This window comes from Diuraphis noxia, unplaced genomic scaffold, assembly GCF_037042655.1.
Source record: "Diuraphis noxia isolate RWA-SAM2 unplaced genomic scaffold, SU_Dnox_SAM2 contig0001, whole genome shotgun sequence".
NCBI classification, from domain to species: Eukaryota; Metazoa; Arthropoda; class Insecta; order Hemiptera; family Aphididae; genus Diuraphis; species Diuraphis noxia.
The window spans coordinates 29,546,422-29,690,600 of NW_028301711.1; the positions used below are offsets into that span (position 1 = coordinate 29,546,422).

Below are 144,179 nucleotides of genomic sequence, written 5' to 3' on the forward strand. Positions count from 1 at the left end.
AATTGTAGTTCGAATGTCAATAATTCGCTTATCAACATAATATATTTTATGTTATACTGTATAGATTAAACAAACTAATGTTTTGGAATCATGTACCAATTATTATGTAAAAATTGTAATAATATTATATGGCAGTGGCGTATTTACGGGGGGGGGGGGGGGGGTCAAGGGGATCAATCCCCTCCCATAGACTGTATACTTACAATTAATTAGAGTCGTTACTCGTTATAATTTGATGATTATTATTTAAGTATTTTTTTTTTTTATCAATGATTGATTAAATTTGAAAGAATAAAACCGCCAAGCGCTGTTAATCAGACGGGCTAGATTTTTATTATTTCCAATGGAAAGTAACGTTTTATACTTGCAGACTGCAGTTCAGTCTTGTAAAATTGTTAAGTATTCGAATAAATGTAATAATATGAATATGTATTCAAATACTTTTTTTTAGATTCTGAGCGGAGCGATGAATGTATTGATTTTACAATGATGTGTGTTTTTTTATTTTTTAACTTTTTTGTGTCTGTCATCACGTTTTAGGATAGTAAAAATGCTTAGATTTTCTTCAACAGTATCTTTTCTGATAGGAAAGTGAACCTATATGGTACTTTGGGGGGTCAAAAGTAAAAATTTCCCAGTGGTTTTCAAAAGCGCCGTGAAAAATAAATGAAAAATAAAGGAAAAAACGGGAATTTTTACGCAAAATCGATTTTAGTCAAAATCGATTTCAGAGATACCTGAAATTTTCACTGGTTGTTTATATTAACACCTTCTATATTTGATACAATTTTCAAAATATTTTGACTTGTTTTAGCTGTTTACGGATATACTTATAGTTTCCAACTTTTTTAGGTTTTTTTTTTTTTGAATGTCAATAAAACTTTATTTGTTGGGTAAAAAAGCTTGAAAATTTAATACGATGCTTCTTATATATTGTTACAATAGTGGTTGAAAAATTTTAAAAATCCTTAGTCACGGTTTTTTTTTTTATAACCATATGGCCATATTGAACAAGGTCAAATCTTGACAAAATATTGAAAAAACACGAAAATTAGCAAATTATTTTGAGTTAGAAAATCATAAAAAATGTTCTTTTTGAATCTAACATTTGAAAATTTAATATAAGATTTTTCATAAGTACGCCTAATTTTATCAACAAACAAAAATCTCTACCGGAAAGTCAAATTAAATTTTTATGAGCATTTGAAGTTTATATTTTGTATCTTGTATTGTAATAACATGATTAACATGATTTTGGTTTAATAAAACATTGAATCTCAAGTAAAGTGTTGTGTATTATAATTTTGGCAAACGTAGAATGTATATTTAATATTAATAAGCTTTTATAATTCCTGGAAACTTGGGGGGGGGGGGGCGTAGCCTTTCTCAAGTTAGTAATTATCATAAAAAGTCATATCCCCCCCTCATGACAAAAACCAAAATACGCCACTGTTGTATGGTTATGGTATGTAGCCGTACAAATTTATTGATTTAAATAAAATTCATATTTATTTTATGATATAATATATATGTTTAATTATTCATTGAGACATTGATACATTATATTGATACATATTATGTACAAAAATGGAATTAGTGATATCTACATACGATAAGTATAAGAGGTTCGAATTTTTTTTTTTTTTTTTTTAATTTGCATTTTAACGGTTCGACTTTAAACTGTTAATAAAAAATCAAATATACTTACTCGTACTCACCTACTACCTACTGACCCAAGTACAGTGACGTATTTAGGGGGGGCTAGAGGGGGCGATCGCCCCGGGCGGCATTAGATTTTTACATAACCCATCTTCTGTTAATGAAAAATAATATAAATTAGTTTTTTTTCTATCAATAATATAATAATTAAAAAATTAAAATTTTTATCAATAATATGGCAACACATTCTTTAATATAACCGAATTAAGCATTAGTGAAGTTAGAGAAAAAGCTGAACGGTTAAGAAAACACTATTCAACGGATCTGGATTTATCATTTTCAAACGAATGTATACATTTTCGTAGCTATTTACTTACCTTACCTAAGGAGCGATTACCTAAATCAATTATAGATAATGTGTGTAACACTTAAAAATTAAGGACTTGAAGACATATACCCGTACGTAAATATTGCTCTAAGAATGTATCTATGTTGCCCTGTGTCTAACTGCTCTTCAGAGCGATCGTTTAGTGCACTAAAACGAATTAAAAGTTATTTGCGGTCGAGGATGACTGATGAACGGCTAAACAGTATCGCCATATTAAACATCGAATCAGATATTACAAAAGGTTTAGACTATGATTATATATCAATGAGTTTAGTTCCTTTAAAGCTCGAAAAAAAAATGTGAATTTTAAATATTTATTGTTTTGTAATTATTGTTGATAATAACAATAACTAAACCTATTTTATATTAAATATGTAAATGTGACTAATTTATAAAGATAACATAATGTTTAAAATTGTAAATCTGCTTTTTTTTCTAACTTTTGTTCTAAAAAGGATAACGATAACGGGTTGTCACCGGAAAGTAAGCTCCAATGCGCTCGGTAAGTTAAAAAAGTCAAAAAAAAATTTTTGGCGGGGGTTAGGCGGAAGAACATTGGCACCCGGGCGCAAAATTTCTGAATACGTCTCTGCCCAAGTACACCAAGTCACCAAATCCCAAATAAAAATCATGATTATATTTATATAGGTTAAAAATTAAATATTGAGTATGATGTAGAGAAGATATTATATCTACAATAGAGAATAGAACGAGATGCCGTTTTCCTCCACTGACCATTTTCCGCCACAATAATGCCACATTATTTTCACTTAAATTTTGTCTATTTTCCTTTAATATTTTAGCAGGGCTATTGGATTACGTTGCGTATCATAAAGATACAGTATGGCACATTTTTCGCTTAACGGTTGATAATATTTACCTTCTGATATAGTGATATCGACTATCTATATCAGCTATCGGAAAACGCTAGTTTTCAGAGTAATTACAAAAAGTATAATATTATAATCTATTTTTCTTTTCTTTTTTTGCTATGTATAAACTATTTTTTTAGACCGATTATTTTATCATTTGCTTTGTATTAGATTACATAATACCTATCTGACATAAATTGTTTAGGTATATTAACTATTTTATTTATTATTTATTGGTGGAAAATGGTCAAGAAATTTTTTTATTTTTTTGAGTCAAATAGACACTGAAGGAAAATGGGTATCTCGTTTTTGGAGGAAAATGGCTACGGCCATAATTTTTAATGGTCTATAAATATCTATTGGTCATCTACTTTTTTCTTTGCTAAATCTGAAATAATTTTTCGAGATAAATTGCGTTGTTTTTCGTGCTCATATATTAACTTATATAAAAAAATAACTGTAAAGCTTTCATTATGGCACAACTTTGAAAAAAAACCACGATTGGTACATAATTTAACACCTACATAAATATGTTTATTTTTATAAAATGTATAATTTGAGTAAACAACTAATACACGGACGGCCTTGTTCATTTTTAATAATTGCTAAATTATACGACGTTTTTATACAGCGAAGGAAATACGTCTTCTTCGTAATAGTACCTACTAATTTTACATTGATTAACATGTATAAGGAAACAAGTATCTTCTTTTTTTTTCATTTTTAACCGACGACGCTGCGGGAACTGCTTTCGCATTGCTTCCGCGGCGCCGCCATCGTTTATTGACTATAACGGAACCAAGTATCTAAATTATATTATAAGAACGGAGAGGGTACGTTAGAAAGGGTCATGATGTGGTGAATTAAATTGCTTACATTTTCACGATAACCAAATCTGTAAAGAGATAACAAAAATTGTTGTTTGTGCAGGTCAGATACTCTGCAGATATGGAAGGAGGGACTCAAAAGTTAATGAGAAAAACGAGCGTAAATGCGACAATGGAACCATTGATCGGAGGACTTTAAGTTAATTAGTTATAATATCAACTATTCTACCAATTAGTATTGATGGATAGATCAAGCTCTAACTTATTCATGAAGTCAGCCAAAGCATATTTTGAAAAATGTTACTACTGCAGATATTTTTGATATTAAACAATTTTATACCTGTGTGTAAACGTGTAATTATAAAACTGTTTTTAGAACTTCCAAGAAAAAAAAATAAACGCTACAATACGCAAAAATGCCAAACTTTTTGAAAAAAGGAGAAAACTTTATTGATTAGTCCGATCTCACTTCGAGTAAAAAATGTCTACTATATTATAAAAACAATTTGAACATTAATAATCATTTGTGAGATTGTGCCAGTAAGTCTAACATCGATATAAAGACATAAGCTTTTTGAACCATTACCTGCTGGTAAGCCTACTGGTTCAAAAGAAACAACGTAATTCGCTGTGATATGATCCTAATAAGGCGGTGACTTAAACCTACAATCAGGGCTTGAAACCGGTATTTGATACCGTTTTTGAATACCGTTTAAAACCGTTAAAAAACGAAATTGATATCAAAACCGAAATCAAAAACAAAAAAAATCAATAACGGTATTCAAAACCGAAATCGAAATCCTAATAACTAAATACCGATATTCAAAACCGAAAACGAAATTGAAAAAAAAAATACCGATATTCGAGAGCAAAAACGAAATCGGAAAAAATAAATACCGATATTTGAAAGCAAAAAACGAAATCGGAAAAAATAAATACCGATATTTGAATCCAAAAACGAAAACGGAAAAAATAAATACCGTTATCCAAAACGGAAAACAATTTAAAATGAACATATCACATTTAAACTTAAATAGCTATGCTGTTATAATTACGGTCAACTGAGGAGTGTTGGGTCGTCCGAAGGAAATAAAGTATAAATATAGGAGTCGTGAGATGCGGGTAATTAGATTGCAAATGCACTCTAAAGTCTAGACTATAATAATATTTATATATAATACTCTATAAACAGTATTATATTCTATTCATTATAAGGAATAAGTAATAACCACGAATTAAGATATATATCTTAATTCGTGGTAATAACTAATAACTTATATGACATAATAGTATGTAAATGTAAAATGTTGTAACGTATGCCTAATTAAATTGTATATATAACTATAACTGTTTAGGTATAACTTTGATGTAAGTACTTTGGTAATTTATTTTATAAATAAACAGGATGTAAAATAGGTTAGATCATATTTTATGGTGACAGGTGTATAATTTATAAATTTTTAATAATATTATCTCGGAATTAAAAATAAATTGATTTGTAATTTTTCACGAATATTTTAGTCTGTAAGTTTTATCATAAATTCTATATCAATATAACTTGTACACATTTGTATAACATACTGCCCAATATTACTGAGCACAGTTGTTATTCTTACAACTTGTACTTCTTACAATAATAAATCTATTATAAAATCAATGGTAATATTATTAGTATATTACTATATTTGGTCTGGTCCAAACTCCAAGTTGTTAAGGTCCCCATGACACCACACACTGCAGCGGTGGCGGGTTTATTGTTTTCTTTACCGCCGGTACCCGGTGGAATATAATGACGCCAATACGCCATGACATAATAATAATTTTACAAAAACGTATTATTGTTATTCGACCATTGTAATGAGAATATATACATTATATTCCCTGTATAATTTTTCGGGCATAGCCGTTTTCGACCAAAAACGTACCCTTCCCTTTTCGGCCGATTCACTTTTCGACCAAATTTAAAAAAAGTCTATTCCCCTTTCGACCAAAATTGTACCCTTCCCTTTTCGGCCGATTCACTTTTCGACCAAATTTAAAAAAAACGCCAATTCCCTTTTCGACTAAAATCGTACCCTTCCCTTTTCGGCCGATTCACTTTTCGACCAAATTTAAAAAACATCGATTCCCTTTTCGACCAAAACAAAAAGTTTTGTAATATGATATGTAAAATATAATAATAATATAATTTTTGTAAAATAGAATACCTGTATATTAGCATTATTTCTATGTTATGTTAATATGTCATAATGCGTATAATATTTTTAAAAAAATACAACAACAAAATTATACAATACAAAAAGTTTAATATAGGTATTATATTTTATGTTATAGGTACATATTGAAAATTATTAAAACCTATATATATATAATTGTTGTCATTAATCATTTGATCGGTGATCGTCGACTGTGATGGTTACTACCATAATATATAGTTATATCAGTATATTATGTAGTATGTACCTAATAGACTGATCGTTGTACGTATTGTAGTGTATAAACTAAACTCTAAAGTATATTATTATATTGTATATTATTTTCTTTATTTTACATATCATATTACAAAACTTTTTGTTTTGGTCGAAAAGGGAATCGATGTTTTTTAAATTTGGTCGAAAAGTGAATCGGCCGAAAAGGGAAGGGTACGTTTTTGGTCGAAAATGGTCTCGCCCAATTTTTCAGTAGTTACTAGTAAAATATTTTATTTTACTTTTCAAATTGCTGTGTTGTTATGTAAGATGTAACTTATATTTTACTAGTAGTTAGTACACATCTCAGATTCATGTGCACACTTCAAATTTAGGACTGCACGCTTTGTGTCGCCATTATTTAAGGATGTTATTTGTGTCCAAATGGACACATAGTTAAGTCCAATGGACGCCCATTAGAGTAAGATTTTTCTGACTGTCCACTATAGAATTATAGTATTAACTATTAATATAATTTAGTGTTGAAGTTTTAGTGGCCACCTCATTAAATGAAGAAGTCTCTTTGGGTGTGTGTTGCTCCCCCGCTAACCGCATTACCGCAAGGTGAAATAGTTTAATATTTTCAACCAGCGGGGACCACGGGAAACGAAAATGAACCCAAAATCGAAAAAAAAAATACCGGTATTCGAAAACAAAAACGAAATCGGAAAAAAATAAATACCGGTATTCGAAAACAAAAACGAAATCGGAAAAAATAAATACCGTTATCCAAAACCGAAATCAAAATCGGAAAAAATATATACCGTTATCCAAAACCGAAATCGAAATCGGAAAAAATATATACCGTTATCCGAAACCGAAATCGAAATCGGAAAAAATATATACCGTTATCCAAAACCGAAATCAAAATCGGAAAAAATATATACCGTTATCCAAAACCGAAATCGAAATCGGAAAAAATATATACCGTTATCCGAAACCGAAATCGAAAACGGAAAATTTTTTTTCGGTTTCAAGCCCTGCCTACAATAGCAGACGAAATCTAATAAATGTTGGCTTGTAAACAAAAGGTGAGACTAGATTACCATGTCAATACATTGGCTATTCATCCGTCTAATTATTAGACAACTCCAAAGTCAGTAGACGAATTACCATACGACTAAGCTTAAGAATTTAGATTAAGGAAACGCAAACCACTTCATTGGAAGTGCGACTTCATCAATATGTTTAGTATAGGTATGTAATATGTATAATTATTAAACATATTTATGAAGACCTTTGGATCGCAGGCCGTTTAAATAATAAAATCAAAGGGAATTTAAAAACAAAAAAAAAAATGAAATACAATACATAATACCCATTATACCATAATATTCCTAAAATCATACACAATGTTATAATATGATTCGGTATTATCGATTTCGCAGTACTTTTTTGGTTTGCTTTATACTTTTTCATTCTTTTTTGCTTTGACATTATGGATGAGCTTGTGCTTTGTACCAGTTCTATAATATCATTGATCCATTTTCTATAATAGTCTATGAACACGTGGATAGTCTGCATGTCTTCTCCTTTGAGATTTATTGAAAAACTACATAATCCATATTGCCAGCCGTTGCAAATCATTGGACCCCCGCTGTCTCCTTCATATGTTTTTCGCTTGTTTGGTACTACACACAAGTATTGTTGCCATGTATCTATTATTTGAACACTATTTGAACAGGTAATAAATGCTATAAATCTTGTATAGATTACACATGATGATCATTACCTGTCATATCCTTCACAAGCTTTTCTACCATGTTTAACCATAATTTCATTCATAAATCCTTCATTACCTAAAGTATTTTCAGCATTAATAATACCAAACCCAAAAACTGTACACTTCAGAATTTTGTTATTGGCGAAGTCGATAGGCGTGCCGCCTATCCTTATATATTCCTTAATATGAGGGTATGGTTTTTCTATCTAAATAAAAATATAGTAATAATAATATTAAACATATTATAAATACACATAAACTATAATACATATATTAAAGTATGACAATTTACAATGTGGTTAATTGTTACTATAAATATATAACTGTATTATGTGAGGTAGGCAATTTAATTGAGTGAAATCTTTTAAGACGTTATAGGCTAAATAGATACAAACGAATCTTAAAGTTTTTAGGTAGTATAATATTAATATAAAATAAAAATACGCATACTTTCAATACACTTATATCTCCAATTATAACTTCAGATACAGGGTTATAGCTTTCATGTACGAATAGCTTAACTACGTTTCGTGAATCACGATTTTTTATCCACGAGCCTTGATATACCTGCATAAACATTGACAATTTAGTAACAGCGTATTTAAACGTATTTTAAAAGTAAATATAATATGTTAAATGTAGTTTTTACATTAAATACCTATTGCATAGGTTTATTTACTTTTAAATCCCTTTTGTCTTTACCGTAAATACAGTGAGCAGCAGTCAATACAAGCAATTCTGATAATAATGAGCCTGTACAAGTCTCCATCTTTTTATTAGGTATTAATACTTTTACAGACATTACGTATGGATAATCTTCGACTTTATACATTTCTCTATTGGTTATAAGTCCTTTGTGTGTATGCTTGATAGATTTAGATTCAGATAATGCTACTTTAAAAGACAGTAATAAAATGAATGCAATTTGCATCGTGTATTGAACGATTGCTGTTTGTTTAGCTATTATTAATATTTTATTTTATATGATTAAAATAGTAAACACTTATATTATCATGACAACACAATTCTTTAGAAATGTACATAAATCTATATTATATTGTTTAAATATTCTATAATATAATTAATAATATAATTTTCGCGACTCGTCAGGTTATGTGCTATTTTCTCTCTATTTATTAATGTGGCAACAACAAGAAGAAGAGCAATAATCCAATATATCTGTTTGGTCGGATTTATTCAGGATCAAGAAAATTAAGAACGTTTTTTCAGTTGCATCTAGTGTGTCCAAAAAGTACTATTCATCAGATTGATAATATTGATTGGTCACACTTTGCAGCATAGTGCTATTAAATGCTATATTTTGTTCTGGAAAGAGTTCCGGTGTATTATTCTTCTGTGTACAAATCACGCTAAGTTATTTTTGTTCTCAGTAAAATGTTGCATTGAAGTAGGTACCGATTTCAAAAACAACTCATTAATTGTGGGAACTGTTTATTGCGCTGATCTAATAACGATTCTTCTTTGACTCTATTACTCCAACAAGTTAATTTTCGCCTTGATTTACTTCGAAGTTCTATGATTGCTATTCGAGAACTGTGGTCTATAGTCAAACGTGAGCAAAGCATTACTGCAGATGATCAATGAATTAAGTACTATCACTTAGAATAAAGATTGCCGAAATAAATAATCCTGAATTGAAAAAACAAACAATTTCAAAATTTAAATGTTATGTTTTACTGATAATAATTATGTTGCTATAGTTACTACTTACTTGACTATGGTTGGCAAAGGAAAAATTCCATACCTACTATTATTAGCAGTTCACCAAGTCTTGTGAGCATAACATAAGTAGGCTGATTTTATATATATATATAAGATTTAAATTTAATCTTCTTTTAATTAATTTAAAAATAATCTGTTCTGAAATCAGTGGTAAATATTGTGTAACTGAACATTACCTAAATTATCAAAAATCTTTCAGATGAGCTCAGATAACTCAATAGTCGCTAGAGTAATAGTTTTTAACCTAAGTTTCCGGGATTCGAGTTTCTGTCCAGGCGATTTTTTGCTTCCTGTTTTTAAACATTTTTATTTTAAAATAATAAATTCCAATAAATATCATATTGATTGATGAAATCATTTTTATTTTAAGTGATACATTTTCTCAAAAGACGTGATTATTATTTATAAAATCACTAATAATAGAATTAAATTGTAAACATATTTCTTATATTTATATAATTGTTATATTTTTAGCTAAATTTGTATTAGATTATTGGATTTATTATTCATGGATTTTGAATAAAGAATTTATTTCTGAATGTTTTCTGAAAATGTATTATAGTATTTTTACCATTCATATGAAATATGAACTATGAAGTACTGGGAAATGTTTTAAAGCATTTTATGTATTGATATACATACATATATATATATACATGTGCTAACTTAAGAACCATTAAGTGATCAAGAACTTATTTCTTCATTGATTAACCAACCCGAAAAACCTGAAGAAGACGATAATAGTGAAGAAGCTGATACTCCCGATGGAGATTTTTTTATTAATGCAGTGTTTGATGCAGCAAAAATGTTAGCAAATTACATGGCTCTGAATAACGTAAGTCCAAAGATATATTTTGAAGAACTAGAAAAAAAATAGAGCTTGATTTTTATACTAACAAAGTTTAATATAAAATAACAGATTTATTTAAATAATAATTGAACTAATTAATTTAAATATGTATGTACGATATGTACATAATTATATGTTTTTATTTTTACTTTTTTCTATATTGTACATTGCATAAATAAATAATAATAATAATATGTATTGAAGTTACAATTGTTTTTTTCGTCATTTTGGTTATAATGACAACCGATTATTATTATTATTATTATTACCTACCTATTTTCTTTGGTCACTTGAACGTCATTATAAACGGTTTCTACTGTATATATGAACACGAATTAATGTAATAATTATGTACCTTCTAACAAAACAACGACCATTTTTAGTTTTTTAATTTTATTATTTGTAGTTCACTAATTTTTCTTTTGTTTGTGAAAGTAATACCGCTTGATTTCTTGGAGAAGAAGAGAAGACTGGTTAACAATTGCTGCTTAGTGACTTTAGGCATTGCTATTATTTTTGCTTCTGCACCAAACGTTGAATCTTTCGATATACAAATTGAAATTAGCTGGTTGTATAGCGTAGTGTAGAACAAAAATATAGAGAATTGACAAAAAAAGTACGGTGATAAATTATTTAGTTAGATTAAAAAAGAAAACTCATATATTTAAATGCCGGTCTGCCTTATGAAAGCAAACAAGAGAATCTAAAGTTAAGCTTTATAGTGTTGTAGACCATCATCTGCATCTGGGCTCTAGGTATCTCAAATACATTCTTAAAATGAACTCTAGATACACATGTGTTTGAATTTTATTACTGTGAACTTTATTCAATTTATATTATTAATAAAAACATTAAACTGTTATATTACCTAAATTATAATATAAATGTTTTTTTTATTTTTTAGGGTACAAATATACTGTGATAGATTATAATGTACCTAGGCTAACAGACCTTCATTGCTCATCAGTCATCAGTCATCAGGATTATTTTTCGTTAAAGTACTATGGATTAATTATTGAATTCAAATTTGAATAAAGCATTACTATATGAACTAAACCTAATCAATGACACATTAGACACCTATTTTACACTAGATTTTTTACCTAGAGGTTAAGAGGTACCTATTTTCAATATATTATTTTTGCATTTTTTGTTAAGCCTGACCTAACATTTCATACATTTTTAATATTGTTAAATAATGTTCTTTGGGTTAAAAAGCTTGACAATTAAATAAAAGATTCTTATAAGTTGTTATTTATCAGGACAATTAGGAATTATATGTTTATTATTTATATAATTTGGTATATTCATTAAAAATTTGAAGTTTAAAATAAACCAAATTCACAAATATTTGGAAATTAAATTTTAGCAAAAAATAATTTATGTGGAACTTTGTATCAATATAATAAATTTTAGGCCAGTATAAATGAACATTTAGTAATTTTTTTTTATACCAAATAATTTTACATAATTTTCACGATTTTACCAAATTTCGTCAGTTTCAAATTAAATCACTTGTGAAAAAAAATGTTTGATTATGTACTTTCGAACTTGATCGTCTATGCGACGAGAATGTAGAAACTACCTCCAAAACTGAAAATTTGAGCATTTAGAAAATCATACAATATGTACACTGACACAATTGGAAAATAAGAAAAACACATAGCTTTGCTTAAAATGTATAAAATAAAATATGTATATTGTTGTAATTGATGGCATTTTCCTTAACCTTTAATCTCTGGTTTATAGATTTGGTATCAAAATCATTAACCAGTACGGCAGTACATTTTTTTTTTTAAACTGAACTGTAAAAATTTTAAACATTTGATCCTGTACTGAATTTTACCTAAATTATCGTATAATTTTCGTAGCCCAGATAGCTCAGTCGGTAGAGCATTAGGCTTTTAACCTAAGGGTCCAGGGTTCGAGCCCCTGTCCGGGCGGAAAATTTTTTGATAATTTTTTTTGTTCTTAAAAAATTTTTATTTAAATATTTACACTTGTTTTGTTATTAACTTGTAATAATAGATTGTAGTATTGATATAATGATATGACGAACTTAATCTTTTTTATCCATCATTTTTTTTTCCTTACATGATAATTAGTTATTATCACGGACTAAGATAGTTTAGTCCGTGGTTATTAGACTGTAAGCCAAGCTATTGATTTTACAATGATGAAAAAATATGATATTAGATTCCTAATAAGTTATAAGTGTAGTATGAAAAATTTTCGAGCGTAAGTCACAATGACTTTATATGAATCTGAAGTTTCACAAAAAAATTTCAGATTATTCTGTTTTATGAAATGTATTAAGGGGATCGATGGCGGACAGTTATTTTAGCCAAAACAACAAATTTTTATTCCATCATACTGATCGATGTAGTAATGCGATAATACTGTTTTAGACTGATTTGAATTTGTTATTATGTCTATTTGAGATCGGTCAGTTTATTCCCCCCCCCCCTAACAACTAAAAATTTGATTTGAATATTCTGAAATATCGGCATTTTCAAACGTTGATTATTCGGAATATAAATCAGAAATCATAAAATGTGAACTGACCGATCTCAAGTAGACATTATAACGAATTCAAATCAGTTATAAAAAGTATTATCGCATTACGACATCGATCAATATGATGGAATAAAAATACATAGTTTTAGTAAAAAAAACACACGTTCTGGATCGTTCATGCGCGTGACAGAACGGCAGTGACTTGTACCGCGCGTGCCGCGTGCGGAAGATTTCCTCCGCCACTACCGTTCCTTCACCTATTGCATGCCGCGGTCTGCAATAGATAGATTATAAGTCGTAATTATATACTATTCTAGGTATTACAATGGTACAATTTATAATAAGATATTTAATATCTTGCGTATATTGATAATAAATTTGGTATGAATGAAATATAATATAATAATATAACATGAAAATATGAAATATTGTTCATTTGAGCTTCGTCTCACGTCGTCACTACACTTGGACTTGGTATATCAGTATATGTATTTTTTCGCTAGTGTAAAATAGTAAGATTATTATGCACTTTTTTATTTAACTATATTTTAGATTCTGAACGAAGTGATGAATGTATTGATTTTACAATGACGTGTTTTTTTTTTTGTGTGTGTCTGTGTACAGCATAACTAGTCGAAATAATGCTTCGATTTCAAACTTTGGGGGTGGTTTCCGATGTAAAAGTGAATATCCTTGGTGCATTATAGAGGTCAAAAGTAAACATTTTCGAATAGTTTTCAAAAAAATCGAGAAAAATGAAAAAAAAAGTGACAGAAAAACAGAAAAATTTTTACGCAAAACCAGTTTTCGTCCAAACCGATTTTTTTGTATGGTTGTAATTCAAAACCTAAGCACTGTAAATACTTGAAATTTTCACCAAATGTTAATGTTAGTGATATCTATATACAGTTTAATTTTCAAAAATTTTCGACTTTTTTTGAGTTATTTATAGACCATTGAAATTTTCGATTTTTTTGAAGTGTTGGTAAAAAAATTTTGGATGACCAAAAAAACTTGAAAATTTAATACTAGGTTCTTTATGAGTTGTTCGTATTTTACATTTTTAAATTATTAAAAATTAAATTGTGAAAGTTTTTGCAGCAAAGCTAAGAAGACGTGTGTAGTATGGACGTCGAACAATAATAATATAGAATGACGTAGAAGACAGCGTATGCGGGTATTTACGTAATTATTATTACCGTATATTACTATACAGCGTTGTTATAGTTATTTGTCAATTAGCAGATAAGATGTAGAGTGGGTAGTACCTGGTGTAGGGCAGAGACCCGTACACATACTAATAATCATTTACTACGCACACAGTCACAAATAACTCGTGCACGCACTTTAAATATTGCCTATAGTATAGGCCCTATACCTAACTCCTTAAATATACACCACCACCGATCCCCTTAACATCTTTTTATACCTACGAGTTAAGTTTTAAGTTAAAATTTTAATTAAATTCGATTTTCAAACGAAGAAATGAAGAATAACAATGTTATTTATTTCATTGTAGTTTAAACATATTATTAAATCGATTTTGTCAAAATTTGAACTTTAAATGCTTATTAATAATTCTCAAAAAGAAATTGTAATCGTCTCACATCTCTTCCGAAACGATCAACAATTTCTTCATAATATTTGCTATCATTAATTAGATCAATTAAATCTAATCTAATGTTTTTAATGTTTCTAATGGTATCCTACTATTTTTATAACCACTTTCAATTTGTTGTATAGTATAAAGTAATTTATCTTAAAACATTCAATTAAAAAAAATATTTTGAAAAAGCCAGGGGGGCAAATGCCCCAGCTTGCCCCCCCCCTGTGGGCGCCTATGTACTAGTAAGAAATCCATTGAAAAAGTTTGGGTCTACGATTTATATCAAGAAACCCATTATTATTGTTTATTACTCCCTTATTATTCATAAATAACTCTTAACATATTTTTTACTTAATAGCTGGTAATCAAATAATTGTTCTTATCCAAATGTTTAATATAAAATGGCTTCGAATATTTAACTTCAGTATAATTTCAATGGGAAAAGGAATCTTGTAGAAACCTATTATTAATAGGTACCTTATTATAAGTATATAATATAAATAAAACCTTTTTTTTATAATTGAATTTGGTAAAACTTCTAACTTATACATGATGTAATAATTTAATAAGAAAATTTAAATTTTATTACAAGAATAATAAATTATAGATTAACAATTATGTTAATCTAGAAAAGTTGTAAAAATTAAATTAAAATTATTTTATTTACTTACCTTTATAGTATGTATCCCTATAGTATTCGCAAATGGTGTGTCATTTTGTTAAATACAATATTCAACATGTTGAATTGGTTGTTCTGACTTAATTATAGGTATATTGAATTTGATTGTTCATGAGTAAATCATCTTTTTCTTAAAAATAACAAAGGAAAATGTGAAATATCACTTTTTTTATAACTTAAGGGATTTAAAATTACTGCATGTACACTTTTTTAATTAACACATTTACACATGTCAAAATAAATATTTATTAAAATTTAATGTAAAATATCATCGAAGATCAATATGATTAAAATAAAAATCAAACAAATAAATACCAAATTACAATTATTAGATTAGTATCTAAATGATTTGGCAAAAATAAGCTGATAACACATGAAATTAAATAATTTGCAAACTAAAATTGTTAATATTTACATGTTAAATCAATGATGTATTGAAAAGTATGGAAGGGGGGTGGGGTGAGTGATAGATAAAGCTATTTTTTCTTTCAAAATTATTATTAGTAAATAATTTTTTACTTGATCAAAAAATATACTATATATAGCCAATAGGTTCTTCTCAATTCTTAAGTTGTTGTTAATGTAATTAAAAAGTTGAATAAAATATTCATAGTAAGTATTTATTTAAGAAGTTGAACGAATTAATTTATCAAAATATGAAAATTTGAAAATTATTTTGTAATTAAAAATGTATTAAATATTAAATTTTTATGTAACTATATAGTTAATGAAACCAAGATTTTTCATTAGTAGTTTAAACTGTAATGAAAAAATCCAAAATATATAACCACATATTTTTTTTATGGATATTTTGAGATTAAATTTGGACAAAATTAGATGTTTAAACAAAAATAACGATTTTAGTTATTTTATTATTATAGTTTAAAAGTATTATTTGTATATTATGTATTATAATTTTTTATAACTTAAATTATTTCTTATTGACTGTAATAACGTAAAAGGGGTAGAATATAAATATAAAAAAGGGAGGGTTAAATATAAATATGACTCCTGTAATAGTCCTGTAATAATTATATTAAAAATTGAAAAAGACCGTTAAAGACCTGTATCAATCGACATTCTCTACTCTTGTCTCTTATAAGTACTGGAGAATGGATACCATTGATACCAGATGCAAATATTAAAATTTGCTATTACCTTTTCCTCTGTGTGAAAGCAGGTGAAGGCTAATATATATTAACTAACAATAATATCAGTTCTTTAAAGAAAAATTTAAAGACTTAAAATTAATTTAATATTTTGTTTTTTACTATCACATGACGCGAATTATCAATAGTATTTAAAACATATGTTAACTATTTATATATAAATTTGAATTTAAATGTAAATATTAATTATAAAATAGAGTAAAAAAATGAAAAAAAATATTTCGCCCAGTCAGGGGCTCGAACCCTGGACCATTAGGTTAAAAGCCTAATGCTCTACCGACTGAGCTAACTAGGCACATGAGTATGATCGATAATTTAAGTAATGTTGAATAACAATAACACCGAGACTACATTTTTATTTTGCTAACATACAACTAATAAAAATTGTGAGACTCCGTGATCTAATACATCATATTCTTTCTTTATCCCCTTAAATTGTCTTCCTCTCCATTGCCCATGCTACTTTTAAACATATTATTTTGAATATTTTTTTAATCAAATCTTCATATTAACCACATTGATTAGGTACCTATTGATATATGAATTGTTTTCTTTCTATTACATTGCAAATTGCAATCGTAGATAAAATAAATTAAAATATTTTTAAGTTGTTAGTGCGGAAATAAAAATTAGATGAGCCGATGAGCGGCATTCGGGGTCTGCCGAGGTGAAGCTATTGCATAGAAATTGTGTATCTACTATCTACTAGCTATGTACCTATTATGTAACTATAATTATTTATTTTTGTATGATATTATAATTCAACTATTCAAGTTACACTTTTTGAGCGCGGCGATCGAAAAGACAATTTTTAATTTTATTAAACAAATAAGAAGTTAATATAAATAGAAAATATAGTTTTATTATTATTACATAGTTTCATTCATATGTATAAATAATGTAGAATATAGAATTATTTATAATATATGCAGCATGCAGGTTATTCAGGAACTTATTGTTGTATCATGGAAACTTAATGTTTATTAACATATAGACAGATTAATTCGTAAATAAGTCGATAACTCCAATTTATGGCTAATTTCATGATTTCATCATTGATAATTGATATATAATAATCGTTATTTATATTCTGTATCGTATATTATGTATGTACCTACTGTACCTGCATTGCAAGTCTACATTCACTACTAACAGTACAAACAATAGGTAGGTTACAAACTTAACGGTAGTCAGGAAAAAAAGCCACGGGAAAAAAATCCAGGGAAAAAAAGCCATGGTAAAAATAATCCACAGAAAAAAAGGTCGAACTACAATAATTAAATATATAAAAATTAAAGTATTAAATTAGGTATTTAAAAATTTTTTACACATTATTGGTCAAATATATAAAAAATAATTATAAAAAAAATAAAATTTAGAGTATTATTCAAAAATTTTAAACATTGGTCATATTGTATACATATATATATATATATATATAATTATTAATTCACAGGTTATATGTTAATTAATTTAAAATTTTTAACACAGTTGATCATACTGTATTGTCCATATTCGTATTATATAAAAATAAAATTGTTAATATTATAATGTACATTGAATAAAAATAACATAATATTTTGTGGATATTATCGTGAAATCAATTGATTTATGCTTTACACCCTAGATATGTATAAGTATAATGTATATACTTTGTACAGGGTGATACTTTTTTAAATGTACATGTTTCAGTATAAACTACATGCTATCTTGAAATAAATTAATTTATGTATATTTTTATTTTAAATTTTTTGTTTAATAAAATCAATACATTCATTGCTGTTTAGAATCTAAAATATATTTATTACTATGAATAATAAATAATAACATATAACCAGTGTATTAATAATTATATATATGCATACAATATGACCAATAATGTGTAAAAATTTTTTAAATAATACCTAATTTAATACTTTAATTTTAATTGTTACATATTTAATTATTGTAATTTGACTTTTTTTTATTTATTTAATAATGTTATTGATATAAATAAAAATAACTTTTTATACATTTATAATTATAATAATATAATTATTTGGCTTTAGTTAAATATTTATATTTTGCTAATTGATAATTATATACTCTGAAATTTTGAATGTAGAGCTAGGAACTTCATGTATTTGCTTATTTTGTATGGTTAATTTTGTTATAATTTGTAAATAAAAAAATAAAATTCACAACATTTGGGAATTTGGGATCAAATACCTATTCAACATTTTTAGTGCATACTGCATATTTTGACTATTTTGGTTTTAAAGGCTATATTGTATTTTATTTTTAAGCAAAGCGAGAGTTAATTTTTTTGATTTAAAGTTAAAGTTATATCATTGACTCTTAAGATCTAGAAGGTGTTTACCCACAATTATTTTTAGCAATTCACCATTAGCATCGGCCGCTACCCATTATTCATGATATAAATTTATTAATTGTTATAAATGATTACATCATATTCCTATAATATATGGGTGATAAATAATTAACATTACGATAGATATTGCAGATAAGCAGATTGCTTAACAGCAATTTTTAGTTAATAGGTCAATATCAATAAGTTCTAAATATATGTATTTTATGGAGTACCAATATCCAATATATTGTAATAATAATTATATTTATATATGTCAAATTAAATAATAAAAATAAATAATTATTTAATTTAATAACTGCATTTAATATAATTTTTAAAACATATAATTATGTGTTTAAAAAAGTAAACAATGTGTTTATAAAAGTTTACAGTAATTTATTTCAAATATTATTGCATTTTAATTAGAACAAAATTAAAATTTTAAGTGATTATAAATTATTAAATATTGTATCCAGTTTCAATTGTAGTTATTTTTTAAAATTACGTCATAATAAATAATAATTAAAATCATTATATTAGAAATATTTATTTCAATATCGAATTTCATAAAATGTTTATGACAAATCTAATATACCTAATGGATAATATATTAATATCTGACATGCACAGAATCCGTGACACAATAAAAACGTTGATTTTCCGAAAAATATTCAGTTTGTGAGCGAATAGTTTGGGTTCAAGAGCGCGCCACCGATACATAAAATCAGCGTCGTTCCGTGATGTGGGTACATACACTTTGTTTAGTGCATGAAGTGAAATAAATTGTTGGCATAAATCATAGTAATAAACATTCGAAATGAATTGCATACGTTATTTAATCTATTTAGAATGATTAGTCAACCACTCTACCGCACTTGATTTAACAGTAAAAAAAAAAAAATGTAAATTGTTGTGGATTATTCCAAAAAACATGAAGTATGCTAGTATCCAGTAGGTACTTAATCAAAATTAATAAAGTCAATACATTTTATTTCGAGCTGAACTATGGCCAATGAGTAAACAATAAAACAGGCCCTTATTACAATGAATCATTATGATAGGTAAGTAGTACAATAGCATAAGAAAACGTACAACACTGTAACTTCTTGGTTAAAGAGCATTTCATAAAAAATAAAAATTACATTATTTTGAAAACAATCACTTCAAATTTAATCTTTATAATATTAGGTAGGTACCTAACTCGTCATCGCGATGTAGCTATACGATTTAGTCACTTGGCGTCGAATAGTGAGTCGTAATTTGACTGCATTTAGTTTAGTGTATTCTCCATCACAAACGTTTCTAAAGACCGATGATTTATATTGATATAAATATATATGTATAGCTGACAATTTTGTGTACTCTAGACAGTTTGACCTAGCAAAACAGGAACCTTTTAAATTTATTAATTTTATTAAGTTTATAGGTGGATCGCAAGGATGCAAACACAAAACGTTACTTACATTTGTAGTCACTGTTCACTCATGGTAGTACATCGACGGCGACGGAAACGCGGAAGCAGTTGATAATATGATTCAATCAATTTGTTGTATTACTACGAATGTTACACCCTGAAATGGGTGATTTTAAATTCCATCAATACTTTTTTTACCTGAAAAATCGAACGTGTGGAATTTACCTTTTTTTCAGCAAGTCAAAAAATACCTGTGCTTTTAATTTACAAAAAGGTTTAAAAAGGTCACAAACGGTGGAATTTATTTGCACTTTGCACCAGCATAAACCAAAACAAATAATAAAAATACATATATTATTATATAATTATATTTTAATTGGAATCAAAATATAGATTTTTATATGACTTTATACTCGTCTATATATTTTCTTCTTATTTGTGCGGTGCAACACGATTGCGCATTTTTTTCCTTTTTTGGCCCGACTAATTACACCACGATTGCGCAAAAAATTTTCAACACGATTGCGCTCCGATCCCTTTTTAGTTTTTACCTGTTAAAATCACAACACGATTGCGCACCAAATTATATGTAATATAACAATTTATGTACAAAGTATAACAATGTATAAAATACAAATTGTTTTTTTTTCTAAATTACATGTTATTTGTATCGTGTATAAAGTGAACGTAGTTGTGTGTATAAAGTATAAAGTCAACGTGTGCCGTTAAAATGGATCTGAAAATTCAAAAAAAATTCAAAACAGAAAAATGCACGGCTTCATTTTAGTCGATGGACATAAATATAGGGAATTCAATGTGTTGAAAAAATGTGGTAGTATCCGATACCGTTGTACTAATAAAAATTGCTCAGCTAGTCTGCTTGTTAATAACGATGTAACAATAGTTATAAGTATGCTGAATGGAATTGACTTGACTACCTATGTCATCTAGTAGATAGGTATAGGTACTACGTAATAACCTAAACATTTAGCATAAATGCAATTTAGGAAAAAAAACAATTTGTATTTTATTTTGTACATAAATTGTTATACATAGTACTTATAGTATATACTATAATATACACATATAATTTGGTGCGCAATCGTGTTGTGATTTTAACAGGTAAAAAGGGATCGGAGCGCAATCGTGGTGTAATTAGTCGGGTCAAAAAAGGAAAAATTGCGCAATCGTGTTGCAGCTAATTTGTGGGTGTTTATATCGTGTACCTTTTTATACCTATATATTGTTCTATGATATTAGTGAAGTGGACTGCACAACTAAAAAGGTTGGGAATCGCTGGTATAGACAAAAGGCTGTGTGCCCGTCAATGGTTAAATACAGATTGAATGAGTTACAACCACTTAGAATTTCAAGATATAAAATTTCATTCGTATTATTATATAATTTAAACAATTATGTTAAAAAAAAATGTATTTCTTACTTGTTTTTACTTATTAGGAATATTGTACATATTTAGGACGATCGTACGACAACGAGATGGCGTTGTTTGTACACGATCGTCACCGCTACAACAGACTCGGACACGTAGGTAGTATTCCAACGACGCGACGGTGCGCGGTGGTGGCTATCGGCGGCCGCCGTCGTCGAATTTTCGTATTCCGAAACACATATTTTGTTTTAATTCAATCGCTATGGTAGTGAATCGTGTTGTGTTCTAACGGTTTTTTGAAACTTGTATGTATTTAACAGCTATAAAACGAATGAAAAAATATACTTGTGTACAAACAGACAATGAAATACGTATTTTTTGGAACATAATATTTCGTATATTCGTCCGTTTCTCACTGACGGTAGATGGCGCTATTGAGCTGTACCATTTCTCTGATGGCATCGTCTACAATTAATTCTTAAAATCATCTATTTAAATAGAAAAATCTTCAATTAATGAAGTTTAAAACATTAAATTAGTGACGTGTACGGCCGTTTTTCAAAACGCGATTTTTCGAAAATCGAAATTTTCGCTCTACCGAACACGCTCAAATTTGAAACTGCAATCGTCTTAGAATTGCGTTTGTCTTTAAGATACCTCAGTGATGTTTGTAGAGCATCGCTTCTCGGCCTATCGGCTAAGATCAAAGTGTAGTATCTGTTCTTATCAGCTTAACATCTGATACACCTTTCATCGAAAGGTTCAAATGTTAAACTAATTTTTTCAAATTTGGTGGAGATTTTGGGGCTTGCTCCTGCTCCACCGCGGGTTGACCCGGTATTGCAGTACCACCGGGAACGGCCCACATATCAAATCATAAAGTTTTTAAGTAGTTAATTTATTACCTACATTTTTGAAATTTAAAAACGTGGATTTTCTAAATCGTAAAATTTTGGATTTTGAAAATTTGAAATTTTCGAAATTTTGTGTTTTATTAAATGGAAATCGTCCTAACAGATATCAGATTTTCCAAATTTTGAATCCTTCAATCAATTAAATTTGATGGTAAAGTATAAATTTTTATTTCTCTTTAATTTCAAGTTTCGGAAAACTTAGTTTGTTTTCCGTATGAATTACAACATTGTGAATTTGTGATTTAATGTGACTACTGTTATTATACATTTCTTGATTAAATTATTTAAAGTATTGTGGTTTATACCTATTGTATAGTGATTTGAGTTTGAAAGGCGTTTCGTAAATATTGTCATTTGTTGTAAAAAATAAAATAACTAACAAACAAGTCTTTATAAAATAACAATAGTTTTAAATGTTTTAATATCGGAGGGCGGTGATGTTTTTCGATAGATAATTAAGAACATATTATATTTAAAAAAAAAAGCGATCTTAATGTAAGATAACGATATATATTATTGATGGTACTTAATGGATGTACTTGATATTTATTATCTAATCCAAAAGTTAATTTTTTTTTAATGTATGTTGTATGTCCTTAAATGGTTCGAAAATTAATTTAAAATAAAAAGTACGCACTTAAGAATCACAGTATCGTCACTTTATGTGCTGGACGCGATCGATGATGGTTTGCGATCGGTTTCACGGTTAAAATTACGTCGAAATGAAGTCGAATCGAACTCAGTTGTATCAGGGACACATGAATAACGTCGCTTTTCTTCGATTTGACGTCGGCGGCGGTGTCGTTGCAAGCGGCGGCAATAGTTTCTTATTTAACGGCTACCACATCATACGCCCCTGCTACTTATATTCTTATCTTTCGCGTTATAAACGGGTAAAAAATTGAATTTATTGCTACAACCTTACCAAACCGTTCCGCGGTGGATTTTTCAATAGCTTAATATATTTATTTAATAATTTGAAAAAAAATAATACTATATAACGTAAAAACTAAAAAGTGAATAATGTGAAAACTGAAATACCTAATATATATTAATTTTTTTCCATATTTAATTAATAATTAACATATTTCTACTGACATTCTAGGGTTCCTTTTGCTTTTGACACATTTGTATGAAGTAATTTATCATTTAATTTAAATTTATAGACTATTATCCTTGATAGTGATGAAACCAACTGCACAGCGAACAGCTGTAGTCTATAGTCTATAGGCAGTGGTGGGTTTTATCACTCACTAAGTGGGTAGGCAGTGGCATGCCCAGAAAATTTCAATGGGGGGGGGGGGGGGAATGTTATACATTTTTTAGTAAAAGTACATTTAAATTAATCATGGTTATCCAAACACAAAAATTGCTAAACATATGTACATTATATACATTCATGCATATTGAGTATCATTCTACAATTAGAATTAATTTAAATAGCCACACACTATACACTATTGTTTAAATAAAATGACAACATTAAACTAAAAACATTTATAACCTTTATTAAAATAATTAATATACAAAAGAAAAATAATTCTTATATTAAAAATTTAAAAATCGAATTGAATCGTTTTTTGGATTAACTAATTTTACTATTTTACTCTAGCTTCAGGTGATTCAATATTTTATAACATAAAACAATAATAATTACATTGATTATTTATTTAATAGAAATGCAAACATTAAACTTAACTATTATATTTAAAAGTAATATCCATATCCATATATAAATGTTTATATATGTCTACAGTAATTCTAATAAGTTGAAGTTAACAAAAAAAAGCCAATGGGGGGATATAACCCCTAACCTCCCCCCTTGGGCACGCCACTGTGGGTAGGTATGTATACCTACCTAGTGTACACCTAAACCAGAACGGTTAGTAGTTACCCTTACCTGCCTCCCCTTTTTTTAAATATTCACTTTCAAAAAGTAGGCTATAAGACAAGTGGGTTTGAAATGTACAATGTACCTTTATATAATAAAATTAAAGTGCCAAAATATAGTAACATTGTATGTGCTATTTAGAACGATAAAAAAATAAATAAATCATGGAAATATTGAAATTCATCACTGGAATTCTGTATGGTTATTTAATTTTAAGAAGAGGTGGTGTGTGTGCTTGTATAGCGCCCACAGGTTTTCCACGAACCAGTGCAGTTATAATTATAGGGCCATTACATTTATAATTTATAAACTAATTTAACTTATATAGTTGTATACTATTATATTTGTTTATATAGGTATTTGACACTGCAAACATAATACAGTACAGGGCCAGGGAGGCCTGAGTGGGCTGCAGCCTAGGGGCCCCCATAAATTCAGGGCCTCACCAATGTTATGATATTTAAATTAGGATACAGAAAAAATATTTTATTTATATATAAAATACTCATATTTACACATATGGGATTAAATAATCACAATAATATTATAAAAATATGCCTACTAATTTAACGACTCAGAACCATTTTCTATATTTTATTATTGAATTCAAATTGAACATTAACACATCGATTGCAGTGACTATATTTTCTAAACAGTTTTAACACCTAATGAACTACTCAACGCTACACATACTTACCACTTTACCAGTTTTTATTGCTGGTAAAGCAATTTATTTAACTATTAGTTCAAAAATCATGTTAGTTTAAATCACGAAGAATAAATATCTAGTTTTGGCATCAAAACAACTAGTTTAAATTGGCTTAAGAATTATCCAACAGATAGTCAACAATTAGTTAAAATAAACAAAACATTAGGTCAAAAAAGGAAAATCACATGTTTAATTCCATAAGCTATTGTTCTTGGTCCTTTATTTTTCATTTTATACATTAACTGTATATGCAAAATAAATATAGAGGTTAAAATTATAACATAATATGCAGATGACACTAACTTGTCTAATATTTACAGATAGTCCATGGCTTTCTATATAATTTAAGCAATATTTAAGCAATATTTGAGTAGTAAATCTTTTTAACTCAAAGAAATTATTTTTGAATTAAAAAAACCTATTTTATAACCTTCAGTATTTAAAATTTGGTTATTCCTTTTGAGGAACTAACATCACATTGTTGTAAAAATGTCTCTGACTGTGTGAAACAAATTTCAAGGGTTCAGTCTACCAGATATCTAGGTAGGTATAACATTTGATAGTAACTTAAGGTGGAATTTACATATTAATAATATAGTACCTAATGACGTTACATACTTCACTTCATACATTTTATAAACTAAAAAAAAATATTTTTCCTGTATATATATTACTCGATATATATATATTTAGCTCTATAGCAGCCAGTGTTCCAATATGGTAGTTTAGTGTGGGTGGATTGTCCAAAAATTACAAAAGCCGTTACAACTTCAACTTCAACAAAATAATAAATAACTGTTTGGATACAAAAGCTATGGTAGGCTCAACGAATCAAAATTATAGAGAGTTTAAGGTTCTGGCTTTTAAGTCGGTTTACAAAAAATTGTGATACTTTGGTTAGATACAAACAGAAATACATGGTTCAATACAGAGTTATGTAAAAATAAAAGACAACACAGGGCATTAGATGCATTAGTAAAGTATGTAAAAACAATGTGTGGTCGAAAATTCATAGACCTAACCTAACCTTTGGCCTACTACATTCAATTCATTAGATTATGATATAAAACAGAAATTACTAGGTATATTATAAAATCAATAATAATAAAAAAAAATTAATTAATTAATGGTTATTGTGCAATTTACCTTAAATAAAATTCTTTTATATTTTAAGCTATAGGTAGATAATTTTAATCTATGTTTGTTTTATTCATGTATGTTTGAATATAGTGTTATTTTTATAGTTTTCTTTTTATCATGTACAAATTTTTTCAAAAAAATATTGAATTAATATTTGTTTATTTAGTTTTTATATGTGTTTAGAATCTTACTTTGAATCTTTAAAATTTAATTTATTTCTATTAATAATTATATTATATAACTTAATAACTCAAGTTTTGCTTAATTGAGATAGATGATCTAAAATGTTATCTTCAATAATAATTTATGTATATTCTTTCATTTTGATCAATTAAAAAAAAAAATTGCCTGTTTAACGTTTAAGTCTGATCCGTATTAACGAAATGTTAGGTTATACACACATAGGTAGTCCTACAGTCCCACACTCCCAAATAGTACATTTGCATAAAACTAAACAATAAGTTATAATAGTAATAGGTATAAATGTATTATACAAATAAAAAACATTTAACAATAAACCCAATACAAATGAAACATATTATAATTAATATGTTCAATTTCTATGGTAACAACTAACAATATTTATCATATGTATTAAATATATTTTAATAATAATTTTTAAATTAACTAATAAACTTATAATGTCTTATAAACCTAATTTAAGAATGCTTACCTATTCAAAATAAAATAGAAGCCATAACATTTATTTATTGTTTTATGAGGTATAAAATAATTACTTGATTTTTATTCTGACCTTATGGATTTTAAGTTCTTTGAAATTATCTGTTGACTTGTACATTTGAAATCATATGATATTATTACATGTTTAACTATTTAATTTTGTGTTATTGATTTTTGTAATTATCAATTATTTTTTTGTTGATGCTGTGAATTGTCAATAGAAAGTATATATAAACTATTTTTGGAATCATGTTAAACATCATTAAATGTTCATCAGGTAAGTGATTTTCAAATAATTGTTCATAAAGAATATGAAAACTTTTTGTAACTACTTGGGTATCTAAAGTAGGTACCACAGTATTTATTGTTCATAAGTTCTAGCTTAATTTTCTCGAGAAAATACTAAAATTTTCAATGAAAAGAATATTTTTTAAATATATAAAATATAAGTAGTTTTTACCATTATTTCTATTGTATAATATGAGTATAATACTTTAATTTGGTTTTAAATTTAAATGATAATTTTTTATGATATCGTATTATGAAATGACTATTAGGTATGTATTAAATATTAATATTAATTATGTGATGTTTATGCTCACTAAGAATTACTTTTAAATATAAATTGTAGATGATTCTCAACATAATCAAATCGCAATAGTATGTGATAATGGTTCTCATTCACTGAAAGCTGGTTTTTCCAATGATAATTTTCCTCGATCAATAATTCCAACTATCGTTGGAAAACCTAAACATGAGAAAGTATGCAATGTTTTTGTAACTCAATAGATTTTATACACATATAGCCATATAGGTAGGTATATACTTGTAGCACATAGGTACTATATTATTTATGTATTATTCTATAAAATGAACTAGATAAAACATTACCATCGAATTTTTATAAATTTGTTGTGTGTTTCCGCTTTCCAACTTTCTGAGGATGTTTTGGAATAGAAATTTGATGTTTATTTGAGTTGCTTAAGGTGATTTTATGGTTTTATTTAGACAGATATATTGAAAGATTACTGTAAGATAATCACGTTTTTAGTTTAAGATTCAATTTATATATCAATAAATAATAATGGTCTAACATGTATCACGTATTCACATGTGATATATATAGTTCTTTTATAATATTGATTTTAATGAATTCACATTACTCACAAGATTCTGCGTTTAGTATATTTAGCCCTAGCGCGGCGTCAAAGAATATTCCATGGAGTTTTTAAACTATTATTTTCACATAACCCAGACTCACATATTTATTCTGATTAATTCTAATTTAAAAACGAAAATATAATTATCAATATAACTCAGTATGTCATCGATATATAATTTTAGATTAAAAATGAATACCTCGATTCTATATTTTAATTAGTTTATTATATTCAATTATTTAATATTGAATTATTGTTTTTTTTTTTAGATAAGTACCATACCAGAATATGTAGAAAAGCTTATATTCCCCGGCGAGTCTGCCATAAGAAATATGGACATTTTAGATACGATTTTTCCGATACGTAATAGCATAATTTCTGACTGGGACGCTATGGAAAAAATTTGGTACCACATGTATTACGAAGATTTGTTAGTTCCACCAGAAAATTACAACATTTTACATACTGAAGTAGATATGAATTCTAAGTCGTCACGTGAAAAAATGTTTGAGGTTAATGACTTAATATTATATTAAAAGCTACCTCTATTATTTCGAAAACTGCATCAACCTATGAAATTATTTCAGTAAAATTTAGATTCTTTAGTAAAAAAATAGTTTGCGATATTTATAAGTTTTATCTAATGTAGATAATACATTTCTAAAAAAATTATATGGTTGCTTTTTTTCGTGTGTGTTCGAAATCATAAATCCATTTTCCAAAAAAAAAAAAAAATATTTCGATATATTTTAAAAAATAAAATAAAATTTCACCAATTTGTTTTACATAATTAGATTATGTTTGAATTATTCAACGTACCAAAGACAGCAGTGATACCAAAGTCAGTACTTGCGTTATATAGTAGTGGTAGAACAACTGGCTTGGTGGTAGATTCTGGATACGACTACACACAAGTCATGCCTATTTTCGAAGGATATCCATTGAATCATGCTGTTCAAACAATGTCAGTTGGTGGATGGCATATAACACAATATTTGATGGAATTATTAAATAAGCGTGGATACAATTTTAATCCTTCAAAAGATTTTGAACTTATAAACAACATTAAAGAAAAATTGTGCTATTTTGCTTTGAACTTCGAATTTGAAAGAGATATGTATACTGAAGAAAAGAAAAAACAATATATACTGCCAGACGGAATGGTGATCAACGTCGAAAGCGAAGCGTTAGTATTTTATACAGTAAATAAAAAAATTGACACTTAAGGGTTAAAATTGGATAAATAGTATGTTGAGACTAAAAAAAAGGTAAACACGAGAGAAATTTGAAAGGTTTAAAAATGATGTCTAAAAAATATCGAAATCGTACCTAATAGGTATGGCATAACCATAATTATATTTATGGTGTATTTATTATATATGTTACGGGCAAAGTAGAAAGTCGGGCATTGTGCATAATAACCGGGCACTGTGCACAATGCCCGATTTTCAAGGGCAAAGTTGGAATAAGTTAACGTTGCCCGGGAATTGTATACAGTGCCCAATTAGATTTGGGCACAGTAGATTAAATATTGAATATTATATAAAAAATTAATAATAAAGATATTAAAAATAAATAAAGTTGCACAGCTTTAATATTTAATTTATTTATTATTAAATTACAATTATTATTTATTTGCTTTATTTATTACCACATACACCACTATTATGACACTTTAAGTTGCAAAAACGACCAAATCTTTTACATTTACAACGGTTGGTCTTACACAATGTATTGCAAGTACACCTATCGTACCCTTGGCTACCCAAATTAGCAGATTTTCTTGCTACTTCTCTTAATGAAATTTGTACTGGTGGTACATCATCAGCCTGGATAAACACCTTTTTACATATTGTGAATTGGTTCCGACTGACTGTAGAGTTGATGTAGTCTGCCCTCGTTTGTTCCAATTTCATATAAATTATCTTTTACTATAAAAAAAATTATTAATTTAAAAATTATTTTATAATTAAAATTATTTAAAATTAATTGCCAGAAATTATAACTCTCAGAATACACCGAAGATCACACTTGAATCTGGGCAGAGTACACTTTGCCCGGGCAATCTAGTACAATACGCGGTCAATGTATGACAAATTTGAGTATTAAAATGATCATTCTTACATTGGCCAAAATGTTCGGGCATTAACAATGTTTTCAATGTTTTTGTATAACAATGCCCGGATTTCCTATTTTGCCCGTAACATAATATATATTTTTAATTCTCTAAATAAAACGATTATCACACAATACATACTATACTCGTATTATAGGTTCAGTTTATTTTAAATATACAATAAGCTGAATTATAAGAATATAATTATCGGTTTATTTATTTGAGTGTATATTGTTATAGCTTCCAATCACCTGAAATATTGTTTGATCCTCTTTTGTTCAACATCGAATCAAAACTAGGAGGTATCCACAACTTGATATACAAAGCATGCAGTGCTTGCGATCATAAAGAACAAACAAATATATACAACAACATCATATTGGCTGGTGGTAATACGATGTTTCAATTTCTACCCATTCGTTTGGAGAAAATGGTAGCTGATTTAGTCACATCTTCTATTAGCATTCAAATAAAAGCAAACCCCGAACGTAAATTTTCTACATGGCTTGGCGGTGCCGTATTAGCTTCGATGCCCAGCTATCAACAAATGTGGATCAGCAAGGAAATGTACGAAGAAAAAGGGTCTGAAGCTATACATGAAAAAAGCTTAATTTAATTTATGTTAATGTATGCACTTTTGCAGTTATTTTCAAATAAGCGATCGTAATGGATGTTTAATAACAATTATTTTCTTTTCACAAAAATCTCTATTGTCATTAGATTGTTACCCATACTGCACTAAGTTTAAAATATAATACCTACACAATGAACACATTGTATACAGTGAATATAGTATTATATTAATCATATAAAACACTTGCCATCTGCCTACACCTATGCAACTGTGTGAAATATGTATAGTAGAAAAACACAAAATTATGGAATTCATCCAGAAATTCAAATTTGCCGATCAGAAGTTTCGATTGGTCTATATGTGCCGAGACCGTTTACAAAATGCTAATGCAGCCTGGATATTTAAGGCTTAAACAATCGCGTCTGAAAGTTTTCGGTCATTTGTTGTATATGTAAATTCTTCTTCAGTGGAACCGAGTAATCTTGCACATTCGATGGGTCTTTTATTGAATCTTGTCCGTGGAATACTCAGATGGATACTACAGACTCTGACCACGATCGTCTTTCCTAAGCGCCTCTTGGATGACGGGTAGGCAACATATCAAAGTCAATAATGGTCCATGAATCACTGATAGTACTTATCGCCGTCCGATAGTTGTGTAGGCAACTATTAGTTCCATATCAAAGTGATTGTTAAATTTGTCCATTTTAGTTGTGTATACTGTATAAAAATACAGCGATGGATACTATTAACCCAAACCAAGTTCTGGAAAAAAAATAAACATTTTGGGGTATCACATTTAACGGAGGGAAAGAGTACATTTTATAATTGTAGAGAGAGCTTAAAAGATTTTTCGTAATGATAAGTGAAAGCAAACTTTAAGAGAAAAGGGGGCGTAAAAATTTGTGCACCTATAGGACGCTAAAATCCTAAATATGCCTCTGACCAAAATTAAGTCAATTAAGAGAGGACAAGATTTATGCCTATGCCTCTTATATATAGGTAATTATACAAATTTCTCATGATGGGTTGTTGGGTTTATTTAAAAACCATTTATTCACGCTGTAATAAAATTATAAAAGTAATATTATGTTTAATATACTTTATTTCAAAATGTCAAACTAAAAAAGTCTATAAAAGTATTTGACTCACAAATCCTCCTAGTATACACCCCTTAGTACTTATATCAACTGATTGTTAATAGTAATCGAAATTGATTTAGAATGAGTTTATGCATCAAATGGTGAATGCTATAATTAGAGGTCAAACAAGGTGAAAAATTATAAGCATAACATGTAATCGTAAAATGTGGACTATGTTATAAAAAATAAATAAATAAATTTATAATTTGCATGTATTAAAAAAAAAATACAATAAGTAGGTAAATGAGATAATAATTACATAAACTTAACTTTGAGATAAATAATGAACAGGGAAGCTAACTAATGATAGGACCTTAGCTTGGTTAAATCGGTGGCGATTTAATCTAAAAGATCACGACACCACTCTCTTTTAAGGCAATGAGGAGGGTTGAAAGGAATTAAGACAGTGTGCTGTTTTGTAATTGAAGGGTGTGGGTGATCGAGTATTTCGGAGTGGAATTTTTCATACTGACTTTTATCTAAATTAACATTTGAAGATTATATTACCTACCAAGTTAACGTGTTGCACAGTCTCGCAGACATTTTAAGAGTAGCTTTAATTTCGCTACCTACAAAAATTATTTTCCAATACGATTGACTTGTGCATACCTAGCGGTTAATGATAAATAAAAAAAAATTAAATTAAATTAAGCATTATCAGGGCTGTGTTAAGCTTTTTGGCGCCCAGGGGCACAGATGTAAGTTGAGAAGTCACCAACAGCGGTTTATCAATAAGCTCGAGGCACCTCTTGATTTTATTAATCTGTGGCGCCCAGGGGCAAATGCCCCCTTTTCTCCCCTTAACAAGGCCCTGAGCAGTATTATATAATATATATATGTATATATGTTCTATACAATTCTAACAAGTACTACCTATATCTATTCATTATTATTTATAACCGATTTAAAGTGAGAAAAGTTGAAAACCATACAATTTTATAATATTTTGTTGAAATAAATTTAAAAATTGTTTAACTTATATTATTAAATTTAAGTTAATAGTATTGACTTTACAGTGGTAACTCTGTATGTGCTACTTTATGATATTTAAATTTTTATATCGCCAAGAGTCACTAATGGGTGACTGCTTAATCACGCCTTTCGTGTTATTTCTTTTTTGTGTTGTTTGTTTTTTTTTATATTTCTTATCAAATAATCTTATTATGTTAATATTGTAATTTATAAAAGTTTTATGTTAAAAATGTTTGTTAATTATAATATAAAAATTAAAATATCGTAAAAGAGCTAACTTAGGGATGCAGATAATAAGTTTGCTGCAAGATGAATTCACTCTAATATTAAAAGTAATAAGATACATAACAGAAGCCAGTAAGGATTGGTTCTACTAAATTTAAATTCGCTATATAGGGTGTAACAGTACTATTTGACAAATATAGTAATATTTGTAATGGAAATTTGTTAAATAGTCCTGTTACACCTTATATTGGCCTGGGTCAGAGAGAGAAAACAAATAGTGCGCTGACATCCTCTTAATTATAAAGTCAGCAATATTAAATATTTGAAATCTTTATCTCTCATGTAGTCATGTAACCAAATTAACATGCTACAATTATTAAGCGTTAAGAAACCACGTTAATTATTAATGATTTACACAATTTTTTTAACTAGATTATTTTTCTTTTAATAATCCCAATAATTTATTTAATAGTTTAAAATTTTAGTTGACAATCTTATGTCAATTTAAATAATCTAATTGGAAAAAATCAGGTGTCTACTATCTCATATATGATAATATCCAAATTACAGCAAAAATAAAAATTATAATTCACTTAATATTTTCTTTATATGATATTTTTTATTAACATTTTTTTTTTTTTTATTTTTATTGTGTGATTGAGCATTCTGCTTATTACTCATAAGTATAATATGTAATAATTTTTTCGCCTCCTTTGTATGCTGTTTGGTTAAATTGTGGTGGAAAAATTTTTTTATTTTTATGTTTACGTAAGCCATGTTTTTCATTCTCCATTTTCTGTTTTTTAGTGTATTCTTGACACTCCACCGTGAAGATATCATCTTTAGTTGGATTTTCTATTTTAATTTCGTCCATTAAAATTGTATAAAGTATTTTAGAATCATGCTTTTGACCCCATCCAATATACATATAGTCAGTTTGGCTGTTAACAGTTTTATAATTTATGATTAGAATTTACTCTTGTCAAATGCCATAGGTATCACCAATAGTTACAATTATTACTCAACGGTTAAAGTGAAAATTATTTGAACGATAACTTATAATTATAACAACATAACAATAGTCTCTATTCTCTAACATTCAAACAGGCTATAGAATAATATTTAAACATTAACCACGTATCATAGCTTAAAATCTAAAGTAATACCCAATTAAATTGATTTACATTGGATAGTTATGGTCAGATTATTTTATTATGGTCAGAATGAGATTACAGAGAGAATCTTTCCCATCATCACCCCCCTTCGATCCGAAGTATGTGTAATTTACCAATGCTTATTGGTCTAAAACATATGAAAAATACGTTTGCTTTGATCCACTTTTAATCATAAATATTGTATTAGTGGTATTACTACAGAGATTATTTTTTTTAAACCACTGAGGTACTGGATGAAACGTTTAACTTTAATCCTTTTTTATATCATAATAATCATTATAACCTACAAACTACCATATAAACATTTTGAACGAAAATATACCAACCAGTGTAAAGTTTATTTAAATTATAAGTAGGTACTTATATACATTAAATTAATTAATTTACTTCTTTTTTGTAAGTAATTATTATTTTTATTTTATTTTCGACAGTAAACGTCATACCATTATAACATTATAAGTTATAACTGCAGAAATAATAACTTAATAATTAGTTAAATTCTTAAAAATTAAAACCAAAAACTGACATGCTTACTTTAATTAAAATTACTTAATTACTTTTTAAAAACGAATACTCTGAATAAATTTTAAATGTAACATACAGATTATAAGCAACTGCAAAAGCTCCAGGCCATACATGCGATTTCATTATTGTGTGAGAGTAACGAGAATTAAACGGAGAGCAAAGAACACCTTTCCATGCTGATGTATTGTCAACAGAGATATCATTTCCTATGTTTCCAAACAAATCATCCTTAGAATTTAATACATGTTCAACATAACTCAATTTTTCCTCTTCTTCAAATTCTTCAAGATTTTCTTCGTTTTTTTTTGAATCAGACAGATTAGAAAAACCTAATTTGTAGGAAACTCCATTAATATCTATGTATGGATTCTTATGCACCCAATAATTTACATTCATTAAATTATTATTAGAAATTGGTTTGGTATTTTTGTTGAAAATAAGATCTTCATTTTCTGAAATCAAACATAAAAACTAAGTTCATAGGTACTTACAAAAATGTACATAATTAATATGTATACATAATATATGATATAATATCGTATAGTATGATATATTTTTATGGGTATTTACCTATATATACATATAGAGATAACAACAAAATATTTATGTTCAAAATTGTATTGTTTATTATTCAAGAATAATTTATTTTATTAAAATTGTATTATATTATATTTTTATTTTTAATTTAATTTTTTTGACATATTAACAATTCTTAAATTCAATCACTTTAACTTCAAGTACCTAATTTATTATTGTTTAAAAGTTATATTTTTTTTTTAGAAATACAATGCATGATAAGTCTGGTCGCTTTTGAATTAGGTATTTAGTTATATTTTTGCGTTAATTGTAATTTTGCTTATATTAATAAGTACATAAAATTCAATTTACTTGGTATATACATTTACCAAAGTTAAAATAATTAATTGTAATTTTTAATAGGTAAACAACGATACAATATTGTTATAAAATTAATTTAAACTCACTAAGGTAGACTTTATGTAATAATGATAATATTAATATGAATAATAGAATATTTAGAAAAAAATAAAGTATGCCAAACCTATCTATAGTATTATTAAAAAGTATATGGCCGTGTGTCAGAATTTCAGTTTTCTCTATTACTATTTGCAATTGATATAAAATTAAATAATATTATTGTTTTTAAATTATTTGTAGTAAAAAGAAAAAAAAATTAATTATACCTCTAAGATTCAGTAAAACAACAAACCCAAAAAACTTAACTATATTTTATATTAAATACAATTGTGATCCTACTTTTTTGGGTAGTAATTAATGAATTAGTCGATCTTTTGTCTGATATTCCGCTCCAAGATTTATTTTTTTCATCTATAATGTAATATCCACGTGGACATATTTGAGTGCTTGATGATATTCTTGCAATTTGAGCTCTAAGATAATCATTTTCTAAACCATTGAACTTAGGAAAACTGTTTATCTATGGTTAATAAACATTAAAACATAATTAATTAATAATAATTAAATGTATTTAGTTAAAATACTAACCGGATAGTTTAATTTTCCGGTGAAATATCGTTTTATTTTTCTTGCTTCAACTATATGATGTGGTTTAACTGATTCTAGTTCAATCCATCTAGTATTTAATTTATTTGTGACAAAATATGCCTAAATTTTACATTTTCAAAATAAATATTTTTATGAAATATTATATTAAGTAAATATACATTTTTGTTTGCACCAACTCCGAACAATTCAGGTGATACCAGAGTTTTTGACGAGGATCTCAGTGTTGTTGTGCAACAGCTGTCACTATCATTTAAAGAAATCCACGAATCGTAATGATTGATTGAATTTTCTGCCATTTCACCATCAAGATATGATTCAATTTCATCTTCTGTTTCTAAAGCATTATGTGTATCTATTAATTTGGTTTCTTTTTGAAGTGAATGACTATGAGTGACATCATTATCTATTTGGTTTGACGATTTTGAGTTATGACTTACACTGTTTACAGTCTAAATCCCCATTAATAAAAAAAATACACAGATAAAAAATATAGACAAGAGGTGAATTTTAGATTCTTACCAATAGTTTACGCTCCAATTCTACGTCTGACCATTTGCATTCTATTACATAATACATTTTTTTTATCCCAAATATTTTTCCCCAAAATCTAAAAATAATTTGAATAATATTGTCTGTTAGTTGTTTGAATTTTTTTAGTTTAATTATAATCGAATAATCATACCTTATGCTTTCAAATTTCTTTAATTGAGCCATTTCATTCATGGTTAGGTATATTAATGATGCTTCATCCATTGGAAGTCCAAAACCAGCTTTGTTAAACATATAATTCACTTCACAAAGATTTTGAACTTGCACAATATCATTGTTATCATTCATACTTTTTTTCTCTTCACGTTGATCAATTTCTGACTTAATGTTATTTTTTTTACTATTATTATATTTTTGTTGTTGTTCAAGTTGTTTTTTCAATGCACACTAAAAACACGAATTTCACAACTGTGCCCTGAATAGTACGAATCGATATTTTACCTATGATGTAAACTAGGTATATGCCTATAAACGCAGAAACGCCAGGAACGATGTAGTTCATATAAATAATAATATACTAATACCTGTACATATTACATATACTTTACACAATTACACCATATTAACTACGCTCACCAACAAACAATTAAATATTAAAACACCTATGACAATATTAATAGTTGATACCGGACTATTAATAAGTAAGGATTAGGAACTAATTATTCACTGTAAACAAGTAAACATATTCTATAAAGGTTCTGTTTATGTAATGAAAACGTGAGCATTATTATGATGTAACATTTAATTGGTCCATACTACTTTCCCGTCTAACCAGTTCTCACAATTTTTTAATATTTTTATTTTTGATAAACCAACAATCTGTTACATACAATTCATAGGCGGAAATGGGGGGAGCTTAGCCCCCTCAAATATTGTAATAGTCCCCCAAAATTTTGTCAGGTATCATGAGAAATGTGATTTTATTTGAATATAGTTTTTTCTAGTTAATTTAGCCCCCCCTCCCCCCAAAAATGTCTACCTATGGATTACAATTACAATAAGAGGATGGATGGGATGTATATTTACACATACCTATGTGTAGGTACATCTTTACACATATTTACCTTAAACATTTGTAAACTCTTAAAGCAATAATTCCGGTTTATGTTATCAACAAAGACACGTTCAAAATTGACTTCTTTGTAAATATATGCACGCTTCAACATCATGCTATACTTTTCAAAATGTTCTAGTGGATTTTTAGGTTTTTCTAATAATATCTTATCTATAATGTCTTGTAAATGATTATACCTAAACATAAAATTATGCACCTGTGAGCATTCTAATCATCATATCAAATATCATATTTTGCATTAGAAAAAAATAATATTAAAATCTATAATACTAATAAATGCTCTATGAAAAAGAGCGGAAAAACTGAATAATTATAAAATAAGTAAGGTGGATGTAAGAAAAGTTAATAATAATGTATTAAATAACAATGATCACATTGATAACAAAATATTATTTAGGTACATAAATTGCTAAAAATATAACATGCTACATAAAGTTAACGGTTTTGGATTGCACAAATATCAAGTTGCTAGTAAAAGACATTATTTTACAAGTTATTTTTCTTACTAAGGGTAAAAATGTATGCATATTTGTATCATTTTCAAATAAAATGAATAACATTCATAGTTTTAGAAATTATTTGTTCTACTTAATATTGTGCCTGATTTAACTAATTATTGTAATCACAATAAAATTAGGTATCGAAAAAATATAATATATTGACTCTACTTTTTTACAAGCGTTTTAAGTTAAAATTATTCTGTTACAATTCATCAAAATCATTAAATTGTTCAAATTATTTTTTAGTATAAAATTCATTACATTTTTATAAATCATATTTAAGGCTTATGTAAGTTTGAAATTGTTATACAAGTTTCAATATACATTTTACAAAGAAACTAGAACTATAATTATAGACGAGTGTAATTACACAAATATTTTCGATGAACGTGTAAAGCTAAAATTTCAGAGAACTTGGATGTTCACCAATAATAAAATCACGATTTCTTTTCAAACGATTTAAGTTTTTTTTAATGGAACTCGATGAGTATTAATCATTAGAGATTTGAAACATTCCACAAATACTTAAATTAAAATTGTCTTCAATTTGTTTCAAACAACACAACAATTAATAGTTGTTACATAAATCACAAATATAAACAAAAATTATGTTAAAGTCATATTTAAATATATTTTAACCTTTAATCCATTTTGCCTTGGTGTTATAATACTTATTAGGTATAAACAGTTTAATGTTTAAACCTATTGATACAGTTCGCTATCAATTGCTATATGATCCATTGATAAAAATCTGTTGTAGCTGTATTAGCTGCATTAATTACTACACCTAACATGTCCACTAGATATTAATGATACCTGAACATCATGTAAATAGACCTTAAATACTTACACATTAACATTCCCATCTTCTTTTTTTAACAGTCCAATTGCATAATTAATGTCAATATCATATTGAAGTTCTTTCAATTTTGTTACACCACACGTAAATAATGATTTGAATTGGGCTGACTGAGATGAAACTTTTGATGTATCACTTATTTTTTTGACTGTTTGTACATTATTTTTGATTTCTTTTGACAATGTGTTCTTTGGGTCTGATATCGAGTTTTCAATTTCCGTATTAGACATTTTTAATAAATAGCTTATTGCTCTTATAAATTAAACATAACTAATGCATATTAAACAGATTTAATACTGATTAAGAACAGAAATACTTCAATTTTTAGTACTATTTTATTTACATAAGATATTAGGTCATGGAACTGTTTATTGTCATAACAAACAGTACTTATCTATGTGGTGTTAACTTGGATGTAACTACAGTTACCATTATTTATTTGGTTTTGAATTTCTTTTAGTTAATATTCAATTTATTAAAACTAAAAACTGTATTAAGATGAATGTAGTTTTTCTATATTTATAAATAAATATCTAGCTGTAGTACAATCTAATTTCGCAAGAAAAAAATTAGGCTTATCCCAGTTCACTGGCAAATCAACGTCTATGCACCTCGCTTATGAACTTATTCAACCGAGATGGGATGCCTATTTTGAAAGCAATTAAATTTATACTTCCTACTTATCTACATTTTTCTGATATCACTAAGAACAGTTTTTAATATTTTGGTTAAAATCAGTTACATAGTTTTCGAATATATAATAAGCTATAAACATACTTTTATTTTTCTATATTATTCACTATAAATATGTCTTATATAAATTGTACAAAAATATATTTTATTTCTGTAACCAAAGGCAACGCTATAATATTCAAACAAAAAAACATTGGATTTTTGTGAGCCAAAATGAAATGAAATGGTAAATACATAATAGCTTGTAATAATTGAAAAGTATTGGTCTTAAAACCAAGGCTGGGCATTAACGCATAAATAAGTTAAAGCTAAGTTAATTTAACTTTTTAACTTAATAAGTTTTTTTTTATATATTTATTAACTTAATTAATAACTTTAGGAGCTTTTGAATTACCTAACTTGAGTTAATTTTACATTTAAACAAGTTAAGTTGATTTAATTTAATTTTGTGAACTATTGTAGGAATACAAATTGCTGGTAGGTACACATTTTATAAGGTTATAAGTATGCTAACAAAATGTGTACTGTTAGCTTTTGCACACATTAAATAGTAATAGTTCTTTGGTCTAATAACATGAACAATTTTAGATACCGATTATTTTAATTTTACCTATAAGAAAACAAGAAACTTTTTTTAACTTAACTTGAGTTAAAAAGTGAATATTAAATTTTGGTTAACTCTTAACTTAATTCAATTGATAGAACATTTTGAATTAACTTTTAACTATTAACTTGATTTAGATTTTAATTTAACTTAACTTAACTGAGTTAAAAAAAATCATTAACTTGCCCAGCCTTGCTTAAAACTACGAGGAGACATTATGTTTAACATTAGAGTGAGTATGTGAAATATATTACCTATATAAAAGTGTATTTTTTTCTTTTTACATTAATTTTGCTAGTCCACTTTAGGGAAGAAATTGTATATGTTTTTGGAGCTCTTTTCGCCAAGTACTTGTTTCATCATTAATGGATTTCTGAGAGTGTGTCTGGCGTTGTTAAGGCATTCTACTATTGAGTACTTTTCTAGCGTGACATGTTTAATCGTCAATTCTTTGTCACAGAGTTCACAAGTCGGGCAATCTTCTTTCGTTATAAGGTGCAACTGTGTCAGACGAGAATGTCCAATCCAAGACCTTGTGACTACTATTTAATAGCTATAGAACTAGATAAGTTAAAAATGAAGGTTATAATTACAGGTCTTGAGATCGATTTCAAAAACGATTTTAAATATCGATAAAAAATCGTTAAAATTGCTTAAATAAAATCAAAATTAATATCGAAATCGTGAATGCTTGTTAATGATTTTCAAAATTTCTATTAAAATTGAAAAAAGTTAAAATCGATATTTTATATTGAAATCGAAATCATTACATAACCAAATCGATTTTAAATAAATTAAAAAAAAAAATCAAAAGTATACAAGCAAACAGATATCAGGTCTGTTTATACTTAATATTGTTCATATGCACACTCATTGTTAAATTGGATAATAACATTGACTATACATATTGTTTATCATGCACAATAGTGTGTATAGCAAATAGCAATAACTACTAATAATTAATAACTTATGTCTAATATTTTGTTTTCTGAGAATGGAATATTTACAATATTGTATACATATTATAGAATAATAGGAATCGGGGTTCGACGAGCGTTTGTTGTTGACTTGTTGTTATTGCAAGTTTTATTTTGGTAGGTACCTACACACATTTGGCTCATTAAATAAAAGGCTCGGAAAAATATTTTTTCCAATATTGTACATGATTTATTTCGTATTTAGATATTTTGTATTATGGCGATAAGATAACATCTTAGTCGTTGCCTCGTTGGCTTGCGTAAGTCGTGTATCGTGTTAAAACTATAACTAAAAAGTTTAATAAAAATATGATTTGTTTTATATTTTATAGATTTATATATATATATATAGTATTATTTAACAATAATTAATAAAACATTGGGATGTTTATAATGTGTGTCTTTATTGTTATTTATTTAAAAATCTCTCTTTAAGAAATTGAAAATGTCCAAAAGTATGGAAATTTATTAGCTCATTACTTATAAAGTTATAACTTATAAGGTACCTATGTTATTTTGGGTGGCTCTAGTGTTTATACTTTTATTATTAAAATTCTCAACATTAGCCCTTAGGTATTGTTATTTAAATGGTGCGACAGCAATTTAGTTGATATAGTTAATCAATATTAGAATTTAAGATCTAAACATTCTAAACTAAATAATTACTTTAACTTTGTTTGAAATGTCAAAGTAATAAAAAATAATAAACAATCATAGTTCAAAAATTGAAAATAATTCACTAATATCAGTGTTATTTAAATTTTAAAATTAAACTAAAATGGTAATAAAAGAAAACTATATTTAAAATCGAAATCATAATATAATTAAATCGATATTCTGCATCAATATAAAAATCATAAAATCTCAAAATCAATATATTATGTTTAAATCGAAATCGGAAAATATTAATATCGATAAGCAAAATTGAAATTAAAATCGAAAATTTTTATTTCGATTTCAAGCCCTGGCTTATAAACAATTAGACGAGTAATCAGTCTCAGTAAGAATATGTATGTGTGCCTATTGGATCAATAATTTCCAAGATTACCTACTGAATACTAATAACACACACATGACAATTTTTAAAATGTACAAAAATGAAAAAATAATACATAAAGATTAGATCTTTACTAAAATATAGTTTTTAATACATACTATTTTAATTCAAATATAATGTGTTTAACATTTATCAGAACTATAGGTAATAATATATTTAAATGTAGTTAATATTCAGTGTTGATACATTTTTTTAACTGCTATTATTTTTATCTAATATATGTGAACGTACATTTTAATTTTTAGAATCTGATTTTCTCAAGACATTATAATATGTATAATATAATAAAATATACACCGTTCACTAATATTATATTATACATTATAAATGAAACCAACGTAAGAAATTAATTTTGGATAATGTTATAGCATTTAATAATTATCGTACCTATTCTTGAATTAATTATTCAAACATAAATTAATATATCCTATTAATAGCAGGAATAATGACATAACTATACAAAGATTTAATAGAAAAAACTTTGCTTCCGTAAGATAAAATATTTTTTTTTAAATTTGTAAATTATATAGGTAACCAAATAAATTTATAAAATGTTAGTGAACGGGATTTATTTTTAATTATATAGGGATTCTTAAGATTCCTTTTGAGTGATATTGGCTATATATAATGGCCTGAAATCACTAGTATATATCACAATATAGTTAATAGCTATATTATACTATATTATTACTCTGAGAAAAACATACTTAATTGTATATTTAAAGCACGTTAATAATGTCATTTAATATATTGGTATATTACCTACTAAATTTTTAAATTAAACATTTCTAAATAAAATTGGTTTCTAATCGGTTTTACATGCTAAAGCTGAACAAATACGCTGCTCTAATCTATCTTTACACCAAGTCCATGCAACATTTTCTGGAACTCTGGTACGTTGTTGTACTGCATTCATACCACATAGTGCTGAACATAATGACCACTCCGACCATGGCGAATAATTACATCCTATAAAAATCAGTTATATCAATAAATAAAATAATATTAACTGCCACAATAATTATGAATTATTCACAAAATTTTAGCTTAACATGATTTGCACAACTCCAATCGCGAGTACAAAATTTGTTTAAAAATCAACATCAAACAATCATCGTCATTAAGAGGACGCCAAACCCGCATGTGTTGTCTCCGTCGTACAAGTGCGTAGCATAGCAAATTTTACGCTCAACAGATCACGTTTATCTCCGTTATTTTAAAATTTAGAGTGAATTGACCTATTATAAAAATTAAAGGCAAGATTATTACCGAGTGCATCTCATAGGCTTTTTATTATATTTTAATTTTAAGCCGAGTTATGAGTATTTTTAGATATAAAAATTTACAATTTTAAAATACTCATTACTCGCTTTAAAATTAAAATATAATAAAAAGCCTATGAGATGCACTCGGTAATAATCTTGCCTTTAATTTTTATAATAGGTCAATTCACTCTAAATTTTAAAATAACGGAGATAAACGTGATCTGTTGAGCGTAAAATTTGCTATGCTACGCACTTGTACGACGGAGACAACACATGCGGGTGTGGCGTCCTCTTAAGATCATTTAAGAAGCTTTAACTTTGTGAGTCGTTTTTGATATGAATTCGGGTTTGGTTGGTACTTGGTACATTGGAGTTTGAAGTGTTAAAAGTAAAAATTATGAGTAAAAAAAAAATAAAATAGGTAGAAAAACTTGGTTTTTTACGCAAAAACTAATTTTCAAAAAAAAAAATTTTTTTAATTCATAAATTAATATTTTTTAATTTACTTAATTATTTACTAAATATTTATTTTAACATTTTTAAACTCGATATAATTTTCAAAATATTATAGCTTAATTTGAATTTAGTCGCATATGAAACATATGAACATGAATCGACATGAATATATTAGGTACTACCATTGATTATAAATACTAATAATTTATAATCAATGGTACTACCTACATTTATTATTTTAGTAAACAACGTATAATATTATTTTATTGTGGTCAATGGAGTTGTGCACCATATTTTTAATATTGATTATGCTTACGTGTTTAACCAATCTAATGGGTTATGCTGTGTTATGCAAAAACAAAAAATAAACACAGATTAGTTTGTGTAGAATATTACATAATTTATATTGTTGCAATTAGTTACAATAACTATTTGATTATTATTCAGAATTATGAATTTTTAGCTCTTTGGTAATTTATTTCATCATATTCCTAATGTAATTATTTTGGAATTGTTTATTTTCATTTTTAAACTTAACACTGCTTTAGATTCTCGTAATATGTTTAGTGATTTGGTTACAGTTTCAACACTCTGCATGATGGGCATTCATTTTATTATTAACTGAGTAAATATACACAAAATAACTTTTAGTTTTTTGTATAAAGATAAATATTATTGAATAACAGTAACAACAAAATGTGTGATTGTATAGTTAATTATGTAAATCATATTACTTTATTTATATAGTTAGATTAAAAAAAAAAACTATTCCATATATTTTACTTATTGTTTTAATTAGTAACAGTCAACAGATTGTAAATTAATTATATTATAAAAATTAAAAATTAAAAAATATTAAATAAAACATTTTATTGCAATTTTAACTTACTACTACATTGTCTTCCTCGACAGTTTCGTCGATCAACTAGTTTTTTCCTGCATTTTTTTTGTTCCAATGGATCCGTTGGAGACTAAAGTATAGAATATATTTATTCAAGGCTAACTTATTATTAAGTGATGAAATAACTTACTAGTATGGTTCGCGTACGCTCTTTAAAACCAGGACCACAGATAGCATTACAACTTGAAAATTTACTCCAATTTGACAGAATACATTTTTCTGTCGAATCATCTGAAATCTAAACAGTACAATTTAGTACAATAACATTTTAACAATGTAGAAGGGAAATAAATTTTTGATTTTATTATTGTAATCTACCTATTCTAGGTTATCTTACAAATTATATACTAAAATCAGTTTAAAATAATAATTAACAAATAACAAAATAATTAATATTAAACAAAGATTTAAATAAATAATTTAATTTATGTATTATTAAAAAGCATATAAAAATTACTGTTGTGTTATAACTTAATTGATACTTAAATGGTAGTTACCTACTTAAATGCTTTATTTTACACTTATCGAATAAATAAATTTGAGGACTTTGAATTTAGCCAATCTGATAAGTTACATTCCTTTACAAAACTGTTAATAACTTATACTGATTTTTACTCAGTATTTGTAAAGTGCAGTTTCATTTCACCAAAAATAACTTACTATTCAGTTTGTTTATACTTACATCTTCTGGATTTATAGTAGCAGATGTTACTGGTGTATTTTCAGAACTTGGTGATATGGTTGTTTCTAAACAAAAAATAAAAACACTTGGTATAAAACATAGATGTCGAAAAATAATTATCGTTTTAAGTTTATCCGGTTAAACATACGATTGGCCATAGAAGTGTTGCATAACCTATTCGTCTTTTGATTAATATTATAAATAAGAGAGCGTTGTACCGTTACATTATATTTCTTTAACATAAAACTGTTTCCAAATAACAATATATCCTCTAATATATGCAGCATGAAAAATTATATTAAAACATTTTCACTTTTCCATTTCAGAAATTTGTAAATTTAGGATGAATTATTAAGATTCAGATATCTTACCCATTCGCATATTATTTTCACACGGAGGATTATCTGTACAATTTATTGTCTGTGTATAACAACGGGGATCACAATTTTCTGTCATTCCAGCTCTGTCTAAATTCATCCTATGCCTCTCCTTCTGACCTGTTCCACATTTCATGTTGCAAGGCGACCACAGCGACCATTTAGTTAGCGAACAATTACTGCATAGTATACCCAAGTCCTAAGATTTAATTAATACTTCAGATATTTATTATTCGTAGATAATATAATATAATACTTATAATTGTATCCTAACCACGTTATCACGTTCGTCTTGGCAAGGTTTTGATTCACATGGTATAGTTTGTTGTAAGAACATTCTACCTAAACAGTATTTTGGCGACACTTCTTCATTTAAAATTGTTCGAAATCTTGCCATTACACCAGGTCCACATTCTGATGAGCAATCTGACCACTGACCAAAAGCAGTTACATCACATTTTGGATCAATCGTATCAATCTCCTCGCTCTCAATCCTAAATATAAATCGTATTATATTATTTATTTATATCGACTTCTAAAGTCTAAAGACATCATGAATTTCTCGATTTTACAAAGGTAGCAATAGATTTTAATATTAGTTTATAGTTTATATATTATAAAAATGATCGATTTTTATATTTATTATTATTACTTCAAACAAATGAATACATTAATAAATTAGTTAATTTTGATTTGAAAATAATTCTGTCTTTTAAGATGATCTTTCTTTTATCTCAACAGAGTCAATAGACAATTCATTAAAATATGTAGATGCAAGATAGTTCACTGGCCTATAAACTTTTTAACAAACTTATAACATCACTTGTTTTTTCACTTTATTTTTAAACGTTTATATAGATAGGTACCTAGTCACCTATTGCTATGTAAGTTTTTTTCTATCCACAATTCATCAATTTTTTTTAATACATTTTAACTTACGCGCACGAAGGAAGTACATAACATCCTTTACGTTGTGTCATCGACCGTTTACTACAGTGAGGTTTGTGTGCGTCTTCTGGATTCTTATATTGCCTATATCTATTACTGTAACCTTTGCCACAAGTTACTGAACACTCGTCCCAATCAGACCACGGACCAGTATCACAAACTTATAGTGTATAAAACAAATAAAACAGTCCGTTGATTTAAACATAAACGAAAAAAAATCTAAACAACAGACCTGCTGATTCGGTTTTAGACTCTTCTTCCGAACAACTTTTTTCATAAAGACGTTGTCTCATAAGATGAAGTTTTGCAATAGGCTTCATTTGTGCTCCCGATTGGTCATAAAACGGAGAACGTACATCATTGGTACTAGATGGCCAAAGTCTCTCTATATTCATTATTGGTACTTGAGGCATATCGGATGACTGAAATCATATTAAACACAATTTCCAAATTTATTTTAAATACCATGTATAATAGTAACAGCAATAATTATTACAATTTTATATTACTTAAAAAGATAAATTATAAAAATCAATTAATCCAATTGCGACTAAAAAGTATAAAACAATATGTGTCCTTAATTGGTTTAACATGAAACACAAAACATAAGTGAACATGTGGTACCTCTCTGATATACTGTTTCCAGAAGGTGTCCATTGAATCACTATAATGGATATGTTAAATTTAATATATCATTGTTTACGAAAATAATTCTGAGCGGAAATGATCTGTTTGACTATATCAAGTAAATTTCGTGATATATTTTTTGGTATTACTATTAAAGAAAATTATTTTACTTTGAGTATAACGAAAGGTTGATTCGTTTTTTGTCGAAAACATTACATTTATTATATTTATTAATTTTTATTTATTATAAATGAGTTAATTTCTATCCAAATATATAATGAATATAATATGAATATGAAATAAACAAGTAATAGCTTAAAATTAATCTAAATATTTTAAACATTTTGCTGTGTATAGTAAATTTTATAATATATGAAATTATAAGTAAATTAATAATTATAATGTTTTTGAATTACAACAAAATAACAATTAATTTCGTTATTCATCGTTTAAAATGAAATTTCGTCCAAGTTTAAACTTAAGATGTCTGTAAAAAGAAAATATATTATATTTATATATATTTATATAATATATAATAATATATATTATATAAGCATATATATTTTTAAGAATTTTTAATTTCATTACTAATTACTTATGAGGAACCTTGAAAATTTTCAAACTTTTTAACCAAATAAAAAATTGTTTAAATCAATTTCAATAGGAAAGACTAGCTCTTAAGAATATTTTAATATTTTAAAATTTGTGCCATATACACAAAATGATAATATAAACAGGTAAAAACATAAAGTATTTATGGTTATTTGTTTTTGAACAAAAACATTTTACCAAAATTCGTTTTAAGAGAAAAAATTATTTTAAGTGTGAATATCCAATGTCATAGGTACAAATTGAAAATTAAAATGCTCATAAAAAATTATTGTTATTTTTCGGCAATTATTTATTACTATCATTATTATGGATAGAAAACCGTATGAAGAATCTTGTATTTTTTTTTTTTTGAATTAAGAACATTTAACAATCTGTACTCGTGGTACAATAAGCTTAATAGATATTTGAATTACAATAGTAATAGAATTAATACAAACACAAACGTGGAATCTTGTATTAAAATTTCTTTCCTTAAAAATGAAAAAATTTTTTTTTATAAATTTCTTATTACAAAATAATTTGTGAATTTTCTTGAATTTTAACCAACTTCAATTTCTTACTTCAGAAGCTTATAAAAATATATTCTAGATTTTGGTTATTTTTTTTTCTTTTAAGAAATTAAATGATTTATCGACAATAATTGAAAATTTTAAGTTAGATTTCTAATTTTTATATTTTAAGCAACAATAATTGGTTAGTAGAAAAATGGGATTAAGAGTTTATCAGGCGGAATAGTGAAACTTTATTGTGAACTTCTTTAAATATCTAAAATTATTTATTATTGTACTCAATTTAACTGCTAGTTTTTACCACACATGACTGGCGGTGAGTTATCTTCCCAATAATCAGGCCAGATTGCCAGAATCAGTATTAAATGTAGTAATACTAGTAGGTAAGTTATAAGATATTAAGTCAACTCTCAATTTATAGTTAAATCAAATTTTTAATTTCCTATCTTTAAATATTTAAGTAAACACTGCAATATTGTAATTTCAAATTTGTAATACTTAATACAATATATGGTATTTTGGTATATTATAAAATACGTGATTAAAATTACTAGAACAAAATACATTGTATGTGACTCCGCTATCAATTCCAGCGTCCCATGGGTACAAGTTGATGGTTTTATTCGTAATCCAATTACAATTTGGCAAACACAGTTCCAACCCCGAAATCCCAACAAACCAATCCGGCGATGGATCTAGTTTTAAATAAAATGTTTCATAAAATATTACCATATGTAGTTAAAAATATTTTACGGATAATTTAGTTCTTACGCATGAATGACACAACTGAAATCAAATGATGATCTTGATCCACTCGAAATACAGCAAATGTCTTTCCAGTAACATTTGGATAGCTAATGCCTCTGGCTTTAATTATAGTACGAATTTTATCGCTCTAAAACAAAAAATTATTAAATAATTTTTAGTAAGCTCAGGTGGTTATAATATTTAATCACTTTAGATTTAAGTTCAGATTCCAAAGTCGAAGTACTTCCACTTTGTGCTATACTATTCATTCCTTCGGAAGCTACTTGATCTTGTTCCCAAAATCTTGAAAATTATTAAAAACTTGGTAAACATATTTGTGTATTATATGTATACTTGTATACAAGTAATTAGTTAACATTGTTTATCATCAATATACCGATAATCAATTGTATGTGAAGCACCAATAACATCACTAAATCGAGTCTGCCAATTGTCATCCGGGTAATCTTTTGGGTGAGTATGTCTTGACCATAGTCCTTCAAAAGTTAACTGTAAAACGTCATATTAAACTTTAAAAATAATTGTTATTGAGTTTCTGATCATAACTACTAAGCTTGTAAAATAACCAAACAGATATCTACTCCTAACTTATAAATAAATACTATGAATTCAATTTTAAACTAAACATATAATAATTATAATTGGTATACCAAATACCAACCTCGAACTTAGCTTCGTGACACGCACAACACTCGTATACTACATTAGCGTTATCGTCGTTGCTTTCATTACTTTCTTCGCAAATTCTTTTGTTTAATTGTTCATCGTCCATATACCAAATATCACGATATTCAACAATAGTTGCTCTAATCAATCCAAAAATGTAATAATGAAAAACATATATTAATACGTTATATCTTATATTGTTACGCTTAATACTATAAGAACGCAAAAATATGTAAGAGTTTAAATTCCAAATTTTAATTACAGAAAAATATTACTTATAAGTAAAGTAAGTACAGTAATTATTTAAAAAGTAAACAGCCTTAAACATACCTAAATATAACACATCCACTGCCAGACGCTGGAGCCGTCCAAAATACTTGTACTTCTGATTTTGGAATTAAAGAGGTCTGTGTAACTGTATTTGGACAAACTTCACTAATTTTTGTTCTTACGTCCCCAGTAAGTTGAAATTTTCCAGATATAAAGTCATTGTTTTCGTCGTCATAATTCTGGCTCTCTTCAGCCTCAACCATTAATATAAAACTAGTAAAACTTGGTGTTGCAGTTGCAGCCGTCTTAATAGACTGGAGTAAAACTAGAGCCAACCGAAATTAATGTTTTACATTTTAGATTCTGAGCGGAACTTAGAAAGTATTGATTATACAATGATATGGGATTTTTATTTTTTCCGTGCGCCTATTATAGTAGGAAAATGCTTCAATTTTCTAATTTAGGGGTAATTTTTGGCAGTGAATAAAATCGAGTGCGTACTTTTAAAAAACAAAATTTAAAATTCCTAATATTTTTCAAAAGCTTACCGGGAATTTGCATTAATTTGTTACGCGTGTTTTAAGTTCAAATTGACACGTCATTGGATATTATTAGGCAAATGCCTGCTAATAATTAACTATTTTTAATCAATCGAATTTTGAGATTTTATTTAATTGATAAAAATACTAATATAGTATCTTGAAAAAATTAATTCATTTTAATTTTATCTTTTTCCATACACAGGTGTCCCGCGAGAATTACCCATTGCGATATTTCCCGAAATAATGGAGATATCAAAATTCTGGTTTTGGAATAAGACTCACCTTGTATAGTATATGTATTATATAGATGCTATTTTTAATTATTTTGATATGATACACACATTTTTGATTTTATGGAATTTTAATTTAGTTCTATTTATATTTAAATATTTCAATTTGTATTGATTTTAATAAATTTTAACAGTGTTGTACCTACTATTTTTGTGTGCATTGTTGAATTATACATTTTATGCGACATGGGTTATGTTTGAGCATTAATGGAAAGAGCTGGATGTTATGATCATTTAATTTTGAATTACAACAAAAACATAAAATTTATTTTCCGAAAACTGGTTTTAACCTCTTAAAAGTTCCAACTATAACACATCTGTTAAAAAAAGCCACCCTTGAAGTTAAAGATCAAATTTTTAAGATTTTTCTTCTATACATTTTGTATACACTTCATACTACTACAAAGTACAAAGACATAAAAAAAAATAATAAAAACCCATCAAAATCCTGTAGGTGTATTCATCACTCCACTAAATATCTATGAGCCAAATGTTACATTATTATAAATAATAGTAAAACGAGTAAAACAAGTATAATATGTTTACAATTATACAAATGTAAGTATTGTAGATAAATTTAAAAATAATATACAATTGTATAAAATGTTGTTAACATTTTATTATAAAATTATAATTAATCTCTAATTTGTTATTTTAAATTTTATATTATCGATTAGAATTTTTTTAGAATATACTTATATTTTTAAATAAATAATATAACTATAATAGTGACTTATTTAACAATCATGATTTTTGTTACCTGTGTATGTAGTTCCTGGTGTATAGAATTCTACATTTCCTTTAAAAAAAATTCTAAATGGATGTGGACTTGTACTTTTTGGTGTTGCTATTAAGGCTGGCTTTCGATCACATATTTTAATTGCCAAAGAAGTAGAAAAATATAATACAAACGCCACAAAAAATATGCTTCTGATAATCATAGTTTCTGTGAAATAGATATCATACATTGATATATATTTTATAAGAAAAAGCCGAATTATTTATTTTCTCATAAAATGTATTAAAATATATAATTCGATCAATACAATAAAAACACTATAAGCTTGCCAAGCAAGTTTATACTTAAAAGCTATTTTTTTTTTAAATTATTAACTTTAGGTATATTTAAAGATGTAATTAAATAGGAAGGTACTCACTTTTGACTTATTATATTTACTATAGAATTATTTTATTTAAATACAGCTAAATAATAATATAAATAAATATAATATTAAATCAGTGACCAACTAAAAACTAATAAAAATATTTCGTTTTTTATTGTTCAGTACTATTATTTAGTAGGTAAACGTATAAAAATGAATAAACGTTTGATATTAATCTAAGGTAATGTACATAGGTGCATTTCATAGGTGTATGTAACATATATTGTGTTGTTCTGTTGTTCATAAATAATATTGTCGCTAAAAATACAAAAACAATTTTGGCATGTACCACTACTATTTGTTAGAAGTCATTGTAATAATCATTAAATAATTTGTTAGTTATTAGTTATTACAATAAATTGTGGCTTGTCTGAGTTAAACCAAACCTGATGATATTTATTAATATTATTACTTATGAGTTTATTTAATATTATATTTGTATAGATCAATTCAATTATAGAATATAGGTAAAAATTAAAAATAATACGTTTTAAATTTAAGAAAAAAAAATGATGGTATAATTTATAGTAGCAATGGTGTAAACCAGTGGTTTCCAATCTGGTAGTCACTACCCTAAAAAAGGGTACCGGAAGAATGATAGGGATCACCAAAAGTAATGAAAAAAATTGTTTTTCATGTAATGACTCAAACATGTAATTTTAATGTTATTTTATAGTAAGGTACTTTTACTTATTTGTGAATAAGATAAAATTAAACTATTAAATATAGGTTACTTGTTTAAAAGTTTAATATTGTAAATTTTTGTGGTTAATTGCAATTATTTAAATAAAATACATCTAAATATATGTTAATTATATCGATTATTTAACTTAATAAATATACTGATAAATTTGTTATTATTTACTTTTTTCAGGGATCGCGATTCATTTAAAATTTAAAACCATTGGTTTATCCTATAAAATATAATATCTCAACACAAATATTAAAGAAATTTTTTTTTTTTTTTAAACATAATCCGTAAATAATTATGATAAGAATTTTCGATAACATATAAACACATATAGGTATATTTATGACGAGGAAAACTTGTTTTCCATAGTTTAATAATTTAAATGTAGCGAATTATATTCACATTTTTTTCACATAATAATTATTAATTATATTTATACATAAAAAACAAATTACCTTTATGAATGCAAATGAATCTGTAGTTAGTTCACGTGACTAATTGTCATAAAATAATATGTACTACATATTTGTGACAAAGGAATTTCGTAAAATCTCGTAAAAATATAATTGATTGCACAAAAAAATTATTGTGACGACACACGTAAACGTATTACTGTGGGTCAGAATAAACTGCCACAAAATGGAATGCTGGATGCTGTATCGCTGCCAGAAAAGAGATCATAATAAAAAAATGATGTAAAAAGGGATTGTGTGTAACAATCTGTTAACTTTTTGGTACTTCACATTTATGTATTAGCGCTGCCTGTCGGGTCGGCAATAGTGTGACTATTCTAAAAAAAAAAACTGCAATCAATACAGCGCTGAAGCATTTCCCAGCTCTACAGGGAATTCATTATTCTCCCTTATTATTCATATACCGGATGCCTTATAAAATGTACCTTTATATCAAATTTAATGCGAATATATTAAAAAACTATGATGATATACACCCTATAACATATTAGAACACCTATTTATATACCTACGTTTGTTTTGCATACGACCCGAAGATTATAATATGTCTATATTATATTGTTATTCTACTTTTTATTCTGTTTTTATGTTTCAGTTTAAAATGATAATAATATATAATATATTTGATTAATTACTGTATATTGTGTAACTCGCTGAATATAATAATACTTCATTATTATTTAATGGAAACTATTTCAGTTCACAATTATGCCGTATTCTGTGAACGTCAAATTTTACCACAAAGAATCATACTGAAATAACCAATAAAAAATTGTTGTAAGTAATCTTAATTTTGATTAATTCCAAACGAAATTTCATTCAAAAAAAATATTAAAACTCTGCAAACTCCGGCTACGACAGATACTTTTAATACTGATTAATAAGTATATAATTTGAAATAATTTTTCATATTAGAATATACTCTTTAATTATTTTTGTTTTTTTATTATTATGATAAAAACGTCAATTAAAATAAAATATTACACAAAATAAAGTATTCGCTCTTTTCTCAGACTATTTTTGGTGTTATATAACAGTAAGTAAATAGTCAGTAAGTGCGTTAGAACCCAAAAGCAACCCCCTAATTGTGCCTATGGGTAAGACCTAATGACAATTATTTGAATAAAGTTAAATCCCATGACCCGTACAGTAAAGTTCCAAAAAAATGTAAATAAAATAAATGTTTTCCATCACATTTTTAGAGATTTAAGAGTGTCAAATAAAAATGTAGTTGATGTTGATAAATAGTAATTGGTATTATTAAAAGCGATGAATGTATTGATTTTACAATGATGAGGTTTTTTTTTTGTGTCTGTGTACACGATGAGTTGTCGAAATAGTGCTTTGATTTTCAACTTCGGTAGCTTTTCCGTTTTGAAATTGAATCTAGTTGGAGCATTGAGAAAGTCGAATTTTTAAATTATCAGTCGTTTTCAAAAGCAGCGGGAAAAACAAAAAAAATTAAGAAAAAACGGGAATTTTTACGCAATATCAATTTTTGAGAAAACTCAATTTAGATATTAGTGTAACTCTAAAACAAATTACCGCAGATACTTGAAATTTTCACTGAATGTTTATATAAGTACTGACATTTTATGTACTTGATAAAATTTTCAAAATATTTCAAATCTTTTAAAGTTATTTATAGACATTTGAAATTTTCTATCTTTTTAGTTTTTTTTTTTTATAAATGACAATAAAATGTTTTTCGTTATTTAAAAAAGTTTCAAAATTTAATACAAGGTTCCTCATATTAGGTTGACATAATAGCAGTTGGATAATACTAAAAACACATAGGCGCGTTTTTTATATAACCATTTAAAATTAAAATTTGGACAAAATTTATTTTACTGAACAATTACAAATTATTTAGTTCTTAAAAATTTATAAAACGTTCAACTTTTATTACTAAGAAATGAAAATTTAAAACAAGGTTCCACATAACTATATTATAATTCTCCGGCAAAAAAAATCTAAAAGCTATTCAAACACAGTTATGGGAGGCTATGGGTGGATCCCCACCTTGGTTAAATATTAAATATAAAATTATTACATGAAATACATTTTTTTATGACTTCTATTTTTGAGTACTTATTGTATTTAATGTGAAAGATATTTCACCACCCCCCCCCCCCCCCAGGGAATTGGTCAAGGACCGCCACTGGATTTACTACTATAGTTACTGTATAACCAGACTGAATTTGACCATATTGTGGGACTTAATTTTAATATAAAATTAAGGAATACAATGTAATACAGCCTACCTAATATACATATATACGATTGATGGACTTTAAAGCCAGTATCAGAAAACTTCCTGAGGCCTCTTAAATTTAAAAAAATTAACAAATGATAACTTTTCACCATTTAAGATTGAAATTAATTTCAAATAGGTACCAAAATAATATTATTTTTATATTTATATTTTTGTTGTGAAATTTATAATCTAATATCAAAAAAAAAAATTTGTATTTTTGGTTAGGCTAGGGCCATTGTCAGTTTTGGGACTGCGGCGTTTGCCCAACTTACCAAAATAACAACCAAATTTTTATGGTACTAACAGTCAACCAGTTAGTTTTCATCAATGATAAAGTGATAACTCTATAGTAGTATAGACTATAGTCCTATATGGCGTGTAGATCTAGACGTTACAGTATTTGGTAATATTCTACAATATATTTGGCTCAGTGGCGTATTTACAATTTTTGATTAGGGGGGGTGTCATATCATAATACAATAATTTATAAATATAATTATTATTTAAATATTTAAAATTTAAGGTCTCCAGACGCATTCAATAATTCTTGGGTGGGGCCGGTGGGGGGTTTGGAAAACCCCCCCCATAAATACGCCACTGGTTTGGCTAAAGACTAGAATAACTATTGACTATACATAATACAATTCACGAGGGGTTAATGCGTCATATATCTTGGACTTGACCTAAAAATATGATCGTTGTACTAAATACTATAAAAATAAATCATTTATATTTTATAGTAGGTACTCAGTCGTAACTGATTTTCGTTTGGTGCCGCGGCGCATTCTCTCGCTGGATAAACTACAATCATAATAATATTATCATTATTATCAATAAAATGCTCTTATTGTCATGTACTAAAGATTTTAATTTTAATTCATATCCCACCACAGGCTTCAGCAAATTTAATTGTATAGGTTTGTGTACATGTGATATTCAACATCAATCAATTTTTAAACAATATTCTATCGTTATGAAATAAGTATAAAGTAATAAACAATACGAGTTGAATTTTAGTATTTACTATTAACCGTTACAATAGCAAATTTGAAAAATACCTACAGATCGGTGAGAATTGTATACTATTGTATACTGATGGAGCATTTACTACCCAGCACATTGTACGATTAAACTCAGAGTAACAGGTGCCCGTCCTTTTGGACAGGCTTTTAAAAAAATTCATTCGAGACTCCTTTGAATGCTCCCCTCCACGGAAATCTTTAGTAAAAGGCGAAAGATTTTTTCGTGTTGAAGGGGAACCGGAGTTGCAGATAGCGAGTTGTTCGGTTGCCTATATACAGTCAGCCCTGTCACGACCCGGTGCAGTGGGCTGGTGTTATACCACACCGTTTCCTGGACATAGATGTAAATCGGTTGGTCTTCAGTGCGTCCGGACCGGACATGATGCGAACTTTCGGCGTCGTCGCGTCTGCCGATCACGAAATCCGATGGCTGCGGTTCGCTCAAAACGCTAGGTGACCGCGTCGAGTCTGCGACGCCGAACCACCGTGCACGCGAACGACATCTATCGGCTGCTGAACGAAACACCGTTGATCCGACAACGACCGATCGACGAATTATTACGGATCTCTTCTCATCCTCTATTGCCGGCATAGCATATACATAGTAAGTATATCGCCGGTTTCAGGATCCACGACCATTGACCATGGCCCGAACCATGATATTATTATACACAAAAACATGGCGAAGAATCGATTAATTAAATAAATAATACAACAATATGTAATGTGTTAGTGAACACGAACGACAATGTAATAAAATATCTAGTACCGATCGTGTCCGTCGTTTTTTTTTTGTTGACGCTTTGTCCTTTTTAAACAGTTGTCGGTCTTGTTCGTTTCTGTTGTTTCGCGCTGCAGTGAAAGGATTAATCTGACTAATTTTTTTGCTACTATTGTTTCGCTTCCTCTGAAAGAATTATAATTTCGACTCATCTTCAAGTAGAAAAGCGTTCACTCGAGCACTATTATAAGTCTATAACATAGTCTTATTTCTGTGTTTAGCTGTTCTAGCACACCGTTCGACGTTACATTCCGCCGCTTTTTATCCCACCTTTTTAGTCCCGGAACCGTACTTTGTCGGAAACAACATTAATTAGTTTGTTCGGAAATCCCAAAACGTTCATACCGTAATCAAAGTCCGCACTCGCTGCGGCGGAAGAATCCTATCGATGACACCGGAAAACTGTTTTATTTGTCGACGACCAAGGTCGAATCAAATACTATAAATGACAATACGGGACAACTAGTGTCAAAAATCGCGAAATAAGTATGCCCCCTGATAAAGTAACTAACGCGCTCTAGGATTGTAATTTGTAATATTCAGCTATATAGGTAACAGAAAATTTTGATCAGCTGTAAAATACCAAATACTATAAATCATTTATAGTATTTGAAAATACTAAAACTAATTACTAAATAGTAAAAGTAAATACATATTACATAATATTTTTATATTTAAGTATTTAACATTTTAACAGTTATTATATTATTATAATATAATAATATAATATACAATAAATTTATTTACCAAAAATATTCATACCTATTACATACAAATACAACAATACAAGTAAAATAGGTACTTACATTATTATAAATGCATTATTTTTTTTAATTTCTTACTTTTCACTTGTTTAAAAGTTGGTGTATTATTACATTTTTTTATAAAAGAATTGATGGTTACATTCAAAATTTTATCAATGAATAAAAATCTACAATTTTGACAAATATTGGGACATATTTTTATGTAACATTCAATTTTAGCCAACATTCTACTCTTTATACCATGTTTGTTGTCTATCAATAAATTTTCTATATTATTATTGAAAAGACAAACTATTTTTTCAACAAATTTTGAAGTGCCCGGAAGTGGTAAAAGTAAGTTACATTCTTCGTATTCTTTCATAGTTATAAAATTGTTTTTCATCGTTATTAATTGGTCTTTATCCTTTGTAGCCAGTTCATTTACACATTCTATGTGGCTTAATTTTGAACTAGCCCAACCAGCTATGTAAGCTATAGCATTTTCTTCATGAATACCCAACTGTATAACTTTGATGTTCATGTCACTTAAATTATCATCAAACCTGGAATCTATATCATCAGGTGAAGAAATATTTACTTCTTTTTGTTGAAATTCAAATTTAAACTTTTTTTTATTTTTAAGTAAATCAGCACAGCTTATTAAAAATGCACATGCATCAACCTCACAATTTCCATTAATGGGAGGCATAAGAAGTTGTTGAGCAATGCACATTCGTATTGCAGAATGAAACTTGGAGGAGTCTGGTGTGATGTTATTACCTCCTTTTGCACGAATCACCGAAAACAAACTTTCAAGGCAATCTTGAGTTAAGCGTCTCACTAAAAGGTACTCAAAATTAAAATTATCATGTAAATCTTGATATAAATGTTTTAAACATATTATATTTGCAATCCATCCTGTGATGCACGGAGGTTGTTTATTCATTGCATTTTTTATTTCCAAATCATTAAAAAATTGTAATGCTTCATTTAATAATTTCCAATGGATTGTATTTTCAGATAGAGGTCTGCGAAATACTTTGCATTCATCAAATGAGACACTGTTAAACACATCAAATAAATTATCTAACAGTTTGATAAATTTTGCAGTATAGACTGCTTTGGAACAAAGTTGATTATTTGATACAAGTGTTAAGATTGCAGAGCTTACAGTGTGACTAAAAGTCTGTGCTGCCAAACATACACGCATTGGAGAAAATGGAGGCAACTTGATATGTATTTCTTTAAGCTTTGGGGCTAGTCTTGGCACTTTATCTTTATCAAGATTATAAAAAGCTACAATATCTGTCCATGAATATATTTCGTTTTGATGCTTGAAGTCATACTTTTTAAAATTATTTCTAACCGATTTTAAAAGGTGAGGTGTATCGTACATAAAGAATATTTTATTATCTTCATAAATTATCCATGGTTCATTTTTTGTCACGCCAAGTAGTTTTCTTAATTGTTGATTATTTGTTCCTTGGTCGCAAATAATGACTTTTGGAATAAGATTTATTGAATTTATTTTGTAAATTGTACTTGATATAATAGTTTTAAGTTTTACTCCTAGTATAGGTCCATTTGAAAGAAAGTAACCAATTACTTGTTTCCATGAATGTTTTATACCTTTTAACATTATAACTAACGCTTGATTACACGGTGAAATACTTTTTGAATCAATCAAATTTGCCAAATTGCCAAAATCTTCATAACCCGAAAACATATCGTTTTGAGAATTGTAGGATATAAATTGCTTTATTGACATTTCATCAAAAACTATTGACACAGCTCTATCTGATAGTGGTGAAGATGATAATTTAAATTTAAGCACTTCTAAAATGTTTTCATTTATGCCACAAGCTACATTTAAATTTTGGAGCCATCGCCTAAGTGATCTTACTGTAGGTAAACATAAAAACTTTCTCATGAATGTGTAGCCTTTAGGGGAGTTATAATATAAACTCAAAGCAAACTTTTTTTCATCCTCTTTAAAACGCCATGATTTTTTTTTTAAACTCATAAGTCTCATCTGTGTTTTTAACAAAAAATTATTATTTGTCTTTTCTACCATAATTTTAGTTTTGTCACTATTTTTAGTTTTTAAATTTTGTATTTGTTTATTTTTAGTGTGAATCATTTTTTGGTAAATTTGTATCTTTGTTTTTAATTTGGTTATTTTTTTTTTGAAGTTCTGTATTATTTTGAGTATCTGATAATAAGTTACCTGTAAACAAACATTGAAGTTTATTTGATTCAACTATCTTATAAAATATATTGATCCATTATTTATTTTTTTAAATCAAATCAAAATTGTTATGTGATTATTTATTTGACAACTGTAGATAACCAAATAAGTTAATGATGTATTTTTTTTTTTTTTGTAATTCAATATAAATTAATTAATTAAAATTATTTATTTAAAAACATTTTTTGAATTGATACTAAATTCTCAAACAGAACATTTCTAAAGTAAAAAAAAGTAATTAGGAAACTTACATTCAAGTAAATCTTCTGGTTTCATAGAATTTTTGTCAAAATTTAAAGAACGTGGCATAAATATTCTTTTATTACATTTTTTATTTACTGAAATTTTAAAAAGTTCTCTACCTGTAAAGTAAAATATTGTACAAGCTATTATAATAGTTAAAATTATTAGTATTGAAGTTAAATTAATAAATTGTACTACCAATATCATTAGGATTTGGGTTTCGAGGGCTCCACCCAGGTTCTTTCCTCTCAAATTGATTTTCAGTGTGGTCAATTTTTGCCTTTGAGAGACTTTCAAGGTCTATTTGTTTTTCACTGTGATCTAATGTAAATTAATATTGTATTAAATTGTTGAAAATTAAATTAAGTAAAAAAGTAATAAATCACATATGCATATTTATTTTTTAAACATTTGAATTTCTTTACCAACTAATGATTTTTCAGGTGATGCTGCAGTAGTATCAGTAGTTGATTTATTCATATCTGGCGGTTGCCACGATGTTAACACAGGCACTGCCCATTTGTTTAAAATTTTCCTAATTTTAATCAAATAAGTAAGACATTTTTTTAATTTTTTTTTTTTTAAATCAAATCAATATTACCGAACTCCGCTTGTATAATTATAATAATCTTCCTGTTGAAAATGTTCTGAACAAATGGTATAATTTTGTATTTTTTTTTTTCCATAATTATAATATTCATTTATTATTTTTTGGTTTTTACACTGATCAAGCCATAGTATGCAACTAAAGTAGGTAATAATATTTCAAAATAAATTTTTAATTAACTTAACCTAATTAATCTAACTTGGTTTTCTATTAACTAAATCATGTAATTATGCCATGTAGGAATGTAACCATTAGAGGTATTTAAAAAATGCAATGTGTTTTTAAAATGTATTTTTTACAATTCAATTAGGTATCTGACACACTCATAATTTATTGTTTTAATAAATTATTTATTCTAATTAATCATATTACTGGTTACAGAATAAATAATATTTTTGACCAATTATTTCTATGAAAGTATGAAATGTATAAAATTATAAAAATCTTAATGAACTACCACAGGTTATATAATTGTATTTGTATAGGTACAATCTGTGATACCTCCTTGAAATGGCCAAAAAATCTCCTTATAGATATTTGACTATAGTCAGTGGCGTAACTGAGGGCTGCAGACCATGCGTTGCGGGGGGCCCACAGTAATTTGAGACCATTGGTTTAAGGGTTATATTTGATACAACAATATATTAGGGGCCCATTTTTTTATTTTTGCGTGGGGCCCAAAATTTTTTGTTACGCCACTGAGTCTATAGTACTTACCTGAGTAATTAGAATAACTATACACTTACTAATTATCATCTGATGGAAATTTATGAAAACTTAAACCTCGATTTCGTCGGCTGTTATTTGTGCAACTCCAAAACGAACAACTTTTGTGTGAAGGCATTTTATTTTTTATTTTAAATTATAAATTAAATTCATGAAGGCTCATTACATAGAAAAGAGATATTATATGCCTTATATCACATATTTATTATAAACATTTATGTTTGTAAAAATAAATGTTTATTTTGGTTATCGGATACTATTTATAGATATTTATATTTATATTATATTTATAGATTCCTTAAAATAAAACAGAGAGCGGGTGTTTTTAGATTCTGAACTAAGTGATGAATGTATTGATTTTACAATGATGTTTTTTTTTTATTGTGTATGTGTGTAAATCATAACTTGTCGAAATAATGTTTTAATTTCAAACATCAGAGGTGGTTACCTATAGCAAAGTAGGAAAGTATCCTTGGTACATTATAGAGGTCAAAAGTAAAAATTTTCCAGTAGTTTTCAAAAAAAAAAATCGGGAAACGGAAATTTTTACGCAAAACCAGTTTTCGACAAAATCGATTTTTTATATGACATATGATTTTTTTTATTTGACTTTATCATTTTTTTTCAGTATATTTTGTTTCATGCTTTTCTCAAAATGTATGAAATTTTTATTTTTTCACCCATTTATTTAATAGTGAAACCATTATCAACTTGATTTTCAATTAGCAACCCATATTTAAAGTGTCCTAAATTAATAAGGTTATTTTTTTTTTAATTTTATCGTTCGAATTATCATTTTTGTTAATTTTTAGCGAGATATAGCTTTTTAAAATTGGGCGGTCTTCGTATTAGTATATTAATATGAAATTCAGTATTTGACACATAGAGCGCGTCCGAGTATTTTCAGGGGGCTATGTCGTCTACAATTATCATTGTTTGTCCCGTATTGTCATTTATAGTATTTGGTCGAATTGAACATATCCGGCACACCGAGTTTTTTGTACTCTATCACAGCCCACATACGTAGAAATACCTAATAATATTATCAACAACAGCTACAACCGTTGAACCATTGTATCTGTTCTGTGGTTGAACCGTCAACCATATACTGTGCAAGTTCAACACATTTTAGTCTATAAATGTTTTTATGTGCTATACCTAGGTACTTATGAAGTTGAATTAAACATAATGTATCATCGTAATTTAAAACAAAATATTATTTATAATATATAGTTTTTTAACAATGTAATATAATATACGCGACTGTTTAATTAAATATTAATTATAGATAGTAGATACTAATTATGACGTTTAAAAAATTTTTTGAGTAATATAATATTGTAGTCTGGGGATTTTTTTTCCCGATTACCAATTACCATTTTCACTTAACGGCCTCATGACTTAAGCGGCCCACCGAATTTTACACGGAAACTCACCGGGCCAATCCGACCCTGTGACGCCACCACCTCAATACTAGTGGATTTTTATGCGGATTGTAAAAATCAAGATGTACACAATACGGTGCTGTCACTTCGTACCTCTGATTAAGAGGACGTTTCACCCGCATGTGTTGTCTCCGTCTTACAAGTGCGTAACATTGCAAAAACTGTTTTGCGCGGGAAAGAACAGAGAAAGATACAGTTATAACTAAGAAACGAAATTTTCACCACATAAAAAGGTGAATTTTGTCTGTGCAATATCGTTTTTATTTTTTCGATATCACTTATACAACAAAAATTCTTATTGTTTTATAATACATTAATTTTGCGTTTTTTAAGCATGAATAACTTTTTTTGTAGTTCTGATATCGAAAAAATAAAAACGATATTGCACAGACAAAATTCTCCTTTTTATGTGATGAAAATTTCGTTTCTTAGTTATAACTGTATCTTTCTCGGTTCTTTCCCGCGCGTAAAAGTTTTTGTAATGTTACGCACTTGTAAGACGGAGACAACACATGCGGGTGAAACGTCCTCTTAAGAAGAATCCACACGGACATTTGTTTTATCCGTCTTACAAGTTACAGACGTACAACATTCATACGTCTTGCTCTATAATTTCTAAAATTAGAGTGAATTTACCATCACTTTTAAAATTTAAAAATATTATCTAGAGCATTTCTGAGAATTTTATTGATATTATTATTATTTTTAATGGTAATTTATGTCCATTTTTTAATTTTTTTTTTTTGTACATTTTAAAACGATCATAACATACTTTAAAATAATAATATCAATAAAATCCTCCGAGATTCTCTAAATATTTTTGCCTTCAAATTTTAATTGAGGTAAATTCAATCTAGTTATAAAAATTGCATGCAAACCGTATTCTTATATGAACGTTAAATTTGTTATGTTGTACGTTTGTAAGACAGAGACAACACAATTTTAGTCTTTATTTCACTGCGGCAATTGACCACCAGGAACACAAAGGACAATTATTTTGGTCTTTTGCTATTATGGTATAGGTATAGGCATTGATTATAGAATAGATTCTATAATCAATGGTAAAGGTATAGGTAGGTATTTTATGTATTCGACTATTTCGACTGCACATTGACTGTTTAAATTTTTTTACTGTTTTTAGTTTTTGTGAGTTCTACATATTACTTAATATTAATCTACAATATATTATTTAAATAATATTATGTGACTTATAACATGTAAGATACAAAATGTGTATTATAGGAAGTTCAATTTTCACGATTAAATTAATATTAAATATTAATATTTTTTGCATACTCTAATACCAAGGCAAAAACATTTTTCAATAAAAATATAAATAATTCCTTAGAAAATTTGAAATACTTATTATTTTTCAGCGCCCCCGAGAAAAATGTTGAAAATCCGCCAGTTTTAAATCCTAATAATAACCACAATTGTGATTTTATATGATATTAAAAAATATAGGAATACAGTTGTTATTATAATTTCAAATTATAAGCATCAAGTAGGTATACTTGAGAAATACTAAATAGATCCTTCAGGCATTCAAGCATTGACTCTGTATCATTTAATAAAATGTTATACAGCCATGTAAGAACAAAATACAAATGAATTTCATGAATTAATCAAATCAAATTAAATTGCACAAGATTCAGGAATATACTATGTGGTATGTACATCTGTTCATAACCATGACTTACAAATTTAATATTTGATTATTATTTAGTCCTCAAGACCACAATTAGATTTTAGTATGCAACTATAACATAGTATTATATTCATATTATTTGTACTGCTTAATCACACCTTTGGTATTATTTCTTTTTTTTTCTATACTATTATTGAGCAAATATTGTACAGATTATTTATGTCTAATAAAAATTAAAAATAATATATTATTTGTAGATGTCGTTAACAAAAGGACAACTTTCGTAATTCCTAGTACCTAGTCACTTGTCATCAGATTTAATAAAAATTTCAATTTAATTTTAAATATTATATGGTAATAATATGATGTGTGCTAGTTATGAACTATTTTATTAATTAGTTAGTACCTACACCTTTTGTAAAAAATTCTTTATTGCACAATATTATTTATATTATGCATTAATGTATAATACATTTTATTTTCACGGTTATATGTTTTTTGATGAAAACACCTCAATTAGGATACCTGCAGGCTACTTAATTCTTAATGATTTAAACTTTCAACACTAATTTTTCATCATATTATCTGATATAAAATCTAAAAAAATGTATTTTTTAAATAACATATGTCATTGTTTAATTTTGTATGGTTAAATCACAATAAGACATAAATCATTATAATTAAATTATGTATAGCAAGATAACTTGATAATTTTGTTGAAAAAAGGACAACTATTTTCTGTATGAAAAATGGTTTTATTTTCACTGTATATTTTAAAAATTTATCTTTTTGATTTTTATTACTATTACTTATTATCTCTGATTCACGTATCTTGTTAGTGGCTTGAAAATACACTATAATCATTAATCGTCAAATGTTAATATTGTATCATTTAAAAATCTAATTTAATAGCAATGCAATTTCCTCGGTTTTGTTAGATTTAATTTGTTCCTTAGAATACATGCATAAAAAATAAATTTGTTTTATTTTTAATCTCATTAAATATGTTAAAGGTTATTATTATAATTAATGGTATTATTTCCAATCCTTTTATACGCGTGTATGTGTATTATATCATTAATTATTGTAATCTAGAACACTGATAAAAATTATGTTTAACTGTGCTACTGTGAGCGCATAAATGCACCACTTACAATGATAGTGGATTAATATACAGTAGGGATGGGCCAGTTCTAAGAAAAATTATCGATTCTGGTGATGTTCGGTTCCAAAATATTTCACACCTAACTTTGGTTCTCGATACTTGTTCTTCTTTAAAAAAAAAATCTTAAAATTAAGAATAGTAATTAATTATTATACTATATAATACTAAAATTTATTGTGTATATTAAATGTATAACATTATGATTTTACTACAGTATTCAATTAAACATTTAGAAATAATTAATAATAAGGAATAATAAGTAACTTATTACTGTATCAATTAGTGTGAACCAAGATAAAAAAGAACTGGTACCGATAAAAATTTGTATAAGAATCAATAACTGTCAGTTATAAATATATATATTAATATTAGTTCCATAGAATATCAATCTTAGAGTTCTTAATTAAAACTCTGGTTCAAATTCAAATACGTAATGCATTTTGTGTTTATAACATTATTACATTATCATATAAAACATATAAAATTAAATGAATAAAACAAAATATACACTATTCAGTTATAATATAATTTCCATACATATATTCAGTTTCAATTTAATATATAAATGTAAGAATAACTATAAATACAATATATAAAATAATACAAGGAATCTATAAAGGAATTCGCCAAGTAATTGATATTATTTAATTACACAATATGTATAGTTACATTTTCTTGAAACTAATGAAACTTGTGATTCATTATAATATAAATTATTCTAATAACATAAAAATAATAATGATGAAATTGTGGAGAGAACATAATGGAATAATAAAAATCAGAATAATCCATTTATTATGTAGAAAACCACCACCAAGAACAAAAGACGCCAAAAATATCCCATGACTTAGTAATTTATTAATTTTAGACACATATACTGCAATAACATTCATAAAAAAATTAATTATACCTAAAAAAATTGTAATAACATTAAATATTTATCTGTTATATGCATTTTTAAATAATAGTTATTATTTTTAAGTGTACAGTCACAATTCAAGAAAAAAAATGCATAAATTGAAGTAAGTGCATATTTTGAGTTCAATGAACTCAAATACTTAAGAAAAAAAAAATACGAACAATTGAATTATGAGGATATATAAGTATTTGGTATTATATAAAGAGCCTTTAAGAGCTTATACGGGCTCTCTAATATTATCTAAGAAGTTCAAATTTAATAAATGAAATGTATACTGTTCAATTTCCACAGTAGAATATTTAATTAAGTAATAAATTGTAAGATTTATCAGGTTTGCCGTGAGATTCTAGAATAATCGTTACTCATGTTGGTATTGCTATTGGTTTTATAAAAGCGATTATTATGAACATATGAGTTGCCTTGTTGATAACCTCGTGATGGTCCTCCTGTATAAAAATACATTGTTAAATATTATTCATTATCAAATATAATATGCATCACCAACCTTCTCCTGAATATGAAGCTTTGGATTTCATGGAAGCAGATCTTTTATTAAAATCATTTGAGTGGCTCCTAGGATTACTACCATTAGAATTAGTATAATGCCCAATATTACGTTCTAGCGATTGCTGCCCGTAATTGGTTTGATAATACGTTGAATTATTAGAGGAAGTAGTAACAGGGTATGATTCTTGTTTATTGGAAACCACTGATTTTTGCAATAACTCATCGAAATTCTCTGTGTATCCTAAATTGATAATTTGTTTTAAATAAACTTTGTTAGGTTGAAATCTATTGGGTAAGAATAGGCGAGACTTTCTTGAATTGGAATTTTACATTACCTGAAGGTTAAACAGTCGCACATTGCATGTTTATAAACAAATTTAAACATTTAATTCAGATTAAAATTTTAAAATAAGTACGTATGATCGAGAATAAAATTAGTACTCTAAGATAGTCTTTCATTATATTGTACTTAAATTACTTATTTTTGTAATATTTTTACCTTTTACTAATAAATATTAATATGCTAAAGTACTAAATCAAATTAAATTATTTAAAATTATAGGTAATACCTATATCCTATCTTTTCATAGTACATTAGAACATTAAAGTTGATAAATAATCATTTTATATACCGTTAGTAACTAAACCGAAATTAGAAGAGGAATGTTTGGGTGATGGTTGAGTTGGTTGTGCTGGTGATTGGTTTTGTTTATCTACTTCAGCCATTTGAACCCAATTGTTTTTTATAAGCCAATCATTATTTGTGCTGTCATTTATAATTTGAACCATTGACCAATTTTCTCTAGGTAAATTATTACTATCTCCTGATTCTGTTCTACTTTGCCAGTTTACTTCTGTTTTTCCTGTCCAGGAATTAGAATTAGAAACATTTACATCCACAACATTCTCTAAATGATTTTGTTTTGTTTCCTAAATAAATAAAAATTGTCACCAAATAAATTGATTTATTTGGAATAAAAAAATGTTGTGTAGAATAGGTACCAAAGGTCGGTGTTGTGGAGGAGTAGATAGTATTTTTAAAATTGCATCATCTGTTGGTCCATGATTACTGTAAACAGTAGATGAAAATGTTTGAGTTGGTATAGAATTCATGTCAACGCTTATAATATCTTCTTCAAGTTGAGAATCCTGAAATAAAAATAATGTAAAACCAATTTTTTTAAGAATTATTATTTAGTTTTAACATTTTAATTGTGTACTTAATAATATATATTATATAAATATAAATACCTGTAAAAAGTCAAAGGATGTATTGAATACTGAATCTGTGGTGTTTTTACTTTTTTGTGGGTTTTGTTCAACTGTATCTCCACTAATATTGTTATTTGTAAAATAAATTGTTTCAATTTTGTTTGAAGTGAATTCCAAATTAGGATTGCTGGAAACTAAACAAGTAATGATGGTTAAATTAATTCAAAATACCAATCATAAATAAATTACTTGGTATGTTATCTGGTGAATCATCACTTATGGAAGCTATTGATTGATGAATATCTTGAGGTGTTTTGGTTTTTAAACTTTTATCTTCATTTGTTGTATTTACCTTAAAAGTAATATAGTGTAATTATCATACATATAATTTAAATAATTATTGTACTAACTTCTTTATCAACATTTTTAAGTTTTACTATATTGTTCAGATAACCACTTTTTTCAATTTTTAATAAACATTCTTTTAAATCTGCATAACTTGTACCAGCTACAATATTAGGTCTACTTTCTATAAGCTTCATGTAGTGCTTGGAAACAGTCTTAAGTTGATCCTATAATTTAAAAAATATTAACAATTAAAATATCAAAAACACTAATATATTTTCGTAGTAAATAAAAATTATTGTATTAAACATAAAAAAATAAAAAAATAGAGGTTTAAATAATTTCCATGTGCGTCTTTATTTGTAATGTGCTAGCAATTACAAATCCAATCTGTACATACATTTTTATAAATATGTAGTGTTAGTTCAAAAAAAAAAAAATAATAATAATAATAAATAAATAAATAATATAAAACCATTTTTTTATTATATAGTATATACCTATATTTTATAAATAAGATAAATATAAAAGCTATTCAAACACAGTTAGGGGGGGAGGGGCTATGGGTGGATCTCCCTCCCCCTAGGTTAAATATAAAATATAAAGTTATTGCATGAAATAAATTTTGTTATGACTTCTATTTTTGAGTATTTATTGTATTTAATGTGAAAAATATTTCAACCCCCCCCCCCTGGAATTAGTCAAGGACAGCCACTGATCAGTGACATGTCACGGGGGTAACCAGGGGGGGTATATAAAAATGAATTCAAGAGTTATGTTCATACTCCTCGCTTTTTTCAATAAGCAATATAGTTTGAATTTTGAGAGTATCTAGTTAAAGTTAAAGAAAAAAAAATTTCTAATAACAATAATCAACCAATCGAAACATTCAAATACACATGGGAAAAATAACACTTGAAAAAATAATTTAAACAAAACACGTTCTAAAATGGGAGTCATATTTCCCAAACAACCCCCCTCCTTGTATTTATCACTGGCTTTGTTAGTTTTTTCAGTATTATAAGTTACCTCAAAAAGTGGTTTTCCTTCTTCTACTCTTCGTTTTGGTGAAACCATTTTAGAAAAATATGACAATTTTGAGAGCTCATCATCAGTCAATTGTACTGCACCATTATTACCAGCTAATAAATCTTGTTTAACAGTTTCATCTTTAATACTTTCCAGAATATTCTAATAACAAAGATATAAAAAATGATAATATACATTTTTAAAATATTGATTTTTAAAAATATCTACAATATAATGTTATGTATAAGTTAATCAGAATTATTGAAATATTAATTAATAGAGGATGCTTAAATGTTAGTAAAATATATTAATAAATTAAACCAAATGAAAACTTCAAATTTGGTTTTTAGTCCATAGTAAAATTATAAGTTTTAAAACTCAACAGCAATTTTGGTGTAAGACTAAAAAAACTACAATCTTAAAAAGTTTTAATTATCTAGCAAGAATTTAGTTGAAATTGTGAAGAATCTGTATAAGGTTATACATGAATATTCAAATTAATATAACAAGACAAGGAAAAATTACTCATAAATCAAATAAATGCATTTACCTAAATTAGAAACCAATAAATCAAAAGTTATAAATAATATTTTATCAAACAACAATTAGTTAAGGCAAACAAAAACTTATTCATAGTAGTGACCAGTGAATTAGACTAATTGCATCCCTGAAGAGGTTTGAGATTAAATTGAATATGAACACTAGCCTAAACCATAATATGTTAATATCAGAAAGGAGTAGTATTGAAATAATTATAAGGAATAGATTTATGCATGTGTTTAGACTTTAGAATTTAAATATCAGGATAAAATAGTAAGTGATTTTATTTACTTTCCTATAAACTTTAGTAACTATGATATTATATACTACTCGTATAATTATTAATATACCTATGTCTTATATTATAAAGAAGTATAATAGATAGATTTAGTATCTACATCAATTACAATGTATTTTAAAGGACATTGTACTAAAAAATTTGGTTTTTAATAGTATACGATTTATAATTTTCCAAATGAATAAGCATGAGAGTAAATATACTCAAAAAAAAAAAATAAAAATTCAATTTGTCAATTTTTTTTTGTTTATGAATTTTTCTACATTAATTTATTAATATAAAAACTAAGTGTTTTGCATATTTAACAATTTATCTCAATAATTTAATAACTATAACCTATATACTAGCTAATTAAACAACAATTGTTATTTTCAATTATTTGATAATTTATTTTGCTACAAGAAATTACCTGAAAATTTAAAACCTGCTTGATTTTACTATCAATTTTGGTAGGAAGTTTTTCACCATTTGTACTATTTCTGATTTGTTTTGCTGTTATTAAAAGAGTATTTAACTGGTCTTTCAGATTTCTTGCAAAATCTAAAGTACTAACTACTTCATTAAATTTTGATGCAGCTAGTAATTGATCATCACTCAATCGCACTCCTTCTTGTTTTTGTTGGAGGTATCCTTCTAATTTAAGCTAAATAAAAATAAAAATTCTAAATTAAGTAGTCTAATATAAATTATCTTAAGCTGTTATACCTATAACTGAATATAATTTATAATAAGATCAGAGGTTCTCAAACTTCACTGTACAGCCCATTTTGATAATTGTTCAAATTTTAGCAACCCACAACCTCGTAATGACTTTTTTTTGTGGATAATTAATATTTATGTGATAACTTTTAGTCTAATGGAGTAATGGTGAAACGTCTCAATTACATTTGTAACTGTTGTGAATAATAATCAGGGCTTGTATTTTATAGCACTAAAAATAACTGAAATATGACCTAAAAATCCTTAAGTAAGATCTATACTATAAACTTGGCTATAAACTCATAAAAATAGCAAAAAACAAAATTTATTCTCTTCATAATTAAAAAAAAAAATAATACCTCTGAAGGTAACGCAAAATATTCTAGACAAAAATGTATAAATATAAACCATGTAACCAATAGTCATAATTGTTTACTTGTAGTTTTGTGGGGTTACAGCCCCACACCTTCCAATATATACTTAATTATCTAGACCAAATTGCACTAATGCCAATGCATTGTTGCAGTTGTTAGGTATTATTATTTTATTAATGTATGAAATAACCTTCAATCTCGCCTTAAATACCTCAGTAAAATATACAAAATTAAATGTAAAGCTTACATTTTTAACTTAAATAGAAATGTCAAATAATAGATAATATTTTTATAAACAATTAGGTAGGTATGATATTTTATATTTAAGTAGGTGCCCATGTAATGTAAAAAATAATAATAATAAAAATTTTTATTTAGAATTAGAAAGGTAATTAGATAACAAAGTATGATTTATAATAATAATTATAGTATAATTTATTATACATTTTTGTATTATTGATTGTTTTACTAAATAGTATTAAAATGTTTATATCATTATTATTATTATTTCTACATTAATGTATTTATTATTGGTATTTTAATTAAATATAAAACCATGCAGTAAACCATAAATAACGAGAATACCATTTAATTCATGGGCATCTGATTTAATCAAGGAAACTAATATCTTAAAGAAAAATGTTGGTATATATGTACCAGGTATATCTTTTATTCTTGAGTGTAAGTTTTTTTAATGATAATTGATCGATGATATGGAATTTCAAAAAAACAAAAAAGACTTGGTTCTTTACTTTTAACAGGCTATCTTTTTATAAACATTTCAACAATTTTTAACGCAGTTATTGTACCAATATGAAAAAAAATTTAATTTTTTTAAATGGTAACAACTATATTTTTCAATAGATTTCAATTAAAGCTTTTTTTGCTGAAAATGTTGATAGTCAAATCACCAATTATGGTTCTTTAGTTTCTATAGTAACTACAGTCCTCTAAAGTTAAATTAATGCATAAATAATTTGAATCGAAATAATTTGTATAAACATATTTGAAAGAACTAAATAATTTTTTTTCTTTTAGTCATCATTTTATACAGTTCAATCAGTAATCAGCACATTCCGAAAAAAAAAAAAGTTTTGAGACAAATGCTAACAAAATTGTTGGCAAACATTGTTCTTTATTTTCATTTTAAAATACACTTACCTATATCAAAATCAATGTTATTACTGTAATTTATTATTATAATGGTTATTAATTAATTAGGTACTTTACATTTATTGCATCAGTTATTTCTTACGGCTGTCATGTAGTATGCGGTCTACCTGCGACCGGTCGGTTTTTACATAGACTTGAGTTTATCTTTAATAGATACACTTCAATTTTTTTCTTTGGTCAACATTTTATCTTTATTGTCTTACATAGATAACAACATACGACATTTTGTAAAAATATGGACTCAATAGCTCAGTACGTCATTTATTGCACGACACCACAATTTATATTTTATAATTTATACACTCAATATGTTGGCAAAAGATTTTTATTTAATTATTAGTAGTGAAGAATCAACCACAAATTTTTTAATTGGCAAAAATATCATGGCAAATCATGAAAATTCCAAATGTCTTAAGTGTGGAATTTATACCTACGTAAGGAGAGAGGTAAGGAAAGGAGAATGTAAAATTGCAAGAGAAAGAGATGTCAAACAACACAAACCTTAAGGTGAGAAAATTATATTCTTATATCCATTTAGCTAATTTTATCATAATTATGTGTACTATTATAGGAAAGATAATGTTTTTTTTTGACAAACAAATTTTTAATTATTAATTTTTTACAAGGTATTACTATTACTCTGCAACACTCCTGGGAGCCGTGACACACAGTTTGAATACCTCTGATTTATATCAATTTTTCAATTCAAAAAATTAATCAATTTCTTTAACTTTATAAGATTATAGTTAATAAACAAGTCAACCAAAATTAATGATTAGACTATCAACATTTTCAGGAAAAAATTTTACCAGAAACCATTAAAAAAAATAGTGGTTATCATTCAAAAAAATAAAATTTATTTATCAATTGGTGCAGCTGTGTGTTTAACATTTTTATTAATATGTTGTGCTAAAGGGCACACTCTTTGGGAAACACTAATCTAAATTAATAGTTCCTGGTAAAAAATATTTACACCATCTTTTTGAAGCATAAAAACAAATTGTTTAAAAAAAAATTTTAAATCATGAGGGGGTTGATAATAAGGTGCATTTCAGACAATAATTTAAAAAAAATGCTAAAAAGATAAAAACACAAATAAAATTGGTATCAAATTTGTAGATTATACGGTATAATTTATACCTAAGAATGATTATGTAAATGTAAGGTACTAAAAATAACTTCTATAATAAAACAAGTAGGTACACGTTTTGTTTTTACATTACCTAAATGAGATTTGGGACTGAAATTAAACAATTATGGTCAATTATCTACTAAATTATTAACAAATTTAAATAATAGAAAAACATAATGAAACTTTAATGTAAACAGCAATACAATATGAGCATACTCTACAATGCCGAACTAAATTATTATGATACATACGAAAAATTAAATTAATATTACGGTCAAATGAATATGTAGAGAAAACGATAGAAATCAAACGTTCGTCACAAGGAAGAAAAATTATAATTTACAGCGATTAAGCAACGTCCGTCCAAGTTACCTTGCGTTTTTCCAGGTTTCTAATTTTGTGTTCGATGATCAACATCGTATTTTTCATCAGATCGTCGTTGGAAGTCATGTTTTAGCCGTTCGGATTTGGTTCGTTAATGGTCGGGACCGAGAAAAAGCAGACGTCGTTCAAGGCACAATACTGCACAGTGTAACACGGGCGAGCTAAACGACGAATTTTCACGAATTAATATTGTGGCCAAGGACGACGCACAACGGTCTAACGAACGCGAGAAACGAATAGATCGAAATCCAGTGGGTTTTACCAGATGGACGACCGATAATAGTGTACACAAAGCCCAGTGAAGGACGAAAATAGCAACGAAATGAAACGATATTATTACAATATTATTATCCAATAAATCACTGGGAAAAACTGTAGGGGGGAAGACAAATGGACGATAAGAGAGATGTCACGAATATACAGCCGTGGAGATGTACAACAATATCGTTAATGTGTAGCAGTCTGCGACTTGACCCTGATAACGACGAACGATTTATCACGGGAAACAATTATTATTACTATTATTTAGGTGGTTTTGTTATTATTATAATACAGTAGCACGGACGTGTACAGTAACTGTAGTGATGGGCACTATCGAGTGAAAAACTGAAAACTATCTAATTACTCGATAGTTTTAAGCTATCTATTAATTCGATTGTTTTTATAATCTAAACAATCGAACTACCTATACTATCGAATAATCGAACTGCCGATACTCGATGCTTTCAGTTTGAATAGTCCTATCGATATTTATAAAAATATTGAATAATTTATACTATAGTCCGCTTGAATAAAGGATAAAAAATGGTGTTTTATTAAGCTATTAAAAAGTTAAAACTACATGGGCGCAATTTTTTTTTTTTTTTGGGGGGGGGAGGCTAAGAAGGGCTAAGCCTCTCCGATATTAAAATTAACCACTCCAAAAATTTGTATTTTAATTCAAGTATTAAATTCTTTGATAATTATCTAATCTCATCTTCAAAATAGTATACTGTTTATACGATTATATTTATAATCGTTGTTTAAAGTAATTTTTTTCTAACGTCTTAACGTTAAACAACTATTCATTTTTGACTATATTGTTTTCCATATCGGTTCACCCGCAGAACATTATTCAAGTTAAATAATAGTTTTATCAATAATTCATAATTATATTGAACGGAATATGTCGAATGATCATCCAACAAATTTTCAATATCAATCCGACATTTAGAATTATAACAATACATTTTACTTGATAATATAATATAACATAAAAATATTAAAAATACATTATAAGTACCAAAATGTTGTTATTATGTTTCAGTGAAAATAATTTTCCCTTTAATAATAGATCTATTTTAATGAAACATGTTATTGGTATTAAAATGTCACGTAAACAGGGTGGGGGCGAGCACCCACTGATCTGATTCATTATTTCATTAAAATATGTAAAGCACCTCCAAGTCAAAATATGAAATTGTGCATATGCATAACTAGTTGTACCTTGTACTACAATTTATTAAAAACTATCGAGTAATTCACTCGATAGTTATCTAAACAATCGAGATTTAAAAATATCTATTCAATCGAAAAATCATTTGGTTGTTTTATAAACTATCGATAAACTATGATAGTACAAACACTAAATATGTCTTATAGATTTCATCTATTCTGTTGTACAAACCACTACAAACTACTCAGTTGCCAAGGCTAGTATAAATACTAGTATATTCTAGTATAAATAGAAGGTTCGATCACGGAGTATATGAAATTTATAATATAAATCTAATATATATTATCATTAATTTCATATATTCTCTGGTTCGATCTTGATGGAAGTGGAATAAATAACAGGTGTAGGGTAAATAACAAAAAGATATCATAATAGTACGAAATTTTAAATATTATTTGATTGAATTTAATATTTTTGATTTTAATCACAGAAGATTTGTATTTATGAATTTAAAATATGAAATAAATAGTAAATACATCCTACCTACTGTGTATATTATTTTAACCGCCAACATCAATTAATTGAGATTTTATACTAGCATGAGAGATGTGATTTTGATATTGTTATAACTTTATAAGGTTATAACTTATTCAGAAATTTAATAAAATACCATATAATTTAAAATTTAAACCAATAATCAATTACCTCTCAAAGAATATTATACATGGTAACAAAATTAAAAATGAATTAAAAACAATAGTTTTGCATATTAAGTTTGAAAAATTGCATTAATTCATTAATATAAAATATTTCTAAATTACTGAATACAGTAAGTAATGTAGTGCAAGAAACTTTTAATTATTACAAAATTTTGGATGGATATTGGAGTCATTATAAAAGGAAATAATGGTTACACCACACGCAGACTGTATTATAAATTAATTTTGTCCGTTCAATACCTATATAATATATTCAATATTTTACTAAAAATAAATGTGAATACCATGACAAGATTTTTAAGTAGAGTACATTATTCAAAATATTGAAATATATAAATATTATAAACATGTTAATCTGTCTTAAAAAAATTATAATACATTTTAATTTTTAATTATCATTAATTTGAACTTCAATAATACAAGGTATACCTGACATATGAAATAACTCCTGTCCTAATTAATATTTTAAGATGAATTTTTAATATAAAATCTAGAAGCACGACAAAAAGCCACAAATCATGAACATGATGGTTATTTGTCATATAGTTTTATACTTTTATGTCGTTTTCTAAATGTGAATTTGACACAAAATGTCAAAATCATTTGACACAAAGACATCATGATATGTACCAACATAAAAAGTTTGTACGGTACCTAATTAACAATATTTTAACTAAAATAGTATTATAATTTAAATTAATTTTTTATTTGTGATCAAATATAGAGCACATTTAAAATCTAAGGTTAAGTTAGGTAAATATGGCTCAAGATTTTAAATCGACAAAAAAAATTTGACAAGATTATAACCACTTAATTTAAACATAAAACCAAGTATCAATATTTCTAATAGGTACCTGTTATTTTTTGGATTTATATGTGAAGAGAAATGTAGATTTATAGATTTTTGTAAAAAACTATCATAATATATAAAAAATATAGCATATACAATTACATAGATAATGATATTAATAACTGTTAATAAAGTGTTTAGAACATATAATTATAACATGCTAAAATTATATATGCTATTCTGTTTACAAACATCTATTAATCAAAATTTTTTTGATCTTTAACAATTTAGTAATGGTTATTAATATAATATTTATTTGTGTAATAATCATTCCCGAGTTCTAAATTCCAGACCAACACAATTTAGTGACAGCAATCAGAACCTAAGTAGATAGATTTTAATTTAACGCAACTAGTAAATATGGTAAAGTATTAGTATAGTGTCACACATATTTCACTATAAACTACCAAGATCCTATTTATATCATATATTTGTTAAAATCTTTAATTAAACATTAATCCAATAGAAATATATTTTTATTTATTAATAATTTCAAAAATACTATCTTTAATTATAAACTCTTGCATGAATAGTTCAATTTGTTGGTTCACGTGTTGGTCCACTGTGAGAAAAATAAAATTGATTTCACTAGAAACAGATACAGATCGGTGTATAACTTTTGAAAGCATGCTATATGCCATATGGTATAATAATTATTTCAATAAAATGTTTGATATGTTGTTAGTTTGTAATCTGTTCCTTCAACTGTTAAATAAATAGTTATTGCTATTTTTGAAGATGTATTCTCATTGTAGATGTCTCCTTACTGTTCTTCCTTCAAATAATCCTTTAAGAGAGTTTAGTACATTGACCTTGGTGCTATGAAAAAGTGTTTTTTTCAAGATCCTCTTTTGTGGAACGGGTAAATATGAACCAGTTAAGTGGACCATATGAATTCTGAAAATTTCAATATTAGATTTACAGTAATACATTTGCCATTTAGAGTAGAGTATATAAACCTATAAAATTATTAAATGCATGCAATGTTTTAAAGCAGATAATTGTTCGTGCCACATTAATAATTAAATTTTGCCTACCTATAGTTAGTAGTTCCTACCACTCCAGCCAAATAATAAATATGGGTCAGCGGCAGTCTGACACACACACACGCAAACTTATATAAATATATAATATTATTTGTTTTATTTAAATTATTTGTGAATCATCATATAAAATTTATTTTTTAGTGCGGTAATTCATAGAGGCACAGCCGCTTGATTAAGTATGACTGTATTATATTTACTTAATATATGTACTACTCTCTCACACACACTGCCAATTTGTTGAGTCACTATGATTAGGCACAAATTGCGGTGTCAACTATTTTGTTATATAGGCATAAATCGCCATACTTCAATTTTAATAATTATATTATTGACGTATGAGCCCTAATCACCACATATTTATCTATTATACATATTATTCTGAGGTTTAGATCTTCTTAGGATTCGATATTCTGCAATTTCTTTAGCCTGACAATGAAACCTGAAAATAAAAGAAACATTAAATACTTTTCAAAACATCTACCTAGTATATTCTGGCACATAGTAATCATGACAAACGTAAGGCACATTTTAAATTTGTGAAATAAAAATAAATATTTTCAACTCAAACTATATGATCTACAAATATTTCAAGTATTTAATTAAGTAGTCATAATAATAAATAATAAATATACTATCACTCAAAATGTCTAGTTAATACTCAGTATTTATATTATAAAAGTTTGGTAATAATTTAATATTATGCTGATTGTATGAATATTTTAAAAGTGATTAAAAAAATAAATAATTATTATTAGTTTTTTACTAAATCAACTATTTACGTCCTTTTATCTTATATGTATGCTTAAAATATTAATCTTTTATTCAAATTTCATACTAAATACTACAGCGTGTTGGTAAGTTTATATTTATAACTAACTTTTATGATTTTCACTAAATTAAAAAAAAAAACAAATATTTTTGTTGAGTTGATGATAATGGGTAATCTTGGAAATATTTTGGTAGTCAATGATAATACATAAGTCCCTAACTTACTAAAATATTCATCTTAAAAAATATATTCAATAGATCCATCACATATGTTCACCTATCACATCACCGCCTATTGTCATTGCAGGTCTCCTCATCACTTTAACTTCTTAGTCATTTCCTCCAAATTCATACTCTATATACTCTGCTTTATTTCTACTAATCCTCAAACCCTTTTCTTCAAGGGATAATCAAACCTATCATTAACATCTTCCAGATTCTCTCCAACCAAAATTTTGTCATCAGCAAACAACATACTTCAATGATCAAACCATGAAATTTTAGATACAAATTTAAGGAATGTGAATATAGTAGGACAGAAGCTACAGAGAATACACTTACCAATTTCACTTAATATACAAATGACACAAGGTAATTTTTAATACTTTAAAGATCTATTAAAAGTGAATTAAATAATACAAAATATGAAAAAGTAACATCAATAAAAACTTTGAATACTGTAGACTTGTGATAAAAACTATATGCTAACAGAAAGGAATAACTAACCTGAAAATACATAAGCAACAAAATAATTTCAACGCTAAGAAACATCAATATCTTGATCAATAAGAATAATTATTTGGTGTAACATAACAGCATAAATGGGTTATAGGATATTAGTAGATGGCAAAACATTAAAACAGAATGAGATCTATGAATTCGGTCAATGGCTATTGAATAAATACTCGCCTACAATAAGAAGGTTTGATACATTAGGCTATGAAGCCATAGTGAGATCGATAAGTCTGACCGTCTGATGGAGAGTTACACAAAATCCTTCCCATTTGGACATTCAACGGTATTAAACTACGAAAACAGGATTAAACCATTAAGGTAGACACATACCTTACCAATTACAATAATATTATAGTTAAAGTTAACTGACCAATTGAATCTTAGATATAATATCTAAGATTAAAAATGAACTAACGATTTCATCACATTATCACAAGAACAATAATTACACAATAATCATATTTTGTTTTCTAAATATTATCATTTGCGATATCGGAAACTGGAAGCCATCCGACAACAATTAATAGTATCTATCATTATATCGTAAATTTAAAATCGCTGTAGCTTGGAGATTCTATCGATGAACCGATAGGTGAATAATCAATAAATAATAATAGTTTTTTTTTGTAACGAGAAGTTTTTGAAACATTAACACGAACATTATTTGAAGGAGCTAATTTTAAAATTGAAGGTGCTAATACCCCCTAAACCTGCCTATTATGATAATAATATTATACATAATAATACCTACTGAATTTCAGAATTCTGAGTTGAGTTTTGACAGACTTATTTATTTTTTTGGACATAAAATCACTTAACGAGATGATGTTTAAGTATCATATTGTATGGAGTTCTTAATATTCCAGAAATAGTAGAGAAATATTTATTGTTAATGAGTTTTCAATACGACGATATTATGTACTTTAGGCTTTAATTCATACATCGTGACAATATGTACAACATATTATCTAATATTTAATATAATAATATCACGCTTTGGTAGTTTGATATACTTCGGAATTTCTGATCATCCCACCTGGTAGGAGTAACACCTTGAACTCCATAGTCCTTGAGCTGCAACGAGTGTCGTATATTGTCGCGTCCTATAAGAAAGTGCATCCCTCGCGATGGAGAATTGTTCACATTGTTCACAATAGGTAGGTATTAGGTACATCGACAATAATGGGGGTGATTTTGATTATTTTTTACACAGTCTACCTCTACATTTTGGTTACCTACATTAGTACCTAGAAATTAGTAAGTATCCATTAGTGAATTCTAGAATACATACGTTAATTATGCGTGAACCCGTGGGCCATGAAAACAACTGCATATTTTTTTATTAAAAGTCTAGACTATAGATTCCTGAATCTAAATTCTGATAAAAGTACCTAATACAAGTTACGAATAGTTTTAGAAGGCCTTGTAGGCCTACAAAGCAGCAACGTGTATTATGTTTTCCAGAAAAGTCCACAACAAAATTTGAAACAATATCGGTGACAATAAATAATATAGGTATTAGGTAGGAAATAGGTAACTACCTACATAGTACTATTGTACAAACTATTTTCGATAGTAAATGATATTCGTGTCTGTTCGAGTTAAATTCTTAAATAAAATAAAATAGTTTCTACTTTGTTCGTGTTTTTGAAAATGTCGGACTGGTAGGTACTATATAGGTACTAAACAGGTGATGTTCCGCGAGGATTTACCCATTGCAATATCTCACGAAATAATGGAGATATAAAAATTCTGGTTTTGTTATAAGATTCACAGGAATAAGAACTACAATTATTTTGTTTTTTAAATTTATTTTAATGCTTTGGTAAAAAATTTAAAAATTATATTTTTTCAATTAATTATTTCCAAAAAAATTAAATGCAACCATATTGTAGAGTTTATGTTTCTGAAAATATTGACGTTTCAAAATTGTATTTTATTAATTTTCTGATTTTTAATAGTTTTTCTAGTTTTGAAGAAATAAAATATAATTATAACTAGGTACAATGAAATCGTACGACTGGTCGTAGGAGCGCACGCACTGCGCAGCGTTTCACATGTTTCATAACACTACGATGTTAAATAATTGAAAATTTTTCTTAAAACTAAAATAAAATTAAAAATTAGGTCATTAATAATGAACATAAAATTTTGAAACGTCAATATTTTTAGAAAAATAAATTCTACAAAATGGCTATAGTGAATTTTTTTGGAAAGAATTAAATATTTTTTTTATTTTTTACTTAAACATAAAAATAAATTAAAAGTTCTTATCCCTGTGAGTCTTATTACAAAACCAGAATTTTGATATCTCCATTATTTCGGGAGATACCGCAATGGGTAAATCGCGGGACACTTTGTATATGCACTACCTATGCAGTAAGCTGTACTGCTGCAGTACCTATAGTTACAAACTGCAGTTGTCCAAACATTTTATTTGGTTCAAATATGTTTTGGCTCACACTTTGGCATTTTATGTATCAAAGTATCAAACATAGGTATACATCCATATTGAATATTGAATAGATATTGTGTACAATTATATACAATTTTCAATCTTTTAAAAGTTATGCACGCTTAAATATATAATTATTAATTATTATTACCTATGTTTATGTTTCATTGGAGCAAATCAATTCGGAGGTCGTAATTAAGAAGCAAGGACGGATTTGAGTTCAGTGGAATCCATTTTGACGTTGTAAACTTTAATATTAGAATGAATATTGACTTAAATCATATTATCAAACAAAAAAGTAACTAACATAAAAAAGAACAATAATTTAAAAATAAAAAATATAATAAATAATAATTGATTATGAAAATTAACAACGATCAAATGATAATATTGACAATACTCGACTAATTAGCTTTTTACCGTTTTGCAGTGTTACTAGTGATAAATTAGTAAAAATAATTATAAAAAAATAAATAATTTTATTTTTGTTATGATAATCAATTGTTTATTTTTACATTTTCAAAATGTTATTTTTTTCGTATTATTTTTTTGCTTGGTCTATTTTACCTATTACCAGTTAAATGTCTATAAAATCTTGGTTCTGTACTATTTATACTCAACCTTTGTGTAAACGATAACGAGTGTAATAACAATTTTTTTTACAGCACCTAAATAGCTTAGCCTGCTGTTGTCGAACAACAGTGTACCATTATTCATTATCAATATTCGTTATAGTCATAAAGTTATAAACGATAAAATTAAACCGCATCATGGATTGAGTATGTATTACGATAAACATAATATAAATTTATAAACTAGGTGTGTTATTATATTAACTATACTAACCACGGTTTAAGATATATCTTGCTAGTCTAGCATTGTAAATGAATAGCTTAAATCATGTATAATACCTAAAACTAAGTATACACTCTCAGCTCTAATGGATCTGATGTCTAAACTCTAAAAGATTTGTGATAACTGTTATTATATGAGTAATGCAAAGAAAATTTTAGGAATCCTAATCAGGATATAACAGACAGGCGGGCCGTGAACGGTTCCTATTATTTTCGACAGACGTTTCATGAGTCGTGAATAGTCGTGACAGATGCGCGACCGTAAACCGATCGATACCTTGTTCGACGTTCGAAAAATGTGTGTGTAGTATAAAATGTACCCATCACAAAACTAAAAACATAATAGGCACGTACCTAAATAACTAAGTTTCTCGACATTTTTCCTGCTCTGTACGAGGTACGATATAGGTATTATTTTACAGTTATTTTTATTATTAAACGTAAAACCAATAAGTAATTATCATATCATGATAATATGATATGATATTATAATAATGTACAACCTAGATATAATATAACTAACTACTACGTAGTGCCTATCCAGCGACACGGTAGTGTCGCGAGCTAAGTAAAAAAAAAAGGAAGGCGAAGCACTCGACCGTGTATATATACAGAAACCTAAACATTCCCATTTAATACGTGTTAATATTTTGGTATTCTTTATTAAAGGCTGTAGGTCTAATAAATGAACCAAATAGTTAGAATGAGATATCAATCGATCGAGAAAATCATAGGCTACGTGCTTTTATAATTTTAAATAGAATCGGTTGAATAGTATTTTAGTTATGATCAAAAAACTGTGGATATTTAAGTGATCATTTTATATTACTTTCGCCGCCGGCTGCCGTATTAAACGCGTCATGTTGACGGGACGAGTGAGAGGATTCTTGCGACGGCGGCGTGTGTCTCCCACTACTATTGCTTCCCCCCACCGCTAGACACATACAACATACTAACACGCGAACATGGTCCACAATCGCTTATCAGTTATCGGTATCGGTGCATTCTGTTTTCGTAATTTGAAATTTCGTTCTTTCGTCTCGCGTCCTGCGTACGAGCTTGTTGTCGGCGTTATTGTCTCGTGTCCATAATATTATTATTCAATGCACGTGGTATCACCAAACCTAACCGTATCGACTATCTATCATTTTCCATTGAGCATTTTATTGTTAAATAATATATAGTCGTTATAATAATAATTATTATTATAACAGTCTTTATTATAATTTATAATACTTTATTGTGACTGTCTTCATATTTGTGTCGAATTGTGTCTACATTAAAAATGGTAACTTAACTCCAAAAGGCGCGAGATATGAGGAAAAAAAATATCAGGAGTCTACTCAATCTAAAATCGTAGTTGAAAGTTATAATAGTACTACTATTAAACAGTGCAGTATTAACACGGTACATGAAGTACCACTAAAAAGAAAGAATCCAAAATCCAAACAGTTATTTCCATTTTATTAAATATTGAAAAATGTACCAATAGATCAATTGGTAATTTAAAAATGCCTCTGGTTCAAGGTAGGTGTACTGCAGATAGAGTATTAAAATGGGTGCTGAAGTATAGGAAACAAAATGTACTTTTGTACAGAACGATATGTTTAAACATCTTAAAAAAATTATAAATAAGACATTACATCATAATAATGGAAAAAAAAATAAAAAATATCTTGACCCTAATAAAAACTAATGATATCTCAACAAAAACACTACGTCAACTCCGTGTAAAAAAACGCTAAGTAAAAAAAAAAAAATATATAAATGCAATAAAATGTGTGATATAAGGTGGAATCTAAGTAAATAGTTTAATGAATAAAATGTATGTATAAATAATTAATTCAAATTTAATAAAAATTGGTTATTTATATTAATTTATAATATGAATTATTTTAACTCAAATTGATCCAATTTTGGTTTACTTGGCCGGAAGATTCAGTCTAAAAAATGTATAGCCAAGTACTAATAGTTTATGTAATAAATAATGAAAGCACCGTTACAATAAATAAATTGTTTCCGGCTAAGTAAACCAAAATTGGATCAATTTGAGTTAAAATAATTCATATTATAAATTAATATAAATAACCAATTTTTATTAAATTTGAATTAATTATTTATACATACATTTTATTCATTAAACTATTTACTTAGATTCCACCTTATATCACACATTTTATTGCATTTATATATTTTTTTTTTTTTACTTAGCGTTTTTTTACACGGAGTTGACGTAGTGTTTTTGTTGAGATTTCACCATTCCCAAATCCGCGGGTGGTGTATGTCTTAAGACTTAAGTAGATATTACAGCCTATTAACTAGATTATAATTATACTACAATACCTACTCAATATCATTGCGATATTTTTGTTTATTTGTGTGATTAAAATATTATTATATAATTTTTTGAATATGTATTTAGTAAATACAGCGTTTATAGGTACCTTAGGTACCGTACCTATGTAGTATGTAGGTATACCATATTATTATATTATAGAAATTGAAGCATTACGCATTAATTGTTTTGTGATTTATCCTGTCGTATTTTATGTGTATTGTGTATATAATATTTATTTGTACAAAAGTACCTATTAAATTACTATACATATACGTACCTATGGTAAATTGGTAATGCTAAAATGGTTTTAAATCCATGGATAATATTGTTATTTTAATACCTAGTAAATAAAATAACTCAATCCCAAATCGTTTATCCATCTATCTATTTAAAATCGTTATAATGTATAGCAACGTATAATATGTGGTCTCTATACTTCATAGTCCATAATTTATATGGGTAAATATAGGCACACACCCTAAATAATAGTAAACATTCTTATTTTTTCTTAATTCGAACTTCATAGGTAAACCGTTGATCCAAAAACCCGTTTATTATTAAGCATACGTGTTAATTTAAATATTTTTGCGTATAATATAATATAATAGCTTGTTACTGGTATTCAGGTATTTAGTTATGTATCCATTAATTCCTATTAATAGGTGCCTACTGCCTATATAAAATATATTATACACGTCTTTGCATTTTTACTATTCCAATTTCTTGTTTTATTACAAACGAACGCACAAATTTACGGACTACGGATAATACATTATACCTCTATTATAATAAACTGTAGCATTAACGTTAAGTTATGCGCTAATATATATAACGAAATGCGTGCCATAGTACCTAATCAACTTCATAAATGGTAATATGCGAAGGAAAGCAAATCATATATATATGTATCATTGATTTATATATATAGGTAGTGGTAGCTGCAGATAGGTATTATACTGTATATTCAGTACCTATAGGTAGACTACCTACGCTGTGATCGCAAAAATTACCAAGACCTGCTTGGCGCTAAAATATATGTATAACATATTATAATATACGTATACGTATAGCCCACAATCAGTGGTTGAATTGTGGGAAGACGCAGGGGGGACTGAGCTACTCTTCATTTTTCTTCAAATTATAGCGTAACCCTTTTATTATATTCATCAAGGTTACTATTAAATTAATTTGCTTAATTATTCAACTTCATTTAGGGTCCACCTTTATTTTTTTTTAATTCAACCACTGTCCACAATATAATTTATATAATATGTTACGAAATTACCAGTGATATATATATATATATTATATATAGGTTTTTATAAATGTATATATTATTATAGATCGTATATACAACGTAAACTTTTGTATACATATACTGGTACTATTGGAGCGATATTATACACTAGGTATATGTTGAGTTTATTGCATATAGGTATGTATTGTAGGTCAAAGGCCCTGACAGACTCGATGAGGTTCCGGAAAAATCTCTATATAAACCTAGAAAAATGTATAATATACGTATATTATATTATTATACAGAAAACAGAAATACATATTACATATTAACTTATAAGATCTTCTAGATACAGATTTTCCTAATGTAGATATTGCTCTACGTTTGCTTTTATGTATGGCAATAACTGTTCAGCCGAGAGATCTTTTTCTACGTTAAAACGTGTAAAAAATATTTGACAACAATTGTATGCATTAATAACATTTTTTAGACTAGAATAATATTTATATTAAAAGGCTGCAATTTATTTAGTGCTTAAAGCGGCACAATGGTTAAATCCGGCACTAGTTTATAACTACAGTCTACAATACATATTTAGAATTTATATTGAGGAAAAATTAATTTAAATAATAAATAATAATAATATATAGTATCAGTATTACTAGTATAATCTATAATGATTACATATATTATCTTATATGTACCTATCTATATGTGCCTATAGTCTACAGAATACAGATAATCAAGATAATGTAGTGATATTTTATAGTGAATATAAAACTACATAAATAGGTTCAAAAAATATAGAGATTGTAACATTCGTTACACCTTATATAATAATAATATATATATTATACCCACATTTAACACACACTATATGATTGACCAATACATAATATACACACTCAACACTTTTCTACCCGTGCACATAATTACTTATTATAAAAATGACACATAGCAGTTAGTTCGACAGTCAGGGGCGGATTTAAGGCACTGCGAACCATGCGGCCGCATAGGGCGGCAAATTTTGGAGGGCGGCAAAATTATGTCGAATATTTATTTCGATTTTGTAAAATTAGGTACATAATTTTTAAATTTTATCGATCACTTCAAAATCATGAAATTTTTGATTTTGTGTTCGTTTATTTTTAGCAAAATAATATTTTCCCAGGAACTCGCCTACGGATTACCACAACGACGATCGTATTTTATTATAGATTATCTTAATTGATATTTGCTTGGAATATTTCCTATTATTTAATCAGTGGTTAGTTAGACGAAGAGCGGTGTGTATTGTGTGTTTTGTCGTGTTATTATCAATAATAAGATTACAACGATATTTGACAACCGAATTCTTATATTTATTTTTCCATTTCGCGGACACGACGAAACAATAGGATCCGTAAATAACGGTAATTTTTTAATGATTGTAGAATTACTTTCTGAATTTGATCCCTTTTTATCTCAACATGTAACTCGATTTCAAAATTCTGGAAGTGGAAATACTTCGTATTTATCATCTACAATATATGAAGAAATTATTAAACTCATGTCTACAAAGTAAAAAACGCTATTGTCACTCAAATAAAAACAAGCAAATACTACTCGATTATCGTAGACTCGACACCCGACATTTCTCACGTCGACCAGTTATCTTTTATTGTACGTTATGTAAATGAAAATGGAAACGCTGTGGAAAGATTTTTAGGTTTTATAGATAATGCAGGACACAAATTCTCAAGCATTAAATCAAGAAGAAAACCTATGTAATATTAAAATTAAATAAAATGTATTTAATTAATTAAAATAATTAATTTTTTTATTATATTTATTAAATTATGTATTGTTACTTTGAAAAAATAAACAAAAGATGTTATATTAGAATCAGAATTTTTTTTAGTTTATTTAATGAAAATTAATTGTATTGGTATTAGGTATTGAAAAAATAAATTAATATGAGGATAACTTATTAAAAAAGTAGTTTAAAAGTTTTTTTTTGGATAGGGGCGGCAAATTTAATTTGGCATGGGGGCGGAAAATTGTTAAATCCGCCCCTGTCGACAGTCACCATCAACAGGAGCGAACTCACCAAATACACTTATTAACAGCCATCTACATTAGTAGGTAAAGTATTGTTTTTAATATAATGATATTAATATGGATCTAGAAACCAAACGTGTCTTATTGTTGATAAAATACCTCATACACAGTGCTCTAACCCCCAGCTACGGAAAACTTATCCATAAGGAATAGAAAACCTTCCCTGGATAACTATAATATCGTAACAAGGTCCCCCGACCACGTTGTAAGATTATACATTTTTAACTTCTTTAGGAATTTGAATTTTATTTTGTCTGATTGAAAAGATACTATATTTTATAAAACTAATCAGTGTGACGATCGTGTTTCTCAATTGATTGAATAAATTGAATGTTTTTCAATGATTTTTTCGTTTTTAAAAAAGTTTGCTAAAAATCCTATAAGACTTAGTATTTCGGTAAACAAATATCTCCTAACTCTCGTATTTGGCGTGCTCGAAAGGTTAGTGAATAGTGGGATACCCAGTTCGGACTGTTTGGGGTCTGCTATTACTTTCCTACCACGCGAAAAAAAACTGTTTCTATGTATAATAGAAAAAAAATACGGGGCCTACCGTTAATATTAATAAGCATCATGTATGATATCACTTTTAGTTTGTATTTTATGAAGTAGGAAAACGTGGTATATAATATATATGACTCACCAATTCTTTTCAGGCATCCCTCCACTGGAAGTAAGTTTGTGCTTTTTTTTTTTTTTTTTATCAGAAATAAGGCTTCGACATCGCCGGTCATTGGCCTGGAGTAGGTTTACAGTGTAACTGATAAGTAAAGTTGGTACAGAAGAAAGAAAAAAAAAAGAAAGGTTAATTACAATTTTTACAAATTTTAGGGACTTAAAATACGGAGCAGGATTTATACAATGTTAAAAATTATTAATAAGGTTAGTATTAGTTAGAAATAAGATAATTTTATTGATATTTTTTTGATTAAGGGCTTCTTCAATATTCTGTGGTATTCCCAGGTGGTTTCGTATGTGGCGGTATTTTGAGCAATGTAAAATTATGTGTTGGACAGTGAGGTCAGCGTGGCATTCATCGCAGGTGGGTGGGGGACTTTTGTTGATGAGGTAGGAATGAGTAGAGAATGTGTACCCGATTTTACATCTAGTGATTGCGACTTCTTGTCGTCTGTTAAGGTGATAAGGTGAGTTCCATTTATTTGTATCCCTTTTTGTTGTCTTGAGTTTATTGGTGGGGGGAACGGTATCCCAAAAATGTTGCCATTTAGAATATATTTTAAGTTTGATTGATGATTGTATGTCGTTGATCGGTAAGTTTATACTTGTTTCCTATACAACACAAAAAATATTATTGTTTGTTGACCTTTGAATAGAGCTTCATCATATAATCTTTTCTAAGCAGTTTTTGCAAATTAAATTGAATATAATATTTACTAAATATATATATATATAGGTATATATGTAAGACTTATCGCGTAAGATAAATAATAATATAATATTTATGTATGCTGCAGGTACGCAGATATGCTTCAAATTCACTACCATGATGGAAAATAGAGATGTTATAATGTGTATAAGTACCGGATTACCCCTCTATTATAATTTATCATCTATACTTACTATAATATTATAAAACTGAAAAGTTAAAAAGGTTTTAACGCGCTAGTCTCAGGAACTACTGATACGAATTAAAATTTTTTTTTTTTGTTAATGTCCATTTATAGAGAAAGGCTACAGGCTAAATAATATTTTAAGAAAGTCCACAGGTTAGGGAAATTCCGTTAGAAATTAATTTTGGTATGGGTATAATATATAAATATATATTTTTTTGTTTATTATAGCAGGGTTACTATTGATTATACAATTTAGTGTGGACGAATAAGATATTAGCAATTTGTTATTAGGTATTAATTTAAAAAAATGTTTTTCCTTCATAAAGCTAAAATTTCCAGAAAATATTTTAATTGAATATAATTTTAGTTCTATAAGATTAATATAGGGTAAATCCACGGGAATTTGTCACGGGAAGTTTTGAATATGACTATTCGGGTAATATAAACGACGAATTAAACACACATTTTGAATCATATAGAGTTAGTATTTTTAACGGGCAACGAAGTGCACAGGGATCAGCTAAATAGTTTTATACGTACATAGGTATATAAAATAGCAATTTAGGCAAATAGCCGTGGGAAGCAAAGACAATGATAGTACTATAGTATAATAGGTTAGTAGGTACCTAATAGTATTTAATAAGTACTATATATGTCTATATCTATATATAGTCCAGTTACTATAAATATTTGAAACCATTTGCACATTCGCGGACTAGTTCCACTGTTCGATTGTAATTTGCATTTTGACAAAGTCGCAAATCGCAAGGGGGCTAAGGGGGCTTAGCCCCCCCCCAAGTCATAATTATCCCTCGCACTAATTAATATTAGTCTTATAAGATATAATATACTTATATGTACTTTCTTATAAATATCATTAAAACTTTGAGTTAAATTTTAAGATACTAATAACAACTGTGGTTTAATATTACCTACCCACGGATTTTTTTCAATGTAAAATAGTCGGGGCTATTATAGTCGGGGCTAAGCCCCCCTCCACCAATTGAACCAATTTGTGCCTATGCATTTTGAGGACAAAAGTTTGTTTTTTATATTGTGTTACAGCCAATGTAGAAAATCAAGACATTTTTTATATTGCCTAGGCATTTTTTGGTCGATTTGAATAATTGATGCAGTTATATTTTCCGGGCATTGTATAGAATAACCAATTTATCACGGGAAATATGAACTTTATATATTTTTATTTCTTATTTAGTGTTTACTAAAATAAGCTTTGATTAAAATTACGGGCCATAATAAAATATTACGTTAAGGTGAGTGGCAAGAACATTTTTAAACTTGTGTGGTCAAGGATATTATGATCGATGTTGTCATGTTGATATTTACAAAAATGCAAAGCTGCTGGACGACTTTTTACACCAAAATGCTAGTTATATGCCAGCTACCCGTATGTTCTAATCATAAATAATAATTCAAAAATACTAAACCATTCTTTATTTTTTAAATTTTTAACTAAAAACGAATGAGTATAGGTATATTACAATTATTAAATTTATAGTTATATCTTATACCTTTACTCAAAATATAACTGCATAATATTTGCAGTATATAATATAGTATATTATTGCCTACTACATTTTGGACATTGTAAATGACCGGCCACGCGCCCATATACTCTTGTGATAATTTTTACATTTATTTAATTTATTTAATTGCTCGTCTACATTAAGCATTTTATACATTTTCCGAATATTTTATAAAAAGTATTTTATTTTACCCGTAACATAATAGATATTATATTATAAACTGAGAAAACAAGCCAGCTCTTGACAAATGTATATTTACAATATTTCTAAGGCAATAATACATTAACATGGCTCTACTACTCTAGAGGGTTAAGCCATACATAATACATTATAATTTATATTTTATAATTCATAATATTTAGGAACCTACAACAGACGATATGTATATAATATGTAATATATTATATAGGTACACCATAACATTATTTGCACGGGCATTCCATGGTTCCATCATGCTTTTGACCGGACAACACGCATAGGTAATACTACTATTATAATATAGTTTTTCATTAGATTTTGTTTTTGTTAAATCTGACGCAAAACCACGACTTCTCACGGACGTATTTTACTAGGTAACCAGTATCACTCATGATATTATTATGTTTTTACTCCAATCGCCTATAAACATGTTTTGTGCTGCGGACTGCGGAGTGATACGTAAATACCTACGCGGTTATTAGTTATTACTGTACGTCTGTACACGCACGCAAACGCGTACAATATATAATAATGTATTAAATATAATACTTCATAATTTTGTCGCTCCGAGTGTTCATAATATACCTATTATTATGTACCACTTATTATTATTACAGGTAATCGTCGCCCGCCATCGTCCACGAATCACGAGGGGTTCGTCCGATGAACATTCTACTATCTTCACGCGAGGCTCGTCTCCCGTTAACCGGATCGCGATCGCGAACGAGTCGAGGCCGGACGGCAATACATTCAATGCAGCAGCTGCCTCGTTGCAGTCTGCTGGGGATAAGCGATCGACGGTACGGCAAAACGGCATAGACCGAGCTATAAAGTGGGGTCGGCAGAATGATTGAGGGAGCTAGTGTGAGACGGCAAAAGCGAGTTGTGTTGGACGGGGGGGGGGGGAGTGAGCGAGCATCATAGGGTGCGAGTGAGAGGTGATGTGCGAGCGAAAAACAGAAAGAAACGAGTAACGACAAAGACGGAAAATACGGTTATCGCAGACCCGGTAACGGGTGTTACGTAATGGTTACTGCATGGTTAGTGTTCCGTCATCCTGCTGCGGCCGCTTATGCCGTCGCCGACAGGCCAGGATGAAATAATAATAATAATAATAATAATAATAATAATAATCAAACCTCGGAGAGTTTGTTGATCTCCGGAGCGCGCGCGCGGCTCGGTCTCGGCCTCGCTGCCCTTCACCCTCGCAACACCGCTTCCACCGCCCCACCCGTTGCCATCCCGAACAGCCGCCGCCACCGACGGCGACACACGCACACGCGCGCACACGTACACCCGTGTCCGTAGTAGTAGTAGCAAATACGTAGTAGTAGTAGTAGTAGTTGCCGTCGACCTCAACGCGCGTCGTCGACATCCGAGAACGGAACACACGGGACGACATCGCGCGCCGCGGTCGACCGTGATCGGACCACGCCGCCGAGTTCCCCCGACCCGCACCGATTGCACCTTTGTTGTGTATCCGTGTGCGTGCGTGCGAACGTACTTGCATCGCATGCACCGCATAGACGCAGCAGCCGCCGCCGAGCACGTAAACACAAGAAATGCGTACTTCTCCGACGGGTTAGACGCGTGTGTGTGCGTGCGTACGTGTGAGTGAGGGAGCCAAAGTGTATGTATGAGTGAACGAGCTAGTGTACGTGTGAGTGAGCGACCGTGTGTTCGCGCGTGCCAGTGTGAGTGCGCGTGAATGCAATTCGGTGAGGCGATCGCGATCGTATAGTTTGTGACGGTCCATACATGTAGTAGGCAGGCATATAAGCGGCAGTATAGTAAGTACACCACTGTATCGGACGGCAAAATGGCTGGAGAAGTGCGTTTCCGATTGACCGACAACCGTAAGTTTTAAGAAAGATACGACAATGTTTATTATTATGGTTACCTATGTTATATTATTGTTATTTTTGTGCACACGATATAATAACATCGTCTGTATAACGTAAGCTTAGATATAATATTATGGTATTTGATGTACGCATTTTCTTTATTCCGGCTCATATACTTTTCACGTACCGCGCGCGAGAACACCCTCTCGTCAGAGCGTGTCATCTATTATTATTATTATTATTATTATTATTGTTATTATTGTTATTATTATTGTTTTGCTTGTGTATGTTATGGATTACAACTCACACTCATGCAATGATTAACAATAACGATAATACGTAATAATATAATATAAATTTATATTTGTATTCATGTTATAATACGAGTTTATTAGGCATATCCATGCTCAGTTGTTTTGTTATTGGGTTTTCATTGGAGTATGATATGTATTTCGTGTTTAACAGTCACAATTTTTCAAAGAATAAAATATCATATATTTTTTATTTTTTAGATGATATTAAAATTAAATATCTACTCACTTGTAATAAAACTTCTATACATAAACATTATAGTCTTATAAATATTGGTAACTACCTCATAACTATAGTTTAAATAACTACCTATATGAATGTATACAATTTTTGAATACTAGGTATTTTATCATATTTTTGTAAAAAATTAAATAATGTTACTCATTATATTAACTTTATTCACCTATTTTTAAAGTAATAAATACATAAATATAAACAAAGGAATTTATTGTCATGAAGATATTATTTTAAGAATATTATTAATTTATTTTACAACCAATAATTTTTGTGTTTAATGTACTTCAGATAGTTACGTTTTAAGAAAGGATCTAATTATACTATTGTATTTGTTTTCTCTCTGATTCACGCTGAACATTTGTTTGCCAAAAAGATTCATGCAATATCAATTATTTTATGGTTATTACAAGTTTTAGAGGAAAGTCACCTATTACAAAATCTGTTGATAAAAAAGTTTTCTAGGGTTTGATGTATTGTTTTTGTGTTTTATTTAAACAATATACATAATGAAATGAATATTATATTTTTTGAGACTATTTACTCAAAATAATGTCAAACCCTCACGAATATTATTATTCATAATTTTTCTAATAATTTCACTCTAAAATTTATCTAAAACAATAAACAATGATATGTTTTGTCTAGTGTGAGGTTCAGAGAGAAAAAACAATTAGTGCTGTTGGCATATTCTTAAATTACTTTTTCATGTATTTTTATTAAAAAATATTGAGAATGACCAATATTTAAAAACTTATTAATTTAAATATTTTATGCAGCTAAAGTTACTACTTATAATTTATAATGAATTTTATACAGTTAACAGTTATATTTTGATTTTGATATCACGTAAAGTCTGATAAATATAAAAATAATTACTAATTAGTATATAATTAGAAACATTTTAATATCATAGAATATATTAGATATAATATAACTAGTATTTTTAAGAGTATTACTATTTAAACATTTTAATAAATATTTAATTTTACATCTGCTTTTGCAGTTATAAGCCACTGATATAATTGTGGTTATTAATTGAATATAATTAGAAGATGTTAGTAAAAGTATTGTTTTATTCACATTTTATACTATATTTTATTTATTTTTATCTGGTATCTGTTAAAACAGTTTCACTCAAATGCAGAACATGCACATTTAATCCTCTATTGACTCTTTGTATAAAATTAGTAGTTGCTTAGTACCGCGGTTGAGCTATGAATGTGAAAATGAAGTATAAAGAAGTGTGAAAATATTTATATCTCTGGGTGGGTATCATATACTTCAACCAGAACTTCAATTTAAATTCATGATTAATCATAGGTAGCTTGAAAATATTGTTTTAGTGCTGTTTAAATTTAAATAACATTAATAGGTACAATATTAAATAATTATTTAATTGGTTTAGAAATGTATCTATGTAGTGATTATTATATTTTTGTATCTGTATCAAGAGGATGTCAGCTCAATATTTGATTTTTCTCATCCCCTTTTTTGTAATCCTAGAGTAAAATTATAGAGGATCATATTTTTGAGGGTATTTACCTACTTATCAGTTTTATATTATATTACTATTTGACTCTGTATTTGACTTTGAAAATAAAAGATGTTTTGTAAATATAAATGATGTTTAAATTGTTTTTAAAGAGATAGTATTTAGACAAATCAATATGCCATACCCTCTAAAATATTATTCACTATCGTTTAGTAATGGGTGATTTTACTCTAAAGTTATTTAAAAACATAAAAAAAAAATGATTCCATGTAAATGATTTTTGTCTATGTTTCGCATAAACTAGAGAAAGAAAATAAACATTGTGCTGGCATCCTCTTAATGATTACAACTAATTTGGTTTATAAAACTATTTTAGTACCTAAAGCATTTTATTTATCTTTATCTAAAACACCTTAATATTAAATTCATAATCTAATGTATTTGCATTTTTTTTTTTATAGTGGATCCACTTCAGACATTGGATATTTGCCATGAGATTGTCAACATGACGTTTTGTTCATCAGACAGGCCTTTTACCTTAAAAAAATGTTCAAAGAAAAGATGTGTTGATAGGTATGATAGCTCCGAAAGTTCAGACAGGTGTGTAACTCATGTACAACTATTTTAGTTTTGTTAGTTTAAAATTTAAATGAAATATGAATATTGTACACTTAACTGTTATGGTGTTATATCATTACAGAAGTTTAGAAACTTTGAATACAAAAATAATTGATTAGGTATTATAAAGTTAACATTTGGTATAATAATAGGTTCTTATATAATATCTATCTAATGTTCAAAAGATTAATTTTTTTAGAATATATGAAATATAATAAGAAAATAATATAAGTAAAAGTTATATATATTATATTATTTAATAACCCGTTTAATAATATTCATTCTTTCCTTACTTTTATAATATTATTAAATATATTTTGAGCTCTAATGACGTTGTTAGAGCAACTGAGAATATTATATGTAATATATTCAATCAATATTAAACAGATTATATTAATATTAATTTATGTGATACATATTCAGTGCTGTGTTAACTTTTATTGATGCCAAAGGCTGTAATATTTGATATCCCTTCTTACAATGTAACATAAAATGTATGATACATTATACATTTCTTTGAAATTTCAATTTTAATCTTAAGAGAAAGCTACATGCACCGTCTTTGTATTACAAATGCGTAACATAACAAATTGTTTGTTTACTCTGAATAATCTATTTTACTTTGTTATGATTTGATATTGGAGTGAATTGAGGTGTACACCCTCTTAAGAAAAAGTTTCTAAAAATACCAGCGGATCATAATATTGAATCAATAACCAAAGAACTAAAGACACAAATTTCAGGGGGCTAAGAGGGAGTAACCCCTAGACATCACATTAGCCCCCACCTAAAAAATAAATAATTTTTATACACTTTTTTAGTCGTGTCGGATCGAACCCATAACAGGGGTTTCACACTGACTTTAAAAATATTAGTCCTCCCCCTCCCTGTAATTTTAGTGGATATTGTCCTGTACAAAGAACTAATGGAAATTGTTTAAAACTGTTGAGTATATAATGATCAGCAAATAACAGGTCCCTAATTATTAGGTTGATTATTTCAAATATTTAGTAGATTTATTTTTAATTATTGTACCAACATTATTATGTATTTTATTATGATACTTGTTATAGAGCTTACATAAAAATTATAGGTACCAAATAAAAAATGCAAACCTATTTTTAAGTAAATAGATAATAATTCTAGGTTTCAGTTAGATTTTAAAATAAAATGTATTACATTAGCATATATATTAATAATGATTGTGTATTATTTGAAAAATACAAATTTTTATTTTTCAATTGAATATTGTCATAGGGGTTTTTATAAGTATCCCTTAATTCAGCGGTATTAGTAAAAATGTCCCACCTCCTTATAATAAATCAATTCACGTGACTTAAGTAATACTGGGAATTAAGAAGGTAATTAAAAATTTTATTTTACACATAATTTTATACATGCAAAATCGTTATTCCTTTAAGTAATTCATAATTTTTATATTTTTTTGAACAGCAAATTTTTCATTTTTACCATTTGTTTGTTCATATTTATTTATTATTTTTATATAATAATAGTTATTGAATGTTATTTGAAAAATTACATTTCACCTTGAAAATTCTGTAATTTCTATAATCATGTAATTACCTTAATTTTAAATGCAGTATATTGTTTATGTTTATGGCAGTTATAGGAATATCCTTTGGAAAAATGAACTTTTCAACTTCTAGTATATGGTTTTTAAAATGAACTAGTTTAATTTCAAGTTCATAAAATTTAACTAGTGGATACTTGACAGTAAATATATTGTTGAATAAATAGTTGCAACCAATAGACATCCAATGATAGTGAATAACACACAACAATACAGTTAATACAATTAAGTAAATTTAGCATATATCATAATCTGGGTTGGCTAAAATTTCAATATTTTGAGCATAGATAAAGATCTATTGTAATAATGCACTAGGCGACAAAATACCTTTTTTTTTTAAGAAAATTTATAACCCAATTAATTATATACAATAAGTTAAACTGATGACTGTACATAAACATTTACATAGCATGAAATAAGACATGAAGTCATCCATTGTTGGGACCCTTCAAGGTAAAAATACATAAGCATTGACCAAAATACTGCCAATTTAGTAAAAGTTATTTTTCACATGTGGATTTTATACATTTTTACAAACATTAAATATCAAATTGCTACATTTTTCTAAAAAAGAATGATTATACAAATTACTCTTCAGAGAAATACTCATCTCTATAATATAAATCTCACAATATATTGTATATTTAATAATACATAATTTGATATTTTATCTTAAATTGCAATATCCTGTAGAAATTATTTTAAATACAAAAATCTGTAACATTTAATTTCTTCAATAAAAATACATATATTTTTTCCAATACAGTATATATATAAAATTTCTTTTATATACTATGGTTGTCAATTTATTAATGAACAAATCTAAATTAAAACAAAATTAACAATCTTAAAATTAAAAAAAAAAACAGGTTGAATATAATTAAAATGGGAGAATTTCAATTCATTGAAATCATGAATTAAATCGACCTTTTTATTGACCCTCAACTAATGCATGGTATTGTAGTTAAAAAGCTGTATTGAAAAATTTTTGTGTAACAATATTTGTTTAATTTATTATGTTTCTTAATACATTTTTGACTAGAAACTAAAATATAATTTTTCAGTGGTGTTGCAACCTTCATTACTGAACTTGGATCGCCTTTGACTCCAGATAGCCGGGTTAGTGAGTATTCCATTCCTTCTCCAGATGAATGTGAACCTGTAATGGCACCCCCACCACCTTTAGCAAATTCTGCTGATGAAATTGATTTAGCATGTTGGCCGTGGAGTGAAGAATGGGCAGCCGATTGTTCTAATATTGAATTATTTTCTGATGCCTGTGATACTACTGATTATTGCAAGACAGATACAAATATTGCCAACCTAGAACTTGACCAAAATGTAATTGAGGATGACTCGTGTAATGACAAATTAAACATTTTTCAAAATTCATCGAAAATAAACGATATATTTAATTCATTACCATTAGCTCAATGTAAACTTATAGAGTCTTCTGATGTTAAATCTGAATGTGACTTTGTTCCTGCTAAAAAGTTTCTTGTGTCTGATGAAGAATCACCAACAAAATTTACACTTCGTAGTTCTGATGAAATTTTGTCTAGTGACATCATTACTTCTCTACAATCCAATATTTTAGATAATAAATGCTTATTAAAAGATGAAGAATCATTGTTATCTTTACAATTTCCATCTTGTACCCCCTCAACGTGTTCAGATAATTTTGATGAGACTGATTTTAAACTGTGTGAAGATCATATGGACAACAGTATTTCAATCAAATACATAAAAGATGAAAGTAAAAAATCTATTTGTGATGAAGGTATAATTGATGCATCTTCAGCCAAAAATTTAAAATTAAATAATAATATTTCTGATGATGAAAGTGGCTCTAGTAGTTCGCATAAAAAATTATGTGTAAATCAGACAGTACTGCCAAATAAGGGTAGGTATTTTATGAGATCATCTTCTGGTTCTTCTCATGATTTATTTAAATCTAAAATTCCCCACTTGTTGGACCAAAATAAAAACATAAAAGATAATTTAAAAGCATCGCCAACAAGATTGAAATGCTCTCTTCGAAATTCAATCAATAAACATCAGCAATGTGACATTAATGGTTCAATAAGAAATAACGAACAACTTAATTATTCCACAACTGAATTAACTTCAGTTGGTTTCAATTCTAATAAAATCAGATTTCCAAAGTTGGATAGCCATTGGATTTCATTGAGAGGAAATATCATGTGTCGTTGGAGTAATTGTGATAGTCATTTTACTGCTACTGCTAAGCTCATTGAACATCTCCAGGTTTGTAGAAATTTTATTTAAATGTTATTTGTTTTATTATTTCATCATATATTTTTTATTATCTTAAAGGAAATACTACTTCATAATATATGTTAATTGTAAAATAGATAATATGAAAGATATATTGATGAATTATTTTGTTTATATTATATCATACTACCATGATTTAATAAATTTTTTACTTTCAGGTAAAACATGTAAATTCTCAGACTTTTAGTGAAAGTTTTGTGTGCTTATGGTCTGACTGCAAAGTATTTAATAAGCCATCTTGTTCACGTTCATGGCTTGAGCGTCATGTGTTAAGTCATGGAGGTAATAAACCATTGCAGTGCATTGTTCAGAAGTGCAGACAACGTTTTAGTTCTCAAGTAATTATAATTAATAATTCAAAACTAGAAATACTATTTAATCTACTTTTGATTTTTAGAAATACATACTTATCTTTAATACCTAACCATATTTTTAGATATATTAATGCAAAAACTGCTAAACTTCAAAATTTAAAAAAAAGTTCTTTATATTTTATATTCTTGTAGACAGTTAAATTTATCTTGCATTGAAAGAATAAAATAAAACCATTTAATTTAACTATTCATCATCCATTGTTTCATAAATATTATTTATTCATGTACTTTTTTAATATTACAATACATTTTTGATAATCTGATAAATATTAGACCAAAGGACTGAATTAACAAAAATATTAGATTGATAAAAACACATTTTAACTTAATGAAAAATCTGAATTTTTAACATTAATTTTTTATCAAAGATTATGCTTTTACAGCTTTTTCATTCAGTCCTTTAAGCACAAAAAGGGGAGTATTATTGGTATTTAACGAAAAAAAAAAATTGTAGAGCTGTTGGAGTACTGTATATTGATATTGAAATTTGAGATACTCAAATTCTTTTTAATAGTTAATACAATTCTAATATATTCATTTATCATAGAGTATTTGTGTCTATAAGTTTTTTAAATTTATAATTGATAGGATAAAAATAACGGAATATTTTTATACAGATAATGCTTGAAAGACATGTGAATCAACATTTTAAGTCTTCTAGTAATAGAGAGGATGAAGGTTTAAATGGTAAATTAATAAGAAGAAAGGGAAAGAAATTACGTCTACGTAGGCAACCATTCACTGGTAAATTGTATTCAGTTTTCTAGAAAATTATTAATTAACCTTGGTCTAACTGTATAAATCGTTATTTTTTCAGCAAGAAAATTTGATTACTTTGATCAGGCTACAATGATGGAATTACAAAACCAGTTATTCTTAAGTACACAGAATAGTCAACAAGATTTTATTGATTATAGCCGAAGAGCCATTAAATTTCATCCTAATGTAAGATTATCTTATTTTGATTTGGAAGAGTATATTATGTATCTTTATTCTGACAGTATTTTTAAATATTTAATTCTTTTACAATTTCAAATATGAGTATTTTGTATACTTTAAATTGATTTAATTGATTATTTATCTTTTTATGATAAAATAGTAAAATTAATTTTCAATTTAATATTGTAGTGTAATAATCAGAGTTAAATATCTTGTTTGATAGTATGTTGAGGATTTATTTTTTTTTATCATTAAAAATGTGATTCAAAATATTAAATATTGTACTATTGAAATTTTATTTATGTTTGGAATCTAATTTACTTAAAAAAGCAATGAAAGCCTATTATATTGACATAACTTTTTATTACTTCTTTTAAAATCTATTTGAAATATTAATTACACTAAGGAATATTGTAAGTATATATTTTTTAACACTATCCATAGCTAACTCTTGGAGTTAAACATCTTTACCAAATTTGTGCAATGTAAGTGAACTTAATATGTTAAAATTTCAAACTTAATTTCATTGAGAAATAGTAATAATCTGGTGCTAAGCCAGGGTTTCTAAAGGAAGTGTGTTTTAAATTTTAGTATAATTTGTGGTGGGTTCATACACTCTATTGTAGTCATCAGTATTCATAATATTATTATCAAATTTGAAATAGAACCATATATCCATATGATATCATATTTTTATATGTCTGAAGCACTTCATAAATATATTCATATATTTTGTGGTATTATAATGCTAATTATAATATAATACAGATAATTAATAACGTGCATTTATATAAGTTTATTATATTGGCATTATAAGTCATTATATATATTCTATACACATATTTACATATTTACTATTTTTTAGGTCATTGCTAGAAGAATCTTGGAAGGGAGCAAAAAACAAGAAGTGCTGATGCGTTGGTTTCCTCCTAATATGTATGTTTCTGCTAAAATCTATTTATTAATTATTAAAAAGTATTGATGTTAATTTTTTTAACCATAGTTGAATACTAGATATATTACTATAATATGATAATTTTATCTTCCATAAATGGAGATATTCTTTAATTCTGTTAAATGCTACAGAATAATTAAATATTTACCTTCACATATTTTACTATGTGGGAGTAAAATTCTTAAGATCCAAGCTGATAGCTAGATTTTTCTGGGTTAATTTCATAATTTGGCAAAAACATCACCATCTGTGTTTGACAAATGTGTCTTCTCTTCCATCATACTTTTTAGTTCATTGTATAATTTAATATATATAACTATTATAGTAATGTGTGAAAATTTTCAATCTGTCTTTAATGCACTTATACATTTTGCATAATTGTGCACAAGTAGCTCTATAAATTATAATAAGTAACCTTCAAGAGCTACGCACAGTTATCTTTTCCTTGGTCCTCCCATTCATTGTTATTCCTACTTCCTAAAATTAGATCTGATTATAATGCTCTGTTATATACACAATGAGCTTTAGAGCTGTTACTTGCCAGTAATCATCCATTTATTAAATAGGAAAAAACAGTATTAAGTATTACAGTTCTCTTTTTTTTTTTTTTTGAGTATGTAAAATAAGATGGGCTTCTGATAGTAGTCAAGTGATGAATCATACTAAAATCCCATGAAATCAGCAATAACCAATGGTTCTTAACAGATGGTTAAAACTAAAAATTATATAATGTATTATTATTGTCACTTATAGAACATTATAATTTATATATAAAAATATTATATTACAAACACACATTGTATGTTAATAGTACATTTGTACAATTTGTTCTATACAACATTATGATTGGTTGTTGTTGTTTGGTGTTATATTCATTATTGTGACCGAGACTAGTAACATATTAACTTATATAATAGTTGGGTGACAGGTATTATGTCTAATGCCTGTCACCCAACTATTAAGATATATTAGCATTAAATATATATTATTGATAGTGAATTATAGAGGTACACCAATTGCTAGTTGGCAGATATTTTGGATTTATGTTTTGTCATTGTGCAAATTTTTAAATCACTTTGATATTGCAAATAGAATTATAGATCTCCAGCTTAAGGAAATATTCAGTTACAAACTTCAAAAACAATATTACATTGTTATTGTCACTGCATAGAATTTGATGCTCATTTACTAGAAAGTGAAATTAAAAAAAAAAAAAAAAATTATACAACCGATAAGTGCAAGTATAACAATATTGTTAGGTGTATTTAATATACCAATTAATGTCATATTTAGTGAACTATTGTAATAAACAATATTCTACATTTCTTATATTTATATTTTCTTGGTATAAATCAACTTAATTTTATAAATTTATAATATTATAATATTTTTATGTTTGATAACATTTACTTAATTTACTTGTAAATGTTTGCAATCTCTAGTGTTTTCATACATCATGTTATACTAATGATCTATAGTTTATTAACAATTAGGTCTAACTTCTAAAAGTTTAAATTATAATAAGTTATTTTAATTTATACTTTTAAGAAATGTATCCTGATATCTACCAAATAGACTGGTAATGTTGTTAACTACCACAAAACTACATATATTCACTAAAACAGAGTATATATCATTATCTATATATAACTGGCAACACAATGAGGTGCCATTTTGATGAAATGGAGGGTTCATATTATCTCTATTTCATACATTAAAATATTTTATTTTATTTGATCCTTAAGGTCATATAAATTGTAGATTTTAAACAGTTATGTCATTGTTATAACAATTATATCATTAGTTGTTTTAATATTTGTTTTGATAACTTATTAACTATAACATACATTTGTAATTTTCTTATAGATTAGAAGATGAATGGATCACTTGTGATAAAAAAACAAATTTCAATGTAATTGAACGTGTTGTACCTATTATGTCAATGAGCACAGAAAATCGAGATTCTATTACTAAACTATTCGGTAATATTTTTCCGCCTACATCTCGACGTTCACGTAAATGAACATTTTAATATAGCCACTTTACAAAAGATGTTCTTAGTTTTAATTCTTCAAAAATTCTTGTGATATTTTAATGTAGTACCTAAGCAATAATTTTAATTTACCTATGTGTCTTGATTTATACAAATTGTTTAGATAAATAATGGTACAAATAAGTGCCTCAAAATAGTAATGATTAAGTGATGCAAACGTGTTATCACCATAAATGAATTGTCTATAAATACTAGTTTTTTTTAACACTATACATATCATTGTGGTCAGTTTGGCAAATCATTAGTATATTATATAATATTACCAATACATACAGAGTACTAACATTTATTTTTACTTTAAAACTTGTATTATATTAGTCATTTTGTTTTGTAAATACTAGTCTAAATGTACTCTGTGGTAAAAGGTTTATATTGTTATAATCCATGCATTTGTCTACAAACATAAAACATGCAATAAGAGTGACCATAAATGAATCAAGATATATGCTAATTTTGTACTTTAATAATTATTGTATCTATCTTGTTACTCAGTTCTTCTGTTATCTAGAATCATATTTTTATAAAGATATTTAAATATATATTTTTTTCTAAAATCATAGGAAAATAAATACATACTAAATATTTCAACGTGGTACTGACTTTTAAGTGCCATTTAAATATCAATGACTGATGGAACTATTTCTTAGACATTTACACAATTAACTTATAAACCATATATCAAGTATTTTATTTTATTCAAATGTGGACATTTTTATGTATTTATTTATTTTTCAGTTGAAAAAACATTGTAATACTAATTTATAACTATTTGTTCAAATAATATTTCATGACAGATCTCAATTAATTATATTTAAAGTAGTATTAATAAAATAATTACCCATTAATGATTTCAAAAGTTTATTATGCCTTGTGTTTTATGATTTGGGTTTTAAAATAATTGATTTTAAACGTAAAATACAAAACATAACTAACACAAATCAGATTTTTACTAATAGTATTATTGTTTATTTTTTTACAAATCATTTTTCTTTTTCACTCTAAATTACATACTTAATGTATGCATTGTAGGTAAAAAATTTTGTTATTGATTAATTAGAAAATTATATTTAAATTAAAAATAATATATAATACGTATAATATATTCAGTTAAAATTGTTTACTGGGACTAGATCAATTTAGTTACATTAAATTATAAAATTTTAATCATAATTCTATAAATAAAAAAAATAATAAGTATGCAATCTGTAAAGGATATTCAATTGACACAATGTGTATTAAGAAAAAAATATACAATATAATCATTAAATACAAAATTGGGATTAGTTCATTTGTTGATCATTCGTTCACTATTTTAGATAAACTACAAGACTGCAAAATGTATCTTATCACACTAATCTCATTGTAAATGTTATCAGATGAATCAATTTTAACTGTGCATGCTATATATATATTTATAATAATTACTCTTTGCCACATTTTTAGGGTTTTATTTAATCCAGACATTTTGTGTACCATATTTTTATTTATAAAAAGTTTTATACAGAGTGAATTTTTTATTAATTTTTTTAATGAAATACAAATACAACATCACATTATTATTAGCATTTATCATTTATAATTTTAAATTAATGATTCTATGTCAAACTTTTGTTGGTTACTAAATTTGTATAGAATAAAATTATAAAAATGTGTATTTATTAATTTGTTAAATTTTAGCGATTTTTAATATTTTTTCCATTGTAAACTTTGTAATGGAAAAAATATTAATTTGATAACTGTTTACTCATATTATTTTTAGATTTAATTACCTAAATGTATTACCATGTAATTATTTTCATTAAGAAGCAATAGATTATAATTTATGTGAAGGCTTTCCAGTCAATTTTAACTCTAGTAATATAAAACAAATGGTTACAAAAATATATTATTTGTATCCGTGACAACGAAAATTTATCAAAGTATTCTTGTTAACATCAAATATTTTTAAATGACAATATATCAATCACAAAAAATGTATTTTCATAATTTTTTGAAAGAAATACCACTTAATAATGCACAATGTTGTTGAAATGAAAATAATGATTATTTTTTTACTCGTATATATAAATATATTTTCATGATTTATAATTTTTGCATTAACCTTATTTTGAGTTAGCTGTTTTAATTAATATTAATTGCTTTTAAAATTGAATTTATTATTTTAAATACATGGTGTATTCAATTTACCAATTTTACTATGGCCAAATGTAATGTTCATATTATAAGGTCATGATTAATGGAAATAATTTTAAAATGTATTATTTAAATTATATAATTTTATTTAAGAAAAAAAATATTGAATTTGATTATTATTTTTGTATAAAATACTATAATTATATGTATTGAGTCCTTTTTAATTACAAAAATAATTTTTATTTTTATAATGTTTTGAGTGAATTTAGTGAATTATAATTTAATTTTTAAATATCCAGTGATTAAGTGATTTTAGTTTATTTTATTTTCTTAATCTCTATACTTTTTCTGTATTTTTTTTAAAACTATTTTTGTAATGTTTATTTTAATCTTTTTATTTTTTGTATTACATAAAACTATAATTCTAGTCTTAGTTAAAATTTTAATTTAATTTCTTCTTCATTAGTTATCTTTAAATACTATACCTTTCAATAGTGTCATGCTTAGCAACATTAATTATTAATGTTAACAATAATTTGTTGATACTCTTCTATATAGTTGAAAAACACAATAATGACAAATTAATACAATTCTACACATGTCCTACATTTTAATAAATAGTGTAATTTTACTATTTATACTTAAAGACTGAATAACACTGCCAAATTTGTTAAAGATCTTTAACGTAGCTTAATTCAATATAGTTTTAAAACTTTAATGAAATACATTTGATTATGATTGAACGATAGACTCTACATTTTCTAAGGTGTTCATTTTTAGTATATCAAAATTATTTTTTAACATCTATTATATACTTATTATTTAGATGATTAAAAGATGTATAATTTTGCATTAATTATTTAATTTTTTTTTTTTTTTTGAACTTTAAGACTTACTATAAAAAGATTTGAAGTATTACAAATAGGTATGAATATAATAAGTAAATTAATTTTAGAACAGTTTCTTATTATAATTTTTTAGTTTGAAATGTAATAAAGTTACTTATTTATTATTATTTTTCTAAGCTTTAGCAAAAAGACATGTTACATCTGTAACTATTTAACATATTGTATTCAAAATTTTCTTCCTTTGTATAAAATAAATTATTTATACATTTTTTATCATGAACATAAGGTTTTATTTTGTATTTAAATATATTTTTAAGCTGTGTGATTGTTTTATATACTTTTAAACATATTGTGAACTTAAATATTGTCAAAGTAGTAATACAAGTAATGGTGTGATACATTCTTTATACTGATACTGATTGTATATAATTATGTATAAATATTATACATGTATGTATTTGAAAACATAATTAGTTAGTTGTGTTCAATAGTAACAGTAATTATTTTAATTTATAATTTGTAAGAACTTTATTAACATTAAACAAATACAAAATAAATAATGATAGATTTAGTTTAAAATTTTTATTGTTGTTTTTTAAATACCTTTCTCACGTATTAAATTTATATTAAAATCCTAATAACACTTATGAAACCATTATGATTTATTGATTTAAATTATTTTATTTTATTATTCTTTCCATTTTTCTACATAAGTACCAACAATTTATTAATGTGTATTAAAATAGAAAAAAAATGTAATATTTATTATTGGATTTTTGTACTCACATAATATGACATGTTTCAATATTTCCAGTACATGTAAATCGAGTAAAATAAATAAAAATAATAAAAATAAAGAAAAGTAGTGAAAATGTACATTACCTACCCTAATACAACACTTGTATATCAAAGAATATTATGATAGTCATTGTAATAAATAATCAGTTATAGGATATAGGATAAATTAAAAATCAGATTCTTTATTTCTTTAATTTGAGACTTGTAATGTAGTCATGTAGTAATTTTGTTTGAAATGTTATGTGTAACTGTATAAGTAGTGTGGGGAGAGTAAAGTCCCCCACAACCACAAGTCACTTTGAGGTAAACAATTTTTACACTCCCAAGATTAAGACTGAATGTGCGCCTATGAAACGGACTAGCTCATCGTGCTTAAAATTTGCTTACATAAAATGTGTTTACCTGAAATTGATTACCTATTCGTTTGTGAACATTTAAAATACTTTTGAAATATGTCAAAACTAATATCACATAACAAAATGAATAAACTAAAAGGATTTCTTAAACCATAACTAAAATATTTTAGTCAACATATTTCAAAATCAATTGTTTAAAAATTACGAAAAATGTACTCATAAAATTTTTTTTTTATCACAATTAGTGCCTACACTGGGAACAGTAAAAACATTGTTACACTGCAGAATTATTATTTTTTTAATTGTTACTTAAATTACCACTATACTTAGGTTTGCGACTACTTCTAAACCAATGACTAAGCATATTTAACAATTTATTGTTTTATTAAAATTTAACTTCTAATAATCTCCAAATAAAAATATTGTATGATTGTCATAATAAAAATACAAAAAGAATTATAAGGTAATAAAATAATTGAGTTTATTTTCAACTTTATTTATTATTTCAAATTTCAAATCTGTTTATGTAGTAATATAATAAAATACTTATTTTGTAAAACTCGAAGTTTACCTGCATTTTGGATTGATCGTTTTCCGCTGTTAAGCTGTTTTAGCATTTAGCTACTTGCATTCTGTGTATGATTTTGTTCTTAAATGTAGTTAAATTCCGTATTGATAGAGTTCTTTGCATAGAGATTAAAAAATCGAAAATTTTTCTTTTATTTTGGCTACATTTAATTTCATCAAAATTATTTTTAAAAACATTTAGACATAAATAAGATATATCTAATATTATATTTGTTGGTGTTTTCAAACCATAACCTTGGCCTGTATAATCATGCGCGTTTTGTTTTATAATAAAAGTTGATTTTCATCATTTATATTTGTTTTTGTTTTTTAATTTGATTTGCATAATTCACAATTTAATTTTTAAATTCATTGTTTGCCAAGTAATCAGCAAAATATGTTATGCTACAAGTCTACAACGAGTCCGACGATATTGGTGTTGTCTCAACAGTTGTGTTTAGGGCTACCAGAAGTTTCTGAAGAACTAGAAACTGATTGGAGCGTTTCATTTAAATCTTCAATTACTATTGGCCGCGGTACTACAGTTACGTTTTTATTACACCTACGACCTACGGTTGTAATTATTGTCATCAGTTTCATAGTTGTTGCAACACGTTGAAAATTGCATTAAACTGTAAGTGCATGTAGGTATATGGCCAAAATAACGCTGTGTGATTCCTGTTATATCCATTTTTTTGTCTCCATAATAAAAAAGAATTAGACGGTTTGCACCAAAAATGAAAATTCCGACCTGTTTATATTATATAAAATCACCTTACTTGGCTCAGTTACCTTAGATTCAACTTTTCTTGGATTAATCGGTATATTACTTCAGACAATATTTGTTGAAAGGAACATTTGATGCGATTCAAGACGAACAATAAGCCTCTGGCGACGGAAATGACTAACGAATTATGAGCATTTTTAAATACTTAATCATTTGACATTCTTACTATAAAATTTAAAAGCAAATTGTACGATAGTGACATGATCACATAATGTACTGAACTTCAAGTGTCAAGTCTGATGATTTATAAATTTTACTCTAATATTAAAGCTTAAAACACAAAATTAGAAATGCCACAGAAATGACTCAAATATTCCATAGATATATATAATAAATTGTCTGCTTGTAACGACTCACGGATACCTAATACATACCATATAGAATACTACGAGTTCGGGAGTTTGGAAACAATACTCTATGAACATTTTCACCGAAGTCCTATATTCAATAGCCAGGGTTAAAAATTTAAAATTGTAAACTCATTTTCGTATTTTTTTTTCACGATTGTTTCAACATGACAACATATATTTAGAATTTTTTATTTTAACCTCCCAAAAGTACATAATATTATGCTATGTTCAGTTAGAAACCTCCATTAAAGTTTATGATGAGAATTTTTTTACTTTAGAAAAAATGTGTACATACTGCAAACCATAGACTGTATATTGGTCATATTATACAAGATTTACAAGGAAGAAATTTGAGTGTATCGATACGTATCGATCTGATTTTGAGTGTTCAAGAAGTTACACGTTCAATATACAAGCGATATGTACCGACCAGGGGTAACTATTCTCAGTCGATACGTATCGAATTAATCTTTTTGAAAATCTTGATTATTCATGAGTTTAAACTGTTTAAAGGTCTATGCTTAGGATGCAAAAAAATAAGACACATTTTAATAAAATTAATGTATAATATGCATATTTGCTATGTTCAGGTAGGTCTCAGAATTCAGGTCTAAAATAGTACCCAATTTCCGCCCACAATGTGCCATAAAATATGATATTTGAATATATTATTCTCTATTTTTTATATTGCTTTTGCACTTTTGCTGCGGTCGCCTCCATATAGTAGCCAGTAAGTTAAGGTTGTACCGCTCATTTCTTCTACGATGTGTCCAAGATTGTGATTTCTGACACAGAAATTATGTGAACTCGAGTCCGGTTGGATACGACTGCTTTAATCACCTGCTTCCTCTGCCTGTAAGTTAACACAATGTCACAATGCTAAGTACCTATAATATAAAATATGTAGTATGTCAAAAATAAAAGTATAATATGGTACAGAAATCCCTTTCTGTTTTAATTACAACAAATTCAAATTTCGCGGCTTTATGACGTTCATCTGCTTACCGAAAATATTTACAGAGTCCTTGATATCTGACCGTAAAAAAGTTACGATCATACCACAGATTATATATTATTATTATATATTATATATTATATATTATTATTAATATTATTATATTTTATATAATCTGTGATCATACCATGTTGTTATATCATGGGATACGATAACGCAGAGCGCTGATAACAGAAATCGGATAATCGGTAACACAGTAGTAGTGTTGTAGTCGCGCACATACGAATTTGTTGTATCAATAAATTATTAGTTTTTTTTTATATTTAATATTTTTGCAATAAATTAAACACGGTTGACCGGAAACCAGACAGCCCCAGACGTCGCCATGATCGGCGGTCTGTTCATGTATAATCACAAGGGTGAAGTGCTGATATCGCGCGTGTACCGCGATGACATCGGCCGCAACGCCGTGGACGCGTTCCGCGTGAACGTTATACACGCGCGGCAGCAGGTCCGCTCGCCGGTCACCAACATCGCGCGCACTTCATTCTTCCACATCCGCCGGGCCAACATCTGGTTGGCAGCTGTCACCAAGCAGAATGTCAACGGTGCCATGGTATTCGAGTTTCTCATACGGTTCACACAGGTCATGCAGTCGTACTTTGGCAAGATCAACGAGGAGAACATCAAGAACAACTTTGTGCTCATCTACGAGCTGCTCGACGAGATACTTGATTTTGGCTATCCGCAGAACTGCGACACAGGCGTACTCAAGACGTTTATTACACAGACGGGCGTCAAATCACAGAGCAAGGAGGAGCAGATGCAGATCACGTCCCAGGTCACAGGCCAGATCGGCTGGCGACGTGAAGGCATAAAGTACCGCCGTAACGAGCTGTTCCTCGACGTGCTGGAGTATGTTAACTTGCTCATGTCGCCCCAGGGTCAAGTGTTGTCAGCACATGTTGCCGGCCGTATTCTCATGAAGTCTTACTTAAGTGGCATGCCAGAATGTAAGTTTGGCATCAATGATAAGATTATAATGGAGTCCAAGGGCACCAAGATTCTTGATGACACTGGCTCGAGAACAGCTTCTGGCAAGCCAGTTGTCGTCATCGATGATTGTCAATTTCATCAGTGCGTGAAGCTTTCAAAATTTGAGACCGAACATTCCATAAGCTTTATTCCTCCTGATGGTGAATTTGAGTTGATGCGTTACCGCACCACTAAAGATATATCATTGCCATTCAGAGTTATACCTTTGGTAAGAGAAGTAGGTCGTACTCGCATGGAAGTCAAAGCCGTATTGAAGTCTAATTTCAAACCCTCCTTGTTAGGTCAAAAAATTGAAGTCAAGATTCCTACTCCCTTAAACACGGCTGGTGTTCAATTGTTATGCTTAAAAGGAAAAGCCAAGTACAAGGCTTCAGATAATGCAATTGTGTGGAAAATTAAGAGAATGGCAGGCATGAAAGAAACACAGTTATCAGCTGAAATCGATCTTTTAGAGACTGACACTAAAAAAAAATGGACTAGACCACCAATTTCAATGAATTTTGAGGTACCATTTGCCCCTTCTGGATTTAAAGTCAGATATTTAAAGGTATTTGAGCCAAAGTTGAATTATTCAGATCACGATGTTGTTAAATGGGTTCGTTATATTGGGCGAAGTGGATTGTATGAAACTAGGTGTTAAACAAATACAACTATTAGATATACTTAATTTAATCATTTCCCAAAATTCTACTTCATAATTTTTTACATATTGATTAATATAATATTAATTATTGTATCATATTATCATATTTTTAATTTATAATCCATTCAGTATATTGAATTGTATGATTAAATACATTCATTATTTTTTAGGCTAGTAATTTATGTTCAATTGATATACATTATATATTATATTTATGTTTCAACGAATTGATACAAAAGTATTGGCCAATATAATTTTTATTATTACTATTATCATACTTACATTATTTATTTATTATTTTATATAATTTTTTTCTTTTTCTTAATTTGATCTGTGTTATATTTTACTTAGTATTTATAATTTTCTATAGCTAGTAGGTACTACAGCTGAATTTAAATGTTTATTGGCTGATTGCATAAGCAATCTCTAAAAATTTAACAAATAAATAGTAAGCCAATGTCCCTTCAAGATTTAGTGACCTGTGATTGGCACATTAAATTTTATTGAACCATTATGTTTCCTAATATATTTTTCATGCAACCCGGCATAGTTAAATATTAATTATTGTAATAATTTAATATGCAACAGTTGATTCATTACATTGGCGTAATGATATTGATTCTATTCAGGAAAAAGAGTATGTTTATTTGTGCTTTATTATAATGTATGATATTATATTAAAAGTTAGATTAGTAATTGTGTGTTGTCATTTATTTATATAAATATTCTAGCTACTACAATTTAGTATTGTTATACGGTTCATTTTTAAAGTAAAAATTATTTGTATAACTGTCATCAGTTAGTTACAAAAAAATTTAAATGAACAATAATTAATATTTTGTAGCCACTTTAAGATATTATAATATATTCATATGAAATTTATTTCATCCAATATGGAATAAATTAGTTTAATGGGAGTATAGTGTTGTTTATGCATATATGTTGATATATATAAATATAATATAGATTACGTTATCATGATGTATTAAAAAATTATAAAAATAAAATAAAATGTATCCCTATAGTATTTACTATTTAAATAATAATTTTTTTTTTTAAATTATAGGTTTATGGTTTATTATTTTGAAAGTACATTATTATTCATAAATATGTTAAATTGGCACAACATATCTATATTTTGTTTGGTTACAACTAAAATCTAAAAACCTATCATGATAATTAAATATTTATATACCTACTATGTTTAAATTTAAATAAAATACTATCTGTTTTAGATCAATTCATCAGTGAAAGATCAGGAAAAACAATTTCTTCAGATAGATTTTATCATAGTATATTATGCTTAGATTATATTATGCAAAAATTAATATTAAACATCTGACATTTTCAACATATTTTATTTCATAACATTAGAAGATACAATATACATACATACAAATACAATATACCTATATTATTAGATTATAAGTACTTACTTATGTTATGTAAAAAAGTAAAATAGTTTATTTATTTTCATAATCAATATTCCAATAAAATAAATTTTTAATTATTAATATAACACGAGAGATCTGATAATAATAAAAATCAGATTTAATATTTAAATATTTTATAAATTAATTATGTAGTTGGTAATAGTAACAATAATGTATATCTATTCATAAAATGGAACAAATAATCAGTGTTGGTAAATTAGTTTTGAAAAATAATGAAGTTATGCTTTTTACTTGTTACATTAAATATTTATATTTAAATAATATTTGCTTTATCCGACATTGTTTTTATCATGTTATGTTATTTACACTTTCTTTTAAAATGTATTATAAAATCAATCCATAAAAACTTATAAGTACCTATAGGGATAAGTTTATTGTTATACATTATTATAGTACTTTACTTTTATATAACTTGTATAGTGGTTTACAGTAGCGTATTTAGATATCATTTTTGAGGTGGGCCATAATATATCGCAACTAACAATAATGATTTAGCACCTAGAGGCTACTATATATTTAACAGTTAAGGCTGTAATTTTGGGAGGGGCTGCAGGCCACTAGGCTATTCCCTTATATGCGCCACTGGTGGTATAGGTATGAGTGTATGACAATGATAATGTAGGAACATTAATGACTTAAAATATTAACTAATGTTAACTATTAATGTTATTTAAAATATAATACTTTATAAATGAAAAAAAATGTAAAAGTATTAATTCCTGGGATCTTTAATAATATTACTGATTATTATCTAAGACTTTCGGTGAAAAATAACTCATGACTTTGTACAAATTGCTTTTAAAAAATAATTTTTTATAGTTATGTTAAATTAAACAAAATGAAGTAACTATACAGTGTTACCGTAAAAGTAATTTTATTATTCTAATTTGTAATTTATATTATGTTACTTCTCAACTTCTCAACACTAAAAGACTCAAATTAAACATTTTAGTGGAAGATCATTATTAAAAACTGTAAAAATTGCACTGCTGTATTTATATGATGTGTTGATTGTTGATAATATCTCATCATAGAATACCTGGGTTCTAGGTAACCAGTGGATATGTAAAAATTTTAATTCAATCACAGATTAATAAAAATGATTCTAAGTGGGGACGTTATGAAAAGGGCTTGTATTTTAAATATATTATTTATAATATTTTATCATACAATATTATTATAAATTTAAAAATTAAAAGTTGATAGAACTGTATGATCTGTACGATGGTGAATGTAGTTTCATGGTATAAATATCCAAAAATTAGTCCAAGTGATTAAATAGTTATAAAAGTAGTAGTTACTTTTAAGTTTTAACTTAACTAGTTGTATTTTTGCTGTACATTTTGAGGAACTTGAATAGTTATTTTTAAAAAGTCTTTAAGTTTATCAAAGTTTTTTTAATAAACTATTCTTAAATAATGTAAAACATTTTTAGTATAAAAATGTAATCAATATTTTACGTAAATTAATTTAATAACATACCAATTGAATATCATATTTGTTATAATTATAGTCTCTTGTATAACAATTATAACATATTTGTACTTTGTAGTAGGTACCTATATAACTTTTTGGTAGGTTAGTTAGTTTTTTAATTGACAAACTCAAAGTCTAACATCTAAGATACTATTATATTTCTTAAGTAGGTAACTTAAGTATAAAACAAGTAACTTTAAAAAAAATGTCTAACTTAAAGTGGTTAGAAATTATCACCAACTTGATTAAACACTATATTTAATATTATACAAAATGGGACCTTTAGTTGTGATCAGGTAGGTATTTGAAAATAAGGAATGTCAGTGATTTAGTATTCATGCATCGCATTCGCCGCTTTGAAATTCATTGTGTAGGTGTTAGGCAGGTGTGAGGTGGTTGTAGTCTAGCAGAAAATACAGATACACAAACTTTTACAATAGATTCCGTCAATGTAGATAAGAACATACGATGACATGATAATAAAACTTTTTATGAGAATTTAAAACAGGTAAACATGGTAGTAATTTTTTAATGCTAAGTGTTAACACTTATAAGGTACTAGTGTCTAGTAGTTATTTAGGCAATATTTAAAAGGATTTAAATTAAAGTTCAAGTTTTCAAATATTTGATTTTGAATTTTTATATATGTCGCATTACATAACGCAACTGGCATCAGTAGTTGAGGCATCAGAATTCCAATGAGATCCTCTGGAGAAGTTCTCATTGGCGTAACATTATTAATCATTAATGATCATGGAGTTACTTCATCATATGATATGTAATGGTTAAGTTGTAACCACTACTGATGCGATTGTAGAACATGTCGCCAGGATACTTAAGCAACTATGTCCCATAGGCCCACATTAGTCTTGCGTTTTAGTCGTGCCCACAATGACGGCACTGATGAGCTGACAGACGGTGCCCGGTGACTCGGGTGGGTCGGCAAGACGTCCAAAGTTTTGCAAATGGTGAGTGTAATAGGGTGGCTGCAAATTTGAGTTCCATAACTTACGCTGAAGCTTCGCACTTGACGGCCGTCGATACATCATTGTCAACAAGCGCTATCTACCGGCATCGATTACCGTCGCGTCGTTCAAAAATTGTTCAACACAGCGAGTAGACACCACCGTGACGCGCTCTAGTACTCACTATCCGATTAGTGGTTTTCATACGAAAAAAGAATCAATTCCACAATGTTTGAGTCAAATTTAAAGTCGTGGTGAAGATATTTACATTTCAGTGAGATAATTAAAGAAGCAATCGTTATTTTAATTATTTATATTCGGCCTAACATCTCCTCACGAAATACTGATTGGCGAAAGCCGATACTTCAATACTTGGATTCGATATGTACTACACCAAGTACCAAGTGCCAATATAGTAGGTACTTACGATTCGGTGATTGATGAACTTAATATTATATCTGATTTAATTCTACTTCCAAATAACAGTTTTTGAACGTTTCACCACACTCGCATGTTGTGTTATTGCCAATTAATCACCGTCTCTATGTATAGTAATTAGGTAACAATTAGGTACTATCCTATTTGGTAAATTTATGATATGAAATATTTCTAGCGCCTTATGTATTACTATTACGTCTTTATTACGCGCCTCAGCTGACTGTTCTAACAAATATATTTAAGTATACACAATATATGTATTTCCTGCACAATCTGTTACATTCAGAACAGTAAGTGTAAGTGATATAAGATTTTAAACTCTAACAAATAATATAATATTAAATGTATTATGTTCAATGAGTTATGGCTAAACACAATTTTTTCTATATAAATGTTATGTACAGTATTTATACGCGGCTGGGTTAGTTATGATTGTAAATTTGTAAATAACTTCGTTGACTTATAATTTGGCATGTGAATATGATTTTCTCTTGTAAATATTATCGAATAGATTTGTTATTTCCGTTCTACTCTTATATATATATATATTTAATTTTACTTTAGTGTGTAGTATAAATTATACTGTATGATGAATTAATGAATGACTAATATTACATATAAATTTGATAAAAATTGCCTATATATTGTATTGGTAGGTTGGTAGGTATGTAAGAATTAACTATTAAGTTTTTCCAAAACGAGATATTTTCAAAGGATAAGTAACTTTAAACTATAATAATATTAGTATGTGTGTTTATAATCAATTGTGGTAGTCAGCAATCTGCGGCACGCATGTAGTTCTCATAATAATTGCATTTGGCTCGGCGCCTGATAAGTAAAATGTATAATATGGATAAAAATCACGTAGTGTAGTCTGAAAACTGCGAACTTTTTAGATTATTGATAACTAGCTTAATTAATAAATCAAACAACTATGAACCTAAAACGAACCAAAGTTGATATGATAAAAGATTTTTGTTTAAAATTCAAATTGTGGCCTATGAAAAATGTATTTTTTGGCCTTTGACGCCATAAAGATTGACGAACACACTGTATTATTGTATAATATTAATATTAATTTAATTATTTTTCAATTAATAAATAAAAATATATTTTTAGTATAGTAATGGAAATGTCATAAATCTTTCACTTTTGTTCAAATAAAATCATGATATTTATTATAAACGTCGTTTTCAAATCCTGCACTGCAGCACATCTGCACGATTAATCGTGATTATTCATCATATAGTTTGGCGTTTTGTTAGACTTCGTTTTTAAGTCTAAACATAAAATATGTTTGTATATATATTTATTATAAATATTCTAACAATGATAAAATATTGGGAAACGCACATCAGTATAGACAGTAGTGTAATTGCCAATAAGACATGTTCCTGAGGAGGTTCATTATATTATAAATAATTTTGTTTTGCACTCTTAAAATTTCTAAGTATTTAACGGTAATAAATACCTCAAATGATAAATTCATTTTCTATAAACGACAATCACTCCAATACTTTTACAAATGGTCGCCCGTAAGGGGGACCGAGGGGAACCATGCTCCCGCTTTTTAGTCAATATGAATGTTTAATAACTAGTAAAAAAAAATTAGTATTTGCTGTATTATCAGGGATTTTTGCCTCCTAAAATTTTATATTTTTACAGTAGCCATTTCATTGCTGCATAGCTGTTCTTATTTTGAATAAAATTACAAAAAATACATGTAAGTAAAAGACGTAAAATCACCACTGTGATTGCCATGCTACAAAACTATACGAAATATGTATATAGGTACTATACAACACAAATATTGACATAGGTATTTGTAATATTTGTAGTATACTTAACTATTACAATGTATGCAATTTTTTGTAGTGCACTATGTAATCGTTATGAAAACGCGAAAACTTATCATTGTGTAATCATGTTTAGTTATTATAAAATGTGAGCCTCTGTCCCTTGCATTATAATTATGCCAAACATTCCGCACCTTAGCCATCCATATCAAGTTGGGACACAGACGCTAGACGCATATTTACGTCAGTCGACGTCCTGTATAATATAGGTTGATCTAATGATCTGTTGATCCATTAATGTGTTAAATTGATAATAGATTGTAATATTTCATTTCGAATCGCGTGGTGTAGTGTTGTGTAATGTGCGTCACATCGTGTCGCGCCGCCGAAAAGGTCGACGGGCGGACGGCGACCTCGCAACCCCATGCTTTATTTACAGATGACTAGCTGGGCACCACGAAAATAACTCCGTGCCGCCACCGCCCCATTGAGCGATCGTGTGAGTGTGCGTCGCTGCTGGGCGTAAGAGCGCGTGCGCACTTTGTCTATGCGAACCGTGCCGACGATTTGTTATTTACGTTTCGCACTTTCGCGTGTCCATAGTCGCTGGTTGAGACTGTTATCGCCAAAAACGGAATTTTGGAATGCGAAAAAATTAAACCAGTACAATCCTGAGAACTTGTATTGCATTCGTACGCCACTGTGATTACGGCGCTGTAAGGTGTAGTAAGAAAAAGTATCACGCTGGTCGGTGACAGTTTAATATTATAATAATTATTATAAAACACCTCTGACCTCTATCCGGTGATAACCCCGTTTTGTTGTTGTTCCTTACTCCCTCTTGCCGGGCTGCTCTCTCTCACTCGCTCTCTTTTGCTCTTCCCCACGCCGCCTTCCGGTTACATACACACACAATATACACATACACATACACATGTACACACATACTATTAGCGGATACACTTGCGCACGCGCACGCGACGGCGCACACGTACGCGATGTCGACTGATGACGTATAAACCGAGGCGACCGCTTTTCTCATGATAATACGATACTGTTTTTAAACGCACACGCACGCACACTAATAACGCGTAATTGTATATAAATTTTTTTTCCTCTCTTCTCTTAACCCTTAACGTGTCGCACCGTTCGTCGCCCGGTTATTGGGCGCCCACATATCGGCTGATATCGCGACCGCGATGCGTATGACCTATCGTCTACCGCTCGTCGCCGACGTCGCCATCGCCGTCGCGCCGTCGTCATTTTTGTCTTCACCTTAATTGTTGTACTCGACATCGTCGCCTCCCTCAACTTCGTTGTCACCTTCGTCTTCGAAGCCTCCGTTGAGTACGTACATGGTACTACTACCGTAGCAGTGTAAACTAACGGTTTACGGGAAATAAGTTTTGCGCCGACACCGCCTCAACAGACGTGGCCACACTCCCGGAAACTCTGTCGACTTCCGATGTGCCGTCGTCCACCATCGAACTGATGTGCGTCCACCGCCTGTCGAATACGATGATCCGTTCCCGTTGAAAACGTTGGAACTTCACTACTGTTGCTACAAGGTACGTGTTCTCTGTGGTCCACTTTTGACCCGTTTTTCAGGATGATCTGTTGGCGTCTTAGGCGTAGCCCCCCATGTCAACAGTGGGCGTCGTATATGCATTGGCTCATAATACCGCTGCTGTAATAATCAGTTTGGCTGTCCATTGTTTTGGCATCCTGTTGTAGTGTCTGGTGACCCATCTGATGCTGTGGCTTGCCCATAATTTCATTGTGCTGAACTTGCACTCCGGGACTGCACTCTCTAATCTGTATAAATTTCACATCTCCCTCGTCCCTGTTTTAATATTTGATATATTTCTGTTTTTATGCTAATCACTCGACATGATTCCTTGGCTATGTTAATTACCTAGACTTTAGTTATCCGTTCATTTTTACAGTCCATTAAAAATGATATAATGGATCTTAATATCTTCTTAGCTCAGCTGCCAAGTGGTTTTCTATAATTTTCTCCAATCCATGAACCTGATCTACTTCAGATCAGCTAGGTTTCATTTTTTCAATTGTAGATGTCTGTTTATTTTTCAATTAAAATTTAATTCTATTTTGCATTAATTAACTCCCATAATTGAGTACCTGTTTATTTTAAATAGTTACTATAAGACATAAGTTCTATTAGACTTAAAGCTGTAGAAAATATTGCTCCGGGCAACCTGGCCAGATTGACTTGTTGGGCAGCATTCTTGATCTTTAAAAAAGTATAAATAATTAAGGAAAATTCTCATTAAAAATATTAATTGATTTTTTTCTCTTTTTATTTAAATTAAACAATACTTTTTAATACAATTATTAATAATATATTGAAATATGTATAAGTAGCCACATAAGTGTAGGCATTAATGTATTACTAACTTACTTGTATTATTTATGAACTAAAAAGATGTATTGTAATAATATACATGAAAATAACAATAGTATGGAACAACTTAAATTAAGTATAAATTAAAAAAAAATAATATTCATAGGTACTACCTACCTAAACTGGTAAACATAAAGTTAAGTAGGTATCCCAACTTCAGTCCTTAAAACTAGATAAAACATTTTTAATGCCAAAAAAGAATATATTATTTTTATTTCAAAGTTTGTATAGTGTAATAGGTACTGCTTTTACAATTGAAGTTTGTGTTGGATATGTAATTATTTGTTCAAAGACCCTTTGTTTTTGCTTTTAGTCAGGGACTAAGAACAAGTACCTAATTACCTAATTTAAACAAATATAAATTATTTATTGGGGCTAATCTCTATATCTACCGATGAATGCTTATGGCTTTGGCTTTTTAATTTTTAGCTAATCAAATAAAATATAGCCACCACAAATTTAATGATCGATAATCCTAATATTATAGATTGAGTACCTAACTATTTAACCTATTTACCTTTAGATTTATACTGTCGACCTGTAGAGTAGGTACTCATCAACAGCTTTTTTAAAGATAAGTACGATCAAACATAATATTTGAACATGATGTTAACTGCCTTAAATTAGATTGGTACCCATGCATTAAATATAAATATTTGAACATCAGAGTTGTAATATCTGTGTAATTATAATGTATGGTGGAACTATGCTCTTAGAATGTAAACAATATGTAACATTAATTAAATAATTATCAAATTCAATAAATATTGATATCTAGTTTATTCTGTTAATTTACAATCAAGTTTGCTGGTTGCTTTTTGATATTGTTATCCTTCAGAATTGTGTCTGAATGTATCTGCATTTAACTCTACTCCCTTTTATAATTTTATGGTAAAAATCAACTAAATAATAGAAAAATAAGTAGGTAAGTAAAAATGTTTTATTTTATTATCCTAGGTGAATAGGCAACTAATAAAACTTCATCTGGCAATATCTATATACTTTCATTATTTAATTTTATGTTACTAGAAATCTATTTGCATATTTGATTGTTGTTTACAGTTGTTTATGATTGCGCCCAACTTATAGGTAAATCATCCCAATTGTGATTAATTTATTTTTGATTCAATTTTTTAATAATCAAAAATATTTTGTTGAATATGCAGAAGGGTAGTCTAAATATTGTTTGACATTTATTAATTTATTATATTAATTTTATTGTTTCCATAATATATATTTTGGTTAGACACCTAGATATTTTTTGATTATTTTGGTTCTCTTCGTGATCTATCTTAAATTCTTGTGGTCAAAACAATCTTTTTGTTAATAGTTTATTATCCATGCATACATTTTATCTTGAAAATTATGGTGAAGAATGTGCCATGTTAACTAATAAATAAGGAGAGCTGAGTCATTAAAAAAAAAATAATTAGTTCATCAGTTTAATGTGGTCACCATTCGTTTGGTTTTAGACAGTTTTAGTATAACACCTACATAAGTAAAATATTAAATTATACTGAGAATTAAATGTTAGTAAGTATATGATCTATCTAAAGTATCTATACAGTTATTTGTAGGCAATACCTATTATATTATTATATTTAATATTATATCTGCATCATAGTTGTGGAATTTGAAAATATACCAAAACTTATGGGCTTATAATTTTTATAAAACTCTTATAATGAATTAATATTATTTAAATGTTAACTTGATGGTTTAAATCTAAAATATTATTTAATTATTAGTTAAAAAAATTCATACCTATTTTAATTTAATATAATGCATTATTAACTAAGGTCTTAATTAATTTTTTTCAAATGTGATTTCAGGCGTTTTGAGTGTCAAATTATCAATGAGTAATCAGCTGGTCGACTCATGTTTGTAAGTAATAAGTATATTGTAATGGAGATGGTCATTCTTTTAATGTTAAAAATGAAAATGTATAACATTTTAAAAGGAGCTTAACATTAACAAATTTTTACAAATGATTAACATCAATTATTAATAATTTGGTTTATAACAATAGTTGTGTTCTGCAATGATATTTGCTTTATTGCATAGCATATACATATACTATGGTCTTCATCATAATATTATATATTATATTTTAATTTATAATATATTATTATTATAGTTGTTACCTACTGTAACCTAATTATACTATTTAAAAAATATTATACATTATTTAAATGATTTATCATTATGTGACTAAGTAAATATAATGAAAGTTTTATTTCATGGTTTATTTAGGCACATATACTTCAAAAATAAACTTAAAATATTAATTACTTATTATGTTTTTGAAAGTAGAAGTGTTGAAGATCATATTTTTATGAATACTTTTTAATGTTTATATTACTATAACAATTAGCTTTTATTAAATAAAATTAAGTTTTATCTAATAAAATAATTAATATTTTATGGGAATATTAACTATTTATATTCTCTGATTAGTGAGAAAACTAATTGATTCTGAAAATCCCCATGTAACAATGCCACCTTAGTGGAATCTGTCTTGATGGCTGGGTATCAAACAAATTTTTGTTAGGCTATAGCGCATTGTCTTTTTGGATAGAGTGCAATAAATGCAATAATGTTGAATTGGCTTGTGTAAATATAATAAACACATTTGTTTCAAATTTGCTTGGGTGACAGGTTGGTGAACAGAAGGGTGGAGAAGCTTCAAGAGCAAAGCTTCACTTGCACTGAGATAACACAAAGGTATATTTTTTCTTTTAAAAAAATTGCCATAATATTATGTCAATTTTTAATTTTTACCTTTTTGGCTTCTATACATGCTTTGTTTAGATGTGTCATGTGTTGGTTTTTTTTATTTAGTTGTTAATAATACTATTACTGTGTACCTAATTAGTTTTTCTTGCCTTATTATAATACACAGTAGATAATAAATTCAATATTCCAGTATTCTGTATTATTAATAATTTATGAAACATAATTGTATGTATATTGTTTAAAGTTGTATGAGTTAAGAAATAAAATGTGCATGGTATCCTACTAAAGAGTCTCCTATTTAATAATGTCAAATTATATTTATACATTTATTAATACTTGCTTTGAGACCATTTATTTTATGCACTAGCTTGTTTTTTTTTTTTTAAATCAAGTAATTTAAGAATAGCCATAAATATAATTGTACTTACTATGAAGAAATGTATTTAATTTTTAATCGGTTTAAATTATTTTTAAGAGCATTATGCTAGGTCAAATATTTGCTATAAGTATTGAAAAAAATGTAGGTATTTGATTTTAATAAAATTTTGTTGGCAGTTTGTGAATATTGGGTAAATTCAAATGGTCAATGATATTATATTTGATCTCGTATTTTATGATGAATATTCAAAAAGCATACTGATTATTTTAGTTAGTAGCAATATTAAACTCATTGAAATTAAAACAATTTTTCAAATATATTTATTATTTAAATTAAGATTTGTTGTATTTAAAAATTATTTTATTATTGAATGCAACAACTTTTATTTTAAATAGTATATTATAAGGAGTTCAATTTTGGTGATTTTTCAGGTGCGTGTGAAGTTTGCGAATCTGTGATCGTTGTAACTGATTATTCCTCATTATTGTGAGTGACAAATATAGTGTAAACAAAATAGTGGGGGGCTTTCACACATGCACGCACATGTCAACAGCATTAACATCACCCATTATACAAATATTATGTACTTTTTTTTTTGTCTCTAAGTCAATCTTTTGGCAATTGTACAGACTAACCTAATTATCCGATAAAATATAAGAAACCGAATTCGCCATTAAGTGTACTTGAAAAAGACATTTTTATAAATTTAAATTAATTTTTTAATTTTATTATTATTAATATTCAACAGGTTTATGTTTAAATTATAAAAGTGAAAATGCCGTTTCACATAAATTTTATGACAAACTATCAAATATGATTTCAGAATTTTTATCAGTTTATTACGATAGTTGGTACTTGATATATATATATATTATAATATTATATTAGGTATACTATATTAATATAAGATTTCAGCCCACATTTTAGCAATAAATAGTAAACAGCCGGAATAAAATCCTCTTTAAAAGTATTATGTACTATATTTATGAATCACTTTAATTGAAAAAATTATACATTCCTACTTCATTAATTATTCGTTCGATAACATAGTACATTTTTATGATTTTATGTGATGAAAAAATGTTGTTTGACCACGATTGAAATATCGCCTATCGAAGTTCGGTTAATGTATATTTTCTTATCTAAATAACATTATTACAACAATATAAAAAGTCGATTAAAATACCTCATGTCCTCGTCGTACTAAATCGTACAATGAAGTCAATTTGTTTGCTCATAATTATTAATATTATAAGACACTAACACTATAGCAACTCTTAAACAAAGTAACAATTGAATCATGTGTGTTTAATATGAAACTGGCGCATTTATTATTTGTCGAAAAATATTTATCATACTGTAGTTTTGTCGAAAAGATTAAAATATGCCCATAATGAGGTAAAAATTGTCAAAATGCTCTTTAAATTAAAAATATTAAATTAATTTATGATGAGGATAATCAATTTATTATTAGCTGTTAGTTGAAAAAATTTTCTGTAGTGTAATTTGAATTAAGTGGGAATTCCAAGTTTTAAATTTCCTGATAAGACTTGAATAAAATATTATGATACGCATGACGTAGCAATTGGTATTTCCGGCCTTTGATGTTTTGCAAACACATTCAAAATTTAGATTACAAACCGACTGTTTTTAAATATATCTATTTCCGCTTAAACGTGTCGACTAATCTATGGGTGCAGTTGGGTTTATGAAAATATATTAGAATTTCTCATATTATCTCTTATTTTAAACGACTCAACTTTTTATCAATTTCAATATCACAATGAACTTCATATTATTTAAGTAAGTATAAATTCATGAATATTGTATTATGGATTACACTGATTAAAAATAAAACAATAAATAAAAGTGGAATTAATGTCGTCGTTTCTCATGTAAACATAATGAGAAATTCTAATTTATTTCCAGTATCCTTATCGTTCACATGCGTGGGAGTGGTACATACGGCGAGTCACTCACTATTCACTAAATGATCGCTTTCTACGTACACGCTAGCAATGCACGCATACACATACTTGAGATATTGCCTATCTTGATAAATTAACCTCGCGGTGACTCCTTAAGAGGTTCAGCTGACCTAACACATCTTCCGAAGTATCTTTAATACAATTAGAAATTTACAAGAATTTATAAGAACTAAACTTAAATAATTAAGAGGACGTTTCACCCGCATGTGTTGTCTCCGTCTTACAAGTGCGTAACATTGCAAAAACTGTTTCGCGCGGGAAAGAACCGAGAAAGTTATAGTTATAACTAAGAAACGAAATTTTCACCACATGAAAAGGAGAATTTTGTCTGTGCAATATCGTTTTTATTTTTTTGATATCACTTATATAAAAAAAATTCTTATTGTTTTATAATACATTAATTTTGTGTTTTTTAAGCATGAATAACTTTCTTTGTAGTTCTGATATCGAAAAAATAAAAACGATATTGCACAGACAAAATTCTCCTCTTTATGTGGTGAAAATTTCGTTTCTTAGTTATAACTGTAACTTTCTCGGTTCTTTCCCGCGCGAAACAGTTTGTGCAATGTTAAGCACTTGTAAGACGGAGACAACACATGCGGGTGAAACGTCCTCTTAAGTTGTTTGTATCTTTTCCATACTTAATTTTCCAACAATTAAGTGCTTTTAATTTATTATTTTGTTTATTAATTATTAGTATATAATATATATATATTATATACAATTGTGATGTCAACTTTCTATCTCCCCAACACCAGTGCCGTATTAGACATTTTGCGCCCGGGTGCAAAAATAAATTTGCGCCCCTGTAAGGGACTTTCCCACTGAAAATATGAAGGATAGATCCTTATTTTAAGCAAAGAAAAGAATATTTATTTTACACAGTAGTGTATGCGTTTTTAAAAATATTGATTAATAATCTCATGAATCCCCTCTCCCGTCGCAAAGATACAATCGAGTGTATGCCACTTGAGCCCTGTTTTTAATTCACGATATAATTTTTTTTACTTAGGTAGGTACTTCATGGATCATATTAATGTCAAAATAAAAATAAAATCTACCTTATGCAACTTTATAAACTATGCAAATGAATATCATTATTTTTTTTTAAATATAGGTACGTATATTTATAAAATAATTTATTTTTTGTCTTTTAACAAAGTTAGTCTATGATATTGATATCTACTTAACTTTTTTATAATTAAAATAATATAAAACAAACATAATAATAAATAAATAACAACAACGCGGAGTAGTGAAAAATTATTAATATTAATCTCATTGACATCATTAATAAATAATAAATTTATAATAAAAAATACGCCGTAATATTATAAATAAGTAATAATAAATAACATGTCTATTGAATCACAGAAAATTTATTTATAGGATTAAAGAACTATTATTAGGTATTTGAATGATACTCGATTGCTGATAGTTTTGAATACATAATTATTTAATTGTTTAAATTTCAAAATTTCAAATACATTATTTACTTATTAATTAATTATATTATATTATGTAATACTGTTATTAAAATAATTGGTACTTGTTTGTTATCGCCCCGCCAGTACACCGTATAAAATTTATCGCCCCGCCACTCTTGTTTTTTATCGCCCCTCCATAAATAAAAAAAAATATTTCAATGTATAATATTATGTTATTTTATTTTAATAGTTTTAAATATATAAATGTATAGTATAAAATTTAAATTCAAAAATGTATAAAATATAAAATATGTAGAAAAATGTAGAAAATATATTATGAATATATAGTTATAATGGAGGCCAGAATTCGGAAATATCTTTGAGGATAGTTTCAAATGCGTATTGTTTTCCGAGACGTGTTCTCCACATAAACTCTGCCAAATATGATTCTAGAAAATTTCTGTTAGTCCCACGACGATTTTTATTGCCCCATTTAGCAGAACCACACAACCTCTCAATATGTTGGGTGTGAGCCCCTGTGTCCGGATCGACAAAATTATACGTGTGGTTTACAGTATTATGTTTGAATCCCACTTGTTGCAAATTATTGTAACGAACTAATCGAAAATTATCATAAAAATGATAAAATTTAGTTTTCTCATTTTCTAAAATATATCACAAACGATTAGCAATAGCGATAAATTGTATGCGATGTACTGGAGGGGCGATAACAAACAAGAGTGGCGGGGCAATAAATTTTATTCGGTGTATTGGCGGGGCGATAACAAACAAGTACCAAATAATTTCAATTTTAATAATTCACAAGTGAACAAATTTTCCACCACAAGATACCGGCGTCCGAATTTGTTGTTATCAGGGCTCCCCCTTCCACAATTATTGCGGCGTTGAAATTTCACTGGTGTTTTAGTTTTTATATTATAATAATAACGCCTGGGTGATTATTATTCAATTATGAATGTGTTATTGTATAAAAGTATTGAATACATTAAACTACCTTATGTATCCATGTGATTAACCTTCATTTTTAACCTTTTATTAAATAGTAAATAATAATATGCAAATAATTGTATGTTGTCACATAAACAATATAAGAGAATAATACTATAATTTAGAGAGGAATAAATATAGTTTAATACATAAAATTAATATAATATCATCATCGTACTTTTTATCTTATATTTTTGTTAAAATTTTAGAGAAATATGAATTTTAATTATCATTCACGTAGATGTACAACAAATAATTGATTTTATTTTTTATTATACATTGTAAAATACCTTATGATGAAACTAAAAACAATTTAAAATTGATTCGACAACTAATTGTATTTATTCTTTATATTCCCTCTATTTTTATATATTTTTTTAATCTGACGTACATATTTTTAAAATTTTTTCAGCACTGTTTATTTGTGTCATATTTGATAATTTTTTTTTGATATCATCTTCTTATATCTTTCTGAATATATATCTTCAAATTTATTTTTACTTATACTTTTTCTTTTACATAAGTCACTTTTTCCTTTATCTGTGTGATTATTTTGTTTATCAAAAATCCTTCTGTAAAATAGCGGGTAATTTTGCATGTGTCTATTGAATTAAATTTTTGTATTTCTGTTATTATTTTAGAATGGCTTAAAATTCACCGAATAATCACAATATTAAAAATAGAATCAAACTTACAGCCATGTATCAAATTAAAACAAGTGTACTCAATTGAATGATAAATTTAAAAATAAAATAAAATATATAAAAATGTAGCTGTTATTCTTAATATTATAGAAAATTTGCTCATAATCAATGAGAAAATTATCTTTTTTATATGATATTAAAGAGAGTTATGAGTACGTAAAATACTATTTTAAAATCCTCATAACTTTCTTAGAAATTAAAATCTTGTAAAAAAAAATCAAAAATGAGTATAATATAATGACCTTAAAATTTGAAGTTAATTTTCCCTAATAGCTAAAATTGTGATTCAACTAAATCAAAATGTACTATGTTGTATATTTGCAAGAGAGAGATAACACATGTGGATGTCCACTCCATAAATACATTTTAATGATATATTTTTTAATTGTTTTATATTTCTATAATATAAATTTATCTTATTTGTGAGTTAATTCTGTACAATTAAGTAGTTACACTATATAAACATCAATGATCAATAACTATTTTTATGAATATATATTATTAAATAAACTATTTAGGAGCCAAATAGGGACTAGTCATTTTTGAGTATATTATTTATTTAGCCTGAATTTAATATTAAGTTCTCTTATTTGCTATTGATTTTTGATAACTATATAGTAAATAATGTATGCAATGTAGAGTTTGTTTAAACGTAGGGGTTAATATTATAATTTAATTCAAGTTAGTTATCAATGTGGTCCAAAAGGCAGTATAATTTGTATTATAGACCCTAAAATTTAAGTTAAAAACATTTTTATTTTCTTACTTATTTAGTTTTTTTATGCAGAGCTGTGTGATTTTATTCCAATTTGTATTCCCTTATTTAATATTAATAAAGTGTAATTTGAGTTAAATTTCATCTTTGTTTTTAGTTTATATAGTTTTTATTATTTACTATATTATTTGTAGACTTTTAGTTAGTACAATATCTTAAGTAAATCTATGTATAATAATAATATGGTCATATATTTTTGTTGGAACATATTTAAAAATTGTCATGTAATTGATATGCATGGAATTTTACATTAAATATGGCCAAAATGTATTAAAAAGGTTACTAATCGTTACACAATTTTTTAAAATCAAAATTAGTAAAAACAATGATTAATGATAAAAATATATTTTTAATAAATCAAAGTGTCAAAATTGTTAAATTGATGGCTACTATTATTCTTTTAAACTTAATTATCTTAAGATGTTTGATTGATATGTGTTTAATAACAATTCATCAGTTATTTTATTAAATTAAAACAAACAAGTGTTATTGAAAACATCAATCCAAAAATATTTTGCTTCACAAAAGAATAGTATAACTATTAGCTACAGCCAAAAATAAACCTAATCATAATTTCCAGATTTAAAACATTTAACTTTTTTTTTGATATTACAACATAGAGGGATATAGTGTGATTTTACAGCATTACATCTTTTCTATAAAAAATTAAACCAACTTTGAAGAATTTATGTAATTTATTATGTTCTAGTAATTTGTAACAAACTGAACTAATTTTCTTCAATGTAGCAAGAAAAATTAAACTATTTAATTGCATACATTTGATAGCCATGAATTTTATTTTATCATTAAAACATTAATAATAATCATCATTAAAATTTAATAGGTCATTGTAAAACATAGAGGTATCTAAAAATTTCAAATTATTTTTATAGAGCTCAGTCAGACCTCTCTCAAAGTAATTCATATCCAAATGATATCGCTTTTTCAAACAACGGCCTTCAAGAAAATCATTCATCTAATTCATCTGCTCAATGTAGTGAAAAACCTGTATTAGTATCCCAAACAAAGAAACACCAAACAACACAACAAGTAAATATTATTTTATGTTTTTGATGGAATATAACTTGTATTTTAAATGTATTTGAATTTTTGTGCGAAATTCTAAAATATTATCTTTATGTTAGGTTACAACTGTGACAAAAGTTGTTCGAGAAGTTCATCATATGATTCCTAATGGTCATTCATTAGATTACATCCCATACACATTAGGAGTTTCATCTTCATCAACTTCATCAACTCAACCAAATAATCCAGCTCATATGTCAGAATCTGGTTTGTATACAATTTAATGGTTAAACTTAAATTATATAAAAGTGAATTATAGTGAACTAATATTATCCAATTAATAAAAGTTATTTTAAGTAGTTCAGTTAACTTACGCTTATAGAATGTTTTTCTAACTTAAACAATCCCAAGGAAAAAAATGAATATTATTTTTGAGATTTTTTAGAATTGATCATAAAAATAAACTATGGTTATAGTTTTTAATCGTTAAAAATAAAGATATTGCTAAAAAAATCTTGAAATACAAAAAAAAGTTTGATCATATGCTTATCAACATTTATTAAAATTAATTGGCTTCATATTTCATATTTTCAAGTTGATCACATACATAACTAAAAATACATTATTGTGAAATCAATAGATTTCTTGCTTGTTAACAATCCTAAACTTAAATGGTTATATAGTTCTATTAATATTTATTTATGTATATGTTTTTGTTTAGGACATTATAATAATGACTACCAGAATTACAATCCAGGTTGTCAGGATTATGACCATTATGTTGGCGTACATCCTGGACTTTCGTATTACAGTTCCAACAATATACCTGGCCAACAAGGGGCTAAAATAGATGGAAATGCATACCATGTATACGACACAGGATCATCCCCTAATCAACTGGGGCATGAATATAATGAAACGATACCCACACCACCAAGTCCTAGTGCTTGCAGTGAATCTCCTCCACCACAACAGCTCTTGGCTCAAGGTAATTATATTTTTATGTGTGCATATTTTAAAAATATCAATATTTAGAACAAATAAATGTAACATGATTTGTTCTTATGAAAAAAAACCTATTTTTAGAATACATGAGAAAAGGATTACCATATCCACCTTCTGGTTATGAAGAACTTGATGCAACTCAATTGCATCCTAATCATGACCATTATCACCGAATTACACCGTCACCTGGTGATTGTTATGGTTAGTTCTTATTTCTTATTTTGTGTAATTTCATAATGTTATGTATGTTTTAAACAAAAATATTTCTTAAACTTTTATTTGTTTAGATCAAATGAGCGGATCATGGAATATGGATGAATGTGGAGATCAAATGGCACAAGGTATGTTTTTGTTTAAGTGTCACTATAGACTATAGTAACGGATTTTTATATTTTTAAATTTTTATTTTAGGTCTTAGATGGAGGGATCCTAATTTGCCTGAAGTTATAACATTCTTGGCTAACCCAAATAATTTAATTAAAGCAAATGCTGCTGCTTATTTACAACATTTATGTTATATGGATGATCCAAATAAACAAAAAACTAGGACGTTAGGAGGAATACAGGCTTTGGCAAAGCTCTTAAACCATGATTGTCCAGATGTTTACAGAAATGCATGTGGAGCCCTTAGGTATATATCTCTTCATATATTTTGTTTATAAAGAAATTTCAGTACAATTATTCTTTTTATTAGAAATTTATCATATGGAAGACAAAATGATGAAAACAAACGAGCCATTAAAGATGCCGGTGGAATACCATTACTAATTAATTTACTGCATAAATCAGCTGATGCAGAAGTTAAAGAACTCGTTACTGGAGTCTTATGGAACTTATCATCATGCGAAGTATTAATTAAAAAAACTATTTAGGTTTTTAAACTTATTTCATATTTATTCATTATTAAAGGATTTGAAAAAATCAATTATTGATGATGGTCTTTCTACTATTGTGAATCATATTTTACTACCTCATTCAGGGTGGAGCCCTACTGCTTGTAGCGATATTTGTTGGTCTACTGTATTTAGAAATACTTCTGGAGTATTAAGGTATAAATCGATTCTAAATATTTTAAATTGTATTAATTATCAATTTATGTAATTTAGGAATATAAGTTCAGCTGGTGAATATGCACGGAAAAAGTTACGTGAATGTGAATATTTAATTGATTCACTTCTTTATGTAATTTCAACTGCTATTGAAAAGTCAAATATTGGAAATAAGAGTGTTGAAAATTGTGTTTGCATACTAAGAAATTTATCATATAGGTGTCAAGAAGTTGAAGATCCAAATTATGATAAACATCCTTTACCAACTCAAAGTAGAATTGGTCCTCAGCCAAAAGGTTAGTTAAAAAAAATGTTTATCGGATATCTCATACATCATACTTTTCTATTTAAATTAAGTTTTATTAATTATTATGTACTAGATGTATTTTATCTTATTATGTATTATAACTCTCTACCACCAAGTATTTTTTTGTAAACATTTTAGTATTATTATTATTTTATTTATGTTTTGTAATAAAGATATTTTGAAAAAAATATATAAATGTTTCATTTTCTGTTTCAGCAGAAAACTTAGGTTGTTTTGGAGCTAGTAAAAAGAAAAAAGATATCCAAGTGGTTTCACCCAAAGAAAACCCTAGTAGTCGTATAATTCCTAGATCAGAACCAGCTAAAGGAATGGAACTTTTGTGGCAACCAGAAGTATGAATTTGAGATTGTCACTTAGTTTAAAATTTAATCATTCTCAATACTTATTTTAGGTGGTTCAATCATACCTAGCGCTGCTACAGAGTTGTTCAAATCCAGAAACTCTTGAAGCTGCTGCAGGTGCAATCCAAAATTTAGCTGCTTGTTATTGGCAACCTAGTATTGAAATTAGAGCTGCTGTCCGGAAAGAAAAAGGTCTCCCTATTCTTGTAGAACTCTTACGAATGGAAGTTGATCGTGTAGTATGTGCTGTTGCTACAGCTTTAAGGAATTTGGCTATTGATCAAAGAAATAAAGAACTAATTGGTTTGTTATAATTGTTTTAAATTATTATTATATTTCTAAATAAAAATGTTGAAATTCTATATGCAGGAAAGTATGCAATGAGAGACTTAGTGCAAAAGTTACCATCAGGAAATGCTCAACACGATCAAGGAACTTCTGATGATACTATAGCAGCAGTGTTGGCTACACTGAATGAAGTCATTAAGAAAAATGCTGAATTTGCTAGGTATTTATTGTTGTGTAGAAGAATTTAATATTTTGACTTGTGTTGTATAACCACATTCATAAGGTGTTGTATGGTATTAAATATTTATAAACTTGTGTTATGAGTCATATTTAAAAAATACATTATTGGTTTTAAAATTATACACTTATATATTAATGTTTATTTGTGTAGGTCATTACTGGATTCAAGTGGAGTAGAAAGATTAATGAATATAATTAGACAGCGTCAGAAATATACATCTAGAGTCTTGAAATTTGCCAGCCAAGTTTTGTTTGCTATGTGGCAGCATCAAGAGTTGAGAGATGCATACAAAAAGCACGGTTGGAGAGAACAAGACTTTGTTACTAAGACTATTGCAGCTAGAAATGCAGCGGGTGGAGTGAACTCACCAAATAATGCAAACAGTACACTTAATCGCCCTATGGCAAGTCAAGGGGGGACTCGGTACGAAGATCGGACGATACAAAGACAAAATCCAAATGTTTCACAGATGAATCATTCACTATCAAACTCTAATACAAATTCTACTTATCAGGCTGTAAGTTAAAAGATGAAAAACATTGTTAATATAGTCATCCAAATTGTTAGTTTTAAGACTGGTGAGAATTAACAATCTATGTGATCTAGCAACTGTTGTGACACAAATTGTGGATGACCTTAATATTTTTTTTAAATAATAATTCTTTGTTTTTTAGTATATTTTAAATTTTACTCCTTAAATTTAAAAGAATTGTATATTTTATAATTACTAGAAAAAGGTGATTTTAACCATAGTTATTTTTTTTATGATTTTAATAATAAATAATTTTGCGTTAAAAAATTATACTTAAAATATAATGGTTTTTGATGATGATCTTACTCGTACACAAATGTTATGATGATTTCATATAATTGTGTGCGTTAATTTAATTTAATTTAATTTACCATTTTATCACAGATTATATAAAACTAGGAGGTGCATTCCTGCATTTACTTATAACTCAAACTTACCCCAATGCAGTAGAATTGTATATAAATGTGGAATAAATTATGGTACAATACTTACTACAATTATTGTATCCAGTTGTATACACAGGATTTTTCAATGAAAGGGGCTTAAAAATTAATTATAATTTAAGTTTTATTTTGTCCATTTTATTAATGTCAGTTGTTTAGGTGAGGCATTTGAAATTATTTGTACAACTTCAATTTATAAACTTTTTTAGTTGGTCAAATGCTTTGATCATAAACTTTGAAGAAGGTTTTAGAAAGTAAATTGGATCTAGTGATTTTGAAAGATCAGAATTGAAAATGTTTAGTACTTTTTAATTAATCAGAAAAACAAAAGCAAATCAATGTAAATTTGTTAAAATAATTTAGTAACCTTGGTTCTACTGTCTATTATCTTGGACGGTATATGATAAGTTTTAGATTTTTTTCCTTAAATATGTTAGTTAAAAATTATTTGTTTTGTGAAATAGTTAACTAAAGTAATACAAGGTTAGGTTCAACATAACATTTTTTATAGCTATTAAAATATTAATGATACACCAGCACAAGTGAAATGTAATACTTGGTCTTTTATATTAGTAGTTAATAGTTAGTACTTTAACTAAAAAAATACTGATTATTTTAGGAAAATCGGCATGCAAATGTAATGTTTTTTTCAAAAATGAATTCAAACTATCTAGGTATAAATATTACTATTTATTGGCTTTAGCTAATCCGATATGATACATCTAAGTTTATGTCCTTGCTTACCAGTTTACAAAAAATATTATAAATATTTTAAAATAAAAGTAATTATATAATAATATAAGCATAAAAAGGACTTAAGTCTGTTAGCCACCCCTTCCCCTGCATACCCTATGTACAAAAAATATGACTAAATGTATTCAAATAATATGTCTATGGTTAGGCGTGAGTGCTAAATATCAGTGAAATTTGGTAATTAATCAATAATTTTACAAAAAAACTTTATTATTGTTATTAGTGGTTATGCTGATTTGAAGGCAGGGTTTGATTTGTTTTCACTTTGGAAAATTATCTGATTTAAATAGGGAGTGTACCATTTAGTTTTATATAATTTGTGATTATATATTATGTATAACATTAAATAATAATTAATAATAAATAAATTATATTATCTAGTGAATATTGTAAATTTCAGTTCACATTTTTTATGCTAAGACGTTTAATGTTAATAACTAAAAATGTAAGACAACTAATTGTAAAAAATATGTTATTTTGCTGTAATTTTAATAAGTATTATTTATTTTAATCTTATAAATTTATTAATTGTCGAGACAAATTGTTTTTAGGAAATCTAATAATAATAAAAAACAAATTTCATGTTACTTTTTATACTATTGATAATGTTATGCAGTTTTATTTCTTAACCATTGTTTCAACTAATTATAATATTAGGCTGTACTTCAAATAAGCTTGTATTTCACTAATCATGCATTTGTTTGTTTTCTTTTACTTAACATATTATTAATTATTATGTTCTACATTTTTAATAGAACATTATTATTTTTAACATTAACTAAATTTACCTTATGAAACTAAAATATAACATTTTTATGCTCTTATCAGTTAAAAATATAAATATATATTTGTAACTTTAAAATTTGACATATATAGACAAAATGCATTATTCAAAAATAAAATATTATTTACTTAAAAATAAAAATATTGAACAAAGATTTATGTTTGATAATGGGCAATTTAATTAATGACAGTATTAGATAATATGCAGAATTTAAATGTAGTGTGTTAGAGAGAGATAACAAATAGAATTATAGCATCGTTTCACTATTTTATTTATTTGAGGGATGTAATTAAGTTCATGGCCAAAATATTAAAATCCTCAACTCATAAAACATTTACAATATTCACATTTAAATATAAAATTAATAAATTATATTTTATTCTTTTCTCATCTACAATATATTATGTACACACTAACATGTTAGTTATATTATTAAATAAACAGATTTCATTATATTTGAATTAAAAAAGTCTTATTATTTCGGTTAGTTCTTTATTTTATTCATGTACTTGATATTTTCAGAATGAAGATATTCCATTAGCTGATATGCCGTATCCTGAAGTGTCTAACCATACCCCTCCTGCTGGTGGAGTATTAATTTATCCTCCTGGACATGTGAGTAAATTGAGTGTTGGTAATTCTTCAGTATTGTTTTCATATTTTTGTTTAGTATTCAAAGTCACACTACTAGTCATCCATATAGTTATATTATTCATTTATTTTACTCACCTTAATGTTGCACATATTATTTATACTATGTATATTTGATTATATTAATTAATAGAAGTGTTCGAACAAAGATTAAGGAATACAACAAAATTTTCAATCAAGTTATTTGATAAAAATCAAAACTTAAGATTTAACTGTATTAAGTAATTAATAATTATCTTTAACTGCGGTCATATTCATATTCGGCTATTTCAAAAGTATAGATAATTTAAAAAAATCAATTTTCAAAATTATTTATGGTGGTTCTGATTTTAGTTATATTATACATAATTTAATAATAATACTCAAATCATAAACCTCTAGTAAACTGAATAGTTAAATGACTATCTTTTATATTTACGTTATTTATTTCTTAAATTTTTAATATTAAATAAATCAATAATAAATGAAGTTTTAACATTGAAGATTTAAGTATTTAATTAGGTATATTTATTTGATTTTTAATGGTTTAGCACAGAAACTAAAGAGATAAGAACTCCTATCTTATGTATTAAATGTTCTGGTACATAATATTTTTAAACCTATTTATTTTAAACTTTATGTTAACAATTTTTGTTCAAGTAATTTTTAAAGTTTTAATGAATTAGGTATAATACTATATTAAGAAAATAAATTTTTATGGAACATACTTCATACAAGTAAAGACTAGTATTTTAAAATTTAATTAATTTTTATAATTATTAAAATTTGAAATTTTGTCAACTATGTTTTATTGTCTATGTAAAATTATTCACTTACATGTATATATTTTTTTCTAAAAAGAATGTTAATTAAATATAGAAATGAATTGTTTATTCCTTAATATTTTTTAATTTAAATGCTTTAGGGTGAAAAAAATTTTCTATTTTGAATTTATTTTTAGATGTTTGCTTAACTTAAGTCTTAAACTATGCAAAATACTAGTTGATGTTTGTTAAAGATATCATTGAGTTTTTAATGTTACTAGTGTTTTATAAAAAAAATATACATTTTTTTAGCCGTTAAGACCTGGCGAGCCACTTTATGCTCAAGTTAATCGGGAGAAAAAGAAGAATAAACAATATGACCCGTCGTGTTCAATGGGTGAAATGTGGAATTACAATGAACAAGCACAACCAAAAGTATCATCTGTTGATGTTTCAACCGCCCAAGGAGGTGATTCATGGGTATAAAAACCATTTGGCTGATTTTATTCGCATTTTTTAGTATCTTTAAATATACAATGTAAGTATTTGTTATTATGACGAGGTGATATTATTATTATTTCTGCATTTGTGACACAAAACCATTTTTATATTATAATTAGTTAAGGACATGTTAGTTTTTATTAATTTATAAAATGTAAATTATAACATATATATTTATCCATTATATACACTCATAACACATTTATAATTTATTATTTTATGTACAATTAAATGCACACAATATTTGAAGATAATGTTTATGTGCCAATAATTTAATAATGATAATTATAGACTTAGTATTATATCAGTTTTTACTTGAATATTATTAAGTGGGGCTCACATATCTTTTCTTACATACTGATTTGTATTTATGTTATTATTCAATTCAATTAATAACTTTGGTTAATGAAAATAAATACTGATAAAAAAAATTTAGATTTGGAGAGTTTTGTGTTAGAAGTACTCTGTGTTAATATTGGAATATATGTGTAATAAAAGAAATGCTAACTTTGCTTAAAGTAAGTTAATTTGAAACCATTATGTGCAATGATTGTTTGTATTTATCATTTGTTTAAAAAATAAGGCGATATAGTTACTTGAAGTAACCAAATATATATACACATATAAAATATATATTTACCATTTTTTTTGGGGGAGATTTTATATCTACTAAGTATTCGGTAATAATTTACCCCACTCTTTTGGCAGTCTTGATGAATATATAGTGTAAAAAAACATTGCATTTCTTATTTTAGTTGATATATACACTTTGTATATTGAGTTAAAGAATTATTCTCGGGTTGTCATATTATAATCCAAATGGTAAATAGTTGAAACAATTATACCAAAGTGAAAAAATTAGTAGATATAAAATGTCCTAAAAATTAATTGTAAAAACATTGTAAAATTAAAATTTGTATTCTATGATAATCTGTTTGAAAATTGAAAAATTTTCTTTCGTATTAGAAGAAAAAAAATAAATGGTAACCAAATAGTTGTAAGTGCTTTTATGTTCCTGACTTTAATATTTTTGTTATACATACTTATTGTGGAAATTTTTTTACATACATACATTTATATACTATTATATAACATACTATTAAAATAAATTTAAGATACTTATACAATATACTCCATAAAAATTCCAATTAAAAGTATTCACATATATTTATGTACCCTAATTAGTCAATATACCTTTTGTCAAATCATTGGATAACTATTATTGATGAGTTTATATTATATTCTCATTGGCTTCATTATTATATTATAAGATATATTTTGAATGTTTTGGTGTTTCTTTTGGTTTGTAACTTTACCAGTTAAATACAATTTATTTTATACTTATATTTTTTTTGAAATACTTTAATTAAATTTAAAACTTTTTTAATGACAATATTGTTAGTTTTCAGGCGTAGAAAAAATATTTTAAAGGGCCAAAGTGTCATATCTATGATAATTATTATTATTAGGAATAATATTCTATATAATTATTAAATATACATAATATGTCAAACAAAATCAATAAAGTAGTCTGTATAGTGTCTGCAATCTGGGTTTATTTATTTAATGAATTAAAACCTTTCATAGTTTTAAAAACTAAAATATCCATAATTAAATGTCTGGAAATGTACTTGACAATAAAATACCAAGTCAACATCGTTTGCCAGTAGTGATTGGATAATTAATTCAATTTTAGTTATTTACATTTATATTGCAGTAGTTTTTCTGTTTAAGGTGTTCATAAAAAAAAAAAACTATATCTTTCCTTTTGACATAACTGAATTGTGCATGTTTTATGTATTCAATTTTCAATCATAAGTACTGACTTATGTTGTACTTTGTATTATTAGTTGTTATATTATTTCCATTTTTACTATTTTTATTATTAAATAAAGACTTAGGTATATGAATAATTTTTAATTTAATATTATATTCTTGTTACCATTATTATATTATATACTATTTATTTATGTTAACAAACCTATAGTGTATTTAGTATATTTATATACTTTATATATTTTTATTAATCAAAGTTTAATATTTGAAATCTAAAAAATTAATTTACAAAAAAAAAAAGGTAAAAAATAAGGACCTTGCAATACTCATAATTTAAGGTACTTTCATAAACATGTTTTTTAGTGATATGACAATCGTCAAAATTCATTAGACACTATATAATACCATGTATATTATATTTTTAATCTTTTCTTTACTTTCAATTTTTAAACCACACCTGCTTGATCTTAATATGCTTAAATTCAGTTTTTAAAAACTTAATGTTATTATTAGTTACTTATTCTTATTTTATTACATAGGTATTGTAATGTATACTATTTAAAACAATTTTGTTGTTTCCATTATTAATTAATCAATAGGTCCTGTCAGTTAATATGTTTTCATAAGTCATGATGGTCGATGAAGATAAAATAATGTATATAAAGAATTCGATAAAGTATAAAGTCGATACTTATGGTTATAGTTTTATAACATTCATTCATTGTTAGGACAAACCAAAATTAACTCTTATACTTAATTTAATCAAAAGTTGTTAAATAAAAAGTAAAAATTACAATACATTAGTAATAATGTCCGCCTTTACTACTGATCAGTTACTGCAGCTGTTAAGGGAATTTCCTGATCATAAAATTTTTTTAATTTAATGTCATTCTTCGTGGGCTCTTGAAATCTATTGCTACTTTACCTATTGTCAGGATGTTTGGTGATGTTAAATTCCTATCATATGCTACTCAATTAATATTTATAACTTAGCCTCCCATTATAAGATTATACCAAGATTAGACCTAACTAATTAACACTGAAGCTTATATTCCCTTCAAAACAGCAGTGCACTATAGTTCATTAACAACTTTAAAGTTGTTAAGCTATCTCATAAAGTGGCCCCAACCAAGTCATATATCACCATCTCAGTCACACAAGACCGTACTTTAATGAATAGACTAGAAATCGTATATGCTGATCTCAACGATGGGAAGAAATCGAGTGAGTGTAACAATTACAGTCGGATACAGTTACAAGATTCCTTCTATTGTTTCATTACATGGCCATCAATCAACTTGTCATACAGCCATGAAATCAACAAAACTATACTCAATTCCAAATTAGTGGTATGAGTTAGTTCAATGCATACAAGTGAACCGCGGAACAAAGTCTGACTCCTCCCAATCTATATCTAATCGTTCTGTTATTGGTCGTTCGAAAAGCTGGGAATTAACGAGTTACTAAGTTAAGTTAATTTTAACTTATTAACTTAACTTATTAGTTTGCTGTTTTAATTAACTTAACTTATTTTTATCTACGTTAACATAAAATCACCTTCTACTTTTTAATATTACCAATTAAGTTAATTTTGAATTTTCGTTTTATCT

The 144,179-nt window shown here is 27.1% G+C and overlaps 6 protein-coding genes, 2 long non-coding RNA genes, 4 other non-coding genes and 2 pseudogenes across 17 annotated transcripts; 7 read left to right on the forward strand and 7 right to left on the reverse strand.

Moving 5' to 3' along the window:
• Positions 1 to 6,584: 6,584 nt before the first annotated feature.
• Positions 6,585 to 9,523, reverse strand: LOC107163889 (chymase-like; annotated as a pseudogene).
• A 2,877-nt stretch (positions 9,524 to 12,400) lies between these two features.
• On the forward strand, positions 12,401 to 12,473 carry TRNAK-UUU (transfer RNA lysine (anticodon UUU)). Its single transcript has one exon. It is a non-coding gene; the product is annotated as a tRNA-Lys (tRNA).
• A 4,250-nt stretch (positions 12,474 to 16,723) lies between these two features.
• On the reverse strand, positions 16,724 to 16,796 carry TRNAK-UUU (transfer RNA lysine (anticodon UUU)). Its single transcript has one exon. It is a non-coding gene; the product is annotated as a tRNA-Lys (tRNA).
• A 2,996-nt stretch (positions 16,797 to 19,792) lies between these two features.
• Positions 19,793 to 20,675, forward strand: LOC149060528 (uncharacterized). The gene is made up of 2 exons (XR_016189453.1): positions 19,793 to 19,912; positions 20,278 to 20,675. It is a non-coding gene; the product is annotated as an uncharacterized LOC149060528 (long non-coding RNA).
• Positions 20,676 to 22,332: 1,657 nt separating this feature from the next.
• On the forward strand, positions 22,333 to 22,526 carry LOC149060529 (U2 spliceosomal RNA). The gene has a single exon (XR_016190056.1). It is a non-coding gene; the product is annotated as a U2 spliceosomal RNA (small nuclear RNA).
• A 4,713-nt stretch (positions 22,527 to 27,239) lies between these two features.
• Positions 27,240 to 31,099, forward strand: LOC107163904 (uncharacterized). Its single transcript, XM_015511534.2, has 5 exons — positions 27,240 to 27,267; positions 27,622 to 27,752; positions 28,420 to 28,662; positions 28,945 to 29,336; positions 30,507 to 31,099. Exons 1-5 carry the CDS (start codon positions 27,240 to 27,242, stop codon positions 30,880 to 30,882), a joined length of 1,170 nt encoding a protein of 389 aa, XP_015367020.1. The 3' UTR covers positions 30,883 to 31,099.
• A 2,626-nt stretch (positions 31,100 to 33,725) lies between these two features.
• On the reverse strand, positions 33,726 to 43,137 carry LOC107163903 (radial spoke head protein 6 homolog A-like). Its single transcript, XM_015511532.2, has 9 exons — positions 39,399 to 43,137; positions 38,038 to 38,224; positions 37,107 to 37,360; positions 36,944 to 37,031; positions 36,583 to 36,873; positions 36,404 to 36,523; positions 36,155 to 36,335; positions 34,956 to 35,331; positions 33,726 to 34,120 (listed from the first exon to the last, which is right to left on the reverse strand). The coding sequence occupies exons 1-9, from the start codon at positions 39,635 to 39,637 to the stop codon at positions 33,853 to 33,855; spliced, it is 2,004 nt and encodes a 667-aa protein (XP_015367018.2). The 5' UTR covers positions 39,638 to 43,137; the 3' UTR covers positions 33,726 to 33,852.
• A 339-nt stretch (positions 43,138 to 43,476) lies between these two features.
• LOC107163897 (spondin-1) lies at positions 43,477 to 54,233 on the reverse strand. Of its 3 annotated transcripts, XM_015511528.2 has the most exons (18): positions 53,961 to 54,233; positions 52,412 to 52,597; positions 50,880 to 51,144; positions 50,545 to 50,689; positions 50,260 to 50,372; positions 50,072 to 50,165; positions 49,887 to 50,010; positions 49,680 to 49,810; positions 47,600 to 47,789; positions 47,359 to 47,527; positions 46,694 to 46,913; positions 46,414 to 46,618; positions 46,191 to 46,313; positions 46,043 to 46,107; positions 45,491 to 45,598; positions 45,349 to 45,430; positions 44,776 to 44,801; positions 43,477 to 43,707 (listed from the first exon to the last, which is right to left on the reverse strand). In XM_015511528.2, exons 2-17 carry the CDS (start codon positions 52,590 to 52,592, stop codon positions 44,797 to 44,799), a joined length of 2,220 nt encoding a protein of 739 aa, XP_015367014.2. In that variant the 5' UTR covers positions 52,593 to 52,597; positions 53,961 to 54,233; the 3' UTR covers positions 43,477 to 43,707; positions 44,776 to 44,796. The 3 variants fall into 3 exon arrangements, with proteins under 3 accessions (XP_015367014.2, XP_015367012.2, XP_015367013.2); XM_015511526.2 differs by lacking the exon at positions 44,776 to 44,801 and having other exon boundaries at positions 53,961 to 54,232; XM_015511527.2 differs by lacking the exons at positions 44,776 to 44,801; positions 46,191 to 46,313 and having other exon boundaries at positions 53,961 to 54,231.
• Positions 54,234 to 57,381: 3,148 nt separating this feature from the next.
• LOC149060530 (U5 spliceosomal RNA) lies at positions 57,382 to 57,503 on the reverse strand. The gene has a single exon (XR_016190053.1). It is a non-coding gene; the product is annotated as a U5 spliceosomal RNA (small nuclear RNA).
• A 9,865-nt stretch (positions 57,504 to 67,368) lies between these two features.
• Capr (Cell cycle associated protein caprin family member) lies at positions 67,369 to 76,061 on the reverse strand. 2 transcript variants are annotated; one of them, XM_015511543.2, is made up of 10 exons: positions 75,464 to 76,061; positions 72,123 to 72,356; positions 70,876 to 71,037; positions 69,912 to 70,073; positions 69,751 to 69,853; positions 69,541 to 69,695; positions 69,292 to 69,438; positions 68,922 to 69,219; positions 68,288 to 68,530; positions 67,369 to 68,228 (listed from the first exon to the last, which is right to left on the reverse strand). In XM_015511543.2, the coding sequence occupies exons 1-10, from the start codon at positions 75,539 to 75,541 to the stop codon at positions 68,110 to 68,112; spliced, it is 1,701 nt and encodes a 566-aa protein (XP_015367029.1). In that variant the 5' UTR covers positions 75,542 to 76,061; the 3' UTR covers positions 67,369 to 68,109. The 2 variants fall into 2 exon arrangements, with proteins under 2 accessions (XP_015367029.1, XP_015367030.1); XM_015511544.2 differs by lacking the exon at positions 72,123 to 72,356.
• Positions 76,062 to 77,994: 1,933 nt separating this feature from the next.
• Positions 77,995 to 94,607, reverse strand: LOC107163909 (uncharacterized). Its single transcript, XR_001506038.2, has 4 exons — positions 94,471 to 94,607; positions 90,656 to 91,302; positions 79,517 to 79,964; positions 77,995 to 79,376 (listed from the first exon to the last, which is right to left on the reverse strand). It is a non-coding gene; the product is annotated as an uncharacterized LOC107163909 (long non-coding RNA).
• A 345-nt stretch (positions 94,608 to 94,952) lies between these two features.
• jing (AE binding protein 2 jing) lies at positions 94,953 to 106,191 on the forward strand. The gene is made up of 8 exons (XM_015511540.2): positions 94,953 to 95,187; positions 97,678 to 97,816; positions 100,490 to 101,693; positions 101,882 to 102,061; positions 102,715 to 102,841; positions 102,915 to 103,042; positions 103,902 to 103,972; positions 105,858 to 106,191. The coding sequence occupies exons 1-8, from the start codon at positions 95,151 to 95,153 to the stop codon at positions 106,012 to 106,014; spliced, it is 2,043 nt and encodes a 680-aa protein (XP_015367026.2). The 5' UTR covers positions 94,953 to 95,150; the 3' UTR covers positions 106,015 to 106,191.
• A 6,880-nt stretch (positions 106,192 to 113,071) lies between these two features.
• On the forward strand, positions 113,072 to 115,233 carry LOC107163896 (AP-2 complex subunit mu pseudogene; annotated as a pseudogene).
• Positions 115,234 to 121,379: 6,146 nt separating this feature from the next.
• On the forward strand, positions 121,380 to 142,341 carry p120ctn (adherens junction protein p120). Of its 3 annotated transcripts, none has more exons than XM_015511538.2 (18): positions 121,380 to 122,234; positions 124,924 to 124,975; positions 125,750 to 125,815; positions 133,002 to 133,158; positions 133,254 to 133,401; positions 133,856 to 134,122; positions 134,221 to 134,340; positions 134,427 to 134,480; positions 134,551 to 134,770; positions 134,834 to 134,987; positions 135,049 to 135,188; positions 135,246 to 135,484; positions 135,715 to 135,848; positions 135,908 to 136,160; positions 136,227 to 136,365; positions 136,537 to 136,903; positions 139,421 to 139,513; positions 140,605 to 142,341. In XM_015511538.2, the coding sequence occupies exons 2-18, from the start codon at positions 124,947 to 124,949 to the stop codon at positions 140,776 to 140,778; spliced, it is 2,754 nt and encodes a 917-aa protein (XP_015367024.2). In that variant the 5' UTR covers positions 121,380 to 122,234; positions 124,924 to 124,946; the 3' UTR covers positions 140,779 to 142,341. The 3 variants fall into 3 exon arrangements, with proteins under 3 accessions (XP_015367024.2, XP_015367023.2, XP_015367025.2); XM_015511537.2 differs by having other exon boundaries at positions 121,382 to 122,234; positions 135,712 to 135,848; XM_015511539.2 differs by lacking the exon at positions 125,750 to 125,815 and having other exon boundaries at positions 121,411 to 122,234; positions 135,712 to 135,848.
• The last annotated feature ends 1,838 nt before the right edge of the window (positions 142,342 to 144,179 follow it).

Coding starts and splice junctions, on each gene's coding strand:
- LOC107163897 (XM_015511526.2), bottom strand. CDS start 52,592: ATGATTATCAGAAGCATATTTTTTGTGGCGTTTGTATTATATTTTTCT. Junction 47,528..47,599: donor GTCTAAAACCGAATCAGCAG/GTCTGTTGTTTA, acceptor ATACACTATAAG/TTTGTGATACTGGTCCGTGG. Junction 43,708..45,348: donor TCGAGGAAGACAATGTAGTA/GTAAGTTAAAAT, acceptor TGATTTTTATAG/GATGTAATTATTCGCCATGG.
- LOC107163903 (XM_015511532.2), bottom strand. CDS start 39,637: ATGTCTAATACGGAAATTGAAAACTCGATATCAGACCCAAAGAACACA. Junction 37,032..37,106: donor AAGAAATTTGAAAGCATAAG/GTATGATTATTC, acceptor AATTATTTTTAG/ATTTTGGGGAAAAATATTTG. Junction 35,332..36,154: donor ATTAATTACTACCCAAAAAA/GTAGGATCACAA, acceptor GTTTGATTTCAG/AAAATGAAGATCTTATTTTC.
- Capr (XM_015511543.2), bottom strand. CDS start 75,541: ATGACTTCCAACGACGATCTGATGAAAAATACGATGTTGATCATCGAA. Junction 69,696..69,750: donor TTCACCAGATAACATACCAA/GTAATTTATTTA, acceptor TTACTTGTTTAG/TTTCCAGCAATCCTAATTTG. Junction 69,220..69,291: donor CTCCACAACACCGACCTTTG/GTACCTATTCTA, acceptor TTATTTATTTAG/GAAACAAAACAAAATCATTT.
- jing (XM_015511540.2), top strand. CDS start 95,151: ATGGCTGGAGAAGTGCGTTTCCGATTGACCGACAACC. Junction 102,842..102,914: donor ACGTAGGCAACCATTCACTG/GTAAATTGTATT, acceptor TTATTTTTTCAG/CAAGAAAATTTGATTACTTT. Junction 103,973..105,857: donor CGTTGGTTTCCTCCTAATAT/GTATGTTTCTGC, acceptor ATTTTCTTATAG/ATTAGAAGATGAATGGATCA.
- p120ctn (XM_015511537.2), top strand. CDS start 124,947: ATGAGTAATCAGCTGGTCGACTCATGTTT. Junction 133,402..133,855: donor AGCTCATATGTCAGAATCTG/GTTTGTATACAA, acceptor GTTTTTGTTTAG/GACATTATAATAATGACTAC. Junction 136,366..136,536: donor AAAAATGCTGAATTTGCTAG/GTATTTATTGTT, acceptor TTATTTGTGTAG/GTCATTACTGGATTCAAGTG.
- LOC107163904 (XM_015511534.2), top strand. CDS start 27,240: ATGTTAAACATCATTAAATGTTCATCAG. Junction 27,268..27,621: donor CATCATTAAATGTTCATCAG/GTAAGTGATTTT, acceptor TATAAATTGTAG/ATGATTCTCAACATAATCAA. Junction 27,753..28,419: donor GAAAACCTAAACATGAGAAA/GTATGCAATGTT, acceptor TTTTTTTTTTAG/ATAAGTACCATACCAGAATA.